The sequence below is a fragment of the Diabrotica undecimpunctata genome, chromosome 4 (assembly GCF_040954645.1).
Source record: "Diabrotica undecimpunctata isolate CICGRU chromosome 4, icDiaUnde3, whole genome shotgun sequence".
NCBI classification, from domain to species: Eukaryota; Metazoa; Arthropoda; class Insecta; order Coleoptera; family Chrysomelidae; genus Diabrotica; species Diabrotica undecimpunctata.
In genome coordinates this window covers 108999224-109126899 of record NC_092806.1, presented here as the reverse complement: position 1 = coordinate 109126899, position 127676 = coordinate 108999224, and the positions used below count along the sequence as shown (strand labels likewise).

The window sequence follows — 127676 nt, the reverse complement described above, 5'->3', positions numbered from 1 at the left end:
ATTTAAAAGGCCACAATATAACTTGTGATAACTTTTTTACATCATACAATTTAGGACAACTTCTTCTAAAAAGAAAAAATACAATGCTGGGGACTATAAGAAAAAATTAGCCAGAGCTTCCAACACAAATTGCGAATAAAGAAGTTCATAGTTCGTCTTTTTACTTCACGCAGGATACCACTGTTGTTAACTATATTCTTAAAAAAAATAAAAATGTTATTCTTATGAATACTTTGCATCATGATAAGGCTATTAGTTACAGGAATGACAAAAAGTCCCAAATTATTTTAGATTACAATTCCAGTAAGGGAGTAGTAGATACTCTAGGTCAGCTTGTTGGTACATATACATGAAAGAGGAAGACAAATCGCTGGCCTATGATTGTTTTTTTATAATATGCTGGACATTTCTGCCTAAAACGCGTTTGTTTTATGGATAAATTCCCAATGGAACACCAACAAACTTAAAAACGGCGAATTTTTCTTGAGGCATTGGGAAAAACACTGGTGAAAAAAAAACACTTATTCTTTCCAGGAAAAATTTAACAAGAACTAAAGACTAGGGATGGCGGTTTTTGACAAAACACCGGTTTTCGGTTATACCAGTTTTTTTGCTTACGGTTTAACCTGGCGGTTATAACCGGCCAAACAAACCGGTCTTTCCAAAAACCGTTTTTCGGTTTTTTAATCTAATAGGTTACAAGTTTGCACTTTCAGTTTGCTTCTGTATTTATAAAATAAAATAAAATTTGAATTATGGTTTTGTTTGGAATAATTACTTGAAAATAATAATTATGATTTGGATCCAAAATAATACCTAACCTAATCCTAATTACCGTAAAAACCTAATAACCGGTTTTTACTTTAAAAATAAAAAAGCGGTTATAACCGGGACAAAAAAACAACCGATAAAACAGGTTATTGCGAAGTAAAAAAACCGGTTTACGGTTAAAACCGGTAGGTTTTTCCCATCCCTACTAAAGACTCACAAGAACTGGTAAAAAGAACATGAAAAGCGAGTAGAGAAAATGGAAATTCTAGTGAACCATTTATGGACAATCCAACTCCGCCTACTAAACGAGCACGCTGTAAATTTTGCTCTAAAAACGATAACAAGACTAATATTTTATGTTGTATATGTCACAAACATATTTTTGTAAAACCCAATATTTTTATTACTGTCCCAGTTTTAAACTAAATTAAATTTTGTATTTGTTATTAAGATTTTCTGGGAAAGAAAATAATGCCTTTTATTTTTGCTAATAAGGTTTAATTTTTTATTAGCAACATAATTTTTGTTTAATTAACCATAATTTTTTGTTAATTAGGTTTTGTTTAGCACCATTAGCTTATTTTATTTTGACTAAAAACCGTAAACCATAGTTGACTCATATTGACCTAAACAGTACATTTGCATACTTGACTCGAACGGTACAGTAGGTACCACTTCTTGTGCTCTTGCCCGGGGCGGAAATAAGCTTGATAGAATGAAGGATGACTTCATCTGAAGAGATCATACATCAAAAATGTTGCTGTATTAAAAAGTAATTTAAAACTTGTGGAATTATAAGTAAAACTTTAAACAATTTTGACATACACAGTAATTGACGAGTGTACTGATTCTCTGCAGATCCAACAAAAGTAAAGATACAAGTTATTTACAAAAAATAAAAATTCACCATTTAATATTAGTTACAATGTTACAGGTTATTTTGTAAAGCTGTGCTAGCTAAAATATCAAATAAAACACCCTATATAATAATTTAAATTTGAAATCATCTAATAAATCTAATTAAAACAATATAAAGCTGTAATTTATTATACAGAGTAATTAAAAAATTAGACGAATTTTCTATAAAAATAGTAAAAAGTTTAACTATATCCAAAAACGTCTGCAACCCAAATAATTTATTGCAGATCTAGTTTTATATGTATATGTCGTAGCCAGATGCTTAAGTTAGCCGTTTGATAGAACAGCTAGCCATTTGATTAAACAACGCCATTCAATCACATCGTCCATTTGCGACGACACTGTGATATTTCGAAAATTGCATTTTTTTTTAATAGAAATTCGAAATCTCCGTATCGCAATATATTTACCAGCAAAACCGTGGTATTTTTACTTTAAAATTAGCGCCACTGTTGCCGAGAGGGGGCATTTGGGCCTGTAGGACCCATCGCAGGCTCTGCGGACTTCTTCCTGTCCTCGGAATTAGACCGGGTGTTGACCATCTTTGCTTGTCACTGATAAAATGGTTTAATACTTCTACTGGTATAAAATAACGGTTACCGTGACAAGTATCTGTTATAGGTAACAGTTCCAAGGAGCAGTTACAAAATAACAGATCAAAAATAGAAAACAGAACAGGTAAAATAGTCTAAGTATTCCTTGACTTACGGAAGGAATAACTTAGTAAACAAGAAAAATAAAATGGTATAAAAGTACAATGCAAAGAAAATGTTTCTAAGTGTTTCTTGACTTACGGAAGAAACAACTTAGAATGAAAAGTAAAATACACAAGATAAAAGAATAGAAAAGTGCAGAAATATTCCTAAGTGTTTCTTGTCTTACGGAAGAAACAACTTAGGACAGAAATACAGATAAATGAAATATGTAAATATGAAACAAGGTATGGAAATATTTCTAAGTGTTTCTTGACTTACGGAAGAAACAACTTAGAGTGAAAACAAACAAGAGAATCAAATATGGAAAAATAAGAATACAAATACTTATAAGTGTTTCTTGATTTACGGAAGAAACGACTTACAAATACGAAAAATCAAATACAGAAAAGATGTGGAAATATTGCTAAGTGTTTCTTGACTTACGGAAGAAACAACTTAGCATAAAATAGAAAATGAAAGAGACAAATGTATTAAGTATTTTCTTAACTTAAGGAAGAAAATATCTTAGATAAAATATCGGAAATAATAATGCAACAATGATTATGAAAATATTTCTAAGTGTTCTTTTGACTTACCGGAAAAGAACGGCTTAAACGCACAATTAAAATAACAAGTCAAATATTCAGAGAAATATTTCTAAGAGTTCTTTGACTTACCGGAAAGAACTACTTAGACAAAGTACAAATCAACATATAAAATAGAAAAAGCAAGATAAATATTTCTAAGTGTTCTTAACTTACGGAAGAACAACTTAGACACAAAATACAAGAAAAATAAACAATCAAAACAAATATAGATCAATATATTATTCTAACCTGAAAAGGTCTGAATATACAATAATGCTAAAATAAAATGGTATATAAAAAAATCAGAAATAAAACAATAACTTAGTAGGAACAATAATAGCACCGACTAGGTCTACAGTAGAAGAGGCAAGCTCGACTGACCGATGAGAGAAAATCTACCTGCTTTTATGTAAAACAAATCCTTTGTTTTACGTAGCGAAAGTGGAATTTCCCTGCATCGAATCAATTAGAAATTTGGATTTGGCCAACCTTGGAATTCCCAAGTATTTTAACCGATATCCAAATTCCTTGATGCGTCGAGGACACCACAATGAGAGAAAGACAACAAATATCACGATGTAGCGGCAATCTAGGTGGCGACGACAAAGCAACAGCTCAGTTATTACCTGTTAGTGTTAGAAGGAAGTGCTCGCAGTTTTTTTAAACAACGTGATATTTGAACATATCACGTTTTTGGTGAAAAGGTAAGTGTAATTTCGAATAATTTGTTCTTTTTTGACAATGTGACATATCATTTTATCATATTTTTGTTGTAAAATTTAGATAAAAAAAAATGAGTTAGGTTTTTGTTGTCACGTTTTTAATGTAAAAATAATGAATTTATCTGTGATAACTCAAATAGTAACGTTGCAGATGATAAAGCATTTGCTCTTTGGTAATATGTGATTTTGTTTATTTATTGATGTACTCTTTTTTCAGAATATTTTTCGACTAAGCTGTATATTTATTTAAACTTATAACGTTGTAGTTGCTGAATATAAGATTTTATTAATTTTATATTTTTCAGATGAGGTCGAGATCAAAATTAATGTTACGAGTTAGTAGCACAAAAAAACGACGATGATTACCGAAATTCCGACCACATTGTCAATGAGAATACAGAATCTATTAATGAGATCCGTAATTATTCTAATGAAAATCAAGACACGACTCAGAGTAAGTCAAAGTTTATAATGCAGTTTTTATGCAGAGTATTTAATTCATGTTTGATTTCAGATAATCAAGTGATATTTCAGTCCCATCGTCGTTGTACTGAGTCCACAATTTTTTCATCTAGCAGATCCTCAAGTGGCTCCTCGTCGTCATCCTTCCATGAAGGTAGGTATATTAAATATTAATTACTAAAGAACTAAAATACTCACTTGCTATTTTGCATCTTTGCAGATAGTGATGACTCAGTAAAAGATCCGAATTACCAAGATCCAACACTACTGCCTGAAAATTTGTCACTATCTGTATTTGAACATTTAAATTCATCACCATCTATATTTGAACATTTAAGTTCTTCACCATCTGCATTTATATATGAAAATTTATCACCATCTATATTTGAACAGGAAAATCTGTTATCTGATATTGTACATGACAATTCAACACCACCTTTAACTAAACATGAAAATTCAACACCTCCTTTATCTGAACAACAAAATCTAATACCGACTGAACCTGGCATCGTTGTGATTGAGACTCCCACCAAAAAAGGAAAGAAAATACTAAGACAAGAAAGTAACTGGAAAAAGAATGTCGCAAAAAAGTTAAGAAACAGTGGTAAGTCTTACCAATCATCTAAAACCAAGAAACAAATGCCTGAACGGAAACTTAAACCAGCTTGCAAAGAAACCTGCAAATTTAAGTGCCGATACAATATAACGGAAACTCAACGACAAGATCTTCTAAATGATTACTGGAATTTGAGAAATGTTGAAAGACAATGGTCATTTATACTTCAGTCAACGGAAGAAGTAAAACCAGCACATCGTTATGTTAGAGTCGATGGAAATGGTGTAGTAGCCCCAAAACGAGATAAAAATAATGCCTTTTTTTTCACGCTAAATGGCGTTAAAATTAGAGTATGCAAGATTTTTTACGCAAATACTTTGGGTATTAACAATCGACCTATATTGAAACGGCGCTGAAAAAAAAAAGAATAGAGAAACAAACGTCTCACATCTAAAAGACAACCGTGTTTGTCACTCCAATCATGCTCACGTAGATGATGCACTTAAAACCGCAGTAAAAACTTTTATCGAAAATTTACCCAAAATAGAGTCTCACTATATCCGGGCTAATTCTAAAAAACATTACATAGATGGAAGCAAAACTATATCAGATATTCATAGAATTTACGTTCAACATTGTAAAAACAACGACGTTGATTTTGTTAATTATATTATGTTCTATCGTATATTTACACAGGACTTCAATATTTCTTTCTTTATTCCAAAAATAGATGCTTGTCAATTATGCGAATCTTACAAAAATTATACAGACGAAGAAAAAAAACTAAAACAAGAAGTTTATTTACAACACTAGAAAAAAAAAACATTGTCCCGATTAGAGAAAGAGAAGGATAAAAATAATGATATAATAGTCGCGGTGTACGACTTACAAGCCGTTTTTCAATGCCCAAAAGGAGAAATTTCTGTGTTTTATTATAAGTCAAAATTAAATGTTCTGAACCTAACAATTTATGATCTGAAAACTCATTTTGTAGAAAGTTATGTGTGGGACGAATCTCAGGCACATAGAGGTGTTAATGAGATTGCAACATGCGTTTTTAAATACCTTCAGAAAATTTCGGATGGGGACAAGCCAGTTGACATTGTGTTTTATTCAGACAACTGTGCTGGACAGCAAAAGAATAAATTCATGATGGCTATGTATTTATATGCTGTTCAAAAGTACCCTAATATTAAAACAATAACCCATAAATATCTTATTAACGGCCGTACCCAAAACGAGGGTGACTCGGTTTACTCACAAATCGAACGTCAAACAAAAAGGCAATTGAGATCTGGACCTATTTATACTCCTGAAGGATTCATTGGTGCAACAAAAGCCACCCGAAAAAAATCCGAGCCTATACATGTGAATGAGATGTGTTATAATGATATTTGTGACTGGAAAGCTACTGCTAATCAAATGAATTTTGTACTACAGAAAGATGATGAAAAAAATATTGTTAAAATGACTGAGATAAAAGTATTTAAAGTCGTGAAAGATGAGCCCGAAGCATTATATTTTAAAACTTCTTACGCCGCCAAAGTGTTCAAAAGGGCTGTTGTAATAAAAAAGAACAGTGATTTTACCTTCCGCCTTAAGAAAGCTTTTGATATAAAACCTGGTTTAGCCGAAAGAAAAAAACAGGATCTACTTTACTTTCTTTACTGAATAGTAATCATATTCCTGGTTATTACAGAGGTTTTTACGAAAGTTTGTAGTTTTATTATTTTTTATTTTCATACTAATATTTTCCATTTGATAAACTAATTTGTTTACTTTTTATATTATTGAGTTTTGTTTATGTTATTGTATCTTAACATGACTGTTTATTAAGTTTTGACATAATGATAATTTTTAGTAAGTGTCTTTTTTATAGTAAATTGCCTTATTAGTACCATAATAGTTTTCAATCTGTACTATACATTTTGTAATAATTAGGTATTCTCGTAAGATTAATATATTTTGTGATTTTTTTCGATCGATCGACCTCTGAAGTCAAACGAGGTTTAAAACAAGCTCCACATAAATCCAGTTTTTAGGTGTTAAAAGCATCAAACTAATTACAGTTTTACTTAAAAAGTGAATCTAAGTGATTTTTCTCACCACAAGTATAAAATCTGTGAGTACAAACATTTATTTAATCTAAATAATTAACATTTAAGTTAAATCCACGTAAACAAGAATCAATTTTGGTTATAAAGCAACAACTTTTTACTGCTACCGTTTATCAGTTCTGATATCGAGGGGACAGGACCGGACCAGGTTTTTGAGAATTATCGATGATAATAATTAAAAATGGATAATTTTCCGCCTCTTGGGGCCCCTGAACAGGAACTGGAGCAAAGTTCATCAAATACAAATATGAAACAATCTTTTGCAACTGTCACAAATCAAAATGTACCTAAATTTCCATCCAAAACACAAGCAATAGTTTTTCCTGCGTTGGAAAATACAAAGTTGGAAGACTATCTATTTGCAGTTGGTGATTTAATGCATCCAAAAAATATTCTCTTCTCCTCTAGAATGTCAAATGGTCGAATTTGCATTTATCTAACAAGCGAAACTTTAGTTAACAATTTTCTACAAATTAACAAAGGGATAATAACTGTAAACCATCAAAAAATTCAGGCTCGTAAATTAAACTCCAATAAATTTTTTAAAAATTGGTACATCAAATCCTAATTACAAACACATTTTCAGTTTCAGAAGGCATACTTTTATTTCTCCCCCAGTCTCATCAATACCCGACTCAATAATTGTGAATTACGAAATGACATCATATCGTATATTTCTTGTAATGGAGAAGGATCTATGTACTAATTGTAGGCAAGCGGGACATTCGGCTGGAAATTGCCCAACTACTAAAGAAACTCAAACATCTCAAACACAAAATGCTGCTCCAACTACTTCAACTGATCCAATAGACAATGAATACATTCCCCTAACGCAAAACATATCTTCCTCGGCTCCTATACTATCGACTAAACCGGATATCCATATTTTACCATCTACTCATGTTAAAGAAAGCACTGATTTTCAACAAATGTCCCACGATCCTCCCTCAAACAAACGAAATCGCTCTGAAATTATAACCCCTCCACCAAATGATACTCCAGTAAATAACCCCTTTCCAGACCCTAAATTAAAAAAGCCAAAGTCTTCAATCACAGACATAGGAACCATTAACGTAACTGACGATATAAAAAATTCAGCTAGACGAATATATGAAGATACTTCAGTAAACCATTCAATATCTTATGAAACATTAGTAGATATACTGGAAAATGCTCATGGTACCCCTGACCCAGTAAGCTTAATAAAAACGTATACAAATGATCTAGAAAACCTATTGAAACTTTTAAATCAACTACATGAGAATTTATCAAATAGGAAATCAAAAAATAGATGCACTAGACTTCGAAACAAAATACTTAAATCCATACAATCAGAAACTAACACCGAATCCGATAACGAAATTGTAAAAGATATATTATAATGGCTTTCTCAATTATCCAGTGGAACCTACGAGGATATTACACTCGCCTTGAGATATTACAACAAATGATTAAAAAACTTACTCCATCCATACTTTGTTTACAGGAAACTCATTTTAAAAATACTAAAGTTCATAATTTAAAACACTACACATGCACATATAAAAATAGAGAAAATGTAGACCATGCTAGTGGTGGCGTAGCAATTTACACTCATTCATCCATCGATGTAGACATTCTTCAAATCAATACACAACTTGAAGCGGTCGCAATTACTATCAAAGGGCCTATAAAAATGAACATATGTAATGTATACATTCCACCTACACAAAACCCAAGCAATAATGAAATCTCAGACTTGATTAAACAAATACCTTCACCTCGTCTAATAGTTGGAGATTTTAATGCACATAATTACATATGGGGATCAAAAATAATTACTCCATTAGGTCGTAGAATCGAAATAATGTTGGACAATTTTCAGTTAAACCTACTAAACGATGGAAGAAATACTCATTTTGACATTTCTACTGGTAAATCCTCTGCCATAGACCTTTCAATATGTGATCCAGCATTATCAGCCACCTTATCTTGGGATGTACTTTCTGATTTAAATGATAGTGACCATTTTCCGATTGTAATAACAAATCCTGACAGTATACAATACTCTTATAATGTTGAAAAATGGAATATCAAAAATGCAAATTGGCAAGAGTATTATAATCTAGTTTTAAATGAAATGAATGCATTACATGAAATTTTACAATCAAATAATAATATTGATAGTCAAATTCAAGAGTTTTCCAATGTATTATTGAATGCTGCCGAAAAAGCCGTTGGTAAAATGAATTCTAAACAATTAAATTCGTCAGTCCCTTGGTGGAATTCTGAATGTCAAGAAGCTATTAAACTTTCAAAAACAGCATTAAATCGATTCAGGAAATATAATACACTTGAAAATAAATTAGAATTCAAACGACTAAAAGCACGAGCTAGATTTATAATTAAAAGAAGTAAACGTGAATCCTGGAAAAAGTTTGTTTCAGAATTAAATTCATCTACACCAATTAATAAAGTATGGCAAATGGTACGAAAGATATCCGGGAAAAATACCCCAAACCACATTAACTTCTTAGAAGAAAAACAAAAAATATACACTTCCCCCCTAGACATAGCTAATATTCTAGCTAATAGTTTTGAAAGATTCTCAAGTGATAATGTTCTTCCTTCAGATTTTTTGACCAAAAAAGAGAAAGAGGAATCCAAAGGTATTGATATAATGCCTGATGACCTTTCTCCTTTAAATTATCCCATAACCATGGATGAATTAGAATACTCACTCAATAATACAAAAAACTCTTCTCCCGGTCCTGATAACATTCCTGCAATATTTCTTCAAAAACTTCCTTTATCTGCAAAGAAACACTTGCTGAATATCTATAATAATATATGGAGATATAGCAAGTTTCCAAAAATCTGGAGTTCATCTATTGTCATCCCTATTTATAAACAAAATCAACCAAAATCTCTGTCACATTCATATAGACCTATTTCTCTAACTTGTGTAATGTGTAAAGTTCTCGAGAAAATCATATCCAACAGATTAATGTGGTTTTTAGAAAATAATAAATTACTTGCCCCGGAACAAAGCGGATTCCGAAAAAGTCGTTCAACACTGGATAATCTTATTAGTTTAGAGTCTGAGATTCATGAAGCAATGGCATGTGGACAAAAATGTATCGCAGTATTTTTTGACATAACAAGAGCATACGATACAGTTTGGCGACATGGTATTATTCAAACACTTAGTCGATGGGGAATAAAAGGTAATATAGCACAATTCATAAAAAATTTCCTATCTCATCGAACTTTTAATGTACGAGTTAACGGTACTTTATCTAATACAAAAATTTAAAAAAACGGAATTCCTCAAGGATCTAATTTAAGCGTCTCCCTATTTCTTATTGCAATAAATAATATTATCTCCACTTGTGACTTACCAGTAAAAGCTAGACTCTTTGCAGATGACTTAATCATTTTTGTTAAGGGGATAAATGATAAAACCCTTCAGACCCATCTACAGAAAGTGCTATGGAATCTCGAATTATGGACAAATTCCACAGGTCTTCAATTATCAACAACAAAATCAAAGGCTATGCTATTTTCAAAAAAAAGAAGTTATATCACTCCAGAATTAAAACTGTTTAATAAAGAAATAAAATATGTTGAGAAAATTAAATGTCTAGGCATGACATTTGACAACAGATTATCCTGGAACCACCACATTCATGATCTAAAAAGTACTTGTCAATCTGCACTTAACATTATAAAAACTGTTGCACACAACACGTGGGGAGCAGATAGTAAAACACTGACCCTTATGTACAAGTCATTGATCAGGTCCAAACTCGACTACGCTTGTATTATTTATGATTCAGCAAAACCATATATCATAAAACAACTCGATCGAATACAAAATAGTGCTTTGCGAACTATACTAGGTGCTTTTTATACTAGCCCTACTGAAAGTTTACACTGTGAAGCTGGAGAAGTCCCCCTGGAATTCCGAAGAAAACAACTTTCACTAACATATGCGGTATCAATACAGGCAAATCCTATGAATCCTGTTAATCACTATGTAAATTCAGACCGTTTTAGGAATATCTTTAAAACTCATGCTAGGCTTGACCTTCCTTTTTATGAAAAGGTAAATAGATACCTCAATGAACTTGAATTCAAATTTCAAGATATCTATTGCATACCCGATATTAACACTGTTCCCCCTTGGACTGTTCCCATCCCATCTATCAATACCAAACTCTCCATATATAAAAAAGCAGATAACCATCCCAAAGCATTATATCAATATGTCTTCCAAGAATTCAAGACATACAGTAACCATACACTTATATATACCGATGCCTCTAAAACTATAGATGGAGTGGGAGCAGCATTTATGTCTAATGAAACAAAAATATTAATGAAACTCCCTAAATTAACATCCATTTACACAGCCGAATTAACTGCTATTCTCAATGCAATAAATTTTGTGGTAGAAAATAGTATCAAAAACCCTGTCATTATTACGGATTCCCTAAGTTCTGTAATTGCCCTAAATAACTTATATCCTAGTCATCCAAGTCTACTACTTATTAAATCAGCATTAAGCCAACTGCAAACTATGAACATAAATGTCAACTTTGTATGGATTCCTTCCCATATTGGAATTGCTGGTAACGAAGAAGTAGATTCCTTGGCAAAACTAGCAATCTCGAGTCCGGAAGCTATAGAAATCAGAAGCATTCCACATCTAGATATAAAACCTATAATCAAGAACTTAATAATCAATGATTGGCAGACCAAGTGGAATCAATCAACATCCAAACTACGAGAAGTAAAACATTCCATATTACCTTGGAAATCAACCCCAAATAAGCGTAAACATCAAACCATCCTATCTCGTCTGAGAATAGGCCACACCGCCATCACCCATAAACATCTGCTAGAGAGTGAATTAAAACCAAAGTGCAACATATGTGATATTGTGCTCAGTGTTCGCCATATTTTACTGGAGTGTCCTTTATATCGCATGGAGAGACTTCAATATAAATTACAAGATACCTTACAGGCAATATTAAGTGACGGAACTGATATGAAAAATTTGACATCATACTTACATTCCATAACTGTACTAAATAAACTGTAAAACTCTAAATTGTACAACGCCAATGACCCTATGAGGTTGAGGCATAAATAAATAAAAAAAAAAAATATATTTTGTGTTTTTTTGTGATTGGAAGTACCTTAATATAAGTTGTTGATCTAAAGATTGTATTATTACATTAAACTGTGTACAAGATATTACTATTTCTATTTTATTTCCAACCTTATTTATTTACTTTATTTTAGACAATAGAATTTTATCAATATATACCTCATATAAAAGTAAATAAGTTCATCATCTTCAACGCGATTTTTAATGTTAGCACATCTAAGATCATATATGTTCACGAACAATGTGATAAGTTCGCTGGTTTTTTTTAACTCAGGAATTTCAGGCATTCTGCTGATAATTTTACACTACTATGGCATGAATAATAATTATAATAATGAATTGCTTTAAAACTTACTCTAACAATGGTATAAATCTGCATAATACTTAAATAGCTAGATGTGATCAAAAGTTTAAAAAGTGTCTACTGTAAAATCAAGGTTTTCGAGATATTACACTGTTGTCGCAAATGGACGACATGTCTAAATGTCGATTAGCCGACTGGCTGACGACAACGAAGATAACGTTTAACAGGTCAGCTAGACGACGATCAGTCGTGTTATCAAACAGCCAATTGAAATAGTCACCTAGTTGCACGACTAGCTCTTTCATTTGATTAAACGTCGCATTATGATATTATTTACTTCACAGATGAGGTTATTAATAATTTTCATGTTAGATTTAAATAATTTATTAATTATATAGTCACAGCTTCTCGTAAAGATTTAGGAGTATCTAAAATGTTATCATCATAGCTTTCCGTTGATGAGTACAATTCTTTTGCGCCCATTTTATAAACTCCATTTCTAAAATCCACAATTTTTCCTTTAATATTTTTGTTGTCCAAATGTCGACGATCCACTTTTGGTACATTTATCAGCACACTACTGTTAATATATAGAGGTGTCAGTTTTTTTGCTGTGTTCTCAATAATTTTTTCAGCTGCACGTTTGAAACTTTTGTGGGCCTCATTTCTCTGAAATAGTGTATTTCTTCGGTTTTGCATCTAAAACACAGTACTGTGGAACCAAAACCTTCCTCTCCCACTACCATCAATCCACATGTGACATGAACAGGATTATTGCAAGACATAAAGCTATGGGGGCTAGTAGTAGGATTCTGATATGTGACACAAATTGGTTCAATTAAACGACTAGTTTTCAACCAGTTAACTGGTGCTACTACCGGCGCGGTGGTCAAGAAAGAAATTACGTCAATGATATGGCGGCTTTTCAATCAGCCATGTCGTTAAATTTTTTAATTGCATAAAAATTCGACAAAATAGACGTGTTATTGAATGGCGTTATTCAATCAAAGGGCTAGCTGTTTAATCGAATAGCTAATTTAGCCATCTGGCTGGGACATAGGTTAGATTTTTATGTGGTAAAATCATAGACATATAATGCAAGATAGACTGATCGTTACAATACCAGCTTGTTCCCCCAGTGCGACAAAGAAAACTAATGCAAAACAGTCCCTGCATCTCATTCTAATTTGCCAGGTTTATTGACCATGTGACCTAAATGACCGATGAGAAGGGTTGCGTCATGATACTATGCGTCGCTTAAGATGCAAAAGCTCGTAACCCACAAATAAGTTTTTTTACAGGAGTATAAAAAACAATCTCTGCGTGCGAAAATCGTTAAACCTAAATAGATAATTATTGATTTATTATCAAGATATTCTTATAATATTGGAAAATACATCATTTTTTTAATTTTCAAAATTATTTTGGTCTAAAAGTGGGTTACTAGGAATTACTACCAAATAATAATGCAGAATGTGGTTTAAGTGTTTTATTAAATTGAAGTTATTTCGAAATTAAGTTTTATTTATAACTAAAGTAGATATTAAAAAGATTTTAAACGAAATTATTAATTATATTCGATATTATCGTAAAAGTAATGACAATCAGGAGGGATAACAGCTTTTAAATCTTAAAGATGTTTCCATTTCTGAGCCTTTATTTTTCTGTCTACCAAATTCATTTGCGGCCAAACACGGCACACTTCTTGTCTGTTTCTACGCTGCGGTAGTTCTACCCATAAAGTTGAGTTTGTAGAAAATAACACCTTCGGGTGTATATTTAATAGCTCTAATGTCAATCACATTTTTGTTCCCTGGTCGTATGCTGGCATACATCTGGTTTTCCTTTTTCGATCTTTAAACCAATCGTACGTTACCCATTCGGCCACATACGGATAGGGATTTTGTCTAGCTTCACGAGTAATAGAAAGATAAGTATACGACATATATATATATATATATATATATATATATATATATATATATATATATATATATATATATCACGTCTTTTAATTTTAGTTTTTATTTGACTGTGAATGGAGTCACACTCCATTTGAGTATGTCCACGTTCTAAGTATTTTTGTTCAATTATTTGATTTCTACTTATAGAGCAAAAAAGCAGTGCATTTGACATGATACTGTTATGGTTTTGATAAGAACATCCATCACTGTACACTGTAAGTGGCAAGTTGCTATCCGTAAACCGTGTAATATAGTCCACAACCAAAGAGGCAAACGAGGAGGCGGGCAAATCAGTTTCTATTTCGCTAAACCAATAGCACATAACATGTTTTGTTTTTATATTCATTATGGTGAAATTACACAACACAATTTTGTTTTATAATATACAGAACTTGCATTAAGGCTGAGACACACCTTAATAGCTTGTAGATCCATCATTAAAACGATGCTTGATTCATCTTGAGCTAGCTTGGTGTCATTCAGTTTTTCTTGTCTTGCTCTTTCCTTCTTAGTAATATGATTGGAAAAAGATTCCTTATCCAGGTTCCCTACTTCATGTTGACAACAAATGTCACATTTATTTTTTTGGGCAGATATATAAAAATTCCTTTCTCATGGAATAACTCGTCAAATGTTCTTCTATTTATAGCCTGATTGCCTTCATTTTTGCACTTCAACAGATACTCGCTATATAAAGCTGTAATAGATCGAACAGTCTGGTCTAAATATAATTTGCTTGAGCTTTTACGGCAGTAGTGGGATGGCAGTTTTAATAGCTCATCTAAAAACGTCTCTAAAAACTGCTTGTCACCATTCATTTTGGGTCGTGCTCGTCTCATTCCTGTTTCTTGTGATACATTGGATTCGTGAATATTGTGTTTGGCTTTCTTAACCCATGAGGTTACTTGAAATTCACCTAAGCATAAAGTAGATAGAAATAATTTTTTACATACATTTGTCTTTTGACCATCAACTGGTAAATTATAAAACATTAAACAATTTCTGGATGATGTTTAATTTTTTGTATACCTTCGTTTTACGGATGTGCGTGTTACATTATTAGCCACAAAAATTTTCCGTTGTTCCCATGTCATTTTCTAAAAAATTTGTTAAATATTTCTTTTCTAGTATTTTCTAAAATTTTGAAACAAGCACGTAATTTACTTCCCTTACACTGATTTGAATCACAGCGTGGTCCCATTATTTTCTCAGGGTTAGGAGCAATTTGTTTGTATACTTTTGTTTTAGGATCTTTTTGAAAACCAAGATTCACTTTACCGCTTTCTCGTAGTCTTTTGTTTGCTTCTCTTTTCCAAGCTAAAAAAATAGTGTCCAATGTGTACCAGTATTTGATAAAAACATTCACAACAAGTCATTATGAATGTATGACAGGAGTATTGTCATCCACTGTTTACAGGATTTTCCATCAAAAACAACGCTAGGGTGGAGTTTAGGTCCCACAGACACATCTGCGAGGTCGAAAACCAATTGAATTTAAAGATTAAATCTTTTAGCAAAAGCTGCCACTGCTTTGTTAAATTAAATGGCCAAATATATGGCCTAGGAGGACAAATTCTTCCTAATAAATCTGCAGTGGTTAGCGTACAGAGGTGCCACCTACTTTGGCAGCCATGATCTTTTACATATTTTGTATAGCCCAGAGGACAGAAAACGATATTAATAAATAGCTTTCGTTCATGATCGCCAAAGCTGGTGGCACCCCTATCAAATTTTAGGAGACACTTGTTGGACTTTCCGAGTTTGAATTTATGTCAGTCTAAATGTCTGATGAGGCAGGGATATGCTGAGATGATTCATAACACTTTATTGATACCGATTCGAGTACAAATTTGTCCTCCTAAGCCATATATATATATATATATATATATATATATATATATATATATATATACTACTACTACTACTACTATAAGTTACTACCAGAAACTTTTCGCTCTTTGATTTCTAGAAATATATGAATTTTAAATGAAAATATACATTTTTTTATAAAAGCTTTTTATTTAGAATACACAATATAAGAAAAATTAAATTACAATAGTTTATTAAGCTTTTACAATAGCCTTTCCCACGTTTTCTCCTTTTAACATTCCAATGAAAGCTTTCACCATGTTTTCGAAACCGTTAGTGACGGTTTCTTGGTATTTGAGTTTGCCTTCTTTGATCCATTCCAAGTTCTGTGTAACTCCTTCCATAAACCTGTTGTTCCATCTATGAACCATAAATCCTTCCATTTTAAGTTGTTTACCTGCAAATCCTCGTTGGAGCATGGGAGCTAAAATATAATATATCGTCAAACTATAAAATTAATAGAAAAGTTAATTAATTTAAAGATCAAATTTAAAATATTTTTTAGCTGTCTAACCATACTGGGTTAAAATAATAAGCTCTAATCTTTTTATTCTTTATTTCTATATTTAAGTTGCTATCTGCCTTTGTCTTTATTGTAAGCATCTCTTGTTAGTATCAACATCTTTAAATAAATTCGACCACGTTATATAATAACGGATTAAGCGCCAAAATTTCAAAATCGAGATAATAGTGCCATCTAGCAGATGGGGTCCAAATCTATGTATAAAAATATGTTTTTTTGTAAAAAAGTACAAAATAAAGCGGTTATGAGTTATGACCAACCGGTATTAAGCATCATTTGTTATTTTATTAAAAAATCTTTAGTTAAAAAAGTAAAAAAAAAGTAGTAAAAAAGTCTAGAAAATAAAGCCTAAAACCAACATAACTTTGCAACTTAGTGTATCAGACCTTTTAACTTATGTAAGATAATTTTTATAAGCAAAACAATATGATCAAGAATTTTTCCCTTATTTACCCAAAGACGAAAGAAATAAACATTAATCTATTTAGTGTACTACATTTTTGGCCTAATAAATGTATAATATAATAAGAAATATCAAACAGATTCTTAAAATAAATTAACCACAAATTATCCCAAAACTATATTTTGACGCTTTGACATCCAGATCTGTTGTCTACATTATAATAATTATGACAAATGAATGTCAAACAATGAAAATTAATAATACGTCGTATGGCAACTAATATATATATATATATATATATATATATATATATATATATATTAATAAGATCCCCAAATTTGTAGATAAAATTAAAATTAGAAAGACCATTAAAAAATTCGAGAACACCCTGTATATAGAAATAGTTTAGTTGTACATGAGTGGTTTCCGAATAAGTGAATAAGTGATTTGGACAGTTTTCTCCAATAAAAAAGACAATACGGTTTGGACATAAGCAGTTAGATTTAGTACACAACTATTTGAAATTTGCAGTTATAATAGATTAGAAAGTAATAAGTAAGGATTATTGGTTATTGAGTTTTCTCCTTTATAAAAGTTAAAAAAGAATTCAAGGTCCTTTGAAAGAAAGTATTTTAACGTCAAGTAATTTTTGGAAAAACAAAAAAAAAATTTATGAACTAAGAATCCGATGATGCGTTGGATGACAGGGAACTGTCAAGGGAACTATCAAAATAACTGTCAAACTGGAATGCGAATTTTGGAGATGCTCCTAAAAAATATTAATTTTTAGTGGTTTTCTGATATTGTAGAAAAGATATTGTAATTGAGAATTTATAAGAAGTAGTGTTTAGTGTTTTGTGTGGAAAATTAAGCAGCCATTGTGGTAAGCAGAGACGAATGCCAGTAGAAATAGAGGCATTACTGTGTAAGTACACACAGATATATTTTCGTTGTGTCTGAGAGGAAGCAGTTTGTTTATCTTGGAGTTTGGAGATTGTGGTAAAATCCAAGCAAAGGAACCAATAATTCTTATATTAATTAAATTAATAATTAAAATTTTTATATTAAGAGATAGTTGATTTAGAAATATGTGTAGTTAAACCTTATTGATTATTAAGGGATGTGTGATTTGATGGATGATTGATTATATTTTATTTAGTCTATTTATAGTGTATGGTGTAAGATTTATCCTCAACGGAATTTTCAATTAATTTGATATATTTTAAAATAAAGGACAATTGTTATAATATCAGAATTGATTGTCTAGTATTTCTTTTTTCTTTTTGTTTATCTTTCTTAAATGGAACTAGCAGAAGATACTTTGAAGCCACGTTTTAATAAAAAAATTATATATAATAATTATTTTCAGCCCTGAGATATTTTTTGATTTTGATTTGTTTGATAAAGATAAACTTATTACTTTTCAGACTATATAAGTAGATTTACAATTATAAGCAAATCACAACAATTGGCGCCCAGAACGTGAGGGCTGATAAAAAAGTATTACTAGTTACATTTGGAAAGAGATACAATTTGAAAAATAAAAACAACAGGTAGTTATAGTTTTTTTTGGTCAAGTGAATAATAATTTGGTACATTTTTTTATGACATTTAAAATTTTATCTAAATTTATATTTTCTAACAATTTATTTTTAATTTTTTTTTGATTGACGTTTGATAACATTTGAAAATTTTTGACAAATATTTATATTTGGGTGAACGGAGGATTTGCCGTATTTGCAACAAATCGAGGAAATATAAAGTTGGCATTTGGCGGGGACAATATTTCAAGAGATAAACAAATGGCTGCAACGAGAAGCAAAAGTAAAGAAAACAAAAAACAAGAAGAACATTTAGAACAAGAAGAACATTTAGAACAAGAAGACATTTTCGAAACAACAATTATGGAGAGAGAGAGTCAGGAATTATCAGGATTAGAGAAAATATTACAACTGATGCAAATACAATCACAAAAAATGGATAGAAATCAACAAGAAACCTCAAAGAAAATAGAGGAATCACAACAACAAATGAAACAAACAATGGAAGAAACAAAACAAACAATAAATAAAAATCAACAGGAAACAAAACAAGCCATAGAGGAGAACAACAAAAAAATGGAGGAACGCATAGAAAAATATGAAAAGGAAATAAAAGGATGTTTGACAATGATGAAGAACGAAATGGGACAGCAAGAAATGAGAATTAAAGATCAAATGAAAGAACAAGAAACAAAAATTCAAAATACAATGAAGGAGATAAAGAACGATCATAAAAAGGAGCTAGAGAAATTGGAAATCAAATTTAAAAATGCGTTACAAGAAGACAAGCGAGAAATAGAAGAAAAAGTTAAGCAGAACGAAAGACAAATTGCGGAAATCAAGACGCAACAAAATTTTGGAGAAAGAAGGGAAATGCTTATCCATAGTACAGATGATGTGAAAATAAGGTTTGGCGGGGACGTAAAAAAATTACACCCAGTAATTCTCATAAATAATTTAAAGAAGAAAGTGCGGTACATCGGTAACTTCGAAACAGCCAAAGAAACGATAAGGAACCATCTTAAAGATGAGGCGAGTTTATGGTTTGACAGTAAAGAAGAGGAATTTACCAATTGGGAAAACTTTGAGAAAAGATTTTTGAACTATTTCTGGGGAAAAATACAGCAATTGGAGATCAACAAAGAACTGCAGAACGGGAAATATAACGAAAAGTTGGGAGTATCAGAAAAAGTATATGCTTTACAAATCTACAACAACGCCAAACATTTAGAGTACAATTATTCATCGGAACAATTGGTAGAATTGATTGCCAGACAGTTTGAGGAAACATTAGAAGACCACATTACTTTGCAAAATTACAAAGACATTGATAGTCTCTGTCAATTTTTACAAATAAGAGAATCACATTTACGAGACAGAAAAACTAGAAGACCACAAGAAATGCAGGAAAACAGAGATAGGAGACAAAATTATCGTCAAGACCGACCTAAAAGAGAATTTATTCCGAGAAGAGAATACGAAAATAGAGAAAACAGGAGAGAGAGATACGAATCCAGGAACCAGCAAGGAAACCGAGACAGATACAGAGAAAACCACAATAGAAATACATACACAGACTATAAAGAAAATAACAATTACAGGAGGACAAATGAACAAGGATATAGGGACAACAGATACGAATCCGAAAGGCCAGGAGGAGTGAGAAGAGAGGTAAATAACACACAAATAGAAGAATACGGGGAAGAGAGACAATGCGAGGACAGAAGAAGTACAGAAAGACAACAGGAGGATTTTCGCGAAGGCGCTTACTAAAAACAAAGAAAAACACCGGAATTTTTTGTCACCCAAAGGAATTTATAAAACTCGCAGTACATAAGGACAAAGAAAATGGATCAAATTTAAAATATATAAACGGATTTATAAATGAGACACCCATAAAAATTTTGATAGATTCGGGTTCTGAAATTTCGCTGGTAAATAGAAAGTTGATAGAAGAAGTTAATTTGACAAATTTAATTTATAAAATACCTAGGGTAAATTTAGTGGGCGCGAATAAACGAACGTTAGCAACGATAAATGAAGGGATACGAATTAGGATACGATTGGGAAAGAAATTTTTTTCACTACAATGTGTGATAATGCCAAATATGTCGCATGATATGATAGTAGGAGTAGACGAATTATCGGAAAAGCATATAGTGTTGGATTTTAATAAGAAAACCATGAACATCGAGAATGAACTGATAGAATTGGAAGAAAAATTAGATAAGGACAAGGACAATGAAACAAGGAATATAGATGAAGCGGATAAAAAAAGAATAGTAGAAATGAATTTGGCAACGAAACAAGGACAAAGAAACATGAGAAGATACAAGCAGAGAAGTATAAAAGAAGTTAATGCCTGGAATTCCTCAAAAGAGACGAGTCCAGAAGAAGAAGAAAAGGAAAAGATAGAAGAATTTAAAGAATGGCATTCCTCATATGAGACGAGCCCAGAAAAGGAAAGGATAGAAGAAATTAAACAATGGATTTCCGCAAAAGAGAGAAGTTTAGAAGAAGAAAAAGAAAAGAGAAAGGAAGAAAAGGAAAGAAAGTTAAAAGAAGACAGTCATACATGGGATGTATGGAATCCAGGGAGCATAAACGAAAAGCGAGATGATAAGTTAGAAACAACTGTATTTGAAGAAGAAGTGTATGCAAACGAGGACACCGAATACGAGGTAAATATATGTAAACAAGATAAGGAGAACGAAGGAGAACTAATTTGCGGAGAAGGACAAGAAAAGGAGATGCGTTTGATGTTAAAAAACTACGAAAATTTAATAAACGAAGAAAATAGAGTGGCCAGAAATTACGAGCATACATTTGAGGTGAAAAATTTGGGAAGTTTTCGTTCAAAAACATACCCCATCCCGTATAAATATCGGCAAGACGTGAAAAGAGAAATCGAGAAAATGTTGGAAGATCAGATTATAGAGAGATGTGATTCACCCTATGTCAATCCAATAGTGATAGTGAAGAAAAGCAGTGGAGATTTAAGGCTATGTTTAGATGCGAGAAACATCAACCAGCATACAGTATCCCAATATGAATCACCATTAAATATTGAGGCTATTTTTGGAAGAATAACTGGGTCACATATTTTTTCCAAAATTGATTTAAAACATAGTTTTTGGTTGATTCCATTAGCAGAAAAATGCCGAAATTATACAGCTTTTTCAATTGATGGGATAGTATATCGTTTCAAGGTAGTTCCTTTTGGATTGCAAAGTGCATGCGCAGCACTGGTGAGAGCTCTGCACACCATTCTCAACCGTCATGAAGATTTTATTGTCCACTATATAGACGATTTATTGATTTTTTCTCCGGATACGCAAAGTCATTTGAAACACATTAAATTGGTGCTGGAAGAATTGGATCAGGCTGGTTTGAAACTAAACATAGAAAAATGCCAATTTTTTCAAAAGGAAGTAGTGTATTTGGGGTTTAAACTGGACACGAGCGGAATTACTTTAGCGGAAGACCGAGTAAATTTAATAAATGATTATCCGAGACCGAAAAATTTGAAAACTTTGAGAGGTTTTCTCGGAATGGTGAATTACTTTAAAAAACTAATCCCAGATATAAGCGAGAAACAAATACCGCTAATAAAATTACTAAAAAAAGGAGTTAGATGGAATTGGAAGGAAGAACAAGAAAAAGCTTTCTTAAGATTAAAAGAAGAGTTCTCAAAAGAAATCAAGGTGTATCATCCTATTTACCACCAACCATTTATTCTGAGAACCGATGCTTCAATTCAAAAATTTGCTGGGGTTTTATCACAAATACAGAATGAACAGGAAGTACCGATATGTTTTATTTCTCGAGTAACGAAAACGCATGAAAGAAAATATAGCGTTACTGAACTCGAATTCGCGAGTGTACTATTTTGTGTTAAGAAGCTACGATTCTACCTATTGGGAGCGAAATTTACAATCGAGACGGATCATGCCGCTTTAGTCCACATCATGAAGAATCGATTAGTAAATAACAGAATACATCGAGGAATTTTGTTACTACAAGAGTACGATTTTGAATTCAAGTACATCAGAGGAAAGGACAATATCATAGCCGATGCTTTAACCCGGGATGAAGAAACAGGAAAAAAGGATACGATTGAATTGCATGTAGGTTTAAACCGATTGGCACAAGAAGACGGTATTTTCTCGCTTAATGAAATAAGAAGGAATCAAGAAGGTTTGGAGGAAAAGGATAAAAGAAGAGCAGAAAGAAAAGACGATATTTTCTTTAAAAGAATTGAAGGAAAAGAATTATATTTGGTGACACCAACACTGGCCGAGAAACTGATGGAAAACCTACATGTAAATAACGGACATATTGGAGCCCGGAAAGTATGGTTAGTTTTCCGTGAAAATTATATTTGTCGACAAGATTATTGTATAGCTAAGAAGATGACCCAAAAGTGCAGTAAATGTCAAAGATATAAAAGTAAGAATTACAAAAATGAAAATGTCGCCAAAAACATCGTATCCCGAAACAAATTGGACATCGTAGCAATCGATATGTTGAGTGATTTAATCATAACAAATCAACGAAATAAACACATCCTGGTAATGGTAGATGTATTTTCAAAATATGTGAAATTGTATAGTTGTCGCACGACAAAAGGAGTCGAAATATTGAGAAAAATTGACGATTTCATAGATTCCGTAGGAACGCCAAGGAGGATTGTATTAGACAACGCGACGTATTTTGGAAACGATCGTTTAAAAGGACAGCTGAGGGAAAGAGGAATAGAGACTAATTTTGTCAGCATTCGTCACCCTCAGAGCAATCCGTCGGAAAGATTTATCCAAGAGGTAACAAAATTTCTTCGTATTGCTACAGATGGACAACATAATCGATGGGACAGAAAAATAACAGAAATAGAAAAATATTTAAATACGATCCCGAGCACGGTGACAAAAGAAACCCCGGAATATGTTATGAAAGGAATAATGCCAGAGAGGCCGTGGGAAGATACAAACATCCGAGAATATCAACAAGTTTTGGAATTGGTGCGGAAAAGACTGCAAAGAAGTAATGAGAAATACGTCCAAAGACAGGACCGCAACAGAAAAAGAAGGCCTGTCACTTTTCAGGTTGGCGAAAAGGTGCTGGTGAGAGCTCTGAGAGTATCCAACATCACCAACAATGTTTGTGCTAAGCTAATGCCGGTGTTTGAGGGTCCATATATCGTAAATAATGAAAACGGTGTAAATAGTTATGTCCTGAGACATATGGATTCTGAAAGAATCAGAGGAATTTTCAATATTCACGATGTATACAAATATCATGAATAGAAAACGAAAAGGTTCATTTTTTAAGTAGAAATAAAATTTTTGATTTAAGGAATTTGGGTAATCTCATTAGTTTGAAATTAAGTGTTGACGCGAGAAAATTTGTTGCATATGCGGAAAATTTTCATCTTTTCACCAGGCGGGGAGTTAATAAGATCCCCAAATTTGTAGATAAAATTAAAATTAGAAAGACCATTAAAAAATTCGAGAACACCCTGTATATAGAAATAGTTTAGTTGTACATGAGTGGTTTCCGAATAAGTGAATAAGTGATTTGGACAGTTTTCTCCAATAAAAAAGACAATACGGTTTGGACATAAGCAGTTAGATTTAGTACACAACTATTTGAAATTTGCAGTTATAATAGATTAGAAAGTAATAAGTAAGGATTATTGGTTATTGAGTTTTCTCCTTTATAAAAGTTAAAAAAGAATTCAAGGTCCTTTGAAAGAAAGTATTTTAACGTCAAGTAATTTTTGGAAAAACAAAAAAAAAATTTATGAACTAAGAATCTGATGATGCGTTGGATGACAGGGAACTGTCAAGGGAACTGTCAAAATAACTGTCAAACTGGAATGCGAATTTTGGAGATGCTCCTAAAAAATATTAATTTTTAGTGGTTTTCTGATATTGTAGAAAAGATATTGTAATTGAGAATTTATAAGAAGTAGTGTTTAGTGTTTTGTGTGGAAAATTAAGCAGCCATTGTGGTAAGCAGAGACGAATGCCAGTAGAAATAGAGGCATTACTGTGTAAGTACACACAGATATATTTTCGTTGTGTCTGAGAGGAAGCAGTTTGTTTATCTTGGAGTTTGGAGATTGTGGTAAAATCCAAGCAAAGGAACCAATAATTCTTATATTAATTAAATTAATAATTAAAATTTTTATATTAAGAGATAGTTGATTTAGAAATATGTGTAGTTAAACCTTATTGATTATTAAGGGATGTGTGATTTGATGGATGATTGATTATATTTTATTTAGTCTATTTATAGTGTATGGTGTAAGATTTATCCTCAACGGAATTTTCAATTAATTTGATATATTTTAAAATAAAGGACAATTGTTATAATATCAGAATTGATTGTCTAGTATTTCTTTTTTCTTTTTGTTTATCTTTCTTAAATGGAACTAGCAGAAGATACTTTGAAGCCACGTTTTAATAAAAAAATTATATATAATAATTATTTTCAGCCCTGAGATATTTTTTGATTTTGATTTGTTTGATAAAGATAAACTTATTACTTTTCAGACTATATAAGTAGATTTACAATTATAAGCAAATCACAACAATATATATATATATATATATATATATATATATATATATATATATATATATATATATATATATATATTATTGTGATATTTATAGTCTTGGTGCGCCAAGCAATAATTAGCTAATTAATTTTTTTGATTAATTAAAATTATTTAAATGATATGATTATGACTCTATCACAATTTTTAATTCTTTTATCTCAGGGTTAAATTCGTGCTTCAATATCTAGGCTATTACATGTGAAAGGTAAGGTCCAGAGAATACCGGAATAATAAAAAACACATATGATCTAACACTATATATTGAAATAAAAATAATGAAATAATTCACACTCAAAGGTTTTCAATAAACAAATCTCATATAAGGATTCTCAAAATTTTGTTCTCCGTACGTGAACAATCAAAATTAATGGTACAAACAATATTAATTGAAATCTCAAAATCCCAAACTATTCTAACTCTCCTAATCAAAATATTTATATCCTTTCTCAATTACGTGTAAAAATTTTGTTATCAATAAAAGAAAAAAACTGCAGAAACAAAAATATCTCTCTCTGATGATGAGTGGTCCAAATCCTTGTTCCTTGTAGACTATATTATCTCCTCTCAACCGCTCTCTATGTAAACAGCAATCTTACACAGATTGTTGCAAGTATATCGTCCTTAATGATCTCCTTCAAAAGCACAAATCATTCAAATTATGATAGCCTTTCTCCTCTCGATAAACTGAATCTCTCGTTGGCCCGAGTGAAAAATGACTCTTGGAATATCTTCTCTTTACGATAAACTGAATCTCTCGTTGGCCTGAACAGTGACTCTTGGAATATAAGTGGAGAAATATGACTTACAATATTTTGCTGCTTCAGCTTCTGTCAGATACACTAACTCCACAAAAACTCACTAACATTCCACTACTGCTTGCTACATTTCAGGAACCGCCAGAGAACAATCACCGTTCCTCTCACAGACTTGGAAACCAACTGATCCTATCTTTTCTCTCTCCTCAATCTCGCTAAACTTTTTCCTACATACTTATCCAACCTTTTTCAATCTCCGCCAATCAAAACTCGTCACAATTCCCCCATTTTTTCATTTCGATAACAAACAAATTTTTACCTATAATTATAAAATTTCCTAAAACTTATTTACAAATAATATTTTCTATAATTCTTAAAACTAACAAAAACCACTTTCTAAAATCTCTTCTATTTGTCTCTAATCACTGCATTAATGTATTTTGGAAAACCCCGTTCAATTGTCTTTTTGTTTTCACTTAAAATTATGCGGGTCACTCAAGTATAACAAAGAAATAATTTATGCAAAGCTTACTTTTTGTTTGGTACAGGTAATTCAAGAAATTAATAACTCTCCTTCTTCGAAATGTTTGTTGGATATTATCCTACTTATCTGAATTATTTTAATGTTATTGAATTTTGAAATATTTTTAAACAAACCAATATTTTTCTCGATTTTACATATCATAACAAATCCCCGCCATTTGATCTGCCGAAAACTCTTTGTTAAATTTTAAAAATGACAAAAGTTTTCTAGGATCAAATTATTTCACTATGTTATTAAAATCTACTTATGATACTGACAAATGTCGTGAATGTTAAAATACCCCGTATATTGCCTGTCTTTATACGGGATTGGATATATTTTCGTTTTAAATTTTTCCAAGTATTTTCCCTTAAAAGAAAGTTCATAATTTTTAACCACTTGGTTTACTTTATTAACAAAATCTCCATGGTTTCCTAAAATCTTCTCTATTTCCTTCTCCATGTTTTTTTCACAATTTATTTTTCTTTCATCCACCTTTTGTTCACATGTGTTCACTGTCCATAATACTTCTTCACAAAATTCTGGATTCTCGTCCATCAGTGCCATTTTTTCTTCTGTTTTCTTTTTATCCTCTAATTCCCTTTGGTATTCCGAGACCATGTTTCTATTCCTTTCACTTCTCTGATGATACCTTCTTTTTCTTCCTGCTTCCATTCTGTTTTATCGTCGGTTGCCAACAATTCTTCTGTACCTTCTATTTCCTGTTTTTCTCTGGTCTCCATCTTATTTTCCTGCTTTCTTTTCGAACTCTTCTTCTTTTTCTTCCTTCTCTTTTTCTTTTCTGTTAGATCTTGTTCTTGTACTTTCGGTTTATCCTCTACACTCATATCGATTTCTTTGCGTTTTTCCTGTGCATTGATCCTTCCAGAATTTGTTTTCCTATCTGTTTGCTTTTCTTCTCCTGTGTTGTCTGGTTCTGCTCTGATTTCCAGTTTATTTTCCGAAAAATTTATGGTGATATCTTTTTTCTCAATTCATCAATTCCCGCTATCATATCATGATTTAAATCTTCAATCACCACACATTTCATAATATGGAATTTGTTTCCCACTCTTATCTGTACTCCCAAGCCTTCGTTTACTGTCGTCAAATTTTTATTGTTTGCACCCACTAAATCAACCCTAGGAATCTTATACACAAACCTGTCCAAATTTAATTCTTTTACTAGTTTTTTATTGATTAGCGATATCTCCGATCCAGAATCAATCACAATTTTAATCGCTTTATGTTTTATAAATGCATCTAAAAATATTAGATTAGAATTAGAAATTTGTCTGTCGTTTCCTATTGCTACATGATTCATCTCCCTTCTATTTTGTTGTTGGAAGCTCTGGTTATTTCTATCGTCCCTTTGTTCGTTAGTATTCCTATTCGGAGGATTTTGTGCATCTCTATTCCTGTTGTGATTTTCATATGTTCTCTGTTGTGTGTCATTCCTGTTATCGTAATTTTGTTGTCTATTGTAATTATTGTAATTTCTCGGCCTATATTCGTTTGTTGATCTGGGATGTCGGTTTCTCTGGTCATAATTTGATGAACACCTTCTTTCCGGTCCATTATATTGGTCATGTTGTCTTCTATTTCTCATTTCTTTTCTTTTCGCTTCTTTTAATTGAAGGAATTGGCACAAACTATCAATATCTTGATAGTTTCTCAAAATCACGTGATCTTCCAACGTTTCCTCAAAATGTCTGCTGATCATTTCTACCAGCTGTTCGGTAGAATATTTGTATTCTAGATATTTTGAATTGTTATATATCTGCAAAGCATATCTCTCTTCAGATATTCCCATTTTTTCGTGATATTTTCCATTCTGTAGCTCTTGGTTGATTTCTCTCTGTTTATTTTTCCCCCAGAAATAGTTGAGAAATTTATTTTCAAAATCTGTCCAATTTTCAAACTCATCTTCCTTGCTTTCATACCATAACGCTGCTCCTTCTTTCAAATGGTTTCTAATTGTTTCTTTGCAATCGTCAAAATATCTAATATGTTGTAATTTGGTTTTCAAATTTTTAACAAACGGTACTGGGTGTGTTTTCCGAATATCCCCGCCAAATTGTATTTTCGCCTCGCTTGTTCCATGGATGACCATTTCCCTTCTTTCCCCTGAATTTTGTTCCTTTTTGATTTCCTCCATTTTTCTTTCTATTTCTCGCATGTCTTCTTGTAAAACGTTTTCAAATTTTGTTTCTAATTTTTCTAATTCCTTTTTCTGGACAGTCTTAATATCCTTCATTTTAGTTTCTATTTCTTCTCTCTGCATCTCTAGTTCCTTTCTCTGGCAATTTTGTATCTCCTTCATTGTATTTTGGATATCTTTAATCTCTGTCTCTTGTTTTGCATTCTTTAGGGTTATTTCTTCTATCTGTTGTATCAGTTCTTTCTTTATCCCCTCAACACATCCTTTAATTTCCTGTTCATAGTTTTCCAAACGCTGCTCTATATTCCTGTTATTTAGTTCTATTGCTTGTCTTGTTTCCCGTTGGTTTTCTTCCATTGTTTGTTTTGTTTCTTGTTGATTTCTATCCATTTTATCCATTTTCTTTGATGTTTAATTTTGGTTTTTCTCTATTGTTTGTTTTGTTTCTGCCATTGTTTGTGACTGGAGTTGCATTAGTTGTAATATTTTATCTAATCCTGATAGTTCTTTTCTCTCCTCAACTATTGTCACATTTCCTTCATTATCCGATACTTCTTCCAAAATTGTTTCATCTTCTTTGTTATCCTCCTTCCTTTCCTGCATTTTACTTTGTCTCCTTGTGACAGACATGTTGTTACTTTTTGTTATTGTTTTTGTCCCCGCCAAATGTGAAATTTTACAACACTCTATATGTTTCAGAACACGACAGTATTTCTCCCCAAATGTATTAAATTTTCACGACAAATATCAAATATGCAATCAGTAAAATTCAAATAATTCAAAATAAATATCAAATGTACGATTGGTAAAGAAAATAAAATCAAATAATTCAATAGCAGTAAATATCCACTAACTACGATCAATCAATAAATCAAATTTATATTCCCTGGAAAAATTGTCAAAATACTTTCAAATTCAAATTCCCTCAATGTTATATGTTTTTATCTCTGGATCACCTGTACTTATTCCAGATCTCTTTCCCTTCCTTCAAATGTAAAGCTGCGATATTTTCAAGCCCCACGTTTTGGAAGCCAGTTATTGTGATATTTATAGTCTTGGTGCGCCAAGCAATAATTAGCTAATTAATTTTTTTGATTAATTAAAATTATTTAAATGATATGATTATGACTCTATCACAATTTTTAATTCTTTTATCTCAGGGTTAAATTCGTGCTTCAATATCTAGGCTATTACATGTGAAAGGTAAGGTCCAGAGAATACCGGAATAATAAAAAACACATATGATCTAACACTATATATTGAAATAAAAATAATGAAATAATTCACACTCAAAGGTTTTCAATAAACAAATCTCATATAAGGATTCTCAAAATTTTGTTCTCCGTACGTGAACAATCAAAATTAATGGTACAAACAATATTAATTGAAATCTCAAAATCCCAAACTATTCTAACTCTCCTAATCAAAATATTTATATCCTTTCTCAATTACGTGTAAAAATTTTGTTATCAATAAAAGAAAAAAACTGCAGAAACAAAAATATCTCTCTCTGATGATGAGTGGTCCAAATCCTTGTTCCTTGTAGACTATATTATCTCCTCTCAACCGCTCTCTATGTAAACAGCAATCTTACACAGATTGTTGCAAGTATATCGTCCTTAATGATCTCCTTCAAAAGCACAAATCATTCAAATTATGATAGCCTTTCTCCTCTCGATAAACTGAATCTCTCGTTGGCCCGAGTGAAAAATGACTCTTGGAATATCTTCTCTTTACGATAAACTGAATCTCTCGTTGGCCTGAACAGTGACTCTTGGAATATAAGTAGAGAAATATGACTTACAATATTTTTCTGCTTCAGCTTCTGTCAGATACACTAACTCCACAAAAACTCACTAACATTCCACTACTGCTTGCTACATTTCAGGAACCGCCAGAGAACAATCACCGTTCCTCTCACAGACTTGGAAACCAACTGATCCTATCTTTTCTCTCTCCTCAATCTCGCTAAACTTTTTCCTACATACTTATCCAACCTTTTTCAATCTCCGCCAATCACAACTCGTCACAATTCCCCCATTTTTTCATTTCGATAACAAACAAATTTTTACCTATACTTATAAATTTCCTAAAACTTATTTACAAATAATATTTTTCTATAATTCTTAAAAACTAACAAAAACCACTTTCTATAATCCCTTCTATTGTCTTTAATCACTGCATTAATGTATTTTGAAAAACCCCGTTCAATTGTCTGTGGTTTTCACTTAAACTTATGCGGGTCACTCAAGTATAACAAAGAAATAAATGCAAAGCTTACACTTTGTTTAGTACAGGAAATCCAAGGATTTAATAACTTTCCTTCTCCGAAATGTTTGTTGGATATTATCCTACTTATCTGAATTATTTTAATGTTATTGAATTTTGAAATATTTTTAAACAAACCAATATTTTGCTCGATTTTACATATCATAACAATATATATACATATATATATATATATATATATATATATATATATATATATATATATATATATATATATATATATGTATACATATATATATATATATATATATATATATATATATATATATATACATATATATATATATATATATATATATATATATATATATATATATATATATATATATATGTATACATATATATACATAAATATGGGTAAGTTATTGATGTATTAGTGGAGTAATATTCCTAATATCGACTTTTACTAGTGTATTATTTTACTAATAATGGTCACCTGGATGGTAAACATTGCTTTGCATCCAATTTATGAAAAAGTTAGCCGAAACAGGAGATAATAATAATAATAATTTTTAATAATATATTTACCAAGTGCCCTTTCAGACTCGTTGTAACTTGAAATTGATCCACAAACAGAGATTCTACCATAAAGATTCATTTGGTATATTACTATTGAACTAATTTCTCCACCAACCTAAAAAAAAATTCAAATATTCATAATCGATTTTTATTGGAAATACTCAATAATTACTTAATAATATAGGATGCAAAAATCATAAAACTGCTTTGTTGCATTAGTTTCTCTGTTCCCGGTCAGTTCATACTTAATATTACTGTGTGGTGTTATCCTCAACTTATCATATATTCCTCTAAGAATTCTTGTTTCTGAGATTCTTACTTGATTCGTATTTTTTTATCATCTTCTACAGAAGAGAAATCACTATGATATGATACTTCAGGGTACCTTAAGAAGAGTACATATTAAAACCATAAAGGCACATAAGGTAAATTTTTATATCCAAACTTGGCAAAACCTGATAAGTCAAGTCGCTGCGGCCGCTGAGGTCATTTGTACTGAAGACTCAAAAAGAAAAATTACTCAATAGGCACAATAGAAATGTTTAATTGTTTAAAAGTCCGATTTATTAAAACAGTGTACGTATAAAGCAGTATTTTCTGTTTTAGGAAAACATCAATGTCATTTTGAATAGAGGGTAAAGTATATTTTTAAACAGAAAGAGCTGATGCTGAGTGTTTACCGATACAAAGCTAGCATTTAACAACATCTTATACAAGATAATAACAAGGGCGATTCGTCCAAAACAAATGGGTAAAACAAGCTGCAAATGGATAGACCGCATGACGAAAAGTGGTTGCTACATGACTCATTACTGGGTATAAACTCTCAGCACAGTCTGGTCTCCTAGCTATCCATATGATCATGGACGGGCTGATATATAGATATAACGCCAGAAATAATGTTCTGGGTGATGCAAATGACCTGGTCATCTAAGCCCATGAAAAATGTAACGTCATAGCCAGAAATAGAGTCGATTAGAATGGCCAAAAGTCCAAAATGATGAAATTAATCAAAATAAGGCATTTAAAGACATTGGATCCTCTGAGCTCAAGTGGTACAAATCTAAATTGGTTGAGAAGCAAAGTAATTTAGGGTAATATTAAACTTAAGGTTTACGATGAATTAGCAGATAAAACCAATAATGCGAGCGGTTATTATGTTCATAGTAGCTAGATATTCTTCTTCTTCTGGTTCCTATCCGTTTCGGATGTTGGAAATCATATTGGCAATCATGACCTTGCTCGCTGCGGCTCGGAACAGCTCCGTTGAGGTTTTCTTAAACCATGTTTTTAAATTACGCAGCCATGATATTCTCCTTCTACCGGGTCCTCGCTTACCTTTGACTAATAAGGCATTTAAAGACATTGGATCCTCTGAGCTCAAGTGGTACAAATCTAAATTGGTTGAGAAGCAAAGTAATTTAGGGTAATATTAAACTTAAGGTTTACGATGAATTAGCAGATAAAACCAATAATGCGAGCGGTTATTATGTTCACAGTAGCTAGATATTCTTCTTCTTCTGGTTCCTATCCGTTTCGGATGTTGGAAATCATATTGGCAATCATGACCTTGCTCGCTGCGGCTCGAAACAGCTCCGTTGAGGTTTTCTTAAACCATGTTCCGCAGCCATGATATTCTCCTTCTACCGGGTCCTCGCTTACCTTTGACTTTACCTTGCAATATAGACTGCAGCAGGGAGTAACGGTGCTGATTTCTCATAACGTGTCCCAGATATTGCAATTTTATGCGTTTGATCGTAAACACAATCTCTGGTAGATAAATAGATAGATATACTCGTGGAAAATTGTGGGGTTTAAAACCAGAGGAGTTTAACATCGATTTGTAACATGATGGTAAACCTAAATATAATTCTGCATGAAAATGCTTAAAGATAACAAAAAAGATAAAAAATTGCTATCTACAGAAGCTACTGAGGCCCTATTGGACAGCACATCGTTATAAGAAGGCGAAAATGGGAGATTATAAACTGCGAGTAAACGTGAGCAACGTAATAGAACCAGGATATAGTAATATTATGAATAAAATTAAGAAGATCATTTTGATGATGATTTCTGATCATGTGGTACCCATACACAGACCTAAAGTATCTTTCCAAGTAGACAAAGGCTCACGAGATAAAATCCAATCTTTCATTCTTCTTCTTATAGTATCCTATTTAGTTATTGAATGTTAGCGGTTACTTTGGCAAAACTTTCCTTTACTCTCTGCTGTTTTTATTAGTTCATCAAAATTTAAATCTTTTCAATGTATACTTCGGATCCAAGAGGGTTTTTTTTATTTTAACTTTGAGTTTTTTCTCAATATTGCCTATTATTACGAGTTCAGGGAAGAGAAAAAATCTTTCATTGTGAAACAAAAATTACCATAAGATCTTTAGAACTGTAGATCAATGTATACACAGATAGTCAATTGGCAATAGAGACTCTAAAAAGTCTTAAGAAATTTGAGGCTATTGTAGGAATACCTTCCCAGAACAGAAACTTGACAGAATGGCGCAACATAACAGTATCATATTGGTATGAATTTCAATTCTCTGCGAAATACACGGCAATAAAAGAGCTGATCAACTTGCCAGAACATTATGAGCTACAAAGAACTTCGTTCCAGCGCCAAATCACCCACGACCGGAAAAAAGCCTGGTTTCTAAAACATACAAAATAAGTTTGATCTCTGATACCTGTAGCGGTCCAAACAGAAATCAGTTTATTGCAACAGTATTTCTATTTATCGTACAAAGCAGCCATTTAAATATTGTAGAGCATAGTATTTTAGAACTTGTACAGTGCCATAGAAAACGCTAAAGAGATTCTAGTATACACTATGCATGACATTTTTAGACTGGCACGGTTCTAAAGAGGCCGAAATAAAATAATTGATTTATATAACGTACAGAAATTAAGATATAATGATTTTCATGATATAAAGACAATAGCTGTTAATACTCTTCAAAATACAACCATTGATGAAACCGAAAATTAGCAGATAGACCGCAATAAATACTATTTAAGTACAACTATAGTGATTCAAAGTTTCTTACGTCCAATGTAGTTGGACGTACTATATGAGTTGTAAATCCTGTTAAAGGAATTCAACTATTATACTCCAAAGAAATTCCTATTTCTAAACTTAAAATGCAGGATCTTCTAAAATTATATAAGAGAGGAACAATTCCCTCTGAATTCCATGCTTGTTATCAGTCAATACCATCTTCTTCTTCTCATTGCGCCGTCTCCTTTCGATGGTTGGCGATCCAAATGGCAATTGTAGTTTTTTAAACTGCTGCGCGAAAGATCTCTGCGGATGAGCGGTCAAACCATCTCCTCAGGTGTTTCAGCCACGAGTTCTGGCGTCTTCCTACTGATCTTTTGCCCTGTACTTTTCCTTCCAGTATAACTTGAAGTAATTCATATCTTTCGCCTCTCAGCACATGACCCAAGTATTGCATTTTCCTCTCTTTGATTATTCTTAGTAATTCTTTTTGTTTACACATGCGACGAAGTACCTCAACATTAGTAACTCTTTGTACCCATGGAATCCTCAACATTTGTCTGTATATATACATCTCAAAGGCATCTATTCTTTTTTCTATTTCAGAGTCCATTGTCCAACATTCACTCAATACCATCATAGAGCGGAAAAAAAGATGTTGCTCTAGAGCCATCAGTATTATCCGATTCGGATTTGGATTAGTCTACGTGTCCGATTCGAATTCAGATTAATTCAAGTAGAGAAACTTTTAAATTTTTGTTATCATTTTCCGGTTTAAAAAACATTCATTGTTTTTATTTAAAACTTCATCCTCACACTGTGAATAAATAAAATAAGAAATATTTTCTTTGTGTTTTATTATTGATCAATAATTACCTCTTTGTAATTATGATTTCAATATGAGCAAATTCCTACATCCAAAAGTGATACCAGTAAATTTTTTTTTTTAGAAAAAAAAATGTTAATACGATTTTTAGATTTTAGAGCTACTTAGAATCAGTAACTTTAACCATTCAATACCTGGAAAGTTAGGTTTTGCACTATGCCCACGATATATTAAATAATAGGGTACATAATCATACTGAAATTGCACAGTTACCCTTTGTCCATAATAAAAATATTTAAGTTATATTAAAATATTGTTTGTGCATAGCTATCTTAATAATTTAGTATCAGAAGCAAGATAACTTTGTCGAAAATATAATTAAAGTTGAATATGTGTTTTGTACTTTCTACTACTTACATTATCAAAATAACAGTCTACTCCCTTGGGAGCAGCTTTCTTCAATTCTTCAGCTATGTTAGCTGTTTTGTAATTGATAAAATGGTCGAATCCAAGCTTCTCTGTTAACCATTTTCCTTTTTCGTCTGATCCTGCGATGCCTATAACCGTACATCCTTTAATTTTTGCAATTTGACCGACGTGGCTACCAACAGCTCCTGCAGCTCCGGATACAACAACGGTTTCACCTGATTTTGGTTGACACAACTCAAGAAATCCAAAGTAAGATGTGTTTCTAAAACAGAACAATATTGATTATATTAAAGATCTATAAAGTAAGTAGAGAACAAAATTAAATAAATAAAATAAATTAAATAAAAATTGGTTTCTCTATGGGACCATGAACTTGAAGGTATATATATATTTCGTATATTCTTTTTTTTTTCATACATTTCACAAGTTTGCCAGATGATGTTTTATACATCTTTATGCCATTTCTTGTTTTATCAAGGATTTTTTTCATCAGTTTCTCGTGTTGGTAAACTATCATTTCGGCGTTAAACGTACACTATTCATCGTAATCTATGCGCTCTGATTTTGATATCAGTTGTGACACTATAACCTTACGAAAAATACTTCTTATTAAGTTGGTAATCTAAATATTTAGTTATTTTCGTTTCTTCTTCTTCTTCTTTAGGTGCATTGTCTGTATTCAGACGTTGGTCGCTATCATGTCTACAATTTCCTGAAACCTTTCTCTACCGGCTGCTGTTGCGGAAATATTTCTTTTACTGCGGTACCACAGCATTGTCTAATCTTACCCAGACATGAAAGTTTCTTTTGGCCAATCTATCTCTTTCCCTCCAATTTTCCTTGTATTTTAGCGAAGGAGAGGGTATTTATATTCTCTAATGATATTGCCGAAGTAATACGTTTTTCTCCTCTTTATGATGTTTATGATCAGATGTTCTGAGTTCATCATTTTAAAAACATCTTCATTGGAAATGTGCAAAACCCATAATATTTTTAGGATACGTCAATAGCACCACAATTCGAATACTTCTAATTTGTTAATCATTGTTACACATAATATTTTAAGACGTTCTTGCGAATTTGCATCGACTGGTTTTTGTTACATAAAACTGATTTCCAGGTCATAAAAGCTTCACGTGATATTTCGAACTTGGTTATTATTTCTTCGTCAGAGTCACAATTTACACTAACGAGCTGCCAAGGTATTTAAAATGGTTTACGCATTCAACTTCCTCTTGATTTTCCATTTTTGTCTCGCATAATATTAAATCTAAAATTATTTGTTTATGAGGTTGAATGCTCGAATAAATGAACTTTGAAAAATAAAGGCAGATATCGAGCACAGTTTTATTAATCAAATCTTGCCCAAGTACTTTCGCTCTCCAGAGCATCCTCAGGGGCATTTCGTCAGTTTCAATGATCATTTTCTCTCCTGTTGCCGACAAAAATGTAGCTTTCGACTATTTTAAATAATTTTCAACTGTTTGTCCTTGTTTAGTGTAGTGTTATGTTCAACTTTATTGTTAATTTTATGTTTATGACATTCTGGGATTGTTGGATAACCTGAAACTGACAAAATGCCCCTGAGGATGCTCTAGTGAGCGAATGTACTTGGGCAAGATTTGATTAATAAAACTGTGCTCGATATCTGCCTTTATTTTTCAAAGTTTATGTTACTTATGTGCGGATATCTTATGTATTTGCTATTTGTTCTTCTAAATCGCATTTGTTCATTTGTTCATTGTTATGAAAAGATCGTTGAATATATTTTTGTACGATTTTGCATTAGAGTCTGCTACAGAAAATTTTCCTTAGTTGTTAAAAACCTTGTAATTTGGAAAATTTAGATTAGACCTATTTTTATTGACCTCCACCATGGCACTCCACCATGGCTATAAATACTACAACAATTAGGGTAAAGCTGAACTAAACAAATTTTCTTACCCTGGCATTCCAAGAACTCCAAGAGAAAGTGATAGTGGCAACTCTCCAAGATCTGGGACCAACTGAATACTTTCGCCATTGGAAACTGTATGAGTTTGCCAACCAAAATTGCCAACAACATGTTTACCTGGTGGGAATTTTGGATTTTTGCTTTCCAATATTCTATTTATAAAGAAAATAAGAATTATTAAATCATATTAATTGTTTAGTTATTAATATTAATGTGTTTACATAATTCGGCATATAATGCAAATACAATATCTCATAAATAGTATAATAAAGTGCTCATTAAATACTGATAGTGTTATTGCGAAGTAAACCAAGGCCGCAACAGCTAAACAGGAATAGATGATACAAGATGTCTTAAACTTAATGTACGTAAGAAGGTAATACAAATCTAGAATTAAAGAAATATATATATATATATATATATATATATATATATATATATATATATATATATATATATATTGAGATGATTGGTGTTTAAAGAAAATAATTTATAAATTATATACTAGATAATATTAGATATAAAAAGTATTTGGTTATTTTAATAAGTTATCTACTAGAGAATTTTATAAAAATATATTTATGTGAGGGCATTTTTAAGAAATTAGCATATAATAATTGTAAAAAGTTGTATTTTAGTAATTATAATGTGGTAGATATATTTAAGTGAGCCATGTGACTAGGCAACCAACTATACATTTGAGTGACAGACAGATATACATACTCTTTAAAGTGACAGATAGAAATTCATAATTAGGAATATAAAGTGGGGTTATAATAATAATGTTAGTTTAAAATGTTTAATTTATATATAGTTACTGATTTAAGTGTTTATTCTGATCTGAAAAGCCTAAATGTCAACATAATTATAAATAGAAAATTAAACAATTCTCCAGATTACAGAATTTGACCTTTGTTTACGGTCGAACATTCTCGAATAATGGTTATGTCTGTGGATCGAACATATACTTTTTCCAGAAAATTCAGACATGTGTTTAATGGAACAAATCGAACAGGATTTCTTGTTAGATGATTCTGGAACATGAAAAAAGATATAAATACCCGGTGATTTGGATTCAAGAGGTCCATTCAGCTAGTCAATCAGTTATGAGTTACAGTTACTATTATGGCCAGTTTTTTAGTATGAAAGTTAGTTATAGTCAGACAGAAGGTACAATTGTTCAATATAGTGAGTTAAATCAAGATTAAGAAACAGTATAAAGAAAATATTATTAAAGATTAAGAATTATGTTATGTATAAATGGTGATGGATAATGCAAGAAGTATTAATTGAAAATTAAATTTACATAATATATTTGGTAATTGGATATCGGTATACTGAAAAGAAGAATGAATATAAATGCTGTTTGCTGGTTTGCTTGGTGGTTTATAAATGCTGGTGAAGAAAAATATCTTAAATTGGTGGAAGCTAATAATTGGAAAAAGTAATTTCACAAAAACAAGGATAACCGAAGCTGAGAAGAAGACATTAAGTGGTGATTAGAATTTATACAGTGGAAAACAGTTCATTTAGGCATTCAGTGACAGAAAGGTACAAAATTTTGTTAATATAATTTAGTTAGTGTCATAACAATTTCAATTTTGAAGATAGTTTGTTTAAATTTTACATTGTCTATAGAATTTAATTAGTTTCATAAGAATTTAAATTTAAAGATAGTTTATTTTAAATTTACATTGGCTAGGTTAGAAATATATGTGTTTCATAATAGATATAATAAAGATAATTTAAAAAAGTACTTACAAACTAATTCTTTGAGAACCGCGATAAAAACCCTATATTATTAAAAATACTCATTGCTCATTATTCACAAACAATACATCATAACAATATATATATATATATATATATATATATATATATATATATATATATATATATATATATATATATATATATATATATATATATATATATTTATATTGTTATGATGTATTATTTGTGAATGATGAGCAATGAGTGTTTTTAATAATATAGGGTTTTTATCGCGGTTCTCAAAGAATTAGTTTGTAAGCACTTTTTAAATTATCTTTATTATATCTATTATGAAACACACATATATATCTATCATAACCAATGTAAAATTTAAAATAAACTATCTTTAAATTAAAATTCTTATTAAACTAATTAAATTCTATAGACAATGTAAAATTTAAACAAACTATCTTCAAAATTAAAATTGTTATGACACTAACAAAATTTTGTACCTTTCTTTCACTGAATGCCTAAATGAACTGTTTTCCACTATATAGATTTTAATCACCACTCAATATCTTCGTTCTCAGCTTCGGTTATCCTTGTTTTTGTGAAATTACTTTTTCCAATTATCAGCTTCCACCAATTTAAAATATTTTTCTTCACCAACATTTATAAACCACCAAGCAAACCAGCAAACAGCATTTATATTTATTCTTCTTTTCAATATACCAATATCCAATCACCAAATATATTATATATTTATATTTATTCTTCTTTTCAATATACCAATATCCAATCACCATATAATTATCATAAGTTGATTTATACTAATCTCCAATCATAATATAATTTTTAATTTCTTCCAATATCAAACCAATATTCTTCTAATATACTTTCCAATATTATCAAATTTTAATACTAAATCACCGATTATTACATACTTTATACTTTCTTCCTAATTCTGAGTAAACTGTAACTGATCTGACTTCTTCTTACTAACTGAATGGCTTATTTCATGCTAACTCTAACTAACTTTCATACTAAACTGGCCATCTTGAATCCAAATCACCGAGTATTTATACCTTTTCAATCTTCCAGAATCATCTGGCAAGAAATCCTGTTCGATTTGTTCTATTCCCTACCTATATAAATGTTCTGGAAAAAGTATATCTTGGATCCATAGACATAATCATATTCGAGAACATTCTACCGTAAACAAAGGTCAAATTCTGTATTCTGGAGAATTCTTTAATTTTCTATTGATAATTTTGTTGACATTTAGGCTTTTCAGATCAGAATATACACTTAAATCAGTAACTAACACTCTAATTTAATAAACTACACATTTTAAACAACATATTATTATAACTCCACTTTATATTCGTAATCATTACTTAAACGTCACTTTCAGAGTATGTATATCTGGTTGCCTACGCACATGGCTCACTTAAATATATTACACGCTAATTTCTTAAAAATGCCCTCACATAAATAATTTTTATTAAATTCTCTAGTATATAACTTCTTAAAATAACCAAATACTTTTTATATCTAATATTATCTAGTATATAATTTATAAATTATTTTCTTTAAACACCAATCATCTCAATATATATATATATATATATATATATATATATATATATATATATATATATATATATATATATATATAAATATGTCACAAGCACTTGAACTTCTCAAAAAAAAAATATTTTATTTTCAAAATTAAGTTACAATTTACAGAGATATTTACTACAACTAAATAAGAACTAATAATAATAATCGTGGGCTTCTTCCTTCCTTCTTTATAACCTCTGATCTTCGGAATTTGCTGACTCTAGATAGTCCGGGAGCTTCTTTCACATTTCTCCTCCCTCCTTTGGTTCGGACTTCGTCCTCGAAGTCCTAGTAACTTCTGCAATTAATTCATTCAGAATTTGAATTTGGGCAGGATGGAGTTTCGTACCAAATAGAATTTGGGAAATTCTTTTTCGTTTTTTAATTAGGAATATTGCTAAAAATGCTAAAACAAAAAAAAGTATAACAATTGAAGTGGTGCTCAGTCCCATTGAAAGTGGTGGTAAAACATCTATTGTTTCGAGGGGTTGAATTTGACCATGAGTATTTGGAATTGTTAACTTCTCAATTTTGATCTGGTGATCCGGCAATAGTTTTATTGGAACTATTTTTGGTAGTGAAATGTCTTCGGATGTTTTCTTGTTGAAGTAGATTCCTTCAATGATGATTGGTTCTTCTGTCGTTAGTAAACTGGTTGATTTTACTTCTTGTTGTTGAATTATTATTGTATGGATTATTCCCAGCAATATCACTTTGCTTGTTTCTTGAAAAAAGTTCTCTGTCACTATGGTCTTTGTGCAATTATGGACATTTGGTATCGTACAATGGGATTGTACGTTTTTGGTACAAATGATGTGGTCACTTTCTCCAATGCAGCTTTCGAACCATTTGTTGTTGACATAGTAGGGTGTAGGTGGTAAAATCATGATGTGATCTTTATTTGGGATCGGATAAATCTTAAAGGTGGTATAGGAAGTTTCGTGGAGAATAGGTATTTTAACTATTATGAGCATTGTATTGGCGGTTACGCAGACTAACATTTTGGATGCTTCGATTAATTCATACGGATGTTCATCACTGACTAGAAGCGAATTTCTAGGATACAGTTTAAGAAGATTTTCTTTTAAATTGTCTAATTCTTTTAACGTGAATAATTCGATATTTGGAATATTTAATTGAGATAAAGTAATGGTTCTAATTAGTTTCGTTAAAAATTCGTTAATATTTTGAATGTTTACTATTTCATTATGCAAAATTAAATAACTATCAAAATCTGCAGAAAACTTACTAACTGCAGCTACAAGAGCAGCATTATCAGTATTTATCTTTTCTAAAAGTTTATCGAATCTTGTATTAATTGATTGTCCATATGATATTTGATTGTTAAATTTTTTGATTATTTCATTTTGTTTATTTTCTATTGCAATAATATGTGTTTTTAATAGATCAAGGTCAGAGTCATCTGGGTTACCTGTTATATATTTGATGGCAGTTCCGAGAAAGTTAAAGAGTCCTCTTTTCTGTTTGCGAGTAATCTTATGCAAATCATCTTTTACTTGTTCGCGTATATGATTATATTGAGAATAAAGAAGTGAGAGAGGCGTTTTCTTAAAATGAGCTTGGAATTGGTTGATTGGGCTAGTTTCTATTATATTCGATAAATTGTCTAGGGAAATATGAAGGAAGTGTCTATGGTAATGGGAGATTTCTTTTGATTTTCCTATCTCCTCAGCATAGTAGCCATTATTCTGAATCTCCTGAATCCTGAGTTGACGGCCCAGGGCGAGGATTTTCCTGTGAACAAGTTTGAGCTTGAGTATTTTTGTCTGTACATTTTCTTGTTCTTTTAACAAACTTAAGATGTGTACTTGTTGGGTTTTGTTTGTCTGTCTTACCTAAAATCTTTGTTTTTTCTTGTTTATCTGGATGTATTATAGAATAAGGTGCTTGTAGTTTTGGTTTATGTTTCTTTTTTGAAACATACAAAGTTTTTGAGAGATCTATCTCGGGAATTTCTTCAGCGTTTTCGTTCTGTCTATCTAATATTTGCTGCCTGTTTTCTTTTTGTTTATTGTATAAATATTCGATAAAAGGTTGTAATTCCTCCTTATGTCTTTGATTGTACGTTTCGTATATGGGAAGGTCAAAATCAAAATGGATTTCCTCGGCATAAGGTCCATATAGGATTGAAAATGGAGAGAAATTTGTAGAACTATGAATCGATTGATTATAGATAAGAATGGCATGTGTCAAAATGTCGTCTAATGAATCATTGGGGTTTTGGGCACGTAAGGTCCTGAGTTTTTCGGTAAGTGTAGAATGGAAACGCTCTACGGGGGAGTTTGAAGATGAGTTATTAACTGTTGTGAAATGAATTTCGATTTTGTGGAGTTTTAAAAATTCTTTTATGACTGCTGAGTTAAATTCTGTGCCACTATCACATACAACTTTCTTTGGATAGTTATGGTGCGTAAAGTAATGCCTAAGTTTATTCAGTATTGAAATGGATGTTTTATCGTTTAATTTATAACACTGTCCATATTTAGAAAATGAATCTATTATTGTTAAATATAATGTTTTGTTGCAATGAAAAATGTCAATGTGTAAGATGTCAAATGGTTTTTGTCCAAGTAATGGCCCTAATTGTGGGAGTTTGTACGGGTGCCTTTCATATTTGTTTTTTAAGCATATTTCACATTTATTTATAAAATTCGAGATCGTGGTTTGCATAGAAGGCCAATAGAAAGTTTGCTTTAGATGTTTATATGTTTCCACTATTCCATTATGATTTTCTCTGTGATATTTTTCCACGCATTCAACTTGTCGTTCCTCTTCTTCAATATCTTTTAGCAATTTATTGCAGAATATTGTCTTTACTGTTGATTTTATTTTCTCTTTAAAATAATTGCAAATGAAGGGTCTAAATTCATGAGGTATTATAATGGCAAATTTTTGATTCGGTCTTAGGATACTTTGAAACGCATCTGCTATTTCTGCTTGCCAGTTGTCGGTGAGCGTTACAGTGTATCGATGTTTATTAAAGATCTTTTTGTATTGTAACTCAAATTTAGCACATTTAGTTTGGAATATAATTTGATTTGACGATAGATTAATTGGCTCGGGTGATATTTCAATTCCTGTGATAGGGTGTTCGACAGCGGTGTGTTGTGTGTTTGTATTATTTTGCAAATTTTCAAATTCCTCAAGAAAATTTTCTGCGTCAAAAGCATCAATTGCATCTGGAGGTTCAGCGCATTCTGAGCTGGAGCTTAGAGCATTTATTTGAATTCTGCTGAGGGCATCGGCTACTTGGTTCTCTTTTCCCTTTTTATATCTAACTTCAAAATTGTAATCCTCTAACTTAAGTCGCCAGCGAGTTAATCGAGAAGTAGGGTCTTTAACTTTGTAGATCCAAACTAGAGGGTTGTGATCAGTTTCTACTATAAATTTCTGACTGTACAAGTACATACGAAAATGTTTACATGAGTCTAAGATTGCCAATAATTCTTTTTCTATTGTAGAGTAATTTTGTTCGGCAGAATTTAGGGTCCTCGAATAAAAGGCAATGGGATGGTTATTCTGAGATAGGACTGATCCTATCGCTATATTAGACGCATCCGTAGTAAGTACGAAAGGTTTTTCGAAATCTGGGTATTGAAGAACAGGAGCATTAGTTAAGAGTTGTTTACATTTTTCGAAACATTCCAAATAATTTGGATTTTTAGGATCTATAACAGCACCTTTACGAGTGCATCTGGAAAATGGAGACGTAATCTTCGCGAAATTTGGAATAAATCGCCTATAGAATCCGATTAATCCTAGAAAGGACTTTATTTCTTTGACAGTCTTTGGTAATGGGTATTTTTGAATGGCTTCAATTTTACAGGGATTAGGTTTTATACCTTGAGTGGTTACTACATGTCCTAGGAAAGCCACTTCTTTCGTAAGGAACTCAGACTTATCTAATTGAACTTTTAAATTATGTTTTCTAAAGGTATCGAATATGGTAGTGATGTGAACGAGATGTTCGTGAAGAGATTTAGAAAAAATGATTACATCGTCCATATAGACGAATACAAATTTGTGAACGAAAGGACGGAGAATGTTGTCCATTAGTCTTTCAAAGGTTGCTGGGCTGTTCTTTAAGCCAAACGGCATACGTAAGAATTCAAAATGACCATGTGGCACTGAAAATGCAGTTTTTTGGACAGAGTTAGGATGAATTTCGATTTGGTGATAGCCTTGAGCCAAGTCTAGTGTTGTAAAGTATGTAGCCTTACCTAAATTATCTAAAATTTCCTCTATTTTTGGTAAAGGATATCTGTCATCTATAGTATTTTCATTTAGCTTTCTATAATCAATAACCATTCTGAATTTTTTCTTGCCTGAAGCATCAGCTTTTTTGGGTACAACCCACACTGGGGCCGAATAGGGAGAAATTGATGGTCTAATAATTTTATCATCTAATAATTTTTGTACTTGTCGACTAATTTCTTCCTGCATCGCCTTAGGATGCCTATATCCCTTAACATAAATAGGATTTTCATCTTTTGTTTTAATTTCATGCTTCACTGCTGACGTGAAAGATAAACTCTTTTTCTCATCGTAAAATACATCTCTGTATTTTCTGCAAAGGTTAAGTATTTTATTTTTTTCTTCATTATTTAAATGTTGTATACGAATATTAGATTCTACAAAGTGCGTTGGTCCGGTTGAAATTTCATACTCATCAAGTTTTTGAACTTGAATAGGTTCTAATAATTTTATCGGATAAGGGAGTGTCAGGTTATGAATGAAACCGTTTTTTGCTGTGTGTATGGATTCCGGTAATGTAAAATTTTGTAAGTCTACACGGGGTACTAGAATTTCACCGTCTAGGACGTTAACTGGAATTTTATAATATAATGTCTCAAAATGAATAGTAATTCTGTAATTTGTTAAGGTCAATGTTTTAGTTTGATAATTTAGTATGGAGTTAAAACGTTCTAAATCATAATTTCCCAGTAGGATATCAAAATCTTTGCTCCAATTTGCGATTCGTGCGTCAATAAGATCATTAATGCCATATTCAGATAATAAAGGGGTTTTAATATTTTGGAAAAATTTTGTTGTACGATTCATAGAGGTTAATGTGAAAGGTTTTTTGTATATGTGGGATTGATTAAAATATTTTACAGCTTTCGGAGAGATTACAGTATCTGATCCTCCAGAATCTATAAGAACTTTAAGACGAGTCATGGGCGTAACAAAATAAGGTAGCCGGGGAGATTTTTGTAAATTATTCAGATTTATAGAGGAGGTGGTTGTTCTTCGGGAGATACTAGGGGAAAATCCTGATAGTTTTGGTCGAAATATTCTTCCGTGACTTGTTCGGAATCGGAATTTTCAATGTTAACTTCGGAATTATGAATTTGATTTGCAGCAATATTGAAATGATGGCCATTAGTGGTAACGGTCATGGGTTGGTGATTTCTTGTGGAGGATGTTAGAACGCCACTCATAGGAGAATGTGTGTTTTGTTGAGTTTGTGGGTTCCTATATTTATTTATTCTATGTTGTACATTTTGTCGAAAATTTGGGGGTTGATTATTTCTAGATGAACTATTATTATACGATTGAGAAGCAAAATTAAAATTTGGCTGTGAAGTATTATTAAAATTTGTTTGATTATTCTGAAATGGTGGTCTGAAGTAATTTGACTGCATGGGCGAGAAGTTTGTGGGCCTATTATTATTATTATGATTATTACGTGGAAACTGGTTTGGATTATGTGGCCTCTGTTTGAGCAAAGGTTTTCTAGTTTGTTGGCTTTTTAAAAAGTTCATATATTGTTGTTGGTTCTTATGATTATCATAAGCAATGCACTTTTGAAGTGCTGCTTCAAGTGATTCTATTTCAAAATGCGACAAATATTCGCAGTACGGTTCATTTATACCCGAGCAAAAAGTTTTTAAGGCAATATTCTTAAAATATGGCGTTTTAAAATTTACAGTAGCAGGATTATCATTTAAAGTAATATGTTGAAGCAGATCGTTTAAATTGGTGGAAATTCTTTGATGATACTGATCATAGGATTCGTTATGTTTTTGAACTGTTGTCGATAACTGAGTAACCAAAATGTCTTCTGACCTTCTATCTCCATATTTAGTTAGTAAAGCAGGACGAATATCTGTCCAGCTTAATTTGTTAGAATAATTCAAAAAATTTCTCGGATCTCCTTTTATACGAGATACAATGTGAGTATTAAGAATAAATAACTGAGGTTCTGTAAGTTCTTGGGTACCTAAGAATGTTAACAAGTTATCTACAGATTTGATAAAAGTAGAAAGATCTTCTTTAGACGAAAATTCTGGTAATGTGGAACACAGACTAGCAATATCGCTATTAGTGACAGGCATTTTGGAAGTTTTCTTAGAAGATAAGGATTTTTTATTACAAGAAATGGAATTTCTTAGATTAGAAGTTGACGAGTTATTAATAATATTTAAATTCAAATTGTCAAATAATAAATTTAAATTTTCAATACTGTTTTGAGAAATATTGTTAAAAGTGCTCATAAAAAATTAAGGAAAGAAAGGAAAAACTTACATAAGGATGATCACAGTTGATTTCCAATGCATAATTTCTTTCTTCTCCAAGGTTCGATCGGTCTCGTTAAACAACTAAAGTTGACCAGGAAACTGATGTATGTTTCTGTACGATGCTGATCCTGTTCGCAGCGCCAAATATGTCACAAGCACTTGAACTTCTCAAAAAAAAAATATTTTATTTTCAAAATTAAGTTACAATTTACAGAGATATTTACTACAACTAAATAAGAACTAATAATAATAATCGTGGGCTTCTTCCTTCCTTCTTTATAACCTCTGATCTTCGGAATTTGCTGACTCTAGATAGTCCGGGAGCTTCTTTCACATTTCTATATATATATATATATATATATATATATATATATATATATATATATATATATATATATATAGCTGAATATACTGAACACCTATATACACTAAATACTTCTGTTTTCAACACTTCCAGAAAATTTATTTTAAATTATTATCACTACAGCTGTTACGGCCAAAGTGCCTTTCTCAAGTGATATATTTTTGATATGTGTTTACACTTTATTGTCTTTAGCGAAATAGGTTGAGGAGGAGAGAACTGTTTGTCTTAAGTTGGTCAATCAGAATTATATCTGTATTTTTTAATTTGTTGATTTTAATAGATTCTAGTAAAGATAGCAAGGATAAAGATTAAAGGATAAAGAAGAATTTAAAATTCGCCATTAAAAGAATGATCATGGTCTAAAAAATGAAGAAGTGCGTACGTAGAGACTTTTTTCTATTATTAAAAGCCCTTTTATGTTCTGCTATACGTCTGATAAAAGGTTTATCAGTTTGACCGATAAAAGTTTTTGGGCAGTCGCCACATTTAAGTTTGTATATACCGCTGTATAATTTTTTTCCGCTTTTTCTTTTGGCTTTTGTTGTTCTTAATATATTTGCGCAAGTTGTTGTTTGTTCTAAAAGCTGGTGTTATTCCTTTCTTTTTCATGTGTTTGGCTGGTTTTGTTGATATCTTCCCTGTATATGTAATTGAGCAGAAGATACTGGGTTTTTTGTCTAGTGGTCGGAATACTAATTTCAGGGCTTTCTTATACAGTTTTGTGATTTAAAATTTTATTATTGTGTATACGTTGTACTCATTGTTTACTGGTATTTGCTTAATGATATTCAGTTTTATCTCGAAGTTATTTTTTGACATGGGAATTTCTATTAATCTATGTAACATGCTATGGTAGGCAGCCAATTCATGTTGTGTGGGATAGGATGATGAATTGTGTATAGTTGTATCAGTATGGGTAGGTTTATGAAATACAGAGAACTTATGTTTGTTTTTAAGTCTGATAATTTTTAAATCTAGAAAATTTATGGACTGATATTGTAGTTTTGCAGAGACCGGCAAAATTTGTTGAAAATAGTGGACTATATGTCAGTTTAGAAAAGAGTCACCAGTATTTCTATTTTTTAAGTACCTAAGAGGATTTGTGTCGTTTAAAACAAATTCGATCCACATGTGTTCCCGTTTTTAAAGAAGCCAAGTTTTCAAAGTTTGCATCCCAGGGTCCAGCTTCCATCCTCGTTTTGTCATATCCAAAGCCATTCCCTATAATTTCGCAGTGAGAGATGCAGTTTTTTTGTGACAGTGAATCTACAGTTCCGACCACAGAAATCATCTAAAGTAACTTTAGTGCAATCCAGGTAACTTTTTTGAGTTAAATTTTAAAGTAAAACTAAACATTTTTGTGTTTGATTTTTAAAAGAATAATAAACATTTTAATAATTTGTTTTCATTAAAAATTTAAAAATTTGTAATAAAAAAAGGTATAAATTTGTTTCAGTTTTTAGAAAAAAGGTTAATCTTTAAGAAAAATTTCATCTAAAAGATATTTTCTTTATTTGTAATATTTTTTTTTGCCACAGTTTATAGCCCAGCATTTTTTTGTAAGTTTTGTAGCATCTTGTGAACAAAAAGAACATGTAAGTTTTTCTTTGTTATTTTTATATTAATATTTGTAACCATTTATACAGTAAGTATTTGGTGCCATTTATAATTGGTAACTGTTTGTGGTGAGACAGTAATAAATGTTGAATTTATTTCTCTGAACCATTTTGTCTTTTTATTTTAGAAAAGTCTCCTAACCATTTTTGTATTTCTAATAATTATTTCAATTAGTTTCTAACAATTAGTTACAACTAGTTGTTGTAATCGTCATAATTTGGCACCAAGAAGCGGCGTCCATTTTAAATTGCTAGAGGTCTTTCCTGTTGTTTGTTTTGTTTGTCCATTTGTTCCAGGAGATTCATGTCGGTTCTGTTCCAATTTTTAACCCCTTATAATTATACCCTTTGTGGTAGGCAAAATGTTTCGTTACAAGTGTGAAGTACGTTGTAATTCTACAAAGCCACCTTAATGAAGATTGGTTTAACAGAAATAGACCAAACAAGCTGCAGATGGATAGACCGCTTGCTGAAAAGCAATGTGATAAACCTAACGTTACTGGACGATACAGTATCAGTACAGGTAGCAAGAGGCTTAATGCAGGGGGAGTCTAATCTCCTTTGATATAGCATATATACTTTATAACACACATATGAAATAGGAAACAAAAATCAGAATTTACAATAAACCATAGTAGAAAGTATCGCGAATTATGGAGCAAGTTTGAGAAATGGCGGACTGTTTTATAGTTTTTAAGTAATACGTTATTTTTAATAAAAATGGACTTTTAAAGACGTTGTTGTAGACTGTCACTAAAAAATAAAAAAGACGAGATAAATAAAAGAATAGGTATTGCCACTACAAAAACTCATACTATCAAAGCCAAAAGTTTAAAATGATACCGTCGCGGTTATGTATGAGAAAAAAAAATGCTCGACAAAAAGTTGGAAATATGGCATTAGAAAAAATATACCGGTGCTAAAAAATGATCCGTGCTGAAAAATATATCCGGGCTGAAAAATTTAGCGCTACTATTTGTTTAAAAAGAAATGTTTAAAAACATTTAAACAACTTTTCGCCTGGGCGACCTCTTGATCCTTATTTTGGTATATCTATGTTATTAAAAAAATCTCATAAGGATATTTTTTCGAACAAACCCGAGATTTTCGCCTTGTCTAAATAAATAACACTGCAATAACTAAAATTTTATTCTCAATGTTTCTGAGGATCGCTAAATTTTTTAGTATGTATTTTTAAGGATGTTTTGGACGAATCCAATAACCTGCTATACCTGCAGTGAAATCGATGTCGTTTTTAATATCAATATAAAAGTAAACACATATCTCTATAGAAAAACGGCTATTAGTTTCATGTGCTAATAAAGGATATTCGTGTGAACATCCTACTTTTAAACGTTCTTAATCGAACAGGTACTCTAGGTAGGTAGGTAAATATGACAATATATTATATTTACTAACTTGGCAACTTGAGATCCTGTCATAGTTTTACCAACCATAGACCAACTAGATGCTTTGGCTCTCATATACGGATCGACGCTAAGGTAGACAGCTTCTGCCAAAAACTCTGAAAATATTATAAAAATCAATAAGATAAGTTTACCATAACTTAATCTTATAATAAATACGAAGGTCTAATAAGACCAAAAAAAATATAGAGTTGCAGATTCACAAAAAAAAATAAATTTCTTCTGTAAAATACATTTTTCTACTAAAGAGTCAACTAAGAACACTTTTTTCAGAAAAGGAAAGGTTGGTGGTGTAAGTTAGACAGTGAAAAACTTATTTCGTCATCAGGAAAAAAACAAACAACTTATAATCCTGTAATTCTCGCAAAATGATGTTATATTATATAAGTGATTATATGGTGAAATGAAAGATAACGTAGTAGAAGTTGTATGAACAAGTGATAGAATAATGTCAGTGAAATTTGTACTTGATAAAGAGAAGTATTGAATGTTGTGTGCGTGTATGCTCCTCAAACAGGGCTGTGTGGAAATGAAAGAAAAAATAATCAATTAGGAGACATAATGTGATATTGCATCAGATGAGAAAGTTATAAAGAAAGTGATTTAATGCACATGTAGGCCAATCCAAGGCAGAATATGAATCAATATATGGAGAACTAGAATTTGCAACTTGAAAGGAAGCTGAAGATGACATGCTTGAATTAGCAACAGCGTTCGGTATAACCATTGTTAACACATTCTTTCTAAAGAGAGAAACTTAACTTGTTACATAAAAAAGTGGAGAAAATCAATCCCAAATAGATTATTTCATAACAAAAAAATGTATACATAAATATAAGGACTGCAAGGTAATAGTTATTGAGACAGTAAGCCAACAGCATAAGTTGCTTGTAATGGACATCGAAGTAAAAAGCGAAACCAAATAAAAATAGAGGTCCACAAAAAATCAAATGTGGATGTTAAAAGGTGAGAAAGAAGGTCTATTCAAGGAAAAGATAGTAGAATAAATGTGTTGTAACATGAAAGGAAGTACAATTTGGAGGAAGATGGTCAGTTTAATTGGAGATATTGCTATTAAAATACTTGAAAAAACTTAAGGCAAGAAGTTTGTGAAAAAGAAGACATGGTGTTGGTCTAACGAAGTTCAAGGAAACATAAGAGAAACGAGAAGATTATACAAATAGTGACAAGAAAATAGTTTGGACACAAATCTTCAAAACTATACATTCGCCAAAAAGGAAGCAAAAGTGGCAGTAGCAAAAGCTAAAGCAAAAGCATATAATGATCTATACGATCAACTTAATATCAGAGAAGGAAAAACCAATATTTATAAAATAACTAAATATAGAGCAAAGAAAACAAAAGATTTTAATCAAATAAGATGTATCTGAGATGGAAATAGTAAAATACTTATTCACGAAAAGGATGTCAAAAAGAGATGCAAAAAGTACTTTGACAGGTTATTAAATGAAGAATTTAACAGACAACCAGTTGACTTAACGGAGACGGTAACAGTAATGGTGACCGAAATAACAAACGAAGAAGTGGCTTGAGAAATTCAAAGAATAAAGAAAGAAAAAGCAGTTTGGCCAGATGATATTCCTGGGAAATTATGGAAAGCATTAGGAGAGACAGGGACAAATTGGTTGACAGGCCTATTTAATAGAATTATGGAAGTTGGACAAATGCCAGAGAAATGGAGAACCAGTGTCTTAGTACCTGTCTACAAAAATAAGGGAGACGTACAACAATGTACAAACTACAGGACCATAAAACTACTTAATCACATCATAAACATATGGGAGAGTGTAAATGACAGACGGATTTTCATTATAAGGCAGTTGATGTAAAATAGAGGAATAAAGAAACAAACGCTCATATAATAGAGTACTTCGGGAGATTCTGTGGTTGGCACTTAATAAGAAAGGAGTCCCCGGTGAATATGTAAAGATTGTTAGAAACATGTATGAGAGGATAACAACTAGTATTAAGACAGTTGGGGGAGAGACTGAGTAATTACTTTTAAAAGTAGAATTGCACCAAGGCTCAGTGCTTAGTCCTTATTTATTCTCATTATTTCTGGATTAAATAACAGCGAAACTACAGGATAACATTATGTGGTGCTTAACGTATGCTGATAATGTAGTGTTAGTATGAAATAGTAAAAGTGACTTAAAACTGTAACAGTCGAGGCAAGCTCTTGAGAAAAAAGGTTTAAAACTTAGTAGGACACAAACAGTGTATTTGGAGGAATGTTCATTTAAAGGTGCAGCTAGTCCAATATAATGATATATTTGGATGGTGAAATAATTGTGAAAAGGAATAGTTTTAAGTATCTAGAATCGGTGTTACAGAGTAATGGGGAAATATATGGAGATGCATGCAGTAGAATTAGGGTTGGGCAGATGAAGTGGAACGAAGCAAGTGGTGTGTTGTGTAATAGAAAAAATCTAATGAAGTTAAAGGGAAAATTCTATAAAACAGCCATAAGACAAGCTATGATGTAAGAAACCTAATGTTGATCAGTTAAAAATGAGAGTGGAGTGACAAAAAATAATCAAATTGGGAATGAGTATATAAGGGGAAGTCTAGGGGTTACACCAATTGTTGCCAAGATAAGAGAGCATAGATTAAGATGGTTTGGTCATCTTCAACGTAGAGATGTTATTAACCCAATACGACGAATTGTTGATCTGCAGGTTTCCGAAAGTAATAGGAGAGGAAGATCAAGATAGAACTGGGGAGAGACGCTTAAGCAGGACAGTCGAGAAAGAGTATTAATATTGATATGACCCAAGATAGACATTTATGGAGAAGCCGACCCCGATTAATTAGGGAAGCCGACCCCGCATGGATAAAGGCAAAGAGAATGATAGAATGATGATAATGATGATGATAATGATATATAGATATATATATATATATATATATATATATATATATATATATATATATATATATATATATATATATACATATCGCACCCTCAGTGCAAGACTGCAGTAAGTCAGAATAAGTAAGTTTCAAGATAAAGACGATTTTGTTTATTTTCGTTCTAATATCGGTGAAATAAGACACAAGTTTGAAGAAAAATTAACATTTAATTATTATTTTGCATGCTTTTTAGCCTATATTACATTAACGAAAAATAAAAATTTAAATAAAATAATATTAATGTTAAAAAAATTTGGAATTTCAAAGTTACAACACTTTTGCACGGAGACAATTGTTCATCATTACACATTTAGTATTGGAATTTTAAAGTTACAACACTTTTATAAATGACAACTGATAAATAAACTTTAGTATTATTGTTTCTATGTTCTTCTTGTTTGTCTATGTACTTTTAATCATTTCGCTTAAATCAGAAGTATTTTTTTTGAACGCCCCTATTTCGTTCAGTTTACATGAGTCGTAGAAATTCCCACCATTGAATTTGAAAACAAGAGTAGATAAATAGATTATAATACAACGATTAATTTAAATTCAACTTACTCTGCATGTCGTTGCTATCCTCACTTGCCTGCGCACACAGGGATAAAATCCTTAATGTTCTGGAACTATAAAATTTTGACATTTTCGAAATCGTTAATTCTGCATCTATCACTTACAAGGGCTAATAACAGATTATATTAAAAAAAACACTACTAAAATATACCTACTCTTACTTCTTCCCTGAGAACTCGTTTCTAATGAGTTAATAGGGTAGGTAAAGAGAAAGTAATCTCCAACAACGATAGGAATAGTACTAAACATTACATTTAAAGTATTCACAGAAATCACCTGGTAGATAAAGGGAAAGTAATTCTCGGGGTTTAGTATATACGTTTAACAAATTCCAATAAATCATAGGGTAAGTAAAGAAAAAATAATCCCCAACAGCAATCGTGAATTAGTATGGTAATAAACTTTACATTTAATAGAGTCCAAGAAATCAGATAGCTATCTAGAATAAATAGGTATTATACCTAATAAAACGGCTTATTGTTAGCGGCAATTTAATATTATTATTTCTGCACATGTTTCTGATAGCCACAAATCCTTCGCTTTGTAATGACAATGCCATAACAAGGTAGAAACATTATTTGTAAAACTTTGAATATTTTTATTTCAATTCAAAACAAAAGGACTATAATAAAAATATGCAAATCAGGCTACCTTCAGTAAAGTGATTAACAAAAGGATTAGAATTCACTACCTTAGTAAAAGTTGGGAATTACGTGGGGACAATAATATGATGACAATCGCCCCGGAAGGTTACGTGAAGATTTAATATAGTTTGGGATTTAGTTTTTATAGAACAAGTTTTCTGAGATTAGATATTTTTAACCTGTCAGTATTGTTAATACACAAGTTTTAAGATAACTGTTTTTCCTTTCATAAAAAAAATACTTTTTGGCTGTAAATAATTAGTCTTAATTTATGTGTTTTTAATCCAATCTAATAAATAAATGGTCAAACGACATCGCAAACATTTTATGGAAAATATAATGACACACAAAGGACATAAAACTTACATGAATAGATTGGTCTCGTTAATCTTTGTTTATTGTCTCGACCGTTAATGGATTACGTAGACACACTGTATATTAATATTAAATACCACAGATATACATATAAATATGACAAATATCTTACTTTTTTCGTGCTTTTCATTGCTTGTTATTGAAACCATTGCAATGTTCCGTGCAAAACTGTTGTAACTCTGTTACATTAGAGTTACAACAGTTTTGCACGGAACTTATGTACAAAAACGCAAAATAGTTAAACTGTTGTTGTTGTAATAGTTAGCCGGTTAAGCATTTGAAAGTTACTAAAGTTTTACAGGGGATAGATATGCATGTTTACAATCGAATTCCATGATTACTTCATTTTCATAAAAGTTTGAGTAACTGCAGTCTTGCACTGAGGGTGCGATATGTATATATATATATATATATATATATATATATATATATATATATATATATATATATATATATATATATCATTATCATCATCATTATCATCATTCTATCATTCTCTTATATATATATATATATATATATATATATATATATATATATATATGTATACTGTATATATATATATATATATATATATATATATATACAGTGTCATGGGATCAGTTTTAATGTTTATCATAAAAGTTCTATGTCATCAGTTTAAATTTGTATGGCCTGATAATGATATAAAACTAATAAATATCGAAACCGATTGCATTACACAATATAAAATATAAAATATAAAATAAACTCATTATTTAAACAAGATTGTGAGTTTTTTGGTTTTTTCCCAGTATTGTGATAACTTTTTGCCTGTTCTAGATTACACTTTAATTTGCAGTAGCGTTAGAATAGCTAAAGCAGAAGTAGGTATACCCTTCTATAAAATATACTGTAATATAAAACTTTAGTGTAAGTGCCTTTAAACAAAAGCAGCCCTCAGTGCTTAAATTGAGAATATTATTATACTAGGTAGAATCATGTAAATATACATTTCACAATACGAGTGATAATAATCCGCTATGTATAGAATATTTAGCTACTTGTAGTTATATAAAATATGTTTGGATTTCTAATGCAAATGCAGAAACCCTCGCAAGAACAACAATGACTAAACTTCTTCTTTAAGTGCCATCTCCGCGACGAAGGTTGGCAATCATCATGGCTATTCTGTCCGTCTTGACAGCTTTTCTATTATGGATGATTTTTAGAAGGGTTTTTATGTATGTGACATTAGACTGATTGTTCGATAATTACTACATTCTTTGGCATTTACTTTCTTTGGTAGACAAATAAATGTTGATGTCAGCATTTTACGTGGAATAATTACTGTGGTGGAATAGATGACTAAACTACAAGTTGCAAAAAGAGCAATGGAGAGAATATTGCTGGGGGTTTCTCTATGTGATAGATCCTACTGCTACTATACGTAAAATATCAGAAGTAGAAGACGATATTGAAAGAATAATTACATAAAAATGAAACTCGGTATATCCTGTAGAAAGAGAGGTTGATGATCGGTTGACAAAAAGACTTTTGAAATCGAGACATCGTGTTACAAGATAATAGAAACAGAGGTTGACCCCGCGAAAAGGTGGATCGATGACATAAAAACAGTAATTATAAATTGGACTTAGCAGTGGACGTTGGAGGTTAGATATTGATGATGATCCATATAAATCAGTCTCAAATACTAGAGGTAAGAGCTCAAACAACATGAGAAGTTATAGTAGTTTAGTTTTTGTTAAAATACGGTTGCCTTTCATCGATAACCCTATTTTGTTTTTCTGTTTTAAGAGACATGTCATTATATTTTACTTAGTGTATCTAAAAAGATACACTAAATCGATCATTTTGAATTTGGCAATAGGCACGATATAGGAAAAATGTTATACAAATAATAATTAACCCTAATTTGTTTCTTGCTAATTTGCTTTTAACAAACAAGAACTATGTAAATGGACCTGTATCAGTCCTGAAAATAACAAAAAATGAAATAGACTATGTACACTTCAATAGAAAGGACATAAACACTAACGTGACAGTACTAAATACATGTTATACTGAAAGAGACTACAGATTCAGTAAAGCAACAAACTTATTTAAGAAGATCCAACAACGAAAACCCTGACACCAAAACAATCCAAGTACCAAAGTGAGATATAAACAAGACTAACATTAGTAGAGATACTGAAATAAATGCAAACACTAACTGCAACCATTAAAATTTTGGTTAACTTTTAGACAGTTAACAGTTCACTTTTAGACTTACGCCGTTGGTTGATTTTTATTTTTTTAGTGTGAAAATTACCCCTATTATAAAAAAAAAGTATAATTGTAAATTAAAGCAAGTAATTGATTCAAATCATCTTTTAATTACGTGAATGAATGACAATTAACATTAAACAACATAAATTACGATTTTATTTATCACAATTTAACCCCTTAATTCGAACTAGGTTAGTTATAATTAAAACGATGTCATTGAATACTTTTACTTACCCTCAACTTTAATATTTAACTTGTGTCGTTGGTTGTTTTTTAGTGTTTAGGGGTGAAAACGACCCCTATTAGAAAAAAGTCATATAACTGTAAATTCAAGCATTTTGGAAATATTTAATTATACAGTGGCATTAAATTTGAATTTCTTACTGTTTAAATTATTTACCACAAAATTTCTACCTTGCCACCCCTTGCGAAAAAATTCGAATAGTTGTAGTATGTTTTTTTTTTATTGAAACTATAAATACAATAGTTTTTTTTTAATAAAAATGTTATAAATTTATTTTATTTAAATTTAAAAAACATCCCTTATTAGTTTGTAAGGATGGACGAAGGTATGTATGTGCCATAGCATATTATATGTGTCTTACAATGTTCCAGTATACGGGTTTTGATATAACCTAAAATACGTGATAGGTTTTTTACTAATAACACGGTTAGCTTTTAAGCTATGAAGTACTAAAAAACAATTTTTAGGTTTTTTTAAGGGCAATAAGATCATTTTAATTCTTATTGTTGAAATAGTTGTAATTAAAAGGGCTTGAACAAGTCACTAATCACGAGTGTATGCAAACTTTGAGCAGCCATATCTTAACCAATTTTTGTCTTGCAAAAAAAAATCGAAGTATTCAGAAATGCAAAACCTATTTTTTTTATTCCTTTAAATTTTTCGTATTGTAAATGCTTTCGTAAAAGCAATACATAAATAAATTAAAAAGCGGTAACGAATAATTTAATTTGGGATGCTAATTATGGGTTGATTTTCACAATGTTTTTACAAAAAAAAAAACAGACCAACTTCCAACACATATGTGGTCCAACATATTCGCATTTAAACAACACCACAAATGCGATAAATGTGAACTACTGTAGTACGATATGTATTGCATCGTATGTAGAGAAAATGACAGTACTGCAAACCTTACGATTTTCTCTACGACCTGCAGTATAAACACGCAGTACAATAAATCATTACGTGTGTACGGCGTTTAAGACTTGGCAGGAAGCAACACAGATGGCATCCAATAGGAAGGAATGGAGAAAGTTCGGTAAGAGCTAGGACACCTCAGAAGACTATCAAATATTGTAAGTTAATGAATTGTATTTTAAACGGCCCCACACCGAAACGTACAAATGGGTCTACTGATTAAGTAAGTAAGTAAGTGGTATATTTGACTTTCTAAAATCAAACCACTTCAACATGTACCCAATTTTTAAATACTGATTTATCTTTCAAAGAAAAAAGGCGAAGATATTAGTGCAACTAATGGGTATTATTTATTTATATAAAATATGAATCTAGAAAAAATAATTAAGCCTTAAAAAATAATTAAGGCTGTAACTATGTGGTATGACATAGTTTTGGTAGAACATAACTGCAATAAAAAACCAGCTATTATAAGAAATATCAAAAACAGTGTGTCTGAAGAAATAGATTTAATAATATTACTGCTATTTTTTTTTGACTTACCTCCTTCGTTAATCGATGCCAACTCATATTCTTCGAGTTTGAAATCACTTTCCTTTGGAAATCCTTCAAAATCCTTTGTCAAAACAAATCGCTTGCCTTTGACCATATTTAAATCAGAATGTGACTATAAAATAATCTGAAGTAAAATTGTTACTGTACAAATATTCCTACTAAAGATCTATTATATATGTTTTATTTGGTATGATGACGATACGTATTTTTGTTTGGAATCTAAATGTATGTCCTTTGAGATAAAATGATAATGAGACAGCGATTAGATATATTTAATCGGAATTGTAATTCGGAAGAGATGTCAACTTTTGTCTAGAAATATATTAATAAGGTGATACGGAAATCCAATTTTGTATAATATTTGAGGAATGTTTGATAAAAAGTGCCTATTCATATTTAATTCGCAAATAAAACAGAATTGTTCCAAAAATGTATAATTTAATAAAAAAAAATACTGACTAATATTTTGTCATATTGTAATATTTTGTTTTAATATTACAATTAAATTATTTCTAGCAATGGTACCATTGCGGCAAAATTACGCCAACTTATATCGATGGGTATGTAAAGTTGACAATGTCCAGGCCCGTAGCGTCAATATCCTGTCGTACAGGGCATTTCACAGGGTAGGATCTAGTACTGAACCCTGCGGAACACCCTGCGACATCCAAATGCTGATATTCCTTTGCCTTACGGACCTGTCAGTAAAGTATCTGTCAACTACTCTGACCAGGTACTTACTAACGCCCAATTCTCTCAGCCTGGAAATAATTTTTTTTCCATGACACCATGTTAAAGGCATTCTTGCCGTCAAGCAGGATAAGAGTTACACATCTCTTCGTATCCTGCGTGACTAATCTCTTTGAGATCACTTCTGTGACCGCATCGATGGTGGACCTTTTGGCCCTAAAGTTATATTGGCAGTCGCTCAGCGCACGCTTTTTTTCCAGCTCTCGCTCAAGGCGGCCTTTCACAAGCTGTTTGTACAATTTAGTTACCGAACTAAGAAGGCAAATTAGCCAAAAGTGTGCCATACTCGTCACCTCTACTTTTCGGAATAAGGACAACCCTATCGTCTTTTCACAGTGAAAGTGCTATTGCACTTATTTAAGCAGTTTGTTTAGCAATCTCAGAGAAACCCTCTACGAAGTCAGTAACTCTTTCACGCCCATCCTTCACCTGAGAAAAGTGTTCCCGTATTAAAGGGAGTTTCTCCTCCGCAGGCAGGGGTAGGGTGTCTTTTTCCACTTCAATTCGGTACATACAATCTTAAAGCCCTGTCACCAAATATCCCTTTCGAGAATCTGATGCAGGTTACTCGACCTTTTTCTCTTACATCTTCTTATCTCATTCCTGTATTTATTCCACATTCGCCTTAATTTATTCATTCTCTCTTTCAAACCTTATGTTTGCACTCTTCTTAAACCCTTACCGCTCTTTCCACCAGTATAGTTGTTTCATTTCATACTTCCTATTTGATCTTACACAAGCCAACCCCTATGCCGCACATAGACTCTCAATCAACTCACTCATATCCTCGCATCCCGGAAGAATCAAACCAAAAGGATCTACAAAAATATCCTCATTTACACATCTCATTCGATTGTTTTTTGTCCCCCATTTTTTCGTTTCTGCCTTTTGCTTGCTATCTCAAAACTCACATACTTTTGTAAGCTGAGCGATTCTTCTTCCAAAACAGTCCAGCTTACGGCCCTGTTTAAAAAAGACGTTGAAACCAGTGAGATATCCAGGTGATGCCAATTCCTCGATTCACCACGTATACGGCTACGTCAGATCTGTTTATACTTAAAATAAAAAAATTTATTTAAAACAATTTATTCTTTATTTATTAGTTCAGGCCAGACACGTTAATCTATGTAACTTGATCATAAGATCCTTATACTGTGATGCCTTCTTCTTAAAGTGCCTATCCGTTCCGGATGTTGGCGATCATCACGGCTATCTTTACTTTGTTTATTGCAGCGCGGAACAGTTCAATGGTAGTCGTGTTATACCACTTTCGTAAATTTTGAAGCCAGGAAATGCGTCTTCTTCCCGGTCCTCTCTTACCATTTACCTTGCCTTGGAGAATCAGCTGGAGAAGGCCGTAACGTTCTTGATTTCTTATTACATGTCCTAGATATTCCAACTTTTTAGTTTTGACGGTCATGAGAATTTCACGTTCTTTCTCCATTCTACGCAGGACCTCCATATTAGTAACTCTGTCAACCCAGGATATACGTAAGATGTGCCTATAACACCACATTTCGAAAGCTTCGAGCCGATTCATAGATGCAACAGTTAGTGTCCACGCTTCCATTCCGTAGAGCAGAACTATGAATATGTAGCAGTTCAATAGACGGCATTTTGTTTTTAATGATATGTCTCGACTGTTGAAAATGGTTCTCATTCTAACGAAAGCTGCTTTTGCTTTTATTATTCGCTGTTTATTTTCTATTGAGTGATTCCATTGGCTACTTAAATTGGTGCCTAGATATGTATATTGCTCGACTCTTTCGATATTCTGTTGGTTGATTGTAAGTTGAGCGTATTAATACGTTTAGTATTGTTTTTTTACTAATTGTCATAAATTTGGTTTTCTTTATGTTAAGAGCTAGTCCATATCTGTTGCTGACTTCTGTTATGCGATTTGTTAATATCTGTAAGTCATTCAGATTATCGGCAAAAACTATAGTGTCATCTGAATATCTAATGTTATTCAACCATTCACCGTTTATTAGTATTCCTTTCGCACAACTGTCTAAAGCTTCCTTAAATACCCATTCAGAATAAATATTGAACAACAATGGAGACAAAATACAGCCCTGTCGTACTCCATGTTCTATTGCAATTTTATCAGTTAACTGGTCTTCTATTTTGATTTTGGCCGTTTGATTGTAGTAAATGTTTCTGATAATTCTAAGATCTTTGTTGTCAATTCCAATTTCTTGCATTAGAGTCATTAATTTGTCATGTTTTACTCTGTCAAATGCCTTCTGGTAATCTATAAAGCATACGTATATGTCACAATTCACATCCCTGCATCTCTGAAATAGCACCTGTACAGCAAAAAGGGCCTCCCGTGTTCCCAGAGCATCACGAAATCCGAATTGTGTTCTTGTTAGTTGTTCCTCATATTTTGTATATATTCTTTTGTGAATGACCTTAAGAAATGTTTTAAGTAAATGGCTCATAAGGCTTATAATTCTATAGTCTTCGCACTTTCTTGCATTGGGTTTTTTTGGAAGATTTATAAAAGTTGACACTAACCATTTTTGGGGAATTATGCCTGTATCATATATATTGTTAAATATATTTGTCAACCATTTTATGCCATCATAGTCCATAAGTTTTAAGAATTCTGAGTGAAAATTATCAGGGCCTACTGCTTTACCATCTTTGGTGCTTTTGATGGCGTATTTTACTTCTTCAACTGTAAATGGTGGTCCAGATTCGCAATTGGTGTTTGTTGTAATACCAGTGTTACTTCGTATATCTTCAAAAGTTTTTTCCACGTATTTAATCCAAATATCCCTTTTATGCTCTATTTCCAGTACTATGTTTCCCTGATTATCTGTCAGGAATCCAGTGTTCTTGTGTTTATATAAGCCTGCCGCTTCTTTAATCTTTTTATGGAGGGTAAATGAATCATGTTTTTGTTGTAATGACTCTATCTCTGTTCACTTCGAGCTAAACCAATTTTCTTTTGCTATTTTAATAGCCCTTTTTATTTCGTCATTTATGTTGTTGTAGTAATTCTTATTATCTTTAGCGTTTCTTCTGTCTTCCATCATACATAGAATCTCCTCCGTCATCCATTCCTTTTTATTTGTTCTTTCGGGTTTTAAGTATCTCTCTGTTATTTCTTGACTTACTTTGTGCAAATTTTTTAGTTCTACATCTGTGTTATCTGTTTCTGTACGAGCCCATGGTTTTTCTGTACGAGCCCACGTTTTTTCTTTTAGGCGTTTTTGTACCTTTTCCTTTACTGTTTTATTTTTCAGTTGGTTAATATCGTACTTCATGTGATGTCAACGAAGGTTAACTGTTTTCTTATTGATAGTTTTAGGATATCTTCTAGTGCAATCCTCAGTTGACAGAATGACAGTTTGATAGAATTTTCTTCCATATAGCATTTCTGCATTACGGTTTATTCACCTTATTATTTATAGGTGTTTTAGTCGCCGTTTAAGTCTTTCCTTTATTTTATTTATTTATCGTATGACACTTGACACATTTACATTTAAATTTACATATATTTTGTATAAAACATTACATATATGTTTACAAACGAACATCTAACTTATTTATATATTCTATCGACTCTGGAGTCGCCATTAGGAAATCTTCTGACCTGCCTTGATAGGATTAGAACACTGTTCTGTAATGTGACAGATAGTTACAAGGATCTACAGACCGAGCGTGTCTTATAAAATCCACGGCTTCGCGCAATTGTACTTGTGAGTTCGTGAACTGTGATAGTCGACTGGAGTTACAATTTGCTAAATTTAAATGTAGTCGTTTCCACTCATTCATATTAATATTATAAGTAATGTATAATATATTAAATTTTTTAATATTGCTAATTTTATTAAAGCTTTTAATATTGTTTTTTTTATATTAATAATAATATTAAGTAATTAAATATTGCACCTTGCTTAAAAAAGTACGAGATAAATAACTCGTTTTTTTTATATGAAAGTGCAATTTTCTTACAAATGCTTGGTTTTTTGATAAGATAATACAAATTGTATGATAATGATGAGTAGCTAAACGTTGGGTAGTCAGTGGCGAATCTACGAGGAGGTAAAAAGGATCTTCTGAATTTGTCAATTCTTTGGCTGAACATACAACCAAGAGAGGATGGAATGTTGTCAGACCATTAACAATATTGAAATATAACCAGTACGTGACAGGAAACGATGTAGAATATGTTCTATCAATAAAAAAAGAAAAAACACAATTTACGAGTGTGCTGATTGTGACAAAAAAACCTGGACTATGCATAGGATATTGTTTTCGCAAATATCATTCAACCAACGGATAGATTGCATTCAGTATATTAGTTTAAATAAAAATCTTATTTTCTAAAGACCTTTTAATTATTACCTCATGTCCCACTAACAATTTCTAATCTGAAAATATAAATATCTTGAGAACTTTCACAAATGTTAGGGATAATAAATTGAAATCCTTTAACAAAAGGCTATAGCTATAATTTGAATAAGCTGGTTTTGCCGATTTGATTTTCTTATTACTAATTAACATATTAGACAGGTATTTTACATAGTCACAATTCTCTTAAAGATTTTTGTTTCATTGAAAACTGAACCTGATATTTCAGAACCGGATGAACAGGTGTTATTTCGTCTAATTTATGAGTTTAAATTATAAATATAAAACAAAATTTATAATATTTCACAACGGTCAAAAACCACACTTAAAAGTATTCACACCACAGAATACTAGTTATACGCAAAAATATTCAAACAGAATCAACAACCAAACATCCAACACAGTGTCTCAAGTACGATTGTGCGAAGCCGTGGATTTTATAAGACACGCTCGGTCTGTAGATCCTTGTCAGATGGTTTGGGGTTGTCCGCACAGTCACAGAGTGGGGATGGTCGTTTACCCCATTTGTGCATCATGTAACCGCATCTGCCGTGTTGGGTTCTGATTCGGTTTAGCATAGTCCATGTGTTGCATGGTATGTCAAAACCTGGTGGTTTTTGTGTGATGCAGGGTAAGCTGCTATTTTGTTGTTCCATCCAAGTCTTTCCTTGATTAAGGTTCATCAAATACAATTAACACTTGTTCCTGTTCTGGTGAAAACATTGCCGATCTTTTGTATGACTTTTGAGATGCAACTTCCATTTTACTTTAATTTATTATTTCATTCAACAAAAGAATATTGAAGTTCAATTCAAAAACTTTAGAAGTCTTCTTAATGTAATTTACGATTTCGCGTGAAAATATTACATACTTATAATAACTGATTTGTCGTTCATAAAAATATAATTAGGAAGGAAAAGACAGTTAAGATTTGATTTCACGTACAGGGCGCTTGCGCATCCGCTTATACGTATTTCGGCCTAATAGACCTTATCAGAACGGCTTTCGCAACCGCTCTGAACGTGAACATATCTCCTCAACTGTTGTGGAATGCAATTTTTAGATTCCCCATGTCTCTCTTAACATCTTTATCAACGTCTGTTTTGCCTTGCAATTCTTAGAAGGCACAGATTAAAGCGAAATTCTGAATTTGGTTTCAAAAATTAGTCTACGATTTTATTATCAGATGTCGCTATATTGCGTCTATACGAAGCCATGTTAGAGTTACTTCCTAAGACAAAAAAGATTTATTTCACATCCAGAGCGATTGCGAAAGCCGTTCTGATGAGGCCTATTGGACCGAAATACGTATAAGCGGATGCGCAAGCGCCCTGTACGTAAAATAAAATCTTAACTGTCTTTTCCTTTTTATTTCGATATACTCTGTACGAGTACTAGAAACCAATTCGCTAAGAATTTTGCTTAGTTGACTAGATATGTTGTGGAATGAATTTTTAGATTTCCCATGTCTCTCTTAACATCTTTATCAACGTCTGTTGTGCCTTGCAGTTCTTACAAGGCACAGATTAAAGCGAAATTCTGAATTTGGTTTCGAAAATTAGTCTACGATTTTATTATCAGATGTCGCTACATTGCGTCTATACGAAGACATGTTAGAGTTGCTTTCTAAGACAGAAAAGATTTATTTCACGTTCAGAGCGATTGCGAAAGCCGTTCTGATAAGGCTTATTGTGCCGAAATACGTATAAGCGGATGCGCAAGCGCCCTGTACGTGAAATCAAATCTTAACTGTCTTTTCCTTTTTATTTCGATATATTCTATACGAGTACCAGAAAACAATTCGCTAAGCATTTTGCTTAGTTGAGGAGATATGTTGTGGAATGCAATTTTTAGATCCCCATGTCTCTCTTAACATCTTTATCAACGTCTGTTTTGCCTTGCAATTTTTAGAAGGCACAGATTAAAGCGAAATTCTGAATTTGGTTTCGAAAATTAGTCTACGATTTAAAAAATATAATTCTTCTTCATCTTTTTTCTTCTTCAGCTTTCCTTTTTTCAGGGGTCGCTGTTCCTTATTCTTCGCCACTCATTCTTGTCTATATTGTCTTCTTCACCTAAACTTTTCTTTTCCAAGTCGTCTGCCATACAGTTTTTTAATCTTTTCCTCGGTTTTAATCTACTCTCTTTTCATCAACTAGTAAGTGGTCTATCCTTCGTCACACATTGTTTTCATTTATACGTCTTTCGTGACGTGACGTCATTGCAGTCTTTGTTTTTGAATCCAATTTTTCGATCGCAGGGTAACCTGGTCATTAACTTCCAGCTAAACCAACCACCATGTATCTTGTGGGTAATTTCTCGATGTAGTGATCCATTTTCCGAGATGCAGGACCCAAGGTATTTAAATTCTCCTACTCGTCATAGGTTTTTCTATAAGCAATTCAATGTCTTCAACCATTTCTGTTCCTATCAACCACATATACTAAGTTTTCGGAATGCTAACATTAAGTCCTCCCTCTTCAATAGCCCTTCTCCAACCGACCGACTTCTCCTTCAACATTTCTTTGCTCTTCTCTACTAACACGATATCATTGCCAACCCTCTCTGTAGAGGTAATGGATTTTGACAAGAGCTATGAGTCATGACAATGCAGTACACAAGTTTACCTGTTATTTACAAGGTCATAGCTCTTGTCAAAATCCATTACCTATAAGTACATTCATAACAAAATTAAACAGGTAGAGACTTAGTAAAGGGACTATAACGGAATCTGTGAATGTGAAACCGCACCTGGGTAAATGTTACTTAATCCCTCTGGTTAACCACTGATTGTGAAGCCGAACGTAAGTTTCGTTATACCTAGTAAGTCAAAAATGTTTACTCATTGTATTTAAATGTATATTTTTAACCAATTAAATTCTATTTTTTTGGGTAAATCTAATTTTTTACCTTCTTGATGTCTATGTTTACTTCAAAATTGTAGTTGAATGCATGAGTCCTTGTAATCGAAAGGTTGGCATATATTAATTTGGTTTTATCGTAGACAAAATTATATGATACCATAAGCAATCCCTTCTTTCATATAAACAAATAATGGCCGCATGTACCAGTACGATAAACAACTTGGTGCAGTCCGGGTAGTATCGGCGGATTGGCTAGGAAAAACATTCTCATTCCATATTTTTGTATAATCTTACTTGAGATATAACAAAAGCGCATCCGACTCAAAAAAAAATAATGGTCAAATATTGTTTAAACAATTTTTTTAAACAGATTGTCCAATTTAATTTTTTTTATCAACAATTCTTTTAGGTTAACTGGTTCATTCTGAGCAAAAAAGATTTGTAGAAACTGTTCTCTAAAATGCATCGATTTCGAGTTATAAACAATTTAGGGTATGAAAAAACGTAAAAATGGATATTTTCAAAGCTAGAAACTTAGTGAAAAATTAATATTTTTCAGATAAACGAAAGGATAAATTGGTTTAAAAAAATTTTTTGTGCAAAAATTGTTATAAATAAGCATGTTCTTATGAAAAACTTTAAAGTAAACCTTTTACTGTAATGTAGTATTTTTCGGCATTTTTAATCATTTATTTGCATTATCATATAAACAACAGTTGGTTCTTACCTTTCAGGGCATAAGCTTCCCTTTTTCAAGCTGGGAAATTGTACGTTTCCTTAAAAAATGTAATTATTTATCATCGACCTAGATTCTTGTTAATTTCAATGTTAGTTACCCAAATTATGTAATTTAAGGATCATCTGACCTTATCATGTGTTTAGTTCCAAATACTTTATAGACGTTTCTGAAAATTTATAAATCCATTTTGGATCATTTTTAAGAATTTAAATAATAAAATTGATACCATTTTACAAAAAGAAGTTTTTACTTCATTGTAAGTTTTTTTTTAATAAATATTACTGTCACAAGATCATTATAAAACCAACAAACAGTAATATCCGGTTTATAACAGACAGTTTCCGAAAAAAAAACACCAACGATAAAACCCATACCATGATATTAACTTTAAAACTTGCACAAATGTTGTAATCAATGGATTTAAAAAAATGTTCAATTCCCAATTTTACAGACTTCTCAAGAAACAGATTTTAGGAGGTTTTCCTTACAAAACACCTAACCGAAAATTACTAAATAAAAAAAATTATGACAAATTAGTATTGCAAATTATATTTTTTTAAATTTTGTTTTATTATTAAACTTCTTTAGTAGTTTATGATCGTATGTTTGAATAACTAGAACTGCTGGGGATGTGGTTATTTTCCGCTCCTGAATTTTCAGTAACAATTTTTGTTTCTAAGAAAGAAAATTTACAATAAAACATACCATTTTATTTTTATTTTCATACATACCAAAGACAAACTGTTAACAACATTCTTTTATATTTTTAATTACAGTAATTAAAAATTCCATGTATTGAATTTTTGCTTGTTTCTAAAATTTAAAATATAATAGTTTAAATGACAGCATTTTTTTGTACATTGTTTTACAGTTTATTTTTATACTTTAACTACAGCTTTTCCTCGGTTTTCGCCCTTAAGCATTCCCAGAAATGCTTTGAATGTGTTTTCGAAACCAACTGTAACAGTTTCCTGATATTTAATTTTTCCTTCACGTATCCATTGTAAATATTGTTTAACAGCTTCTGGAAATCTATCTGCCCATCTGAGGTTATCAAATCCTTCCACTTTCAGCTGCTTGAAAAGAATTGCCGGTTGAACAATTGTAACTGAAATAAAAATACAGAAATGATAATATTATCGATAAGAAAAAAATGAGCCTTGGAAGTTTCTCATAAAAGTGCTTAAAAACATTCTTACAATATTGACTTGATTTAATATAGGTAATATTAAACAAAATCATACAAAAGGATATACACGAATCCTTATGGATAATATTATATCGTATCCTTACGGGTGTTTCTTTCTAAATACAAGGTGGTCCAGAATTATGTACATTAATTTCTAGAGCTCATAGTACGTCCAAAAATAAGGGTACTTCTTTATGTACACTTTTTTATATGACTGAATAATAAGGGAGATACAACCCTTTAAAGGGGTGAATTGAAATTCTCATTTTTTCAAATATCTTCCAAACGGTTTTGAATACGGAGTTCATATTTTGGGAGTGATTATAAGACATTAGGATAATTAATTTCATGTCACCACCTACCACATCCTATATTAATACAGAGTAGTTTTGGAGGGTAAGTGGGGGTTATTGGGTCACATGTTTTTTAATTTTTACATATTTTAAAAAAATATTTTAAAAATTGTTTGCTTAGACTTTTCTACGCAAAAAAGATGCTCTTGTAATATTTCGATAGCTATCACCGTTTTAGATTTATTTAAACTCGAAGGTATACATGTATTTTATTGTAATCGTTACATTTCTTAATATTCATCAAGTATGCTTTGGAATTGACACTTGTGTTAGCAATAATATTACAAATAAATGGAAAACTTAATTAATACTTAATATTTAATTACTGGCGAAAATAATATTTCACAACAACTGTTCAAAATGTCCTCCATTTTGTTGAATACATAATCTAAATCTTTTATTTAGCGAACGCATTAATCCATTTATTGTTACTGGATCGTTTTGTAAATCGGTAAATACTTGTTCAATTTTGTCTCTTAACTCATTTACTGTATTAATTGGAGTGTTATACACTTTTGATTTCAAATAACTCCATACTGTAAAGTCCATTGGATTAAGATCAAAACTACGAGCAGGCCAATGAATCGGTGCATCCGCACCCCGGCCTATCCACCTATCAGGGAAATGTTCATGTAACCACCTTCTACAAATTCTTGTGTAAAGTGGTGTAGCACCATCATGTATGAAAAACATGTTTCTCCGTATTTGTAATGGAATATCTTCCAAAATATCATGTAAAATATTGTCTAGAAAATTGTAATACATGTTACCATTTAAATTTCCGGGAAAGATGTGGTACCTATCCTATGAAACTATTTCCTAAAGTAGCTGCCCAAACGTTTATCTTGAACGTGTGTTGGAAGTGAGTTTCCATTGTAGCCCTTGGATTTTCTTTAGCCCAGAAGTGCATATTTCTAGAATTGAACATACCTTGTCTGGTAAATGTGGCCTCGTCTGTAAACAGAATGTTGCTTAAAAAATTTGGTGCAGTTTGAACTTTATTTTGCAATACTTCACAAAAATCAACTCTAAGTGGCATATCGTCAGGTAACAATTCCTGCACTTGTCGATAGTGGTAAGGATGTAATTGCTCTCCATGCAGAACCCTTAAAACACTTTGATGGGAAATATTCGTTCTTAATCCTAACCTGCGTGTACTTATTGTGGGGTCATTTATTACAGCATCCAATATTTGCTGTTCAACGCAAACATTTCTTGCTTCTCTACGACGACCAGCATCTGTATTCTTTCTTTGAAGACAACCGGTTTCTCTCAGTCGTCGTTCAGTACTTACAAAAGTCCTGGCATTGGGAATATTTCTGTTCGGATATTTTTCTCTGTAGCGTCTTACAGCGGCAGCAGCATTTCCCAAACATTCCCCTAATACTAAAAGTATGTCTGTCATCTCAGAATTTGAATAGTGTGCCATATTGCGGGCAAAAAAATTTAAAAATATAGCAAAAGAGACGTGTTAAACAAATTTCACTGTCGAGTACAATAAAAGTGTAGATAAAATAATTTAATTGTTATTAAACGTCACTGAAAATTCATAGACTACTTGGGATTAAAGTGTTGTTGCTAACACAAGTGTCAATTCCAAAGCATACTTGATGAATATTAAGAAATGTAACGATTACAATAAAATACATGTATACCTTCGAGTTTAAATGAATCGAAAACGGTGATATCTATCGAAATATTATAAGAGCACCTTTTTTGCGTAGAAAAGTCTAAGGAAACAATTTTTAAAATATTTTTTTAAAATATGTAAAAATTAAAAAACATGTGACGCAATAACCCCCACTTACCCTCCAAAACTACCCTGTATTAATATAGGATGTGGTAGGTGGTGACATGAAATTAATTATCCTAATTTCTTATAATCACTCCCAAAATATGAACTCCGTATTCAAAACCGTTTGGAAGATATTCGAAAAAATAAGAATTTCAATTCACCCCTTTAAAGGGTTGTATCTCCCTTATTATCCAGTTTTATAAAAAAGTGTACATAAAGAAGTACCCTTATTTTTGGACGTACTATGAGCTCTAGAAATTAATGTACATAATTCTGGACCACCTTGTTTAAGTATGATAAGCATGTCCAAACGTCAAAACATATTCAAAAAGGTGTGAGTTACAGAAAAAATAATTGAATTTAAAAATGTACATACTGGGAATTTACACTAAAAATTTATTCTATTCGTCTAATCGTCATTGCTTTTATAGGTGTAATCCTCCACTTTTATCCTTCATTTTCAATTCTTCCCGTTATCTTAGAGATATATTTATTTTATAAAGTTTTTCGTTTTCCTTCCTATTATTTATCAAATCACTTTATCTTTTGGCTTCTTTTTTTGTACCGAATTGCAGAATTTGTATTGTTATTATGGTTTTATTCTACTGATAGAGCAACATTTTTGTTCGTAAAGCCCGTTGCACTACAGCCAATTGACTTATTGTACATTGTGTGTGTTGTAGTGTGTGTGTGTTAAATGATTGCCTCGTTACTAAATCAAGTTGGCTTCATTGTTTTTACCAAGAATCGCTTATTATATTCAAACGACTTCGGTGCTTTGGGTGAGTACCGATCTGGTAAAAAGAGTAATTGTATTCCTTTTTTAATAAAAATTTCTATCTTGGCTAGGATTAAAAGGCACGACCCCTTAATTTCTACTCTCAGTAAGTTGACGCTTTGATCACTATGCATTCAAGGTAGTCTGATGTATACTTACCCATACATTTTAATATCTCCGTCATTCGTATTGACATAGATTGTTTATTCTAATGTCATTATTCATTTGGTCCAATTTTGTATAATGAATGTTTTACAGTGTAAGAACCCATACCAGATATTAATTTATTCGCTAGTTTATAGACGATTTTTTCTCTTACATTAGCTAGTTTTTCTAATAATTATATGAAAACTTAATTCTGATAATTAAACATTTTCTTTAATACCTTTAATTCATATATTCCTCTTTGAGCACTGTTTTACCGTTTTTCTCCTTTTATTTTAGTATTTAATTTTGGAGCTTAATTTTAACAAGTGTCCTCAGCGTTAGTTGGACTTCTCGTACCACCTTTCTAAATGGAGTTGTTGGACTTGTCATTGCAACAAGTTCTTCAGTGAAAAGGTTCTGCCATGGCTTAGACCTTCTTTACCATCAATCAATGAAATTATTACAAACATATTCACTAGTACTACCAATTATATTTGACTTGAGTGTGTTTAATTTATTTTCTAATGATTTTATTATTTTATGATCGATGTTTATTTCAATAGTTAAAAGTTTATACCCTAATTTGTTTATAAATGTTCCTGTTAAATAAGTGTGAGATCTATTACTATACCCTAGCCACACATCCTAACATAACAGGATACCCTTTCGATTTTCCGAATGTAAAAATCCTATCCACGTAGAGTAATTAGTCAAACAGATTGTTTATCGAGATGGCGTCCATTTTTAAACAGAAAGAAACCATTAATAAAAAGACAGATACCAACAATTTGAGCAACTTATACTCATTATTGTTAACTTTAGATAACTACAAATCAAAATAAGTCTTTATGACTCGTCTTTTTCAGAAAATCTATTGCCTATCAGGTATACTATTACATTTACATATATTACCATTTTAAGACTAACATCCAACGTTCTGTCCGTTTTGTTTCTGATTAAGTATATATGTATAACATAGAATGTTTATAATATATCCACAAACGTTTGTATGTAAAAGTTTTTTAAATATGTATGTTGTGTAAAAACGTTTTGACAACAAACAATTTTTTGGATAGTTTTCGCCCTTATTTGTAGGAGTCAGATGAATTGTTTATTTCATTTAGTTACTATCACAACTCATCTTAATTAGTGTGAGATACAAAATAATTTTTGTTCTGTAATTTGTACTAATTTTGTTTATTGTAGAACCCTGATGACGCAAATAAAGATAAAGATGTACCCTGATGTACATTTTCAATTATAATCATCGCTAAATATGTCAGTAAATTATTAATATAATTTGTTTTAGATTACCTTTTAGTTTAACAGGTGAGTTATATGCTGATATTGATCCACATACAGCGACCCGACCAAAATCGTTCATCTGGTACAAAACGGATGAGCTTATTTCTCCCCCTACCTAAGAAATATGAAATGTTTAATTTCAAACAATAATGACTTATAACTTAAAATTTCCATAGCTTTGTAAGCTTTTCATATAAATATAGTATGGTGCAAATGAAAGCAATAAATTCGTTATTTCGTAAGCCGGCGACTAAGGAAACATTCTGAAACCGGTCGATGTTTATTTTTAAACGGGCTGCTCGTAAGAATATCCTTTTATTTTTGACGTCATCTATGTGAACATGATGACGTCATTGCTAAAATTTTTAAATGGAAATGTGGGTTTTTTAATACATTATTTAATGTCTTTTAAATACCTATTCGGCCATATTAATATGTACCGTAATTAATTTGCGGATTGTCACAAATACTATTTATGAAATTTTAACAAATTTCTTAATAAAATGTATTAAGTATTGGTATGATGTATTTATTGAAACCCAAAAATAAATTTTGTAAATGCCGTTACTGGTCATGAAATGTCTTAAGTATCTACCTTTTTTAAAAAATCTAGTTGCCTTATCAACATCAACACTGGTACTTGGACATTCAAACTTAGCTGAGAACTTACCTTTCTGTCAAGTGTTAATGGTACGAGGACCATTCATAGAAAAGGTTCCCTATACCGATAAGAAAGAATGCGACGTGCTGGGAGAAATAGACAACACTATCTTACGCATCAACTCTACCTCTCTCTTACCCGACCACCGACCACTCTCTCCATGCTGAATGGCAAAATGAATTTGCAAAATGAATGCAAATGAATCAAATGAAGATGATTGTCCAGTGGTGTAAGGCTTCTCAATGACAACACTCGACCACACGTCTCACATTAAACTGAACAATTGCAGAGCGATTTTGGCTGGATTATTGTGCCCCACCCCCTATAGTCCGGATCTAGCACCAAGTGATTACCGTTTATTCTTAAAATTAAAAGAACATTTGGGTGACATACGCTTCAGTACCTATAATGAAGTCAAGGAAGAGGTTACTCGATTTCCCAAAGAATTAGCGGTAGAATTTAATAATATGAGAATAGAAAAGTTGAAGCATCGTCTGCAAAAGTGTTTGGATAGAAACGACGATTATGTAGAAAAATAGCTTAAGTTTGAAGTTTTAAAATAATGTATAACACTAAGACCAAAAATAAAGCTGTCTATATTTAAAATTTATGGAAACCTTATTTTACAAATGGATGTATTATTGTAGTAAACGTATTCAAAAAGTCTTTGTATCTATCACCATGAAGCTGACTGAAACGCCAAGAATTAAAATTCTAATAGTGATTAGTTGTGAAGATAAAACACGTACGCAGAAAGATGTATGTACATTATTTAATAATAAATACCCCAACCCAGAACAAATTTTAGAATGAACTGTAAGCAAAATTGGGGAAAAAATCAGAAAAGCGGATTATGTCAAAGACCTCCCTAGAGGCAGTAGAAAACTAATAACTGAAAACAAACAACTAGAGGTTACTAAATGGTCATTTCAGTTACAATTTAAATTAATACTGGGTGCAAGAGTACCATACTCTTAAAACGAGATCCTGCAGCATACACAAGGAATAATACGAGAAAAATAACAATACCATACATAAAAGGATTATCAGAAAAACTTAAAAAGATAGGAAATAAATTCAACATTTCAAAAACATTCACAAAACAACAAACACATTGAAATCTATTTTGTCTAAAACCAAACACAACAATGAACAATAAATAAAAAAGAATTGTATTTATAAAATACCTTGTAAATGCGATCAGTTTTATTTAGGTTAAATATTAAGGCCATTAAATGTTATAATGAGTGAACATTATTAATCTTATGTTAAAAATATTAATAGATCTCAAATATGTAAACACGCACCGGATAATGAACATAGGGTTCGATGGAATGATTTAAATTACTAAAAGAAACGGATGGTAAAAAGAGAAAAATCAAAGAAGCGGCTCCAATTATGCTAAATGAGACCAATTGTGTCGCAAATTCCTCGGCAGAATGCAGTAGGATCTGGTTACCCATATTAAAAGAGGAAGTTAACAAAAGAGGAAAATACCAGTATTAGTAAGTGAGTAATATATCGAGGATATATCATTTATGTTTTTTAAATAACAAACATTTAAAATCAGAATTTGGTGTTTATTGAGAGTAAACTAAATGCAAGACTAAATACCTACCACGTCGGGATAGTATTATGAGGTTTTTTTCCTGGTTTTTTCCTTATGATTTACTATGAAATCACTAACAGGAGAATTCTACTATCATCATGGTATGTGGTTTTCTTTTTAAAGACGAATTATATGCTATGATTTATTTCTGACGGATATTCTTTAGTTGATAGTCTAAAGTTGTTGATTTCATGTATCTGACAGAGTCGTTCCAGGAACGCTACTCAGCAATATTGGCAATATCATTTTAAAGCCGTCTACTTTAAAATGTATAATGTTTGTCTGAATTGTCAATATAAATGAGTCGGATAAAATAAAAAGATTAGCAGAATTTTTAATTAATAACAAAAAAAAAAACAAAATTTATTTAATTTACTAATGTTTGTATTTTGAGAACGATTTCCAAAGTGGAAATTGAAACGTCAATAAGCTTTCTTTAAACTTCAACTGTGTCTTATTCCCATTAAAATAGTATTTATCAAAGAAGGTTAATGTTTGGGTATGAATAATAGGTAATATGATTATTTGACTATACTTTTTCGAAGAAACCTTGACAGGTCCTCGATATTTAGAATTTCTTCAAAATTTCTTGCTCCTCGAATTGAACCAATTGTTTCCGAATAGAAATGAGATTTATGACAGCAGCAAGATAATGCCCCTCCCCATTATGCTGGTTTGGTGCGCAGCTACTTGAACAACGTCTTTCCAAATCGGTGCATAGGTCGAAGAGGAACAATAGAATGGCCGACTATGTCACCTGATTTGACTCTTCTTGATTTCTATTTATGAAGATACTTGAAAAGTAAAGTTTACTAAAATATACTGCAAAATATCAATGAACTCAAAGAAAGGATACGTATTGAGGTTGCACAAATAACTTCCGAAGTTATATAGAAGGTTCGAGAAGAGTACGCGGCACGTCTTTCTTATTATATTTTAGCTGAAAATAAACAATTTAAGCACTTCATTTAGGGTTCGTTGTATTTAATGACTAATAAATAATAAATATTTATTGTAATAATAAAAATCTATTAATTTTTTAAACAACTACAAACATCTATTACTGAGACATATTGTTATGACTGAATAGATATTTAAGAGACCTTTCAAATAATGTATTACAACATCCACATTTCCATTTAAAAGTTTTGATGGACAACGACGTCAACACGATTACATAGACGACTTTAAAAATAAAAAGGTATCCTTACGAATAGCTTGTTTAAATATTAAAATTAACGGGTTTCAAGATTTTTCCTTAAGTCGCCGGTTTACGAAAGAAATAACGAATTTATTCCTTTTATTTGCACCATACTATATACCCATATATATATATATATATATATATATATATATATATATATATATATATATATATATAATACCAAACATCCCCTTCATTAAATAGTGGTGTATGATAATACAACACTGCTTTAAATACCTTTTACACTATAAAATACATAAATTATGTTTTATTATCACTTACATTATCAAAATAACAATCAACTCCTTGAGGTGCTACCTTCTTCAACTTTTCATCAATATTATCTTTTTTGTAATTAATAAACTGATCAAAGCCAAGTTCTTCTTTAAGCCACTTTCCCTTTTCATCTGATCCTGCTATTCCTATCACTGTTAATCCTTTAATTTTAGCGATTTGTCCAACCAAGTTACCAACTGCACCAGCTGCTCCAGATACTACTATAGTTTCCCCAGTCTTAGGTTTGCAGATTTCTAGTAAACCAAAGTAAGCAGTCATACTAAAACAAAAAAAAAAATTATAAGAAGTTTAAAAACGAAATTATTTATGCCCGTTTTTTTCTTTTGCTTTTAATAAGACATTTATCAGCAATTGTAACCTACAATACTATTACCTCACTCAAGAAAGAAGAAAAGCTAAAAAAATTGTATACATATGTTTAAAAGTTCTAAAAGGTATACGAGGGATAGATGAAGAATCCATGAAGACGTATAGAGATTTTGCTTTATGTTTTTTAAATAATCTTAAACATTGAAAAAAATATTTTTTGAAAAAAAAATTTTTGTATACATTCTACAATAGATAAAAATGGTTTAAATAAAAGTTTTTTGTTTTTAGTCTTTCGAAATTAAAATACATAAATAATGGACCGAGATAATTGCAATAAACTATTATTTTTGTAGGAATTTAAAAATATTTTTGGTTTTTTGCATAATAATATGTAATATAACTACTTAAAATTGTGGCGATTAATGAGGTATTAAAGTGTGCCAAATTTCAAAGAGAGCGACCAAATTTTTTAATAGTTATTTAATTTGTTAATTGCTTTACATATCGCAACATATAAATATTAATACATTTATATATTTGCATAGATATTTTGTAAATGAAAACCGATTTTTTGAGGCTTCATTTTTAAGGTATATTAAAAAAATAGACTACAAAGTACTGACCTTTTAGTTTCTAAACATGCATAATACCTTTGATATTTTTTACGTCACATGATTGTAAGTAGGTTAATAAAAAGCTAGGGAAAAAACACAATTTTCAAAAAAAAAGCAGAACCATCTAGGTATGACCAATAACAAGAAACAAAAAATCAAGTTATTGCAGCAGATACACGATACTTACACCCGGTCTGCTCGCTAGCCCATCAAAACTGGCAACTTTGGCGCATGACGTCACGTGCGAAGCAACTCGCTTTTATTTACGTTCTGTTTACGTAGATTGTGGTGTGATATTTACGTTAATTCGTTAAAGTATTTCTATTTAATGTCATATTGATAGCTTTAGGTGTATATGTATGGTTTATAAAGTGTATACAGTATTTTATATTTTTAATATTTCATGGGATGTGCAGTAGCCTGTTGCAAGAATTTCAATCGAAATACCAGGAGAACAGATATTAAATATTTTAGATTTCCCAAGAATGAAGTCTTAGCACAAAGGTGGATTGTGGCTTGTCGACGTCAAGACAACATAAATTTAAAAAATGGTAAGTTTCACCATTTACTCGTTTACTGTACTTACTAGGTACCTGTTTTACTTGTTTGCTGTACATACTATTTTTTAACTTAGAGCCTGCGTTTGTTCCGTGCATTTTGAATCGAATTGTTTCGAAATACCACTGAAAAAAAGACTTCTACAGTATACACTGAAAAATAGTCGCCATTTAAAATTGGACGTAGTTCCAACTTTAAATTTGAATGAAAGTACAATAAAACGGCTACTTCATAAAGCTAAAAATAAGAAACTTGAGTGCTTCTACCAGTACTACAAATGCTCAAATTATAAATAGCGAAGCTACCTGTCAGATTTTCGATTCCAGCAATGTAATATTTCAGCAGACAAAAAATATGTAAGTATTTATAGCTGTATTTGAATAAAATTATAACACAAAATGATATTGATAAATTAATAATAATATCTTTTCTTTCAAATGAAATAGTGAAGTTGAGTTCAAACAAAGAATTAAGATGTTGAAGGAGCAGAATGCATTACTCTTACAAGAATTAGAAACCAAAAACTTATCGCTTCAGAAATATGAATTAGCAATGAAAACAGTTTTTACTTCAGGTCAAATAAAAAAACTGATTAGTCCAAACAATACAAATATTCATTGGTCAGCAGAAGATATTGCTTCGGCAATTTCTTTACGTAGTGTTAGTCCCAAGGCACATATGTTTCTAAAAGCAAATAATTTTCCTTTACCGGCCATGTCTACTCTTCGACGTTGGATGTCAGAATTTGACACAAGTCCAGCGGTTTTGAACAGCGTATTGAATTTAATAAAAAAAAATCACCTGATTATAGTCAAGTTGAAAGAATATGTATACTATCGTTTGATGAAATTTATTTGTCAACTAGAATTGATATCGATAAAAAGCATCAACAAGTTTTGGGACCTAATAAATCTTGTCAAGCAGTGATCGCTCGTGGTTTAACTTCTAACTGGAAACAACCAGTGTACTATCAATTTGATCAAGTTATGACTAAAGAAATTCTAGAGTATTGTTTTGTAGCGCATTAGAATGCATTACTCTTACAAGAATTAGAAACCAAAAACTTATTGCTTCAGACATATGAATTGGCAATGAAAACAGTTTTTACTTCAGGTCAAATAAAAAAACTGATTAGTCCAAACAATACAAATATTCATTGGTCAGTTCTAAAAGCAAATAATTTTCCTTTACCGGCCATGTCTACTCTTCGACGTTGGATGCCAGAATTTGACACAAGTCCAGGGAGTTTGAACAGTGTATTGAAATTAATGAAAAAAAAATCACCTGATTATAGTCAAGTTAAAAGAATATGTATACTTTCGTTTGATGAAATTTATTTGTCAAATAGAATTGACATCGATAAAAAGCATCAATAAGTTTTGGGATCTAATAAATCTTATCAAGCAGTGATCGCGCGTGGTTTACTTTCTAACTGAAAACAACCAGTGTATTATTAATTTGATTAAGTTATGACTGAAGAAATTCTAGAGTCAATTATTGCACAGTATTTTATTCAAATTTCACCGTAGCAGCAATTACTAGTGATATGGGTACTACAAATGTCAGTCTGTGATCAAAACTAAATATTGGCTATGATACAAATTGTTTTTTAAACATCCTTGTGATAATTCTTTAAACGTTTTGTGTATGCAGACGTCCCACATTTAATCAAACTAGCTCGAAATCATTTGATAAATAAAGGTTTTGTCATAGATAATCATGTTATTAATATTGAATATTATGAGGCATTGCTGAATATTTCAACAACAGAATTAACATTCGTCCACAAATTAACTCATATTCATCTTCACCTCACAGGATCTATGAGACAACAGGTGAGACCAGCTGTACAGTTGTTCTCAAATTCTGTCGCAAAGTGCATTTAGTATGTTGGAGAACAAGGACTTATGTCAAAGAATAGTTACTGGCAGGAATCTGCTAATATAACCCAACTATTTAACGATTGGTTTGATATGCTAAATGTTTAATATCCAAATTTGGAAAATACCCAGGACAAAATGCTTTTGGTACTGACATAAATACGCAAGAAGATTTGTTGACTAAAATGCCGGAATTCATAAATTCCATGAGAGTGGGTAAACACCAGAAGCTCATTCCATTTCAGAAAAGAATATTACTAACCAACAAATCGCCTACAGCTATGTACGATTATCTACGTGAAAAGTACCAGATAGGTCAATTATATTTTAACTACTCGATTAAACCAGGATGTTCTTGAAAATTTTTTTGCCTATATTCGAGGAGTGGGTGGAGGCAATGATCATACATCTCCCTTGGATTTCAAATATAGCATGAGATGATATATTTTGGGAAAACAATCAGAAAATAGAAACACTCTAGAAGAGAGTTCAGAAGAATGTTTAGTCAATGCAACTGACCAAACTAACTTTGAGACTCCTCCAATTGATGATGTCCAAGCAGAGGAAATTTGCATGACACAAGAAATGCTTTCACCTTTGACAGATAAAACTACAATGCCAGGGAATATCGTTTATGAGGAAGAGGATTTTACTAATACTTATTTTGTTCAGCCGAGTTATTTACAAGACCAAATGTTAAATGAAGAATTGATTCATGGAGCCTACTTACAAGCGTGTGACATGAAAAATATCAAAGTTATTAATGTTTATAAGCTATAAACTCAGACCTTTTTCAAACTGGTTTTTAAAAACAAATTTACATTTAATATTTAATTAAAAATTAAATTAAAATTATTTTTTTTAATATATTTAGCTTAAAAATGAAGTCGTATAGAATTTATTACAATTTACAAAATACTTCTAGAGTGACTGTTTGGGAACGTACAGTTGTTAAAATAATCCCTCTCCATGATAAACAAATTGGATAACTTATAAAATATTTGATTGATCCGTTTGAAATTTAGTACTATTTAATAACTCGTTGACCGTCACAATTTGTAGTAGTTATGTTACATGTTATTGTGCAAAAAAGAAAGTTACTAACATTTATACATTACTGCAAAAAGAAGGGTTTTTTAAAATTGTCTCGGTCAATTCTTTATGTACATAAATTTTGAAACTCTTAATATTAAATAGCTTTTATTTGAACCATTTTTCCTAAAATGTATAACACACATTTTATAGACAAAAACTATTTTTTCACATTTTTTACGATTGTTTAATATAAATAAACAGAGTAAAATTAGCTGTACGTCTTCACATATTGTCATCAGCTACCCCTCACATATCTTTTAGAATTTTTAAATACATGTATAAGATTTTTTCATTTTTTTTCTTGACTGGAGTAGACCAGTCTAATCTGAAAAACTTAAAAAAAATCACTGATTTCACGTGTATTTCACGTAAATTTTCAAATACAGATATTTGAAGATTTATTCATTTGAAGAAGGTTATATGAAGGGTAGCTGAGCAGAAATTCGTGAAGACGTATAGTGGATTTTCTTTTGTTTCTCTTTAAGAATCATAAAAAATGAAAAAAAAAAATTTTTTGCCTATAAAATGTTTCTGATATATTTTGGAGCGAAATTGTTCAAATAAAAGTTGTATATCATAAAAAGTTCTGTTATTTTGAGAGTATGCAAATTAAAATAAATTAATACTTGATTGATACTTGAAATTATGTCAATTAATGAGTTATAAAAATATGCTAAATATCAACGAGATCGGCCAAGTAGTTTATAAGTTATTCAATTTGTTAATCCCGGAGAGGGATTATTTAAACAACTGTACTTTTAAACAATGACTCCAGTATACTCAAGCATTTTGTAAATTGTAATTTTGATAGAAGTGACCCACATATAAACACCGATAAGGGTCAGAGATTCGACGGGTTGACTGGTCGACGACTCTTTTCGCGGTGTAGGACAGGGAAGGAGATAAACAGCGAAATAACAAGAAAAGTCCAAGGAAAATATTGTAAGAATGGACAGCGACGAAAACTCTACAGATGAAGGAAGAAAAAGAAAAGGAGAAAATATAGATTTTTTTGTAAACAGAAACTCAAAACTCAACTCAAAAAGATATGAAGCAAGAACAGAAAGAAATAAAAACTGAAATAAGGGAAATTAAAGACCAACAAAACAAAACAAATGAAGCTCTCCTAAAACTGACAGTAGAAAACGAACAATTAAAAAAAAAGAAAATCAGGATATAAGAAAAGAGAATTCAGAAATAAGGAGAGAGTTACAAAAAATGAAAAAAGCAGTCGAAATAATCGAAAAAAAAAAATAGAAGAAAAAACAACATTGTAATGAAGGTCTTAAAATGGATACAAATGAACCCAGCAGTCTAAAAGAAAGAATAAAAGGACTTTTTAATAAACATCTTCAAATTGAAATTACACCTACAACAGTAAAAAAAATAGGAGACAATACATGCGTAATATAACTAAGAAATGAAGAGGAAAAACACGAGATCATGGCAAAAAAATATAAACTAAAAACGTCGTAGGAGAGAAAGTATTGATCAATGATGACTTGACTAGAGAAGAGAAAGAAAAGCAGAAACACCTAAGAAATTTTGCAAAAAATGAAAAAGAGAAAGGCAAAGACGTCAAAATTAATTACAACAAAGTGTTAGTACACCAAGAAGAATGGAGATGGAACAAAATGAAAAAGGAACTGGAAAAACATCCAAAAAACTAGGAAACTACACCCACAGGAGGAATATTGATAACGACCAAAGCAATGGAAAGGATCTGACAATGACGACCAGGGCGACGAATAGGAATAACGATAGAAAAAAGCACGATTCAAAGGTAAACAAGGATGAAAATAGGAAGAAGATGAAAGATATACCGCAGAAAAAAGGAGAGATAAAAATGGGAACATGAAACGTAAGAAGCATCAATAGAAAAGAGGTGGAACTTGTAGAAGAAATGATCAGACAAAAAATAGAAATATTAGGAATAACGGAAACTAAAATGAAATGAAGAGATTTTAAAAAGATACACAAAGGATATTGGTTATGTTGGGTAGGAGCTGATGCAAAGAAGAGAGCAAAAGAAGGCGTAGGGGTAATAATTGCACCGAATAGGTTACGTTGCACAATACGTTATAGAAGAAACATATGTTAACCAGAGAATATTATCGCTGAAAATGAAACTGATAGACGAGGAAATATGGACAATAATAACAGCCTACGGAGTAAATGAAGATACAAAAAAGGAAGAGAAGGATAAATTTTTCGAGGAGCTCCAAATGCAAATTGCAAAATGCAAATTGTAATGGGAGATCTAAACGGTAGAGTCGGAAATAATAACAATGGAATTGAGGAATGCATGGGAAAAGAAGGAGAAAAAATACTAAACAAAAATGGTGAAAGAATAATAGAAATATGTATGGAGAATAAACTTGTTATAAGAAATACAAAATTTAAACATAAAAAAGTACACAAATACACGAGAGTACAAGAAAGCAGAAATGAAAAATCAATCATAGATTACTTTTTGGTAAGTAGGAACAAATAGAAAACAGTACAAGACACGAAAGTGAAAAGAGGCTCAGAGATTGGCAGTGATCATCATCTAGTAATAATGAGAATGAGAACAGCAAAAGAAAAGGAAGAAAAGAGGAGAAAGGTAGTAAATGAAAAAGTAAAAAGCTACAAATTAAAAGAAGAAAGATATAAGAAGATATTCCAAGGAAAATTAGACAATATTTTGAAAGGTAGGGCAAAAACTGCAAGTATGGAAGAAAAGTGGGAAAATCTCAAGACCAACTTAATCATAGCTGCTGAGGAAACTTGCGGGAAGACAAAAATAGCAAATAATAGCATGAGGAGAACTGAATGGTGGACAGACGAAATACGAAGGAAAGTAAAAAAATAAAAAAGAAAACGAAGGAAGATTATGAGGAATATAAAGAAAAAGAAAAGAGGTTAAAATAGCTGCGAAAGTAGAAAAAAAAGGTCATGGGAAAAGTTTTTACTAAAAATGACAAATAGTTATAGAGAAAATCAAAAACTCTTCTACGGCGCATTAAAACAGCTCAGACAAAAGAAAGAAAACATGATGCCGAATATAAAAGACAACAATGGAAATCTAATAACAAGAAATCCAAATAATGGAAAGATGGAGAGAATATTTCAAAGAGCTAACTCATACAGATGTAGACAACATAGTGCAGATACAAGAAATAGATGAAGAACAAAAAGTAGAACCCATAACAACAGAGGAACTAGAAAAGGCAATTGAAAGAGTTAAATTAGGCAAAGCACCAGGCAAGGATCATATCACCCCGGAAATGATAAAATTCATCTAAATAGAGGGAGTGGACAGCATGAAAGAACTAATGAATGATATCATAAAGAGAGCAGAAATGCCACAGGACTGGAAGAAAGACATTATACTACCAATACACAAAAAGGGCGACAAGAGAAACTGTAATAATTACCGAAGTATTACTATATCAAGTATTCCTGGGAAGGTGTTCGCAAGAATAATAGAAACAAGAACAAAAACCCAAATAGAACCAACTATGGAAGATACACAATGTGGATTCAGGAAGGACAGAAGCACGCAAGACCACATATTCACAATAAGACAAGTAAGTGAGAAGGTAATTAATAAAAATAGAGAAATACATATATGCTTTATTGATCGGGAAAAGGCGTTTAACAGAATACAAAAAAAGGACGTATGGAGTACATTAAAGGAAAGAGGAGTTGACATGATAACAATTGATGTAATAAAGGATATGTACAATAATAATACAAATACGGTGAGAACCAACAACGAGGAATCTGAAGAATTTACTACAAGTCAAGGCGTCAAACAGGGATGCGTGTTGAGCCCACTGCTGTTCTCAGTGGTATTGGATGAAGCAATAAAGAAAGCCAAGAGAAGAATAAGAAAACTAACATTAGGATACTGGCAAATGAAACAGACTCAACTATCAGAGCTTCTATTTGCAGACGACATGGTTTTGATAGCAGAAAACAGAGAAGACCTACCGAACAACCTTGAAATCCTAGAAGAAGAACTGTCAAACATAAATATGAAAATAAATACAGAGAAAACAAAAACAATGGTAATTTCAAATAAGAGAAAGACAAACGCAATACAATTAAACGGAAAACAACTAGAAGAAGTGGAACATTTTAAATACCTAGGAGTAATAATTGAATCAAACGGTAAACAAGACATGGAAATAAATGAGAGAATGAGACGAACAGGAAGCTTATTTAACACTATGAAAACAACATTTTTGGGGAAAAAAGAAATACCGGAGAAAGTAAAAACGGTAGTCATTAAATCAGTAGTTAGACCTACAATCATGTATAATAGCGAGTCATGGATATTGACTTGGAGACAAAAATCTAGAGTCAATGCTATGGAAATGAGGTTCCTGAGGAAAATAGTAAACAGAAAGAGGACAGACAAAATACGAAACGAAACAATCAGACAAAACCTAAAACTAGAACCAATAAACGAAAAAATAGTAGAGGGCCAACTAAGATGGTTCGGGCATGTGTGTAGAATATCGAATGAAAGATTAACAAAACGAGTGTTTGAAACGGGAGTGCAAGGGAAAAACAAACGAGGAAGACCAAGAGTTAGGTGGGTAGACGAAATCAGAAAAGAAGTTGAGAAGAAAGGATTGACATGGAATGTGCCCGAAATCTAACACAGGACCGGAAAGCATGCTTACACCTAACGGTAGAAAGGCTTAGGACTAAGTAAGTAAGTAAAAAATGAAAAAAAGAAAAATTTTTTTTGCCTATAAAATGTTTCTGATATATTTTGGAGTAAAATTGTTCAAGTAAAAGTTGTATATCATAAAAAGTTCTGTTATTTTGAGAGTATGCAAATTAAAATAAATTAATACTTGATTGATACTTAAAATTATGGCAATTAATGAGTTATAAAAGTGTGCTAAATATCAACGAGATCGACCAAGCAGTTTATAACTTATTCAATTTGTTAATCCCGGACAGGGATTATTTAAACAACTGTACTTTTTTAAACAATGACTCCACTATACTTAAGCATTTTGTAAATTGCAATCGATTCTTTGCAAAAAATTGTTTATTAAAAAACAGTTTAAAATGGGCTGACCTTTTATCTTAAAAACATTTATAATAACTTTGATATTTTTCATGTCATACGCTTATGGGACCGCCCAATGAAAAGCTTGTGCAATAACACACTTTCCAAAAAAAAAAGAACCTTTTATGACCGATAGGAAACAAGATAGTATTTTGTTCTTAAAATCATATATCCATTGTTTACATATCATTATCCATTGTAACATTAAGAATTGAAAATCCGAAGGATTCTAAATAAAGATTTACATTTTATGATCCAAGTTAGAGATAGCATATACAGTAAAGGAGTAAGAAGTTATAACACGTTAAAATTATTGTACTCGTTAATTACCGCCAGGGAAAAGTAGAGGGGAGAACTGACCGATGTCCATTTTTTTACAATGGAACTTCAAATTGAAGCGCTCTGGCAAAATTTGCAGTGAATCGGCTTCTATAGTATGTAGAACGTTAATTTTTTTTACTGGGGTAGCCCAACACAATAATAAGAATTGTGCTATTTTCTCTGCTTGGAATTCCAAAAAAAATTAATTAATTAAATGTAGTCATTAAAAAGATATTGAATTATTTATCTAAATATGTAATAATAATTATAAATTAATAAAATTTTATTTAATTTATATTTAATTTTATACTTATTTTTTTCAACAACATAATTCATTTTATTATAATTGCATTTAATGAAGTTAAGTAGCTAGTACGTAAAAATAATATCATTTTAAGTCACCCCTTCACTTTTTCGAGGCGGTATTTTACGAGTACCAATATTTTACCGAGTTTTACCTTTTAACTCTTTCTTGGTATATACATTCTATAAAATGGGTCATAAAATAAAGATCTTTGTTTATAATCTGTTCAATATTAAGCTGTTAATATTTATAAACAATGAAAATATTATTTAAAAAAAAATGTAAAAAATAATACTTTGTTTCCTATTGATAATAGGTTTTGTTTTTTTTTAGAAGTGTGTAGTTCACAAGATTTTTATTAAGCCCAATTATAAGCGTATGGCATTAAAAATGTCAATTTATGTCAAAATTGTCAAAAGTTATTCTAAGGTAAAGCTAAGAAATAGCTTAGAAAAAGCTTAGAACCCTTAAAAATAAACCCGTATTGAGTTAACCTCAATTAAAGAATATCTCTAGAGCGACTGTTTGGACAAGTACAGTTGTTTAAGTAGCTCTCTGGGATAAAAAAATTGAATAGCTTGTAAACTATTTGGTAGATCTTCAAATATATGTATAAGATTTTTACGTGAAATTAATCATTTTTTCCCAGATAGACTGGTATATGGGCCTTAGAGGTTTACGGCTCTAAAACAATGTAAAGAGGTCCTCCTTCTTAAATTTGTAGGTCTACTTGCGAGCATTTATTCAAACTTCACTTGATATATAGTTTAAACTGCGAATGAAGTAGATTATTATTAGAATGTCGAAGTTTATCTAGTTTAAATATTTGATACTTCTCTCTGTTATAATGTCATTGATATAAGATATTTCTTCATTTCGTGTAGCTTTTGGTTATTCCATACGAAGGATTTAGATTGGCATCTCTAGATAGTTGGTAACAAGAACAAAAAATGAACACTAAAACAAATATGGAGATTCATAAGAAACCAACGGGAAGAAATGGCAGAATTGAAGGCATACAATAACATACCAGTAAACAAATGGAAAAGGTACCTAATGAAACTGTTTAAAGGGAAGGAAAATAATAATCAACAGAACAACATACCTGAATTAAGACACGAAATGGAAATCAGTTTTCAGGAAGTAGAGATAGCTATAAATTCAACAATAGAAAATCACCAGGACCAGACGGAATAACCAACGAGCTTCTTAAACATGGAGGAGAAAGTATAACCCTAGAGATGACAAAACTTATACAAAAACTAATATTGCACTGCAAGATATCAGACGCATGGAGAAACAGCATAATGATACCAATGTTCAAGAACGGAAATAAGGAAGACCCCAACAATTATAGAGGTATAAATCTACTAAACACCGTACTAAAGCTTACCACGAAAGTCCTAACCAACATAATCAATAAACTAACAACTTTATCAGATGAAAAACAAGGATTCAGATCCGGAAGATTCTGCGTAGACGCCGTATTTGTACTAAGACAAATCACAGAAAAGGCCATCGAGTATAATAAACCAGCATATTTATGTTTTATAGACCTGCCAAAGGCTTTCGATCGCATCCAAGTCGAAGACGTCTTACACCTACTGTATAAACGAAAACCAATCAATATGATACAAACCATCGAAAACATTCACTTACATAATCGAATACAGGCCAAGATAAATGGAAAACTAACACAGTGTATACCAGTACAAAGCGGAGTCAGACAGGGTGACTTGTTAAGCTCACTTCTCTTTAATATATTAATGGATGAAATAATACAAGCAGTACGTAAAGGTCATGGTTACATAATGGAGAACAAAAAAATCCAAATATTATGTTATGCAGACGACGCCGCATTAAATGCTGAGACAGAAGACGAGCTCCAAAGATTAACACTTATCTTCAATACAACAGCCAAAAATACAAAATGATAATATCAGCAGAAAAAACCAAATGTATGACAACATCTAAATACCCACTAGGATGTAAAATCGAAATCTCTTAATAACACAATCTGTTACAATCTGACACAAAAACAAGAATCTATAAAGCAGCAATTAGACCTATATTAACATACACGGCGGAGACAAGACCTGACACATCTAAAACGAGACGACTACTAGCAACAACTGAGATGAAAATACTCCGACGAATATCAGTAAAAAGTCTGTTGGATAGGGAGAGAAGCGAAAACATAAGAACAGCATGTAATATAGAAGACATAAATGGATGGATGACAAAACAAAAACAGGAGTGAAACGAACATATTGATAGAATGTCAGAGCATAGCATAGTACGATTAGATTGAGATAAGTCACCAAGTAGAAGAAGAAGTATTGGCAGACCAATAAGAAAAATATGATGCGATAATTTAAATATTTTAGGAAGCTAATATTAAAGAAGAAACAGGCTTTAAAGCCTACATACAAGAAGAAAGAAAAAGAAGAAGAAGGTCTCTAGATAACGGCAATATTTCGCTAGAGAAAAACCAGTTTATTCTTTAACAATATAATAAACTTATGCCGATAAAGTAGTATCAATATTTTATTTTTAACTCTATCTGCTGTTTTTTTCCTGATTACATATCCTTTTTTATATTAATTTACTGTCCATTTGTATTTTATTTTTTTTTGTTATTTCATAAACTATGGTTTGCATTTGTTGGATAGTTTAATATTTTTATCCGAAATCAAACTGATATTGAGGAATTTAGTCCTGTATGTCAAAATTGGCATTTATTCTTTAAATTATTGTAACCTTAACGATTTTACATTTAAAATTCTAATTGATCGTATAAATTTTACCACATGTTTCCACTTTTTTTACTACCATTTATTACCATTTCTAAATATTCTTTTTCTTACATCTTAATCTAATTACGTGTTAACGAAGAAAATAAGCCCTGGATTATTTAGATTCATTCAGTCTAATTATCTGGACCAGCTTTAGAAATTAGATAATTTTTCAAAAAATTAAAAAAATTAAATTTCGCAAAAACTATTTCACCGATCTGTCCCATCTTTTGCACACAATTCATACACGATAAGACCGTCAAGTTCAAGTACACTTAAATAAATTTTAATAAATAATAAAAAAGGTATTAACAATATCCAGAAACAACGATTTTGTTGTTCATTTTGTTTGATATCAACCCTCGAACCTATTGTATCAGCTACCTGACTCTCATATTACAGGAAGAATGCAATGAAAGCTTGGGAGTAAAGAAACATTTGTAATGAAGAAATTCTTACGAGTCGCTTTAATTTTTTGAATGGCTATCTAGCATTTTGGACACCTTTTTGAATTCATAATGAGGTTCTGTGCTATCAAGCTTAAGAGGACAGATTATAATGTATTTAAAAAAATGTATCCATTGGGATAAGCGAACATTCAAAAAAGAAGAAATAAATATATGTGCAAATAAGCAGCAATAAACAACAAGCGTAATTTTGGAAACAATTAACTTAAATTACTACAGCATAAATGCAGGAACAGTAATAATAAATGACTTAGATTATTAAAAAAATTATTCCAGTTTCAACATCACACTTACCCGGTCATTCCTAGTACTCCTAATCCTAGTGACACTGGTAAGTTTCCGTAATCTGGTAGGATAGCCGGTGCTCCTGTCAGATCCTGATCTGATGATTTTCCATTTGATATGGTTAGACTTCGCCATCCAAATGGAGCACGGATATATTTCCCAACGGGATATTTTGGATTTTTCGTCTCCACTATTCTAAAAATAATTATAATAATTAATAATATATTAATAATACTGTTACGTAAAAATATGAGTCATAGTTTTAACCTGTAAACATGTTTTTATTCACATGCTTATGTTTTAGATTTTACGAGAGGCGGCTATTTACCTGAATGGAATTTCCAGAACAAGGTCGAACCGATGCGGGAAATCCAGTTTGCCTTTACCGTTTCGCCGTCGTCTACTCAAGAAGGTTTTAGACGTTTCTAGTCTAACAGTAGTGAATATATAACAGGACTTTTTGGAGAATAGAGAACAGTTAATTCTGAAGACGCGCTCGCGAATTTGATTGTTACGTACGGATAGATATAAATTATTGTCAGATAAGTTAATATAAATAAAAAATAAATTAAATCCATAAGTGTTATAAATATTGAACCTTTTAATAAATTCACAACAAAATGGTGTCAGAACAGTGGAATAATTAAGATAAATTTGAATATAAAATAAATTGTGAAAATGGCTACGATTTATGAGCTGACAGTGACTAATTTAAGAATACATCTCGAAGACAGAGAATTAGCTTCTACCGGAAAAAAGGCTGAGTTAGTCCAACGACTAAAAAACGCTTTGCTAGAAGAAGGACTAGATCCAGAGACTTATATATTTGAAGATGCTGTCATCTCGTCGATTTCGAAATTAGAGAACAAAGTTTCTGGCGATATTTCGAAAGTTTCTGGTGACATCGCATCATTAGAGAACAAAGTTTCTGACGATATTTCGAAGGTATCTTCTGATGTAGCCAAAGTTTCTGGTGACATCGCGTCATTAGAAAACAAAGTTTCTAACGAGATTTCTTCGCTGGAAAGCAAAGTCTCTGCTAATATCTCTTTGGAAATCTCTAAAGTAACTTCTGAGATGTCTGCCCTCGACGATAGAATATCTTCGTTAAAAAACCAAGTTGCTGCCGATATGTCGGCCTTCGAAGAAAAGATTAAAGAGATGGAAAGGAAGATGGAGGAAACAGGGACAGCAGAAAGAGGAAACAATCCAATTACAGAGGGAGACAAAAGAAGAAGAGACGAAATGTAAGTTGGAAACATGGCCGAAATTTGAAGGAAGTGGAGGTTCTGTCCATGTGAAAGTCCCAACTTTCGATGGAAAATCGTCATGGAACAACTACATGAAACAGTTCGAATCAGCCGCAAGAGCAAATGGATGGTCTGAAAAAGAAAAGGCGGTAAACTTGACTATCGCTCTTCGAGAAGATGCCTTAGATGTGCTTCAGACCATAGCCGTAGAGGAGACCGATGATTTCGAACAACTGAAGAAGAGGTTAAATATGCGATATGGCCACGAACATTTGGAGCATGTATATCAGTCGCAGCTTAAAAATCGTAGACAGAAGAAAGATGAGGCTCTTCAAGAATATGAGGTAGATATTGCCAGATTAGTACGATATGCTTATCCAACAGCTCCCGAAGACATGATGGAAAAATTGGCCGTTCAAACGTTTACTGATGGTCTTCGTGATCATGAAATGCAGAGAACACTACGATTAGCTCGTCACAAGACGCTGGTTGATGTCCTATCCGCCGCCCTCGAATACGAGTCAGCTACGCAGGCCTCTGGCGGGTACAGTAAAGTTAGGACTGTAAAAGAGGAAGGAGATGAAGATAAACTTGACCAGCTCTTTAATTTGATGAAAAGCACGACATGCAAGAAAAAGAAGACCATAAAATCAAGAAACTCACCATCAGGAAAACCAGAACGAGTCAACCTTAGGGGGGCAGCTTCGACTCGGAACTCTTCCAAAGACCCTTTTATACTAATAGCTTCTTTGAAATGTCGTGAAGATAGTGTATATGTAGATGGAGACATAAATGGTAAAAAGCATACGTTGTTGGTGGATACCGGAGCGACCAGAACCATTATACGCACGACAGTTATAAACAGCCGAAAGAAACTGTTACCAACGAGGTTGCGACTTCGGACCGCTACAGGTGAAAATGCTAACATTCATGGAGAAATCCAGGTACAATTGGGAATTGGAGCAGAAAAGTTCGTCCATACTGTTATAGTTGCTGACATCGAAGAGGATGTTATATTAGGAATGGACGTAATGAATATGCATGGATTCCAATTGGATTTTAAGAATAAGGTAATCAAAGTTGGCAACGAGGAGGTATTTCTCCATCCACATAATGACAACACTGTGCAAGCAGCCATTACAGAAGATACAGTCGTGCCTGCAAGAAGCGAAACGATCATAGTAGCGCGACTACAGGGAATTGTAGACGAAGGGACACCTGTTATGATGGAGCCTTGGAACCACGACGATGAGGTTGGCCGTGGAATCATAATTGGAAAGGAATTGGTGACTTCGGCTAAAGAAATTCCTGTGAGACTTATCAATGTCAACGACTACCCAGTGACCATAAAGAAAGAGACAAAAGTAGGAACTTGTGTACCTGTGACATCCATAATCCGTCAGGCGACAACATCTGATAATTCCAACGACAAATTCGACCAAATGGTTGCAGTTGCAGGACAGTCTCTAAATCAGATGGAGAAAAGGAAATTAAGGGAATTTCTTCGGCAGTATCGTGATATTTTCGTACCGAAAGGAGGAAAGACGGGAAGAACTACGGTTGTTAAGCATAAAATCGATACTGGTAATGCTAAGCCAATTCGTCAAACAGCGCGACGATTACCACAGGCGAAAAGAGAGGAAGCTGAAACGATTGTTCAGGAAATGAAGAAAGACGGGGTGATAGAACCTTCTACGAGCCCATGGGTCTCTCCGGTGGTCCTGGTTAAGAAGAAAGACGGAACGACGAGGTTCTGTGTGGATTACCGTTTGCTGAACAACGTTACCAAGAAAGATAGTTATAATAATATATAAGATGACACATTGGACACATTGGCTGGAAGTAAATTGTTTTCCACTTTGGATTTGAAGTCTGGATACTGGCAGGTAGAAATGGACCCAGTCGATAAAGAAAAGACAGCCTTCACCACAGGATCTGGATTGTGGCAATTCAACGTTATGCCATTTGGACTCTGTAATGCTCCTGCGACATTTGAGAGGCTTATGGAAAATGTGTTGAGAGGGTTATCTTGGAAAACATGCCTGGTTTATTTGGATGACATAATCGTCTTGGGGGAGACATTCGAAGATCATTTGAGGAATTTTGAAAACGTTTTTAATCGACTTAAAGCTGCCCAATTGATGCTAAACCCCAAGAAGTGCCAGCTATTTCAAGGTAAAGTCAATTATCTGGGTCATATAGTCAGTAAAGAAGGAGTGGCCGTGGATAAGGGAAAAATCGATTCCATTAAGGAATGGCCAAAACCAACTGACAAACATCAAGTGAGAAGTTTTCTTGGACTATGTACTTACTACCCGAGGTTTATTAAGAAGTTTGCAGATATTGCTAAGCCATTAACGCGACTTACGGAGGAAGCAAGAGATTACCGCTGGGATATAGACTGCCAAAATGCCTTTGAAACGTTGAAAAAGCATTTAATAACAGCACCAATTTTAGGGTATCCACTGCCAGAAGGAGAGTTCATCTTAGATACGGATGCAAGTAATGTGGGAATTGGAGGAGTGCTGTCTCAGATTCAAGGAGGACAGGAACGAGTCCTCGGATATTTTAGTAAAGTTCTTTCAAAACCTGAACGGAATTATTGCGTCACGAGAAGAGAACTTCTGGCAGTAGTGAAATCAGTAGAGCACTTCTATCAATACCTCTATGGCAGAAAGTTTCTAATCCGAACCGACCATGCCGCCCTTAAGTGGTTGATGCAGTTTAAGAATCCAGAGGGTCGGATAGAGTCGGATAGTCCAGAGGATAGCCAGGTAGATCGAACGACTCCAAGAATACGATTTTAAGATTGAGCACCGGGCCGGAGTTAGCCATAGAAACGCTGATTCTCTTTCCAGAAGGCCATGCCCAGCAGAGTGTTCCCACTGCAACAAAACGGAATCCAAGGAAAGAGGAAAACCGTCGACCACCTTGGCAAGAAATATCAAACCTATGCTCAGTAGTTAAGACGTATTGGGCCCAGTGGGACTCATTTATCATGGAAGATGGCTTGCTTAAACGAGTCCTGGAAAATGATGACGGTTCAGAGAAGAGAAAACAGTTGGTAATCCCAAAGAGCAGAATAGCCGAAGTACTTCGTCAGTTACACGACAGTCCATCGGGAGGGCATTTTGGTGTAAAGAAAACCCTTCAGCGAATTCGGGAACGGTTTTATTGGATGAACAGTTCCGACGACGTAAAAGACTGGTGTAAGAAATGTACTATTTGTGCTACGAGTAACGGGCCTTACCGAAAAAGGAGAGCTCCTATGAGACAATATAATGTTGGAAGCCCGTTTGAAAGAATAGCTTTGGATATCGCTGGGCCATTTCCAGAAAGTGAAAATGGAGGCAAGTACATGTTGGTAGTAATGGATTACTTTACTAAGTGGGTCGAGATTTACGCACTTCCAGACCAGAAGGCCGCCACCGTTGCAGATAAGTTGATCCAAGAATATATCAGCCGATTTGGAGTGCCTTTGGAGATACATAGTGACCAAGGCAGGAACTTCGAAAGCGATCTATTCCAAGGAATATGTGATAGACTAGGCATGAAGAAAACAAGAACTACAGCATATCATCCGCAATCTGATGGTATGGTAGAACGGATGAATAGGACAGTTGGCAAATATTTGACAAAGATGGTGTCCGATCATCAGCGAGACTGGGACCAATACCTTCCGTTCTTCACAATGGCCTACAGATCTGCTGTTAACGAATCAACAGGCCAGACACCAGCCAAAGTCCTATTCGGACGCGAAATGCGACTACCTTGTGATCTAGAGTTTGGGTGTCGACCTGGAGAAGATGTAGCAGGTGAAGATTATGTGATCGAATTACGAAGAAGAATGGACGATGTACATGAGTTGGTCCGTTCCCACCTTCAGATCGCTAGCGACCGAATGAAGAAACGGTACGATACACAAGCCGAAAAGGGTTGCTTTAAGAAGAACGACAAAGTATGGCTGTATAATCCCAAGAAGCGAAAAGGTTGTTCTCCCAAATTGCAGCAGTTTTGGGAAGGTCCATACCTCATTATGGAGAAGATTAACGATGTCATCTACCGAATAAGCAAGATTCCGAGGGGAAAGCCGATGATAGTACACCATAACCGGCTGGCGTCTTTCGAAGGTGACCACGACGTAGATGAAGAAGTGGAAGTAAACCAAGTCCAAGATGTGTCTGACCTCACGTTTGAGGAATTCATGGGTGCCTATGGAGGTACCGGTAAAGCAAGACATGGTGTTACCACTGAAGAAAAGCAAGATCTACTCGCGCTCCCCGATGACCACTCGCTGGCCCTTACCATCCCGGCCAGTATCAAAGACGCACCAGGGTTGGCATCCGTCTTTCGAAGGAAGTTTGGTCGAGTTGTAGAACTTCAATGCCAAGTGCCAGCTCCCGGTAAAACCTTGAAACTCCAAGATGCATCACGTTACCTTTTCTACCTGGTAACAAAAGACACTGCCCGTGACCAACCTACCTACCGAGATGTATGGGAAGCCTTACTTCAATTGAGAGAGCACGTACTAGAGTCCGACGTGCAAAAGTTAGCCATGCCAAAGTTGGAGTGCCGCCAATTAGATTGGAGGGTTATCCGAAATATGGTGGAGGAGATCTTTAAAGACACCGAAGTCCAGGTGTTAGTCTGTTGCAATCCGCATAGTTACTGGTGCGGAGAGAAAACCGTCCCTTGTCATTTTTATACAACTGGAAGTTGTAAAAGAGGGTCCAGTTGCCGATACCAGCATACCGCTCCAGTTCTAGTCCCGACAAGGTTCCAGGAGGAACCATCTTTTGAGAGGGGGGCAATGTTACGTAAAAATATGAGTCATAGTTTTAACCTGTAAACATGTTTTTATTCACATGCTTATGTTTTAGATTTTACGAGAGGCGTCTATTTACCTGAATGGAATTTCCAGAACAAGGTCGAACCGATGCGGGAAATCCAGTTTGCCTTTACCGTTTCGCCGTCGTCTACTCAAGAAGGTTTTAGACGTTTCTAGTCTAACAGTAGTGAATATATAACAGGACTTTTTGGAGAATAAAGAACAGTTAATTCTGAAGACGCGCTCGCGAATTTGATTGTTACGTACGGATAGATATAAATTATTGTCAGATAAGTTAATATAAATAAAAAATAAATTAAATCCATAAGTATTATAAATATTGAACCTTTTAATAAATTCACAACAATACACTTGGTTAAATTACATTTTAATACCTTTAGAAAAGCATGAGAAATATACAGTCACTGTTAGACATACTGTTTTGTAGGGCCAAATTATAGGGAGTGGTACCTTTTGAGATTAACACACCGAAATTCAAAAATCTGAACAACTTTTGTCTGTTAACATAGGTTCAGAAATAAGAATTAATCAATTCATTATTGAGGTTATATCATACAGTAACATAGACACTAATACCTTTATATAGCGTATAGAAATATTGTATTTATTCACGGGATTCGAGCACGGGAAGGGATTAAATCAACAAAGCGATAGCAGCTTTTGCTAGAAGATTTAATCTTATATATATATATATATATATATATTCTAAATTTATACTACCAAAGAAACCTTATACATCATCATGTAAAGACTATATTTATATATATGGCCACGACGTGTTACATCTCGAGTTTGGTACGCGCTGTGGTCATGCACATGCGTTAATAAATATCCTCATTAAGTTCCTGCACTAAGTGTATCGTTTATGGATATTTGTTGTCTTTTAAAATGGCTTGGACTTTAGTTCCGCTGATTCCACATACAGCTGATATTTGCCTCATACTTAACATAGAATCTAGGTGAGCATGCCCTAATGCTGCAACTGTACTAGCAATATGAAGCTATTGATATTTTTGATGTCCTTGGCACCTTGTCAGTGCCATGCAAGTGGCATGGTAGTGGCACGTGGTAGTTGTGCGTAATTACTGTGCAAGGTAGCCATTTCTTAAGTAGTTGATCGAAAAATTTCATAGGACGAAGTAGAAATGTTAATATTATGTTTTAGTAGGAGCAGGCGATGCCGAAGAAGGCTAAATATTCAACAGAACCCCTGCAATGACCCGATAAGTTTTAAAAGTTTTATCGAATAAAGCCTGATACTTTACTGAAACTACGAGCTGCTCAAGAATCACTCTACAATCAAGGACAGCAGATGGCATGTGGTTTAATTTAAAATTTAAAAGGTATATGTAACGTTCCCCACATGCAAAAACTCAATTTGTCAGTGATATATTACCCGAAACACCCCTATACCGGTTCGGCCTGGAAAACGCTACTGACAGATGATATTGATATCAGTCGTATATTGCTATTATCTATCTATATAAAAGGTTAGGGCGACAAGTCACACTGTTTATCTGGTAGAGCAATTACGCCACCTAGGAAACAAATCGCAACTAATAACACCTAACATTTAAATCATATTTTGTTCTTGAAACGATTGTGATGATATTAATGAGAGTAAGGGTTGGTTTCCCCTACTTTACACAATACGGTTGATTTATTGCTAACAATTTTGATTAATGACGTATAATGTATAGTATACCTCATACATCACTGGTTTATAAATTTATTAAAAAATATTTATTAAATAAGTAAATAAATTTGAAATACCATTGTTTATAAAGGAATCATCATTATCATCAGTAGCTCGACAACCCTTTCTGGGTCCTGGCTTATTCTAGAATTTTCCGCCATTCTGTTCTGTTCCTTGCTTTTTTTTTTCTTGGTAATCTTGATAAGCTCAGAATCAAAGTCTTAGCCAGCGTAGGAACATACAACTTTCATGTCTACGTGTTCTAATTTGTAAATGCCTGCGCATATCTGATTATGTGTAATTTAAAATGGCAACAATATGTTGGTGTTTACGAATTCTCTCGGGAGAACCTGTAAATCCTAGAGAGCTCGTCCCCAGGTGGCGGATAGGGGAATGCCCGACCCGGTTTACCGGTGGGTAGGAGGGAAATAAAATACCTCCCGTGGACCAACAGGTAATTCACCGAATGATTGCCGGTATAATCAATCCCCTGCTTACCGACCAACGGCTTCGGGCGGATGAGTCGGTAACTAGTAGGACACTCTTTTGTCCTGGAGCTGAGAAATCGAATTCAAAGACGGAAGAACAAATCAATTGGTCAACAGCAAAAGAATGCAGAAGGCAACGATAAACCACTGCATTAAAGACTTATGGACTATCCCTAGAAATCGCCATGGCTTATAGAAATGACAATCAGCAACCTACTAATCATAGTTCTCGGATGCCAAGATTCGACAGAGGAAGAAACAACAGTAACGACAGGGCTTCCTAGGCCGTTAGTCAGCGAAATCCCTGTTTACTAAATATATACAAATCTATCTGCAAAATCGCTACATGGAACCTAAGAAGTATGTATGAACCTGGGAAACTGAGGAATATACGGCAAGAGATGTTGCGACTGGAGATTGATATATTAGGAATAAGCGATACAAGATGGAACAGCTCTGGCGAACTCAATACAGACAATGGACAAATTTATTACTCTGGAAGCAGCAACACTCAACACAGATATGGAGTTGCTATGATGCTCAGTGAAAAAGTAACGAGATCAGTAACAGGCTTCGTTCCGATGTCCGAAAGAATTATAATGCTGCAGATATTGACAACCCGTGGAAAAATGAACTTAATTCAGATTTATGCGCCAACGGCTGACAAAAATAAAGAAAAAATAGAAAACTTTTATAGCGAACTTTACAAAACATTACATCTCACAGCATCTAGAGATATAACAGTGATCATGGGTGATTTCAATGCAAAAAGTGGCGAAGGAAAGTGTTACCCTAATGTAGAACCATATGGGCTTGGTGAACGAAACGACAGAGGAGATCGCCTAATAGAATTTGCCAGGAGCATAATGTTATAGCCGCAAATACATTTTTTAAATTACCCAAGCGACGCCTTTATACATGGAAATCGCCAGATGACAAAGACAACAAAATCGTCAGAAATCAAATTGACTACATCCTAATAAAACACAGATATCGAAACTCAATTCAGACAGTAAAAGCGTATCAGACAGTAAAATATCCAGGAGCAGACGTATCCTCTGTTCACAGTGTTCTTATTGCTAGGTTTCAACTACAACTAAAAAGGAGCAAAAAATCCGCAACAACAATAAACTTAACATACATAAACTAAAGTCAGAAGAAACAAAAGAAAATAAACACGAAATCAACACAAATCTAGATTGAAACCCAAGAAATAATTGCAAGGTAAAGCAGCAGTGGCAATTCTTCAAAACCTCTATATTGGAGCCAAGTAAGAAAGTACTTACAACAACCAAATGTAAGAAAAAAGAGTGGATGACCGAGAAACCAAAACACCGAGAAAAGAAAAAACAAAACCATCAATACGATCCGCTATAAACAGCTTTAAAACCAAATAAGAAGAAAAATTAGGGAGGCTAAAGAAACCTACTTCTCTGAAAAATGTAAAGAAATAGAACAACTGCAAAACAGATATGACAACTTTAATCTACATAAAAAAGTCAAGGAACTAGCCGGAGTAGGAAGTAGAAGAACCTCGAATATATTGCTCGACAAAAATGAAAATATTATATTGGAGACAGACCAAAAACTACGACGATGGAAAGAGTACATCGAGGAATTATTTCATGACCAGAGAGAAGCTAGTACATCTGTAGATAGCCAAACGGGAGATGAAGGCCCAGAGATAACCAAATTAGAGGTTGGTCAGGCATTAAACTCACTGAAAACCAATTAATCTGCTGGTCCAGATGAATTACGAAGCGAGCTATTAAAGTTGGTAAACTAGAAAATCCTAGACATAATAGTAGAACGCTATCTATACTACGGGAATCATCCCTAGAGAAATGTTGACATCGGCATTTGTGTGTTTGCCAAACAAAGTGAATGCCAAAGAGTGCATTGACTATCGAACCATAAGCTTAATGTCACATACCTTGAAAATTCTGTTGAAAATTATCCACGCCGGAATTCACTCTAAATTGGAGATGGATATAAATGACACACAATATGGGTTCCGCAATGGTATGGGTATCAGAGAGGCACTATTCTCCTTTAACGTGCTGACGCAGAGATGTTTGGATGTTAACCGTCCTCTTTACGTCTGTTTTATAGACTACAATAAAGCGTTTGATAAAGTAAAACATGACCGACCCGTGAAAATTCTAAAAAATAAAAACCTAGATGAAAGAGATTTAAGGCTAATAACAAACCTTTATTACAATCAGCGAGCAATAGTACGAATTAAAAAAGAGACATGTGAAGAAATGGAAATAAAGAGAGGAGTCAGGCAAGGCTGCATACTATCACCTCTATTATTTAACGCTTATTCTAAAAAGATAATTCGAGAAACTCTGGAAGATGAAACAGTCGGCATAAGAGTAAATAGAGTCTTAGTTAACAACATCAGATGCAGATGATACAGTAATAATAGCCGATAGTTTACAAGAACTGAAAAGACTCATAAGTAAAATAGTAATGTGTAGTAGTGAGTACGGACTCTCGCTCAATATCAAAAAGACGAAGTTTATGAAAATCTGAAAAACAACCATAATACTAACGAAATCTTGATAGTAGAGGGCCAGCAGATCAAAAGAGTAAAAAGTACACTTACCTAGAAACACTTATAACAGAAAATAATGACTACTCTGTAGAAATCAAAGTCAGAATCGAAAAAGCACGTTCTAATTTTATGAAAATGAAAAATGTCCTATGTGACAAAGCGCACTTTAAGAGCATTAGCTCTTAAAGTACGCCTAACAAAATGTTACATATACAGTGTACTATACAATGTAAATCTAGACACAATAAGACGACTTAACGCCTTTGAAATGTGAACCTATAGAAGAATTATGAGGGTTTCCTGAGTAGATAGAGTTACGAACAATGAAGTACTGAGAAGGATAGGTAAAGAGAAGGAAGTTGAACTTACAATTAAAGAAAGAAAGCTACAGTATCTTGGACATGTCATGCGGTGCGGGAAATATGGCATCCTGCGACTTATAATGCAAGGAAAGATAGATGGCAGAAGAAACAGCGGAAGAAGACGAATTTCATGGCTCAAGAACCTGAAAGAATGGTTTGGATGCAGCTCAAATCAACTATTTAGAGCTACTGCCTCAAAAATTAAAATAGCTATGATGATTGCCAACCTCCGTAGCGGATATGGCACCTGAAGAAGAAGAAAAAGAATATTGACAAAGCATAATGGTTCTAAGAAATAGGGCGCATTGCAACGATCGGTCTATCTTGTATTATATGTGTATTATTAAGCTTAAATAAATACTCGCTTATATTTTTATTTACACCATGTGTAACTATTGTAGAAATAAAATGATTGCTTTTGTAAATATATCATATTTTTAGAACAACAGAATATAATTTTAAGTTCACAATTCACAAAACAATGGAGAAACATTTAATTTAACATTGAGCTACGTTTATTAAACACTACAAAATGCATGCAGTTATCAGAAAGCTAAAATAAAGTTTTAAAAATTTATTAATTCTAGTACTGAAGTTAAACTTATTTGACATGGAGTCAACTACTTTGTTAAATTGTTTGAAAAACGCACAATATATTTTTCATTTCCATTTAAAACAAAATGTATAGTTCTAGTTTTAATTCATCAACTAAATGGGATGGAAAGTTTGACGTTCCATAAATTTTAAAAAGTAATCATGAGAAAACTTTTGTTAGATGCCATTCGACCAATTGCAAATGCTGTGAAAATACCATAAGTAACAGACACCCCTTAACGTACGTGCCCGTCTCAGACACGGGCGCGCCTTACTGGTAATTTTGTACGCGCTCGTCTGGGACACGGGCGCCGGTTAAATTTTATCCATAAAATTTTTCAAGCCTTGCAAACGGATATTTGTATAAAGAGACATAAATATATCTAAATTATTTTTCTATTATAAAATAGATGACTCAGTCAATATTGAGTTACTTTAAAATATATTTATTATCTCATAACTTGCAATTTGCAATCATCATCATTTATAACCAATATTATTGTCGAACTTTTGGTTTCATACAAGCCTTCTGTCTTGCCGGTGTAAAGTCGTCTGAAGTCGATATTTATTGTTTTCTGCATTTGAACTAATTTGTGCCTTATTTTCAACATATTATTATATTGTTTGGTAAGTAAATTTTGCATATAACATTCGGTAGGTTAGAGTAATGTGTATATTTTTTGTTTTACTAAATTTCATTATAATTCATCTAAAATACAATATTGTGTGTGTGTGTCAATAAAATGTGTTGGAATATTTGTATTGTTCATATAAATCATACTACTATTTACCTATTCAAAGTATTTCGTCTGAACAAAATTTTTAAATTTCAACGGATTTGCATACCCCTTCCCCCCCACGAAAAATAAAGGTTTTACGCCATTGAAAATATTTTTTTTATTCAATTATAACCAAAACAAAACATTTTTACTATAAAAAAAATTCGATCATGTTTTGACCATAACTTCAAATTATGGTCAAAAAATGATCGAATTTTTTTTTTAGTAAAAATGTTTTGTTTTCCGGATTTTTTGAATATTCGTGATTTTACAGATTTTGGTGTGCTCTTTTCGAATTTTATCTTTGCCACCTTGTATCTTCGCCTAATAACAGTTTATTTACAATATCTCCTTTTCGATGCATTTCACGAGAAAAACATTTATATACAAAAATAAACTATTAAAAATTTCTTACAATTTATATATTCACAGTTGTTTTTTGTAAAATTAATAGTTTTTGGCATACGAGACCCGCAAAGTAGATTTCAATATGCGTTGTGAAAAAAAAACTGATTTCTATACCACCCGGAGGTAGGGTAAGTGGCGCGTTTTTTTATCGTGGTGTTCCCTGTAGGCCTAATCTACATGTGATGCAGGTTCCTGATCTATTCGGAACAATACCCCTCACTCCAATGAATTGTACACCTTACAAGGAGTATGCATGTTTCACTGGCAATCTCCTTCACTTTGCTGTTCCTGGTGGATGTTGCGAGTTTGTCTTGGGCACCGATCTAAATAACGCAGACTTAAATTTCGTCTGCACCATCATCATCATCATCAGTGGTGCTACAGCTCTAGTTGAGCCTTGACCTCCCCCAGTCTATTTCGCCAGTCGTTTCTGTTCATCGCCAACCGTTGCCAATTTGCCGCGCCGATTTTCCTTGCGTCCTCGTCCACACCGTCCCTCCATCTCAGTCGTGGTCTGCCTCTACTCCTATTTCCCACTGGGACCGATAATAGAGTTCGTCTGGGTGGGTAATTTTCATTTGCTCTTGACACATGTCCAGCCCATCTAAGCCTACCTATTTTTATGAAGGATATTACATCTCTACCATTTACTATTTTTTTATACTTCTCGTACAATTCGAAATTATATCGCCTTCTCCAAATACCATTCTCACAGAATGCGCCCCTTATTCTTCTTAGTATCTTCCTTTCGAAGACGAGCAGAAGATTTGCGTCTGTTTTGGAGATGGTCCATGTTTCTGACCCATATGTCAGCACTGGTAGGATGAGTGTTATCTCGTCTGCACCATCATCGATGTGATTATCAAACTTATCACGAACCTCTTCGTTTTGGATTTCATCGAAATCTCAGAAATATTTGCAATTTATTTCTCTTAATCGTTATCTTAATCAGATGAAAAAACTTGCAAAAAATTACAATTTGTACATATAACAGAGCATTTTAACCCAGATTTTTTGTATCCACAGGCTTTCTGACATCCCTTTATACATTTACAATACATACGTTTTAACAGGGATTCTAGAGGGGTTTGAGTGTAGTAACAGGAATTAGCCTATTTTTGTTTCTTTTTTTCTTTCCAATAACTGCATTTTGTTCATTCTAGTACCACTGCTGAACCTGGCGATAGGTTCAGAATGAATGTCGCCTTTCTGCTGCTTCTGCGTGCATATCTATACTCGTTTAAAGACATGCTTTTATTACTTTCAACTTTACTGTAACTAAATTTAAAAAAGGAAACATTCTTCTGCTTTAGCAATGATCTTTGGATCAGCGTTTGGATGTTTAAATACCTGACTCATCATCATCAATTAACCTATATTGCTAAACATAGGCCTCCCGCAAAATTTTTCACCTATTTCTATCTTAAGCTTTTTGCATCCAGTTTCTGGTGATGCGCTTGATATCATCCGGCCATCTAGTCGGTGGTTGTTCTCTGCTTCGATATGCGTCTTGCCTTGGTCGCCATTCCAGAATTTTTCTGGTTTATCTAACGGATGCTACCGTTAATCTGGCAACATGTCCGGCCCAAACCCATTTGGTCCAAATACCTGACTAAGGTCGTTTAAATTGTGATTTTTTCGGAGTACATTATTGAATATCATTTTTCCTTGATGAAAGAGTGTAAATGTTGTATCACAGCCATTGAAGGGCTATGCAGCTGGTTTACCTATGATACTTTTAGTGAAATATATTTTTTGGTAAATTTTTCCTTTTTCTGGTCTGAAAAAATACACGTTTGATCGCGTACATAGAGCCGTCAAAAGAATAAGAAGATCTTTATCTTCGCGACCACTATTACGGTATCGACAGATGGTAAAATACTTATTGCGGTATTGATAATTACCGTATCTGCATTGTTTGAGCTTTCTGAGACAATGAAATTCTCAGCTTCAAATTTTGTCTGTCTTCAACATTCTAATAAGGCGTTTCTTGTTCGCATCATTCCCCAGAAATTTATCTTGTAACACAGTTGGAATCATTGTCTCGTCAGAAAGGCGTTTTTTAAATATTTCTATCGTTATTTGTTGCTTATAAAATTAGAAAATCAGTCAACAAGTTTGGTTTTTTATAAATCTTAATAACTTTTGTAGAAATAAACTTTTAACCTCTATATTATGTACAATGTTGGGTCTTGTGATGCTAAAAATATGATCAAAATTTTAAGTTAATCGTATAGTTTATAAGTTATTTAATTTGTTTATCGTAAATTAATTTTTTTGCAACAATATAATCGTAATTATGTAGTTATCGTAACTATACGAATAGCTTCTAAAAAAAGAAGATGTATTCTATAAATATTATTTAAAAAAAAAACATGTCGACTTTTTGCTTATAAACAATTAAAATCAGTTCTTACCCATTGCCGGCAAGAAAATTATTTTTTCATATTTGATCTGATTGTGTATATTTAATCATAAATATTTATGTTTTATAATAAAAATTACATCAAATATTACCGAAAAAAAACTTGTTTAAACAAATAAGATGATTTATATAAAAATTTAATTATTTAAATATTACATATTTGTAATGTACGCAAAAAATACAAACAAGAAGCAAGGGTACAGTTAACAGCTCCTTTTCCGTTTCCTCCGCTCGTACAAGTTTTAAAGCGACCAATTTTGAGAACCAGATTTTTGAAGCTTTGTGAACGTATCCATTAAAATGCAATCTTTTTCAAATTTGGCTCATTAAAACTTTAAGGCATGTTCTTTCAGATGACTCTAATAAAATCTCATAATTGTTATACACAAAGTTACTAGTAATTAAAAAAAAAGCGCTAACTTCTTCCCAAAGTAAGCTAGGTCAACTTTTTTTTCTTTTAAATTTGTAAAAATATACAGGTTTTCTAAATATGAAAAAAATAATTTTCTTGCAGGTTATTTTAATTGTTTATAAGCAAAAAATCAACATATTTTGTAAAATTATTTTGCAATATTTAAAATTATTTTTCCTTATTTTTTTTATTTAAATATTATTAATAGAATAAATCTTCTTCTTTTATAAGCTACTTGTGTAATTAATATAACTACATAATTTTCTGACTTATATTCTTACAAAAAAATTAAATTGGGGATAAATAAATTAAATAACTTTTAAACTATTTGATTGATTGGCTTGAAATTTTGATCTTATTTTAAGTACCACAAGACCCAACATTGTATGAAATTTAAAGGTTATGACTTTATTTTTTTTTTTAATTATTACCATTTATAAAAAACCGAAGTTTTTGTCTTATTTTGAAACTTTCTAAGAAACAAATAGGAACATAGGAAAATAATAGGAACATCTAAAAACCGCCATTGAAGGTTTTTATATGACTTCTAAGCTTCTTACTCTCAATTTTTTTATAAATGCTCCACTTTTTGCTGATTGAGAAAAAAGCGAAAATTTAACGGTTTTTGACAATAATTTGTTAATAATTAATTAGGTCCAAAGAATTGACTGCAAAAAACATATAGGTTTTTCTTACAGAGATCCACACTACTTAAACCAACTGTCGTTTGCCTGGCCGGTTCAGTGTCACAAACAGGGTAGTTTTTTTGCTTATTTCCCTGGCCTACTACGGTTTGCTACATCTTCGAGATATCCCTGGAATACGATTATGGTATTGAATTTATATTTCGATTGAACGTACATGATGTAGTTATTGCAAATAGATAAAAATGGTTCACCACGATGCAAACTGTTTCGGTGTAATAAGTGCCTTCCCTCGATAACATAAATTGTACCCATTGCATCCAGAATGTTGCTTAATGTTGAATCCAGAATGTTGTAAATGCGTTAAGTCTTCTATTTATAAGGCATTTAAACAACGTTGTAGAGACACAAATTTTGTGGTGGTTTTTTGTGGTAAACGTTGTGGTGTAGATGAATACTACTTTGTGTCGCTGATACGCCAAAAATATTGATTTAAAAAAAAATGTAAATACATAAACTGTAGGAAATTGTCATTATCATCATTAATGGCGCTACAACTCTTCGTGAGTCTTTGCCGCGTTTACTATCGCCTTCCATGTTTTTCGGTCCTGTGCCAGTAATTTCCATTGGCGCACTCCCATTTTCTCTAGATCTTCTTAGACTGCATCTATCCACCTTTTTCTAGGCCGTCATACAGACCTTCTTCCCTCTGGCCTTTCCCAGAACACATTGTTTATAAGGCGATTGTCGTTACTGCGTATCACATGCCCTGTCCATCTGAGTCTATTGGCCTTTATATATCTGACTAGATTTTCTTTTCTGAATAGAAACTCTAGCTCGTTATTGTATCTGCCCCTCCATTCGTTTGTCACGCTGTCTCTGCAAGGGCCATATATCATTCGAAGAATTTTACGTTCCCACACTAGCAATTTATTTATTTCTCTTTTTGTTAGCGTCCATGTTTCGCTTTCATACCCGACTGCTGGTCGTATTATGGTCTTATATATCCGGATTTTTGCATCTCGTGAAAGAAGTTTTGACTTCATTAGATGTTGCATTGCAAAGAAAGATCTGTTTCATGCCATTATTCTTGTTTCAACTTCTCGCTCTAATTTGTTGTCATTTGTGATTGTTGCTCCTAGATATTTAAATTCTTTAACCACTTTGAAGTTGTGATCATTTATAGTAATGTTTTGCCTTATTCGCCGTCGTTCTTGTTTTGAGACGACCATGTATTTTGTTTTGTCTTCATTTATTTTTAGACCGATGTTTAATACAGCTTCTTCAAAGCTCGAGAAAATAACCTTAATTTCTAATGTTGATTGTGCTACTGCGTCTACGTCATCGGCAAAGGCGAGTATGATTTTTGCTCCCCAAGCAGTTATGTCTGGTTTGATTTTTTTGATATATTTTTCGCATGACATATTCTAAGGCCAGGTTAAACAACAATGGGAACAACGGATCTCCCTGTCTCAGTGCAGAAGTTACGCAGAAAGCATTTGATATTTTTCCCCCTATTCTAACTTGTGCAAAAGAGTTACTTATACACATTTGTGTTACCGCAGTTAGTTTCTTGGGTACGCCGAGCTCGATCATTGCCTTCCATAATGTTGCACGATTAATCGAATCATAAGCCTGTTTACAGTCTATAAAAATCTGATGCACGTCGTAATTATATTCCCAATACTTTTCAAGCATTTGTCTTATTGTAAATATTTGATCAATAGTCAATCTGCTAGGCCTGAAACCACACTGGTAGTCACCAACTATTTCTTCGGCGTATGCTACTGATCTTTTTAATAATATCGAAGCCAATATTTTATATGTAGTATTGATTAGTGAGATTCCTCTGTAATTCATGCATGATTCCTTTTTTCCTTTCTTGTGTATTGGTACAATAATACTACCATACCATTCTTTCTCTAGGAAATTGTCTCTTGTTTATTTTTGAATATAATTTTTTTTTTCGTAAAATGCGTCGGAAAGAAGCTGTTATTAAGCGCCATTTTTTAAATATGGCAGCGCGGCCGGTGGAGATACGAGGTGGAAAATAACGATTTTCAGAACTCACACAAAACTTTCCAGGTAACCTCCTTTTTTTGATCAAATGACTAAGCTACAATTCGTAATATATACTTTATTATGGATATTGTCAAAAATATCGTATACCTAAGCTAATAGGGATAAGTAATTCTCACATATTGTAAGTTAAGACGAGATACCATATAAAATAAATAAATTAAGACGTTTTATATTTAATTTAATATACGTAGAAAAAAATTAACAACTTACTGTGCTATTTGCTGTCCCAAAAATGGTTCTCCAAGTTTTACTTGATCTGGAAAAGATCCAACTACTCTCTGGTATGGGTCTACGCTTAAGAAAACTGCTTTAGCTAAAAATTCTATGGCATAAAATGTATTAGTAATAAATAAACGTACGTTCCAGATATTATTAAATATAAAAAAAAAGAGTGGGTGCCACGTTGATCACGTATAAGGTTCGGGGTTATATTCTTAAAAAATTTTATTTCTAAAAATACTTAAATATTACAGTTCGACTAAACTTGAATATAATGAGTTTCTTGGAATAAATAAAAAAGAGGTTTAGGCGCTGACCGCATTACCTTTTTTGTAGATCATAGAAGAAAGAAAGAACAGACTAATACATACTCCACAACTGCTGGTATTAAATCACCATGTGAATTAAATTACCACCAAATAGCACGATAAGACCATGTAATTACAAATACGTGGTCTTATCGTGCTACTTATGACGTGATTTGCTGGTTATCTCACAAATTTTGTGACGCATTTTGATTTTCTCTAAGACGCCTTTCGAAATGACAGTAGTTAACAACATCATACGTATCGTCTTCACACTTTGGCAGACCTATATACTTTTTTCATTGTATTTAATTCACTAAGAAGTATATCTGGTTTATTATGTGTTTCTGGTTAGTTTTCGATTCCATTATGGTCCCAATATAATTTGCAGTGGTCATGCTCAGCCATATTATTTAAAACATAATTATAATAAGTAAGTATTATAATGGTTGATTTGCAGAAATTGTAACCTATTATCCAACTTAGTAAGACTGTTCCTTATATTAAGTTGAAGTAAATACCTGGCGGATCCGGTAAATTATTGTCTAGACTTTTGGGCTGTATAAACATATTGCCATTTGTGATTTTTTAGCAAAGGATCTCTAATAATATGAGAGCTCTCTGTTTGAATACCCTGATAATAAATGGTGAGTGGGCAACTTTCCATTTTGTCTTCTTCCTTACGTGTCATCTCAGCAGTGGAGATAGATATGGAGATCAAGATGAATAGTTTAAGCATGTTATATTATTTCGTCAAGCATATTATTTCCTTACTTCTGGTACTCTTATGCATTCTTTACATGACTTCATTGTTTGTTACATGATTAATCCATGATATTTTTAGGTTTCTCCTGTATATCCGTTTAAGGTCAATAATGATCCGTTTAATGTCGAGAAAATATCAACTTGTAAATTTAACTTCAGATTCCTTGAACAAAGCATCATCCTTGGTTTGCTAAAAATTTTACGTACATTTTCTATCTTCTTCTTCTTACTAATCTAATAATTGCAGAATTTGGAGACGTTGTATGGAGATTTCGGCGTCATAGTTGCCTCCAATTTTTACGATAGCAGTTTCATTCTGGTACAGATTTTTATTAACCCGAATATCTTTGTCACCTATTTCTATACTTTTTAACATCTGCATTAGCTTCAGCAACACAGTTGGTGTATCATGTGGCTACAAGCTTTTCTAATTTTATCATTTTTAATGATTTCATAATTTCTAGGACGTCAGTAGAATTTTGGTAGGGTTCGGTAATATTATTTCTGTCATCTTCTTCAAACAACTCTGATATATATATATATATATATATATATATATATATATATATATATATATATATATATATATAGATATATATATATATAGATATATATATATATATATATATATATATATATATATATATATATATATATATATATATATATATATATATATATAGTTTCTTATACTGTTTCTATACGCACTATAATTTCTTTGGAGTAATCATTCCTGTGTTTGATTATGGTGCTAATATAGTTGTAATTGTCTAATTTTTTAAGGGGTTTTCTGTTAACCGTTAACCTTTTATGATTATTTTATGAGAAGTTTGAAATATTCATAAAATTTGTGGTCTTAATATTTATTGAATGGTCATATTCTTTTGCATAATCAACTATCTTGTTTATCAGTTTCTGCAAATATTTAAGATTTTCTGCCAAAATAACAGTATTATCCGCATACGGTATTGGTGATCCATTTACCTCTATTCTAGCAGATTTCCCCTTACGAGTTCTTTCGTAAATTAATTTAGACTATGCACTAAAGAGAAGCGGGGACAGCACACAAAACTGTATTGTCTCGGCTTTAATTTCAAAATCTTCTGATGTTTTCGTTAATGCGTTCTTTTGCTCGTGGTTCAAAATATAGATCTTTTATGATCTGAAGGTTACTGTAGTCTATTTGTTTTACTTTAAGGACTTCCATAAGCTATTTGTGAGGGACTTTATCAACTGCCTTATCTATAAAACAAACGTACATATATTGGTTACCATTTAAGCTACTTTGGATTAATACATTGAATGTAAAGAGAGCTTCTCGTATACCGACGTCTTTTCCGAATCCAAACTGCGTTTGCTCCATATTCATCTACATTCGTTTCAGAAGATATTATTTGATGATGACAACTAATAGTTTGATACTCTATTGTTGACATAACCTGGCTGGCCACATTGGAATTCTAAACATGCAGAAATCGCTTCATCTAGATTCACTTTTTTTACCCAAAATGAATAGTTTGGACGTGTTTATCTTTTTCTTAGTTTAATGTTTTAGAAAACAACTTTGGATTTTACTAAATTCTTTTTTCTAATTCTCGGTCTGTGTTTACAAGTCCTCTTACTCTAGAATACAGGATTAATATTGTCGCTAATATATCACTGTGTGAATGATAATTATATGCCTTTCTTGGAAGTGTTAAGATTTTGCCTATTCCTGTTTAGTAAAATAATTACCTCAAATGAAAATCTAAATGCGGACTACAAAGAATGTTCCTAGTTCGTATTATTGCAGTGGTTAATTAATTTTCCACTTGTGTTTGGTCAATTCTTCTCGTTTGATTTGATCGCACATCCTTATTGTGGCGTATGGACCTCCTACAAAGGTTTTTACCTCTCTCTCTCTCTCTCTTATGCAGCACGTATCCAGTTAGTTATCACTCTCGGAATTTAATCTGTCTATCAAAGAGACTAGTTTCTATAATTGTGTTTAATCCTCCTGGAACGTAGAAATTTTGAAGTTCATCTATTGTTCCTTTACCTTGCCATGAGCACTGCCTACTTTTACTTTGACTTTGTAATATATTACCTTTGCCAACGTTAGCTTTTCAGCTTCAGATATAATTACTATCAGTACGATTTGATCCAATGCTTTTCTTTAAGGCTTATTGGAATATTTTGAACATGTCTTTATTTTGAGTTGTGTTACCCAAAGCTGTTATGTTATGTCCTAAAGCTGTTAAACTTAAAATATTTTGCTGTATATAAATAAATAGATAAATCTTGCTAATTTACTACTATTATTTGTTAATATTCTATAAGCCTACGTTCTGCCTAACTTTAAGGTGCATTCTACGCATATAGTATTTTGACTAAATACTTCTTCATGTAAGAAGACTCTCTTAATGCAAGAGAACTTTGAATATAAAAAACCTTCGAACTCATACAGTACTTTATATTGCCAGATGCACTACGCTGAAAGCAAAACTGAGCTAAATCACTGGTTGGTAGACTTTTGGACTACCGTCTTAAATATTTAATTTAATAAGAAGATGGAACCAAAACACTTCGTACCTCTTCCAGCGGAAAGTCTGCAGATCATTCACAAGCTATTATGGAAAATGAGCCAACTGGACGATAGCTGCATAATATACATAGTCCAGACGCACAGAAGCAATTAAAAAACGTTTTAAAATAAAATAAGGCTAAAATACGTATCGGAAACTGATAGCAAAAAGGTTTAAACTTAGACTAGACACTTGGTAATTTCAAAAATAGTATTTTTTTCTTGTGAGATATGAAAATCGTAATTTTTAGTTTTTTTCTCAGTATAAATTATTAATAATAATAAATAACTCCAAAACGATTAACTTTTAAACAATTTTAGGAGAGCCTTTTTATTCAGAATAATCCAAAACTATAATAAACAATTGTCTGAGCCGATAAAGTTGATTTTTACAATTTGTTAAAAAATAAATGTAAACAAAACAATTAGGACTATTTTTCGCATAGGCAACTTCTTAAACTTATTCTAAGGTGTCTCAAGAACGTGATTATGTAAAGATATCTGATGAATATCTATTTACGAACGAACCTTAGCTCTTGGCCTTGTCTATAACGAATCTTTAGATACTGAAGTTTCTCGATATCACCCAGATCTCCGAATAGTAATATGAATTTTGTCTAGCTGTCTTTGTTTTGTTTTTGTTATATTATATTCTATTTTGTATACTATCTTCTTCCAGCTTTGTCGCCAGAATGTTATGTATTAACAAAACATGTATTTGGCGAGAACACCCTTTAATCAATATTAAAGTGAAACCTTACAACCATGTTACAACTAACATCAACTCACTTGCCGTCATGTCACAACAACCCTACGTGACATATTGCCAACCCAAAGAATATCTTAACTAGCATGAGTACCAAAATCCGTAACAGCTTTCAGCGTCTTTTATCCAAATAGTCTTGATGTTTTAGACCCCTACTTACCATTGCTTCATTCACATCCCTTTTCCAGGAGTGTTTCGGCCTTCCATTTTTTTCCTTTAAATGACGTCCATTCCCAAACTTTCTTTATTTAGTCATCTCCCTTCGGTCATTCGCTATAAACGTCCAAACCTAGTTAGTTGCTTGGATTTATAATATCTATATCAATTCCCATCTGTGTTAAAATATCCGCATTTCTTACTCTATTCCTTTTTGTAAGGTGGCAGCAATGTCTCTAGTAATTTATCTCCATGGCTGTAATTTTAGACCTATTTTTTTATTTATCTTCCACAATTCACACGAGGTTTCCAACCCCGTCTATCTTGCTCCACTCTTATCCACTTTTTATTCTGTCTTAAATTATCAGTCCATCGTGTAGGTGGTCGACCGACGCTTCTCTTATCTTCTCTTGGCCTCCATTCCAAAAATCTCTTTGTCCATTGCCTATCCATTATTCTAGCTATATATTCTGTCCATCTTCATTTTAGTCTGCCCATCTTTTTAATGACCTCAGTCACCTTGGTTCTTCTCCTGACCTCTTCGAATTTTATTTTGTCTCGAAGAGTTATTCCTAACATGGATCGCTCCATTCCTCTTTGTGTGACTCTTAGTTCGGTAGCCGAGGCTTTTGTTAGAGTAAGTGGTTCTGCTCCGTATGTCAACAGTGGGAGGACGCATTGATCAAATACTTGTCCCTTCAGTTATGTGGGCAACTCACTTTTAAAAGTTTATCTCAGTTTTCTCGTATACTGCCACCCAAGACCGATTCTTCTCTTCAGTTCATATGTGTGATTATCCCAGCCAATCATAATTTCATCCTAGATATTTATATTTATCTATGAGTTTTACTTCTTGCCCACCAATACTGATGTTCTGGTTGGGAACGAAAACGTGTTAACAATGGTAGTAAATAAACGTAAACTTAAGTTTTACCACTATATTCAGAGCACTTATTTAATAAAGAAATGTCGTGGGTGCTGCACTCATGTGCTCATATTCCGCGACATGTTATGTAGGTCGCTGGTAATGCACAAGGGCGGCATTAAAAAATTGCTGAAAAACTCTCTCCTATGCAATTTGAAATTTCTATAATTAAAAAACAATTTTGTGTAGTACCAATAATTCGTCGCCTTTCGAATTGACTTAAATGATTTTAATTGTTCCAAAAGACGAGCACAAGAATAAGAATAGGCGATTAAAGCGGGGTAATTGGTCCTATTACTTTCGTTGTGTACTGGCACAAGAAAAAGCAGACTACCTTTTTATACTTCGTAACTACACTAGCAGCATACGTAGAGAAGGAATTCTTTGGGATAACAATATTGGACAATTCAGGGTGATCTTTATTTTTGACGTAAATATATTTTGGTTGTCATAATCTAGTGTAAACTAAAAACAAATATGAATATATCATAATGTGATACGTTTTTTAATAAAAATTAAAGAGAGAAACCTTAACATATTGTTATTTTTCTAAATCATTTTATTTAACTCTATTAACTTTCATAGTGTGGCAAGCAAAGAACAAGTAACAAAAAGATGTATTCATTTAAAATAAGAAATATTGTTTATATTAACAAATATAATGTGGGAAATAAAATAATTGCAGCAAACTTACCTTCATTTTTCAGTGGTGGCAAATTTTCTTCCCGAATTGTCATATCAGTATTCTTTGGGAAGCCATCAAAATATTTTACAAGTGTCCAATATTTGGCTTTACAGGTTGAACCATTGTCGCCTAAATTACGATTTCCTAAAAAATTGTACCGTTCAATAAATTAAAATAATAATATTATTAAACTAAAACTATATTAATACATTTATTTCTCTATGATTAACTATTTTTGCAATAAGTAAATAAATTATATCTAATTAAACTAAGACTTATACAACCATTGAAAAACGACCTAAATGAAATGAATTTTGCTGACATTAAATAAAAATTTTCGAATAATCGTAGTGACTCTTTTCAACAAAAGTTTAACTAATATCTGAAAGACAATGCCATTTTGGCTCCCATCTCATCAGAATTGTCCAGTGTTTCTTAGCAAAAAGGGGCACTGGTAGTCCTAAGATTCTTCTCCGCATATCCTCCTGAGACCTGAGCTGATTCTTTTTGTTTTTTTTGATTAAATAGTAAAATTCGTATGATGTTGATTATAAAAACACATGTAAATTTTTCTAAATTTTTATTTTGTTGTTAAATATGAAAAAAATTATGTCCATTCAAAAGGACATCAGGATCGCATCAATACAAAATTATTATAAATGAAACTGTTTAAAGCAATTGTTATTTCCCGTTAAACATAAAAATATGTCACATGATTCACAATAAACTTTTGTTTTGCCCTTGCAACCTGGAAGCTTGCATCTAATAGAATTTTTTAACTCGGATGCCATTGCAGGAATGTGTTGTATCTTTCTTTTAGTAGAAGTTTGAAGTGATGGTCTAGGATTGGAACTGTTTCTAGTTACTAATGTTGAAGTGTTCCCAAAATCAGAATTTTCAGAAATGTTGTCTTTAAGGAGCAACTCGGAAACAGCTATTTTAAATTCCAGAAACTTCATAACGGTTTTATTAGCATCACCAAGTTGCTTATGGTCATCTCTGTATAGAATCCAAGAATTGGCAATCGCAAGATCAAATAAGTGAAAAATGGTTTTGACTGTCCATTTTTTACTTCTAGCTCCCATTCTATAATACCTTATCATCCTGTCAATTCAATCTATTCCCCCCATGCATTCATTATACTTTTTAACAATGTTTGGTCTAGGTACCTCAATATATCGGGAGTCCTTTTTTGACCACCGCTTACATTTATCTGAAGGTTCTATTTGCAATGCAGTTGACGCTAGCATAACTGATTTCATATCATACCATTGGACTATGTTAATTTTTCCATCAGCTCTTACATCCTGCTCAGATGAACCACGACCCAATCGAGTCATCACCTTATCCGATGTTACATGAACTGCTTTGGGTATTCTGGATCTCATTATTGTACCAGTTAAAAAATATTTTTGTTTAACATGTACTCAAGTAAAGGTAAGGTGGTGAAATATCTATCGATGAACACATGTGTTCCTTCTAATAACGTTGTAGATAACTTAATAACTGCGGATGGACCAACACCTAACTTCTTAACATCATCATCATTCTGCAGAAATGTATTTTTCCCTTGATAAATATCGAAGTCTAATATTAATCCTTTAGGAGTGGCACAGACAAAATTTTTTAATCCTTCTGGGTTAGGTTTACCTCGAACAAATTGTTTCATGTTACACACGCCTGTAAAAGGTATCATTTGTTCGTCCACAGCAACCTCATTGTATCTTGGAAGTGTCAAGCAACCTCTTCGTATTCTGTCAACTAAAGGCCGGATCTTAAATAATTTGTCAGCATTTCTTTGATCTTGAGGCACATCAGCGTCAATAACTACTTTTAAGTTGCTCCTGATTTGAAAATATCTATCACGAGTCATGGCTTGTGCAATGCTGTTGACTTTTGTTGTCTTAGCCCAAAACATTCTAATTTGTGGATAATTCAGACAGGACATTAGAATAGATATTCCAAAAAATTTTTTCACCTCCGTTAGAGTAACGTTCAAAGGTTTTCCTTTTTCTTGCAAAAATTTAATATTTGTACAATTACAAATATTCTCAAAATCTGAATCATCAAAATACATACCGACATAGTTTTCAACTTTCCAATTTTGCCTCTCGTAGACTGTATCGACAATTCCAGTAAAGTCTATATGCTGAGGGACAATAACACCCATTTTTTTCCATGTATTTCGGTTCTCCTTTTTTTTCGTTCACTGAGTGGCACGTTATCTAATTCATCTTCGGGTGGCATTTCTGTATCTTGTTCATCATCTGTATGTTGGGCCGAATCTGATTGCTGAGGCTGATACGATTCTTCATTTGGATCAAAGCCGTCATCAGAGTTTTCAGAATCTGAAACGTCTATATCTGAATTTTCCAGGCATTCAAGAAGTCTTTCAATGTCAACTTCGGGTCTTAAATATTTTTTATTACCAAACACAGCTGAAACAAAAAAGTCTAATATAATATTTTATGTATGCCTAAGGACCTGACGTCCATAAAAAAGGACATCCCCGTTTTAGATAAAAAACAATTTAAAAATGGTTTGATAAGACAACTACATCGCATGAATGCATTTATAATATCCTAAGTTATTAGACTAAGCAACATTTAGGTTAATAATCTAATAAAATTAGCTACTTACCATGAATTGTTTTTCTATAAATGCCCGCCATTTTTGTCACTTGAGATTAACAGGTTAACTAAGTTATAATGTGGTCACAGTAATACGGCGCGCTGTTGTCAGGGTCACTTGTATATACACTACGATGGACCGTGGGACTCGGCGCTGTATATTTAGTTCTTTCCAAAAAATATATAAAACGTAAATGTCCATTTAATTGGACATCAGGTCTCAGGAGGATATGGGGTTATTCTAGTTCTTAATATATTTGATAGCACCTTGTAGGTTATGTTTAACAACGTTGTTGCTCTGTAATTCTTACACACTAACCTGTATCCATTTTTATGGTTATGAAATGAAGATAATTATACTTTTTTCCATCCGTTCCGGTAAATTTGTGATTTCTATATCTCTTTCACCTAGAATTGTATGGCCTCATATTTTATGATTTCCACAGTTATGTTATTACTCCTAGGGATATTGTTTTTTGGCTAGTTTGTTGTTTTTTAAATCTTTTTTAGTCATGGCGTTTTAACGCATTATTCTGTAGTCGAATATGTATAAACTGTATACGATATTAACTCTATCACTTATATTTAACAGATGGTGAAAATATTGTTTCCAGGTTTTTTCAATTTCTGTTGTATTGGTTATGAGATTATTATTAAACTTTTTTTAATTATATTAGTTTGTGGCATACAACTTTCTTTTATATTCTTCATCTCATTGTAAAACTCTTGAATATTGTTTCTAGTTACCTACATGTATAAAGTGATCTAAATAGCTGAATAAACACTAAAAATTGGACAAAATATACCTAATTGGATAACAATATAAAATTTGATAAATTAAACAATTTTAATGGCAGTGTAAAAACAATACCGTATAATGGAACCAAATATAATTGAATAACAGAAGTGGTAGAATGTACTCAACATAAGAGACTAAAGTGTCAAAAGCGCTTAAAAATGGCCCTACCCTGATTCTAAAGGTGTCTCTAAACGAGCAATACTTTTATTTCAATATGTGGCTGCAACACAGTAGCTGGCAATATTGGCAATATTGGCGAACATACTTGCAGTATTTCATTGACGGGTCACTGCGAAAAACGATCATAGTCATTTCTATGACATTGTTTGTGTAAAATCATGATGTTAAATTTTGAAGTCGAATTGTTTGGGTCGATTTAAAAATATAAACAAATTATATTGCACATGTCATAGTTTAAAAGTTTAGTCATCATTATAATACAAAAGAACAAATTATTACATAATACAAACTATAAAACAAAACATTTTTCTCAACAATGTTCTGACATTGGTCCTTTTTTGGCTTAGTCGATAGGGGGTCGTCGGCAAATTTGATGTCTTTCTCATTATCGTCTTAGTTATTTTTCGAAATCAAAGATTTGTAAAAAATTTGAGAACTAGGTTTTGTTAAGAATCTAATCTAATTAATCTTTTAATTCGACAGCTTTTTATAGACTTAGTGTCGTGAACTTCGATTTCATAGCTTTATTTTTTTTCTTGCTGCGACTTTTGTCAGAATTAGGACGCTTTTTAGGTAACACATACAATAATTTTCAATAATAAGCCAAATAAATCTAGTTTCTTTTTTTTCAATTTCCCTGATTTTTATTGGTTTCGTCTAAACTTGGTCCATGCTTAAAAGTTCACATCATTTGCCCACCTAATCACTTTAAAGTCTGAAGGTGTGATACTGCACTCCAAATAGGAATGCCCACGTACCAAAAGGGAATATAACTTTCACACTCTCAAGACGGTTTACTATCTATAGACCATATAGTGTAAAAAATGTATTACTCTAATTTTTATTTTGGTTTCTACATGAGTCATAAAATATAATCAAATTTCAGATCTTGAGTTCTAATATTATCGAGAAAAATTGTTTTATCGTAGACCAAACGTCATCAGCACCTTTTAGAGCAACACTTTTATCGTATGTGTAGAAAACTGATATAGATTCTGACAAAACATGGATATTAAAAGAAATAAAATTGAGCTCATGTCGGTAATAAACATTAGACGTTTTTATGTTGGGGATCGGTAGATTTTTTTGTAAGTCCATTGCCATTGCTTCTACTTTCTCTTTTTTTTTGATAGTTTTCGATGAGCTTGTTTTAACGAATACAATTTCTCACATTTTGCTAAGTGAAGATTCCTCTCTGTGTGTTTGGCGTTTATCTATACACTCAATGTTTGTTTTGTTTCATTGTCCTCGCCCGTAATCATTTCTTCTCTAAGACTGAAATTTCGGCCTTCAATAAGTCACAACTACTGCACGTATCTTGTCGTGAAAATCCAAAAGAGATTAAACGTTGTATAGCTTACTTTGTTTCCATTATTGAAATTGTTGTACATTCGATGGAGTTTGGCAATATCAAGTTCTTTTAGTAAATAAATTGTGGATGTGTCTGTGAAGGAATAATGAGACTTTCTACCCCTAAGTGCTTGTATAAAAGCCATTACTTTTTATTTTAGTTCAGAAGACAACATATGCTATTGATTGCAATACTTCCCTCTTCCATTCATCTTAGAAGTATTAAGTTCACATATATTTTTCTTTACAGTTTGCACACGACGGTTTGTGATGTTGTGCAAAGATAAAAGGTCTTAAAGCAAACAGCTACGTCTTTCACAAAAAAAAATGAACAAAAAAAATTAACAAAACACTAATAAAAACCCGGCGAAAGCCAACCAAAAAAATAAACAAAAAACAAAAAACCCGGGCACGTAGGGCCCAAACACGTGAGCACTAAGCCTCCGAACCGGATGTAGACGTTCGGGAACCGTGATGGAGTTCTATTACCTAGAACTCCCACATGAAGAGCATTTGGTTGATATTTGTGCCCCGACTACGCTTGAGTGCTATAGCGGGGAAAGGGATAGTCTGGAGCATTTAAGCTGGGTGGAGTGACTCCTGTGTTTTACTCGAGTTCGTACACCTCGCTACAATGAATTGTTACACCCCAACGTAATTCCTAGGGGTAAACATGTCTTACAGGCTGGGTTTAATTAAATTGCTTTGCTTGTTTGCTACATCTGTCATGTGTTCATACACTTTAGCGCGAACTCGGTAACGATAAGATGGTTACTGTGTATTATCGGTGTCACTTAAATGACTCGACAACATAAAATAACCATATCCATATAACCAACAAAATCGATGACGACGAATAATATGACGTACTGTTACGACGTGGTATCTAAAAATGCACTGAAATTAAAGCAAAAAGACCTTGATCGTTATTAGGCTATATCTAATCAAATTAGATAAATGACTAAAAATTTATTTTTACCTAATATTGTTCTGAAGCTACTGTGGCATGTTAACGTAATTAAATAATTTTGTTGGAAATAGGCAACAACTTTACTTTAAAAACAGTTTTTTTGACGTTCGATTTTCACTTTGAGAATCGTTCTTCAGGAATCTTCCGTGTAAATCAAAACGTCAAATAAACTTATTTTAAAGTAAAATTGTGGCATATTCCCAAAAAAATAGTAAATTGCATTAATTTTTACCTATTCGAGATCGAAAAATGTTGGCTTGTAATATTTTTTCTATATCTTTGTAAATAATTAGAATTTACTATTTTTAATATCTTTTAATATAACCAAGACATGTTTTTAGATGTATTTTTGCTCGATGATTACCAATCCGTTATCAGAATAAATGTATCTATCATCTTTTGCCAGTTACACTGATTAATTCTCAAAACTTGAAGTGAGTATTTCTGTTTTGACAATTTTTGCCGCACTAATTTTAGGTGCTGAATCGTCTTCAGTATTTACTATCTATTACAGTTTTTTTAATCTAAGACTGGACAGACAGACCGACGGTTCGACAGACAAATATAATCTATAGGATTAAAATATTATTTTCGTAAACTAAACAAAATCAGATTAGATGTGTACGAGATGATAATAATATACTAATAGTGAACGAAACAGGTTGTTAATAAACGACGGAAAAATACTTTTATAAAACAAGTTATTAAACGATTTTTTATATTAACCTTTACTATATTAACGTTTGATTTAAAACCATTTTTATTAAATTAAGAATTTGATACGAAACCAGTTTAACCAATGGATTTGCTGAGCTAAAAAAAAAATAAAAAATAGTTGGACCCAGATGATATTGCTGGGGAAATGTTGACAACGTTAGGAGAGAAAAAATAAGTTGGCTAACAGGTTTGTTTATTAAAATTTTATAAATGGAATTATTTTTAAACGAATAAAATGCCTCACAATGCCATAGAACTACTTAGTCATACCATGAGTAAACGATAGATATTAATTAATAAACAAATACGCGAAGAAACCGAAATGTCTGAAAATCAAATGTCAAATTTATACATGAGATGCTAATATAATATTCATTGATGTGGAAATTGGTGTAAAAAATTATTTCAACAATGTAAGATGTAGTTTCTCAAGAAGTTCTGTAGTGAAAGTTAAATAAGTGACCAAACAGGTACATTAGTAATTTTTGTTGTTTTTAAACGATCATCTTCAGCCATTATACCATTTTTTTTAAAATCTACAGTTAATTTTGATGGCTCGGAGCAAAATAATAGATCAATGGATATTACAACAGCTAAATTTCTTAGACATTTCAAATAAAAAATTTATTTAAAAATTCCTTTATAAAAGGTATATATTAAAACACCCTATCGGGCTGCAGCACAGAATTTTTTCGGAATTAATATTCTATACCAGTGCTAACTAAATGTACATGTTGTAAGCTACTAAATACTTGGGTAAAATCCCTTTAAATATTGTTAAATTGAATTTGAATTACATTATTTGATTTTATATACTAGGATGTTTAAGTTACAACAGGAATAGATAAAATGGCGACGTAAGACTCCACTGGAGGTTGCTAGTCCTGAGACAAAGTGTCTACGAGAACATGTTAATAGCAACATTAATAAGCTTTCAAAAAAAGGGCAACCTCACACTGTGCAAAAATTGGGGAGGAATAATCTTGCTTACCGCAATAAATAAAATCTTCATGACAATCATATGTAAAAGACTAACAAACAAGATTGAATGTCAAGCTGGTCAAGCAGGCTTAAAACCAGAATCCTCCTTAGCATAGACCACAATAATACTGTGAGAGTAATAGTTGAACAATCGGTAGAATGAAACACATCCCTATACATGGTTTTTGTTGGCTTCGAGCGTGCCTTTGACTGATTATCTCATGCTGCTTTATGGAAAATTTTAGAGCTAAGAACCATCCCTCATAAAATAATTTCCATTATAAAGTCACTGTACACTGAGGTGAAATACAGCGTGACACATAATGAAATCAACAGCGACGAATTTGTCATACTTACTGGAGTCAGACAGAGATGCGGGCTTTCTCTGTTTCTTTTTAACATAGCAGTAGATTATGTTCTCTCCAAACTAGACTCCGACAAAAGAGGGACACAATGGACGTTAACAACACGCCAAAGCGATCTGCAATACGCCGACAATATCTTTCTGTTCTGTTCTGTTCAGACACACCACGTTGTGTACAATCAGCAACATCCAGATTAAAAATCTGGAAAACATTTAATATACTACGTATATTAGAAGTGACATAACAGAAAGCGGAAGTAGAGAGGACGATATTCGTATAAGGATACGAAAAGCTCAATAAGCATTCAGCATGCTCAACCTTGTTTGAAGATCTAACGAGTATACGACAAGAACAAAGATCCTCATATTTTCAGTCAAATATCATGTCTGTTCTACTCTACGCATGTGAAACCTGGAAAGTGACAAAAACCCTTACAGATAAACTGCAGGTCTTTATTAATAAATGTCTACGACAAATTGTTCGTATTTTCTGGCCGAGCATTATCAGAAACGAAGGTCTAGTACATCTGACCGAACAAAAAAGGGCAGAACATCAAATAAAGTGCAGAAAGTGGGGTTAGATTGGTTACACACTCAGAAAAAATAATTCCAGTATTGCAAAGATTGCCCTAGAGTGGAATCCGCAAGGAAGAAGAAAAAGAGGTCGCCCAGTATAAACTTGGAGAAGATCCATCATGGACGAGTTAACAGGTCAAGGAAAGTCTTGGACTGAAGTGAAGGCCTTAGCGCAAAACAGAACTCAATGGCCCGTTTTCACTGAAGCTCTATGCTCCACTGTATATATATATATATATATATATATATATATATATATATATATATATATATATATATACACACATATATATATATATACATATATATATATATTAAATGTATATATATATATATATATATATATATATATATATATATATATATATATATATATATATATATGTGTACTTACCATGTCGGGATAGTATTATGAGATTTTTTTTTCTGGTTTTTTCCTCATGATTTACTATAAGGAATCACTAACAGGAGAATTTTGCTATTATCACACACCACATACTATCATCATAGCGTGTGATTGTCTTTTTAAAGACGAATTACATGCTATGATTTTTTATAACGGATATTTTCAAATTTAAGTTGATTTTATGTACCTAATCGAATGAATAAAGTCGTCCCAGGAACATAATTCAGCAATATTGGCAACATCATTTTAAAGTAGTCTACTTTAAAATGTATAATAACATGTCTAAATTGTCAATATAAATGAGTCAGGTAAAATTAAATTATTGAACGAATTTGTTTAATTTATTAATGTTTGTATTTTGAGAACGACTTCCGAAGTGGAAATTGAAACATCAATAAACTTATTTTAACATTCAATTGTGGCTTATTTCCATTAAAATAGTAATTACTTTAAAATTCCACAAGAAATTATCTTCAAAACAATATGACGATTTAATTCATTAATTAAATTAACCAATTGATTAAAAAATTGACAAATCCCTGGATGATGGTCCTTTTATATCCCATACTACATATTTCAACTGTCAAACGCGTCTATACAGTAGTTGTGTCGAGTAAAAATCTAACATAATAATTGGCCTATAACCCAATCTAATCAAACCTTAACTGATCCTCTTAGTTTTAAGAAACAAAAGAGGTGTTAAAAGTTCATAAAAATCTTTCTAGTTTAATACTAAAATTGTTAAAATTTCAGTATAAACATGTTGGTAATTTTTATAAACAATAATATAAACTTTAAACTTTTTAAAACAATTAAATATTTAAATAATTAAAATTCTGTCACAAGTTTGCAGAGCCCGTAACCTTACACTATAATAGTATCAATGTTATTAAACTTACCAAGTGATCTATTATTGTTATTTTTAACAGCACAATCAAAAACTGAAAGTTGAAGAAAAACTAAAATCAACCATTTCCACATAATGAACTTTTTTATGGTACTCTAAAACAAATTTAAAATAACAATCTTATATCTCAACAGTTTGATCTCATCTGAAGATTTTAGTTTATGTTTTCAATTATCTTCTCAGGGATTTTGAACCTAGCGCCAAACCAGTTTCTTTGTTAAGTATATATAAAAAAAGAAACGAGTTCTTTATGCTTTTGTTTTTAACAAAATCGATTAAACTAACAAGTTAATTTCCAGAAATACCAGCTACCTGAGATGATTTAATTATTCAATAAATTATCATAATGATAATTGTTCTTGGAAAACGTTTACGATGAGTTTAAGATGCTAATACTTCAGGAGAAGATGACTTGTATAAATGATAATATATATGCGGGAATTCAGTAGTAAATTATTACTTAGTCTACTATAATATATAGATCAACATAATGAGGAAAAATCAACAAGCCGTAACTTTGTGAATTAGTGTAGAATGTTGCGACAGAGAAACCTTTTATGATTAGAAAAATAAAACAGTGGCGTTTTCCTAAATTTATATGTCATTGAATGATATTAAAAAAGCAAGAATAATGCGACGGGAAAATATGTTGGGGCCATAAGCGGGTCGGATACTCGTAATATGTTAATTTGCCGATTAACCCTTTAACTACCATGTGTGTCATGTCGACACACATGCTAAGTTGACGATAAGATGCACACGCAGTATCGTTAAATTTTTGCTTTGTGTATTTAAGGCGCGGACAGTTTACTATAATGTTTTGAATTTCCGTAGCAAAATACAACTGATATTAGAACTAGCTTGAAAAAATAAAAGTCTGTTCAGTGGGAAAGTTTTATTTTACATTGTGTGCACAAAAAAAAAAGAATAAACATGATTGCTAAAGAAAAAAGAACAACTAAAACAAAGAAAATAATATTTATTAATCAAGCATTTTTGTAAATTATACAAAAAAAATCTTCGCACATAATATGTGGTTTTTATTTTAGAGACATGTAACACATACATATCGAACGGTCTTGGCAATTTTCATTTCTCTGTCACTTTCATCTTATGTCCGGTGGTCGATAACGTCCGTGAAATATTTTAACATTTTTATTCATCGTTAATATTCGGAGTCTAATCAATGATATCTTTCATAGAAGTCTAAAGTTTCGGTAATACATAAAGGGTAAACGCTGTAAGTTTGGCATCAAAATAGTTAAACTTCGAGTTAATACTGGTTACACATATAAGACGAAAATAAATCTTGGAAAAGAAATAACTAAGCAAGATGGACAACCAATTACATAAAGAACAGTATTAAAGCTTATTAAGACCTTTATTCATTCTAAAAGGATTATATTCACTAATAATATAATTATCAGATAAAGGAAACATTAAGGATATTAAAAAAATCTTCAGAAGAGAACAGATTACCTAACGAATTCTTAAAGTACGGAGGAACAGATCTGACCAAGGATTCCAACCCTGCGTTTAGTTGATAAAGTGCCGATTAAAATCTGCTCTTACTAAAACTAACTTTTCAGTGGTTTATAATCAAGAAACGTAAAATATTGTTAGCTAAATAGAGTATTTAAACAACAAAGTTTCTT

At 32.2% G+C, this 127676-nt stretch overlaps 2 protein-coding genes across 3 annotated transcripts; both read right to left on the bottom strand.

Annotated features, from left to right (window-relative positions):
* Window positions 1-16257: 16257 nt before the first annotated feature.
* On the bottom strand, window positions 16258-59670 carry LOC140439840 (prostaglandin reductase 1-like). The gene is made up of 6 exons (XM_072529994.1): window positions 59439-59670; window positions 50953-51058; window positions 37666-37827; window positions 35710-35983; window positions 31466-31571; window positions 16258-16544 (listed from the first exon to the last, which is right to left on the bottom strand). The coding sequence occupies exons 1-6, from the start codon at window positions 59542-59544 to the stop codon at window positions 16315-16317; spliced, it is 984 nt and encodes a 327-aa protein (XP_072386095.1). The 5' UTR covers window positions 59545-59670; the 3' UTR covers window positions 16258-16314.
* A 9186-nt stretch (window positions 59671-68856) lies between these two features.
* On the bottom strand, window positions 68857-126195 carry LOC140439839 (prostaglandin reductase 1-like). Of its 2 annotated transcripts, none has more exons than XM_072529993.1 (7): window positions 126014-126195; window positions 116151-116270; window positions 109968-110079; window positions 91218-91403; window positions 77492-77765; window positions 73745-73850; window positions 68857-69276 (listed from the first exon to the last, which is right to left on the bottom strand). In XM_072529993.1, exons 1-7 carry the CDS (start codon window positions 126093-126095, stop codon window positions 69047-69049), a joined length of 1110 nt encoding a protein of 369 aa, XP_072386094.1. In that variant the 5' UTR covers window positions 126096-126195; the 3' UTR covers window positions 68857-69046. The 2 variants fall into 2 exon arrangements, with proteins under 2 accessions (XP_072386094.1, XP_072386093.1); XM_072529992.1 differs by having other exon boundaries at window positions 116151-116285; window positions 126014-126192.
* Window positions 126196-127676: the final 1481 nt, after the last annotated feature.

What these genes read in the sequence shown, in the direction of transcription:
- LOC140439840 (XM_072529994.1), bottom strand. Translation starts at nt 59,544, where the DNA reads ATGGTCAAAGGCAAGCGATTTGTTTTGACAAAGGATTTTGAAGGATTT. An exon ending in GGCATCGATTAACGAAGGAG is followed by an intron (nt 51,059 to 59,438) that starts GTAAGTCAAAAA and finishes TAATATTTTCAG; the next exon opens with AGTTTTTGGCAGAAGCTGTC. An exon ending in CGAGTCTGAAAGGGCACTTG is followed by an intron (nt 16,545 to 31,465) that starts GTAAATATATTA and finishes ATTATATTTTAG; the next exon opens with CTCCCATGCTCCAACGAGGA.
- LOC140439839 (XM_072529992.1), bottom strand. Translation starts at nt 126,095, where the DNA reads ATGTGGAAATGGTTGATTTTAGTTTTTCTTCAACTTTCAGTTTTTGAT. An exon ending in TTGGGACAGCAAATAGCACA is followed by an intron (nt 91,404 to 109,967) that starts GTAAGTTGTTAA and finishes AATTATTTTTAG; the next exon opens with AATAGTGGAGACGAAAAATC. An exon ending in TTGATTGTTATTTTGATAAT is followed by an intron (nt 73,851 to 77,491) that starts GTAAGTGATAAT and finishes CATATTTCTTAG; the next exon opens with GTAGGGGGAGAAATAAGCTC.